The following is a 117,467-nucleotide window of genomic DNA, read 5'->3' on the forward strand; positions in this document are numbered from 1 at the left end:
TGATAAGTACAAATTATTAAATTTAAAAAGTTTAATAAAATTTAAGCGTAATTGTTTGCAATTAACTAAATAAATTGTACTGTTGTGGTGCCCATAGTGTGAATTAATTTTCCGGATGCGTACCACTGTCTACAACCAAAACCATGCCGCTAAATGCTGGTAAGGCACAGGTCCACTCTCAACGATAACAAGAACAGCCCTAACAAAATCGTGCGTAGCAATTGAAGAGAATCACGGGTACAATAGTCATTTTATAACGTGAGTGCCCTCATCTTAATCTGTAACGCCGTTAATCATCCCGTTTTCACATATTAGACCTTAATTAATCTCCTGAAAATGTTCTCTCGGCCATTTTTTTTCTTTTTTTTTTTTTTTTTTTCAAAGAATCCCTCCATTTCGTTGTTCATTTCATTTTCTCTCCTTCCCTGCACAGGAAAGAAAACCAACAACAACCAAATTTCAAAAATGTAAAGTGAAACCTTGTTTTTGTCCTACTTTAATATTCTTCAACTTCACCTTCCACATCCGAATCGAAAAAATCCTACTTTTTTTTTTTTAGATTTCCAGTAATCATTTTTCTTTTCAATTTCTGCCAGCTCTCAATCTCTCTGCACCACTGCTCTGAGTGGAAGGAGCTCGGCGTTTCTTTATCTAAGCATATTCTATTTGAGGTAAAATAAAAGTATCAAAGAAAATATCCTCTTTCCATGTAATCAATAACCACCCTGCTTGGATATTTGTGCCTGTACATGCTTTTTGGATTGGATCTTGTCTTGTTTTGATTTCAATGCTGCTGTAATTTGCACAGTAATAGTTTATGGTTTTATTAGTTTTTCTCTCTAGTTGTTGCTCTAATTGATGCCTATCTAGCTTTGATGTTCGTTGATTTAGTTACCATTTTCAAACCTAAGTCTCATGCACATTCAGCTTGGAGAAAATTAAAGTCGATTAGACGATTCGCTTCTTGGGTATTTCTCGACTTTTTAGGTTTCATGTCAATAATCGATGTTTAGTGATTAATTTTTCCATAATCTGAGGCAATAATAATTGGTTTTGAGTGGAGCCTATGCATTTCGTTTTCAACCAGATCGTACAAGTCCCTCTTGAAGTATCAGTTTCCGTGTGGTTTGAGTTGAAAGTGGAAGTATTCTTGAAGGGTTTTTAGCTAGGGTTTGTTAGCAAACAAACAGCCTGCTTGTAAATTAGCGTTAGTGATAATCAGATGGTTCCTCTAGCTGCTGTTGGTACTTGAGCTTTTTCCAAGTACAGCTTTGCTCTTTCTTTGTTGTGAGATTCTTGATTTATTGCTAGTTTAACAACTTTAGTTCCTTGGAAATGATCCAATATTGCAACCACTCTTCATATGGAGTCAAGGTATGACGTTTGAAGTGTAATTTACTTAAATGCCTCGACTTTTGTGCATAATTATGGAGTACCTATGGTTATACTTAGTGGATCAACTTTGGCATGCTCTAAGAGGTATTCTGCATTGTTTATATTTGTACTTTTATTTTTTAGCTCTTTGAGTTGTAGGGTATAAGCTATACAGTGTAGAAAGTCTATTGCACTAGGACAACATATAAAAAGGTGTGTTTGAGGGGGCTGGTTGCCATTTCTGGCACCTTGTGCTTGTATTGTGACAGTTTTGTGTTCACGTATCTTGACATTTATGTGTGTCCTATGGCAATTTTTTTTTTCTAGCTCTTCCTGCTAATGCCAACTAAAATTTATCAGTCCTTTGGATTGATATTGGTGCCAGAATTAAGGTAATTTTTTGGTTGTAAAAATGTGTTTTTTGTAGAATGCTTTAGCAGTAATTTTGTTTTACAATATCTGCGATGAAAAGTCAGTGAACAACTGCTTTCTTCTTTTCTCAGATTGTACCAAAAAATGGACTTCTGGAAGTGTGCATCTTCTATTAGTAAGGCACCTTTAAGTACTTCTAATAATGCGGTGGAGAAGTCCCAGATTGAACAACAACAGAGGACTGATGTAGATGTAGACCTTAGAGAAGTTTACTTCCTGATTTTGCTTTTTCTTTCTTCTGGGCCTTGCCAAAAGAGTTTTGGACACTTTTGGAATGAGCTTTTAGAGCATGAGCTTCTACCTAGAAGATATCATGCATGGTTTTCAAGAAGTGGTGCATGTAGCGGAAATGATGATGATGATGGTGTCTCTCTTCCATTGAGTTATAATAAATTGGTGGACAGGTACACATGCTCTTTTTTTTTTTAAAAAAAAAAAAATTAGGTTCTTTAGTTTTCATATCAGGGAGAAACTTTTATTTCTATGTGGTTTCCTTTTGTCATCAAATTTGATATGTTGTAATTATAGTCTCTTATTATTCACATAAAACTATACCCCAGAGCATTCCTATGTTTCAATAATTGTTACTTGAAAGTTAAATGATGATAGTGGTTTTTGAAGTTTAGCTGGCCTTCAAAGAATCTTTTTCCCTTAATTTTTTTTTTTAAATTTTAAAAATAATGCTGCTCAACCCTGTATGTATTGAATAATAGATGTTTGGACTAATTTCCTGAATAGTTCTGAAGAATGATTAACTGGAGATACATATCCTAAACTAAATCTAAGCATTGAAATTTTTCCGTTGGAGTTCATCACTAGTTAAGGATGGTCGTCTCCTCCTCAATCAAGGGAATGCTTAATAATCTTTGGTGAACAAATCATTGCTAGCAAGGCTTGAGAAAGTATTAAGTTAAAAGAGGGAAGGCTGCGTCTGTTAAGGGCAAGTTTGCATTAAGATCCTTTTATTTATAAGCAGGGAGGATCTGTTTGTAGAAGACAAAATTTTGCTTTGCTTTATGCTTTAAAGTTTATTTACTTTGTTGTGGTTGCTGTCCTTTTTTATTTACTTGTAATGCTAGACATCTATGGATTTGCCATTTGCATAATTATCAGGTATCCTCATATTGAGAAGGATCATTTGGTGAAGCTTCTGAAGCAACTGCTACAGCATATAGCCCCTCCTGTGCCTGACAAGCCTGGAGTACATCCTCCAAATGCAGCTGATGTTCCTACTTTACTGGGATCTGGCTCCTTTTCGCTTCTGGATTGTATGTGATTCCTTAGTACTATACTGTTCTATAAATTGACTTGTTTCAGATGAATTATGGCAACATAATCTACTCTGATGTAACGTTTGTTTCCTCAAACAAATTCAATGTTATATATATGAAATTGCATACCTTGGAGAATGTTACTTCTTACCTAAAAGTCTTGATCTTAACAGCAAGTGGTTGTAGGCTCAAGGCCTGGATGCTTTTATTTCATGCAAAAATGATAAGGTGTAGGATCAATCACCTTGCTTTGCTAAAGCATAACAGAGTAATGGCCTTCAGCTTCAGGTCACAGGAATTTGCTAGGTGGTCATTTGGAGGCTAATGACTCTTCTTGGCAACTCCTTGACCATGGCATGGATTTCATAATGCAATGACATTACTTGGCAATTCCTGAGAATGGCATCAATTTCATTTGCTAACGCACATAATAATATTTTTCAGAATTCATTGAATTTGAAGAAGATATTTTGCTGACAACTGACTTTGGGGGAGAAAATTGTATATGAATAGATATAAGTGCTCTTTATTGTCATACCTTGGTCCATTACTGGTGTTTGTACATACCTTTCGGCCAATGACCTGGCTGGATTTGTCAGCAAAAGCAAACTTTCTAATTATTTATGTACCTTTTCTTTACCTCTTGCTTATTTGAAATTGCTTTCCTTTCTGCACGTCTCCTCTGCCTGTGTCCATTTTCGTTATTAGGTTCTTTCTGAGTTTTGTTCGAATTTTTCCCCTTGCTACCTTTTCCCAACCTTTCTCATCCTGTTTTTGCAGGTTTTAGGAGTATGAATAAGCAAGCTAAGTCTCCGCCTGTGCACCTGCGTTGGCCTCATATGCAGGCTGATCAGGTGCATGGTTTAGGTTTAAGGGAGATTGGTGGAGGTTTTACAAAGCACCATCGTGCTTCATCCATTCGCTCTGCATGCTATGCTATTGCTAAGCCATTGACCATGGTGCAAAAGATGCAAAACATAAAGAAGTTGAGGGGACATCGTGATGCAGTCTATTGTGGTATGGTTTTCTATTGCTTCAAACTTTTATAATAGCGTCTTGAACTTTTGGCAGTTCTTCTTTTGATGAAATTGATTTTTTATATTTTAACAAATATATTTTAGGTTATGGCTTTGTAATTACCTTTTTGGTGTTGTAATCTTTTTTTACTCTTATATTTATTTGGTCTATGGTTGTGCATGTAAGAATCATTATTTTGTCTAGAGTTAAGAATCAATTTCTTGCCGCTTTATGCTTAATTCTGTGTTGGCTCTTTAATTTTAACCATCACTGAGTTTGGAAATGTTATTGCCTGTCTCTGTAGCTATATTTGATCGCTTAGGTAGGTATGTGATTACTGGCTCGGATGATCGTCTCGTCAAGATTTGGTCCATGGAAACTGCATTTTGCTTAGCAAGCTGCCGAGGGCATGAAGTGAGTTTAGATTGCATTTGCATGTGCAAATATGGTATTTTAAATCTTTGGAGTAGTTTTTGAATTTTTTTTATCTCCTCTATTTTAATTCAGTCTTCTTATTGCATGTTCTCAAGGGTGACATTACTGACTTGGCTGTAAGTTCAAACAATGCTTTAGTGGCTTCTGCTTCTAATGATTTCGTCATCCGAGTAGTAAGAGTTTCCTAATTCACCTTTAAGTTTGCTTTGTTTTGTACCATTTGATATATCTTTGTGTGTGTGTGTAGATAATCCTATAACTTTTATCAAATTTACCTTGAATTTTTTACATTGATAAAAATTGGTCAGCTCACTGAACAACACAAAACAACTAAGCCTTAATCCAAAATTAGTTGGGGTTGGCTATATGGATTCTAAGTTTTATCCTATTTACCTTGAACTTTTGACATTGATACAAAAAATTGGTCAGCTTACTGAACAACACAAAACAACTAAGGGGTTGGCTATATGGATCATTTTTCTCCATTTAGCTCTATTAGAAACCAAATTCGATGTGTATGTGTGTATATCTATGTGAGTATGTTTGCTAGTCCGTTTAGTTTTATCAAATTTACCTTGAACTTTTGACATTGATAAAAAAATTGGTCAGCTCACTGAACAACACAAAATAATTAAGCCTTAATCCCAAACTAGTTGGGGTTGGCCATATGGATCATTTTTCTCCATTTTCTTCTATTGTGAACCAAATCCGCATCAATATCCAAAACTTCTATTTTAGTCATTGACACATAAAATATTTCATTTTTAATTACTTCATATTGTCTTTCTTTTCTCTAATCCTCTATCTCACTCTCTTTCTCTCTCTCTCTCTCTCTCTCTCTCCAATCACTTCCACGGCCATCAATGCAGTAGTAGGTTTAGAAATGAAGGGCTAAAGTTTTTGAAATATGGTACAATGGCCACTCTGATTGGAGCTATTGGTGTTGCTGGTTACATGTTGGATTTTGATATTTATGGAAGCAGAATTCTCCTCTTCTTCTTCTTCTTCTTCTTCTTCTTCTTCTTCTTCTTCTTCTCTTTTCTTTTTTGAAATGAGATAAATAAGCACACTTTGATTGGCACAGGTTTCATTGTTTTGTGAATTAGATCTTGTGCACTTTTTAATTGTGCTTTTGGTATTCATTGAGCTAACCAGAATTGCTACCAATGCCAAAGGTTACAGGTAAAATTAATAAAAGTAAAAGGATTGGCTAAGATTGAATCTGAACAAAATGGTTATGATTTGTTTGATAGGTTTGTAAAAATAAAAAATAAAAAATAAAAAATAAATAAAATTTAATATTTTATTTTTCGGTAATAAAATAATATATTTTTTGCCAATTCTAGTAAGGTGCCAAAATTGTTACTGATGTTAGAAGGTTAGGCTGTTAGGGTACAATTAACATAATTAAAAAATTGCCTAGAATTGGAAAAAAAAGCATTGAAAAGATTATGATTTTTTTGGTTAATTGGCCTTTTTTTTTTGGTCTACTGCAGTGGCGCTTGCCTGATGGGTTGCCAATATCAGTATTGCGAGGGCACACTGGAGCTGTTACTGCCATTGCATTTAGTCCCAGGCCTAGCTCTGTCTACCAACTTTTATCGTGAGCTCTGTTTCTTTGGTTATTACTTCTATTTATTCAGTTGATTTGCTGTGTCCATTTTACAGCTGGAAAGTTAAGTTTTATTTATGCATCATTTCGGATTTGATTTTCATGATAATATGTCATATGATGTTTGTTACTTTTCACAATGTCATGGTTGTGGATTTTCAATCAACACGTGGCTAGGTGGCACAAGTATGGTTTATTTTTGGTGCAACATTGTATATACTAATGAATCTTACCAATGGATTTGATCTCTCTGTGGCTGTAGCATATCAATTATATAATGGCAGATAAATATAAGATAAAAAAATAACAAATCTTTTTATTAATAGTGCCGAATGCAAATTTCATGAGTCAATTGCTTGGAATTGTCTCAATGTGTGTGCGTCATGAGATGATGTGGCTTTATTTGAAATATATCATATACTTACACGATGACATGTCAGATGCAATCTTTGTTCATGTCAAAATTTTATAAGCACTTTCTTATCTAAAGCATTTCCCTTGTCAGAAATCTGTGTTGTTAGTTAATCTGCAAAATTTGTAGGTCATCGGATGATGGAACTTGTCGAATCTGGGATGCTAGATATTCCCAGTGCAGTCCACGAATTTATGTGCCAAAACCTTCCGATGCTATTTCTGGTTAGATGTTTGCCCATACAACTGGTTGGTTAGACATAATTATACTGCAGATATGAACAAGCTTGGTAAATCAGAAATTTTCTGCAGGTAAGAACAATGGTCCATTTAGTAATGGATCCTCCTCAAGCAATGGTTCACAGAGCAATCAGATATTATGTTGTGCTTACAATGCCAATGGAACTGTCTTTGTGACTGGTAGCTCTGATACTTATGCAAGGGTGTGTGAACTCTTGAAAAAACTTACTTTGGTTCATCCATTATTGCACTATATGTAGTTTATATCTGTTAATTTTGCTATAATTCTAGTTTGATATTTTTATTAAGAACCAAACACTTGCAGGTTTGGAGTGCCTTTAAATCTACTACAGATGAGTCAGAACAACCAATTCATGAGATGGATGTATTATCTGGGCATGAAAATGATGTCAATTATGTTCAGTTCAGGTTAGTCATTTTTTGCTAATAAATGGTTTTCCCTTTTGAGTTCTAATATTAAACCTGCTGCTTCCTTCTGCAGTGGCTGTGCTGTGGCTTCAAGATCTTCATTGTCTGACACTTTGAAGGAGGAGAATGTTCCCAAATTCAAAAATTCCTGGTTTGTTGATATCTTCTCGTTCAATATAGTCACTGACCTTCATTGATTCCTATGATTAGTCTCTTTTTTGGTTGCGTAGATATACACAATTGAACTGTGACTTCTTGGTGAATGTAAATGTACTGGCAGCTCATTACTTAAATCTCATTATTCTCAGGTTCTGTCATGATAACATAGTCACTTGTTCTCGTGATGGTAGCGCAATTATATGGAGTCCTAGATCGCGCAGATCCCATGTGAGATTCACTGAACAAGTTTCCCATCATTATTTCAGTGTGTGGTTTTTGATGGAGGCATATTTTGTCTCTATGAATCTTCTTTCATAATTATTTACACCATCAGCTCTTTGAAGTTTGAAATAATGTAATCAAGTTCGATAAATGTATTGATAGGGGTTTGGATGCAGTCTCTCTAACAATCTTTTACTGACTTAGGGAAAATGTGGACGTTGGACTAAGTCATATCATCTGAAAGTTCCACCGCCCCCATTGCCTCCTCAACCTTCCCGAGGAGGTCCGCGTCAAAGGATTCTTCCTACTCCTCGTGGTGTTAATATGATTGTGTGGAGCTTGGATAATCGCTTTGTGCTTGCAGCTATAATGGGTAAAATAGTTACTATAATAATTACCTTAAATAACTGGTTTTTCCTGTTTGAATAATTTTATTTTCTATGTTGAATTGGGTTTTAGTTCCATGTGAAATCTTTTCCTTCGTTCACTTTGAACATGGTTCTTAGAGTCATTTTGGACTTGCATCTTAAAGTGAGACCATCAAAGTGGCTTGAGATTCAAAAAACAAAGTGAGGGATGGGTTAATGCCTTTTGTGATAACAACAGAGGCAGTGAGGCTTACACATTTTATATTGTTGGAAATATGTGTTTGGAATGCTGCTGATAATAGGGAAGGCCTGTTGCAAATCTGGGAAACCAGTTATTCTAATTTCTATTTTGTTGCAAATTTGGATCCTAGTCCTAGATACGGAGATATCAAATCTCTTATGAAATTGGATCTGAATCTTTCAAGATGATTTGCTTAAATTCTTTACCCCTTGTGTTGAACTGTGTCTAATTTATGTAGATTGCAGAATATGTGTTTGGAATGCTGCTGATAGTAGCTTGGTACATTCTTTGACTGGTCACACTGCATCTGTAAGTGATTTCTTCATACTTTGATTCCCATCATTGATTGAGGATAATTATTACGCATCATTATGTCTATCCTGCTTATTTCAGCCTGTTGTGGATCATTTTTAGAATCTTATTCATCATCTTTTTACTGCTAAAACACTGGGTTAGCTTGAGCTTTTTGATGAATTGGGCAGAATGACATATCTTTATCTGCTTCATCCTGTTGTCTGTCATCACAATTTTATCTTATTATTATCTTTTAATTTTATTTTGCCTCAAACATTGACTGTTCATCAACATTGACTGTTCATCAACATTGACTGTTCATCAACATTGACTGTTCATCAACATTGACTGTTCATCATTGACTTTTTGGCAGTCTTATGTTTTAGATGTTCATCCTTTCAACCCTCGGATAGCTATGAGTGCTGGATATGACGGAAGAACAATAGTCTGGGATGTATGTTTCCATTCCATAAGTTTTTACAAGCTACTGAGCTGCCAGTGCCTATTGCTTATGCAACTCTATTGCATGTTACTTATAGATATGGGAGGGCATTCCTATTCGCACATATGAAATTGGACTAGGACGTTTCAAGTTGGTTGATGGGAAGTTTTCGCCGTAAGTGAATGATAAAATATTTTATGATTGAATCCTTTTTTATTTGTTCTTTTATCAAGCAGACAATTTTTGCCTTCTTGATTATTTGTGTGGATACCTTGATGTGGCTTGTATATGAATTAAAAATCTGTCTAAATGAACATTCACTAGTTTGATTTATTTATTGCATACTCTTCTTTTGTCTATGAATTAATAACTGCATGCTCTATGTAATAAACAATGGGTTTTATTTGTTGCAAACTCACTCCTTTGTTATTTGAATTTGTTTTCCTTTGATCAAGTTATCTGTTGTGGAATCCCTCATCGAAAGAATATAAAGTAAAAGGGCAATATATAAGTGGTTGGGTTGCAACATTGACTTGGCTAGTCATTTTAATGTGTAAAGCAATCTAATCACTTATATAAGCCCAAATTAAAATGAATTAAATTGTAATTTGACCGACATTCTCTCCGAATTTAACATGGTATCAGAGCCCAGACTGGGTTGTAGGTTTTAGCCGCTCATAAGGCTGTATAATTGGGCCCGTATTGGGATAAAAATAAAAATAAAAACTAATTATATAAAAATAAAAATACAAACTAATTGTCAAGTAACAACTATGTGGTTGCACTTGAGGGGAGAGTGTTGTGGAATCCCTCATTGAAAGAATATAAAGTAAAAGGGTAATATATAAGTGGTTAGGTTGCAACATTGATTTGGCTAGGTTGCAACATTGATTTGGCTAGTTATTTTGATGTGTAAAGCAATCTAATCACTTATATAAGCCCAAATTAAAATGAATTAAATTGTAATTTGACCGACACTCTCTTCGAATTTAACATTATCCATGGACTGTTTGCTGCCTCTTGAGGTTTTAATTGGTAGGCTTGTTTCTTCAGTACCAAGACACAGCAAAAGGAGAGTTCATGTTGAGATATATGTAAAATGCAATTCCTTTGTTTGCTTGAGCTTCATGTGAGGCAATCATAAAGTTTAGGCTTAGACTTAGAAGGTGTTTGTTTTAGTTTATAAGCTTGTCTCACCAACTTATAAGCTTTAAAATTAGGCTGACCTGTTTGCTTATAATAATTTTTGAGCTTATAAGTTAAAAAAAATAAGTTAGAGGGACCAAACTTTTCATTTTGGTGTTTATAAGCCCTGTGCTTATAAGTTAGTTTGACTAAGTATTTTACTATATTATCCTCATTTAATTTTTAAATTTAATATCTTTTTTAGTCATTTTAATAAAAATGTGCTTATAAGTTATTTTTTTACCAAATACATTAACTGCTTATCAATCAATTATAAGCACTTTAACTAAATATGTAACTGTTTAAAATTTAAAATGAAATTAGCTTACAAGCACTTAGTGCTTAGTGCTTATAGGCTGAGTTTCATAAGCTAAGTTTCGTAAGTTAATCCAAACACCCTCTTAGTCCCTTGTTTATGCCTTGTCTTTCTGTAGCGGCATTTGAAGATGTGCCAAGTAACAATTCTTTCACAACTAACAGTGATCCAGCCTACCTTCCCTCTCTCCTGTTGATGTTCTTACTTCTTAGACATAAGAAAGACAATTCTGTTTGCTTTACTAGTTAACTGAGCAATTATTCTATGATTAATTTTGAGTTTAGTCACTAAATAAACTTTTGAGAGATAGAAATGTTACTAGGTTACAGAAAAGGGATGAAGTTTAACTTACAATCCAGGAGATGTTTGACTTGCATCTGATCCTAACAATGATGTGTTCTTTGAACAAATGTTCTGGATTCCTTTAACTAATACAAATTAACATATTCAAGTTTTATTAATGTTAAAGGCCTTAACTTGGTTTTCACATGTCATGCTAGGCCTTAACTTGCTAAATATAATCATCACTAATATAAACTTGTATTAGTTGATATGTGTTAACTTGTAAAAAAGAAACTAATGTAAGTTGATATAACCATCACTGAATTTCAGTTCCCTGGAAATTCTGTCTCTTGTCCTCCTCCTTAACTTACTAAATATAATCATCGCTAATATAAGTTTACTTGTATTAGTTGATATGTGTTAACTTGTAAAAAAGAAACTAATGTAAGTTGATATAACCATCACTGAATTTCAGTTCCCTGGAAATTCTGTCTCTTGTCCTCCTCCTTTTTTAGTTATAATTATCATTGATATAGAGGTATCAAATTTATGAGAATTGGTTTAATGGCATACCTCTGAATTTCTGCTTCATTTTCTCTGCTTCTTATACTCCATGCCAAATGTCACCAAGCTGCTGTGTTGGGTAGTTTGATATTTTTCAGCACTTTCACTCTTCACATTATTAATCTTTCCTAGGAAATTAAAATTATTAGTGATGTGTCAATTCATATTCTTTTTCTTCTCCCCTCCTTTCCTCTCTTTCTTCTTGGATTGTTAGAAGCCAATCGTTTGGTTAGCTGCTGCTGGTTCTTATTCTTTCTTTCTCTTGCCTTCTTCGTTCTTTTGATAACACATCTTCTCCATCCTTTAGGGATGGAACATCAATAGTTCTTTCAGATGATGTTGGCCAGATACATTTACTGAACACAGGCCAAGGGGAGTCCCAGAAGGATGCCAAATATGATCAGGTATAGGAAAATGTCTTAAGTATTTAAGTAGGCCTTGAGTAGTTTTTTGATTATTGTTGGTTTTACATTTCTCTGCAGTTCTTCCTTGGGGACTATCGGCCCCTTATCCGGGATTCTGCTGGAAATGTTCTTGATCAGGTTGGTTCCCAGTGATTATTGCTTTCTTGTGGTCACTTTCTTGCCTATGTCATGGTCAATGTTGAGTAACTGTACAAAATGGGGAAAGAGGATAAAGTAAAAAAACTGTTGCAGTTCACTTCTCCCTTCCCCACTGCCCTCTCTCTCTCTCTCTCTCTCTCTTTTGCAGATGAATTTCATTTCAATATTATTCCTGTGACTTTGTCAATTTAAAGGACAATGACATGGTTTTGTTGATCAGTAGATTTGATCAGAAATAGAATGATTGTTAGGATTTTGAACTGTTGGAGGAGATCAGTCATGGAACATTTCCCACTCCAATAGGGAGTATTTTTTTTTTCTATGATTTACTTATTTCTATTCCTTCAATGTAAAGCTAAATGTTATCTAATCTATTATGTAGAATCCCCCAATTACTTCAAATCCCCAATTATGTTGGGCTAATATAAATAAAATATATGGCTGATTCTGATAAAATGATACAAATACAAAGAACGAAGAACAAATATTGTTAAAAGAGAAGTTTCCTTTTGAAGGCAACTGATTAGGGGTCACAGATCTTTTGATGGCTTATATTTTTTTTTCCTATTTGTTAACTTGAGATCATTTACGATGCAGGAGACACAGCTCCCTCCACATCGAAGGAACATTCAAGATCCTATTTGTGATTCCAGTATGTTTATTACATTTGCCAGAATATTTGACATGTTGTGTATATAGACCTCTGACATTACAGTTCAATGGGAAATCGTAGGTATGATTCCATACCCGGAACCTTATCAGACCATGTTCCAGAAACGTCGACTCGGTGCACTTGGTATTGAATGGCATCCTCCATCCATAAAATTTGCTGTTGGTATAGATTTCAATTTGGGCCTGGATTATCAAATGCCTCCTTTGGAAGATTTGGATAGAATGATTGAGCCACTACCAGAGTTCATAGATGCCATTTACTGGGAGCCTGAAAATGAAGTCATAAGTGATGATGCTGACTCGGAGTATAATGTTGCAGAGGAATGCACCAGTGAAGGAGAACAAGGTAGCATGTGTTACAGCTCTGCCATTGATCCAGATTGTAGTATGGAGGACAGTGACATTGAACATAGTCAGAAAGATGGCCCTCGCAGGTCAAGAAGAACAAAACAAAGAATTGAAGTGGTGCTTCATCTATATCAATCCGTTCTTGTATTCCTTTTTTTTTTTTTTTTGAAGGAATATGTAATTGAAACTGATGTGGATGCTTTTCAGGTCGAGTCCTTTGGGAGGCATGTCAAGAAGAGGAATTTGAATGAGCGTGATGGCCTGATATCTGGAAGTAATGGAGCTAAGAAATTAAAAAATGGCCGGAAAGTCTCTAAGGGAAAGTCTTCCAAGGCAAAGTCATCCAGACCTCAGCGTATTGCAGCACGCAATGCTCTAAATATGTTCTCCAGAATTACTGGAACATCTACAGATGAAGATGTTGAAGACGAGTCGGAAGATGATACATCCAGCAGTGAATCAGGGCTGCAAGAATCAAACATTCAAAGAAAAATATCTGATAAATACTTGCAGAATATGCAAGATAAATATACAAAAGAAGAAAATATAGTCAAACCTCAGGAACTCCCTGATTCTCAACCAAATGCTGGAAATAGGAAGAAATTAGTCTTGAAGCTTTCACTTCGGGGTTCTAAGAAACCTGTGTCTCCAGAAGACAGAATGCTCAATGTCAAGAGACAGGTTAATCATATGAATCTGGGTCCCAGGCCTCTTCCAGAAACTGAAATCAATTTAAGCTCCAAAGATCCAGGGTCATCTTCCTCACATTGGTTTGATGTGGATCTGTCCCAAAATCAGAATAATCATGTCACTGGTATAGGTAATCCTGAAAAGGTTGAGGATGACATGGAGGGATCTTCACATGACAATGGAAGCAAAATCAGATGGGGAGAGATCAAAATCTGTACTTCCAAGAATTCAAGATCAGGAGATGCAATGCCAGGTAATGCATCCACTGGAGTCAATACTAGTTATGATGCACACAAGGAGAGAAGGATTGATGTTAATGGGTAAGTTAAACCTCAAAAAATTTCTATCTATGCAAATATGTGTGCGCATTTATTCATTACAAAGAACCTGTAATTAAGGAGGAATGTTGCCTTGCAGGGATGAGGAACTGTTTGAAGTGGATCAAGATGGTGCAAGAATTGAAGAGCCTGTTCCTTCAGGTGTAATACAAAGTTCTTTGGCATTTGTGTCATCTTCACTAGGCGAACATCAATCAAAATGTGGTGCTTCTGCCAGCAATTGTGATGAAGCTTCTGATGAGGGAGACAAAGACTGCAGTAATCTTGATTCAGTGGAAGCAAGAGAATGTGCTGGTGTAAACCTTTGTGAGGGACTGAAAGAGAACCCTCTTCCTAAGTTAACAAAAATAAAAATGAGAACTAAAGGGACTTTGGGGGATTTACGGACTCCTTCCAAAATTAAGTTTATGAGAGCTGTGGATGATTTGCATCAAGATGCAGTTGATATAATGTCTGAAGGTCCCTCAGAGCAAAATCAACTCTTAGGAGTACCAGGAAAAGGTGAAGGTTCTGTTAGATCAGTTTCTTTATACAATGTTCATGAAAGGGAAAAGTCACATAAGAGCATTGCTGATTTAGAACATTTAGATTATCTTGTGGAAGAAGATGTGTCAGATGCAATGCATAGAACAAGATCAATGAAGATGAAGGCAACTTCTTGGCAGCAAAATGATGTGAACCATAATTTAAGGTTCAGATTGGGTCATGAATTGGTGGGAGCATCAAATAATGATGGTATTGAGCTCCAATCTGAAGAAAGGTTGATGAATTCAAGAATTGCAGTAAGATCAAGGTCTGCTAGAAACAGGCGAGGTGATAATTGCTCAAGTTCTTTGATTTCTAGGAAACCAAGTCAACCTGCAAGGAAATTGTCATGGCTGATCTTGTCAAAACATGAGGAAGATTATCGTTATATCCCTCAGCTAGGCGATGAAGTTGTGTATTTGAGACAGGTACTTTGTAGCCTGTCTTGATTCATTGTTTTTGTTTCTTTGAATCCTGAGCCAAAAGATGAGCATCAGGTAATTACTATTTTGACTATTTATCATTAAAGTTTGGTTATTTCAGGGCCATCAAGAATATATTGAATCAACAAACTCATCAGAAATAGGTCCTTGGAATTTTATTAAGGGATACCTTGGTGCCGTGGAAATTTGTAAGGTTGAAAGCCTGAATTATGCCCCAGCTGCTGGTTCTGGGGATAGCTGTTGTAAAGTTATACTCAGATTTATAGATCCTTCATCTGGTGTATTTGGTAAAGCATTCAAATTGACCCTGCCTGAACTGATCAATTTTCCCGATTTTGTTGTTGAGAAAACAAGGTATGATGCTGCTGTCAGTAGAAATTGGACCCATAGGGATAAATGCCAGGTGTGGTGGAAGAATGAGAATGGGGAAGGTGGGAGTTGGTGGGAGGGTAGAATTCTTTCTTTAGAGGCGAAATCTGATGAATTTCCTGATAGCCCTTGGGAGAGATACTTAATTCGATACAAGGCTGACCCGCTTGAAAACCATCGACACAGTGCTTGGGAACTGCATGATCCTGGGACGAAATGGGAGCACCCTCATATTGATGTCAAAATTAGTAATAAGCTACTATTTTCTTTTGATAAATTAGAGGAGTCAGCGAGCACAAATCAGGTATCTTTTCATGTTGCCCTTTCTATTAAATTTGATAAGAAATTTGCATCTAAAGGTTCATCTATTTCGACATTATGAATGATGTAGTATGAAAGGTTTGTCCTCGTGGTTTTGATGGATTCTTCTCAAAATATCTCAGGATATTTATGGAATTGAAAAATTGAATGAAGCTTCTCAGAAGTTGGATTTCTTTAACAGGTATCTACATTTTGCAACTCCCTTTAATCCTAATTCTCTCCTGTTTCTCTGGTTATGTGTGTCAATACAGCTGGGGACACTTTTTTTTTTTTTTTTTTTTTAAATCTTTGGTAATTATGAAGAAGCCGGCTTCTTTCAGTAGCTGCAGATAATTGTGAGTCTAATAGTTGCATATCTGCCTAAAACCTATTTCATTGATAATTAATGGAAATGCAATACCGTATTCCTTCAGCATTTGCAATAGGATAAGCAATTCATATGGAAACACAGGATCAGTGAGCACCATTTATATCTTCTCCATATGATTTAAAATAGCCTTGAGGTCATCGGTGAGGAGAAGGTAGAAATTTAGGAGTGGACCGGATTTTATTTTTATTTTTATTTTTATTTTTCTTTTAAACTGAAGGAGTGGACTGATATTTAGTTGTTGGGATTCTTGCAGGTTTCCAGTTCCTCTGTGTCCCGAAATTATCCGATCAAGGTTAGAAAACAACTATTACCGTAGCATAGAAGCAGTGAAGCATGATGTACATGTGATGATGGAAAATGCACAATCTTATTTTGCCAAAAATGCTGTGCTATCACACAAGATGAAGCGTCTATCAGAATGGTTTTCAAAGAAACTGTCAAAACTGTGAGATATTTCTCCTTATTTATTTCAAACTGCACCTTCTTGCTCATTGTTCCAATTTTTGTAAATCGAATCCTTCATAGCTGATGATAAAACATCGGTACACCTGACGAAAGGGAAGTGTTGCACTCCATTTTGTCAAAATGGGAGGGTTAATGGATTGATGAGTTACTCTCATTGTATAGCCTCACAAATAGAAAAGAAAATTGCTGTTCAATTTTGGTTTTTAGCAAAAATGTCGCTGGTGAACTGATTTCAGGTTAATTTAGTTTGCAAAATAAGTTGATATTATGTTAAACTCAAACTCAATTCAAATGCAACTAAGTCTTTATGTCAAAAATTTATTTGAAGTTGGTTATATGAATTTTCTTTCTTCACTCTAAACGATTTTGAATTAAATTCTCAGAAATGTATAATGCTTCTAGGTTGTATTGTACTATTCTCCTCCAAGTCAATTTAAGTCTATCCCTTCTTTTCTACGCAATGTACTCTAATTGTTTAACTGGAATCTCTGTATGTCTACGCTTCACATGATCAAATTACCTTAATTTTCTTTCTCTCAACTTATTCTCAATTGGTACAACTCTTATATTTTCTTTAATATTCTCGTTATGGACTTTATCTAGTTTAGTATGGTCATTCATCTATCTTAACATTCTCATCTCCATAACTCTCATTCTAGATACTTAATATTTATTTCTCCTGTAATGCACACACTCAAAATGCCTTCTGGCCCTGGCTTCTGCATTTGACATGGAGCGGAAGAAAATGCTCAGCAATTCCTCACCTCAACTTTCAATTTGCTGTAAAGATTTATTATTATTATTATTATTAGGACTGAGGCGCGTGCTAGCTTTTTTTTTTTAAATTGAAAATTTTTTTTCTATTAATAATATATTAAACTTTGTATAAAGTATTTATTTGATTTAAAATGAATAAAATGAGAGTAATTTATCTATGATCTTGTTTTATTTTTTCTAAAAAAATGAGAGGTAACCATGCTGAACTCTCTAAATGAAATAGAATCATCACAATCTAATTTAATACACACCAACTTACACAAAAAATATATATATATATATATATATATATATATATATATATATATATATATATATTTAAATATGGATAGCTATTTTTTAAAAAAATTAAAATTTTATAATAATTACTATATATAAGATTCAATTTTCAAATTTATTTAATATAATAATTATTTATTTAAATACATAATAGCAGAATTTTGGTGGAGAAACATATGAAATAGAGAAGAAAATTTAGTTAAATTCATATCATTGAAAATATTAAATGGTTAATGTATACAATATGAAATAAAACAATTATTGTTAATGAGAAATAAGCATATAAATATGAAAATATTATATGAAATTTTTTTGAAAGATAATTTATTTTTCTAACTAAAAAATTGTTACTTTAAAAAATAAAACAATAGAAAAATGAGAACTATAACTTTAAGACTTTTTTTATTGCTAAATTTGCATTAGATTTGTTATGGGTATTCGTGACTTAATTTTTTACATAATTTTTTTTTAAATTTATATTTATTAACTAGTAAATTTTAAAATTAATAGAAATTTTCTATCAAAACATATTCAAGTAAAAGTAACAAAGAAAAATTATAAAACATCTTGATTTTACTAATAAAAATAAATTAAAGGCACTCTAAGATATTACCTAAAAAAAATTGAAAATTAAAAGCCTTTCTTTCTATATTAGAATTTTTATTCAAACATAAACAATTAACTTGATACTTACGTAGTTGATTATTTTTAAATTTAATTTTATAAAAAATGTAAATATTTATTTTGTTCATTAAATAGTGCATTTACAAATTGTAATACATGAATACATAAAAATTTAATAGGATTTCTATTTTTCTTAACACATATTGATTAATAAAAAAATTATTGATAAAATTATAATTTTTTAATAAAATAGAATTTAAATTTAAGTAAAAAAATAATCTAACCAATCAAATTAAAGATTTATTTAAATAATAATTAATTCTTATGTTATTTTTTAGTCAATCAAAATAAAGTGAATTTATAATTTAAGACATCAATTTATAATTTTAAGAGTGCAAAATAAATAATATCAAAATTCTTAATTTTTATACAATCATATTGGATTAATTATTGAGTTAATAATATTCAATATGATACTTTTGTATTAATTTTAATACATAAAAATTATAAATGATTAAATTAATTCTAATCAAGTTTAAATTTTTATACCATTATAATTAAAATAATATACTTTATATAATATAATATAATATGTTAAATTCAATAATCATTTTTTGTCTTACCCTTTATAATAAGATTTTTTTATAGAAGATATGTCAATTAATTTAACTTTTACTGAATTTTTATTTTTGTTTAATTTTTCATTAATAATTTAATTATATTTTATAAAATATAAATAATAATTTCATAATATTAGTATATAGGCTTCTTATTAGATTAGTATTCCCAATAATGTAATTATATTTTATAAATACAAATAACATATTTATAATTTTAATATATAAACTTAGTATTTCTAAATTTTATTCAATTAAGATGCCATATTAATAACAAATTAATATTTTATAATAATTAAATTAAATAATTATATTAAAAATAAAAAATATTTTTATCCATTTAAAAATTTACCTTATTCATATATTTATATAAATATTATGGATAGAGAGTTTATTATTTGTATGCAATTGTTTTACAAGTTAAGGGCAAATATAAAATCCAAAAATTACCCATTTAATTATCTAAATATTAAAAGCAAAGCTTTAGAAGGACACGGTCTGGGATATAGCACAGGCACAACCCTAGCCTCCTTCTAAAGAATCTCAAAGCCCGAACCGTAAACTAACACGATGGCCGGCGGCAAGATCAAGAAAGAGAAGCAAAAGCCAATACGGGCACCGTCGAATCACTACCAAGGAGGCATATCCTTCCACAAATCCAAGGGGCAGCACATCCTCAAGAACCCGTTACTGGTGGACACCATAGTCCAGAAATCAGGTATCAAAAGTACCGATGTTATTCTCGAGATCGGTCCCGGTACCGGAAATCTTACCAAAAAGCTCCTTGAAGCTGGTAAAATGGTTATTGCTGTTGAACTTGACCCCCGCATGGTTCTCGAGCTCCAGCGCCGCTTTCAGGGCACCCCTTTGTCCAATCGATTAAAGGTATGATATAGTTTACATTGGTTAGTTTTCCTCAAAAATTCTTCAAGTTGAATAAAGATTATGGTTTTACATTTCACTATGATATGAAAACTTGAGTTGGGGCAAGCGATTTAGTCAGTATTATGTGAAATTTTAGTCTTTGGTATAGGATTTTTTTTCTTCAGCCACGAAATTGTGTTCAATTTGGCTTCTGATTGTGAATAGTGGAATTTTTTTTTTCGTGGTTCACTATAAGACGAGTGTCTGTTCAGCATTTCTATACTTGTTAATGATTGTTCAGTTCTATGGAAACAGACATTCGAATTGAAATGCTTAGAACACTGCATGCTTGCTACTTTTGCTGTCAGCTTTGATTGCTGGATTATGTGATCATTTCGCTTTTCCTTGTTTTTAAAGCAGATAATCATATTAATATTGCTTCAATTTATGTACCTGTCTCTGGTTTGTATGCCATACATTTTAGAGAAAGTGGCCTTGATGCATCCCACAATTTAACAATGCATTAAAACCAGTAACTTATTTGCAATTCTGGTTTTGACAGGTCATTCAGGGTGATGTGCTCAAGACTGATCTTCCCTATTTTGATATATGTGTGGCAAACATCCCTTATCAAATCTCCTCTCCCCTCACATTCAAATTACTGAATCACCAGCCTTCTTTTCGGTGTGCCATTATAATGTTCCAGAGGGAATTTGCAATGAGACTTGTTGCCCAACCCGGCGACACTCTGTATTGCCGGCTATCAGTGAATACCCAGCTCTATGCTAGAGTGTTTCACCTCCTCAAAGTTGGAAAGAACAATTTCAGGCCTCCACCTAAGGTGGATTCCTCTGTAGTTCGAGTTGAACCCAGGAAACCACGTCCCCAAGTGAATCCTAAGGAATGGGATGGATTCATACGAATTTGTTTCATTAGAAAGAACAAGACTCTCGGTTCAATATTCAGGATGAAAAATGTCTTATCTTTGCTGGAAAAGAACTACAAGACACTGCGGGCATTACAGCCTTCTCAAATTGGTTCCTCAGCAGGTACTGACACTGAAATGGATATTTCTGGACTGGCAGATTATAAGGAGGATCAGAGCAGCATGGACTTGGATGATGGAACAGATGATGAAATGGAGGTGGAGGATGGTGATGATACTGAGGTGTCTGAATTCAAAGAAAAAGTTTTAGCTGTGTTGAAAGAGAAAAACTTTTATGAGAAAAGGTCCTCGAAACTCTCACAAGAGGAGTTCTTATACCTGCTCTCTCGGTTCAATATGGCTGGCATACACTTCTCGTGATCATTCGAGGCCTCAATGTTTCGCCCCTTTTTTTTTTTTAATTTTTTTTGAAAATTTTATGAAGTTTTGCCCAGTTTTCTTTTGTTTGGTTGTTTAAGCCAAAGTCTTATCTATAAAATTTATATGACATAGTTCTGACAAAACCCTAGTCACGGTGTAAGAGGTCCCATTTACCTGGCTGAAGGTATTAGTCCATTGAAGATCCGACATGGAATGTATCTCGAGATCTTGAGACATGGTCTACATCCACTTTAATAATTTCCAACCCAGAAAGCCATGGGCTTTTTACCGTACAAGGGCATTTGTGGAGAAGAAAATACCAAAGTAGGGTGTGTTGAATGAAAACAATGCCGGCAGTAACACTCTGGCTAAATTAGCGTTTTGGTGTGCAAGACTTCAGCACAAATGGTGTTCCAAGCGGGATACTGGAGTCCCGCAAGTCAGGAAGCCAACTCGTGTCCTATACCGGACGCGTGTCTCACCCAAACTAGTTCAACATTTTGTATACGTAAAAAGAAAAAAAATATTATTGTGAAATAATATTTTCAGAAAATATAGATAATATAAAAAATTAAGAAATTAAATAAAATATGTTACTTTAATATTTACATTATATAAATAATGTATAAAAATTAAAAAATAAATAAAATTTATTACTTAAAATTATTAAAATTTAAGTCATATAAGATAGAAAAAAATGGTAAAAAAAAATTATTACCATAATTAAATTATTACCATCAATTACGCTAGCTAAATTTTTTTTTTACCATTTTTTCCATTTCATATGATGTAAATTTTAATAATTTTAAGCAATAAATTTTATTTATTTTTTAGTTTTTATATATTATCTATATTGTCCCAAAGTAATCATGTCACGACCCAACCTATGGGCCGGACCTGCACTAGGACTTGAGCCAGCCTAAAGCCCCCGAGGCCCGTAGTAAGCCTAACTATTCACTTAACCCAACTCTAAGACCCATTTGGGCCCAATTTTAAGAAATCAACCGGACAGAGTCCGGCCATAAAACGGACCTACCAACGGGGAGTTTTTGACTCACCTGACCTGTAAACACAATAAATACTCAATTGGGGAGCTCAGCTCGCCCTCCACATACTCATCAGCATAAAAATAAATGGGAGCTCAGCTCCCTCATCCAATCCATCAAACATGCATAGAATATTAAGTTTACAGGTCCAAAATAATAATTTAGTTTACAGACCCATATCAAATAAACATTTCTAACACATGCGGAAATTCTAAGATTTAACAAGTTTATACAAACATTAATACTCGTCCTGCGAGGAAGAAAGCAGGTTAATCTCAAAAATATTCTCCTGTGGCCTGAAAAAATATTGAACAGGAGTGAGCGTTCGATTCAGAGAGTAAAATATCAATTTTAACCATAATCTCTATAACTATCTAAAACTAGTGCACCCTGTAGAGTGAAATGCAACATCAGCAATAAATTCACATCATAACATCAAAAAGGTAATTTGGAGCACTCACACACCCTATAATATCAATCATAATATATGGGGTGATCCCTATCTGACTCTCTTAAATCCAACCAGTGCAGTGAAGAACTCAAGCGGACTTTCGCTTAATAAACCAAATCGGGGTCCCTGAAGAACTCAAGCGTGACTACCCAGAAGGATCGGGTCCCAGCGAAGATCTCAAGCCGTGACTACCCGTCCTATCCATAGTCCATACCAGATCACACGCACGCCAACGCACGCACACTGCTCCAAATTACCACAGCAACATACATGGCACTTTCACAGTTATGAATGCAACATAAATCGTGCCTAAAGTTTATCTACATAGATATATGCATATAAGTGATGTATGGGCATGCTTGAACATATAATAATAGTGAAATTACAATTAAAATTAATATTTTACTCACAGACTTGACAACGGTTACTGTGGCGGCTGGGTGGAGGAAGAAGGCTGTCCTGGCTCACCTGATAATTATATTACAATTATTTAATACAAATGACTCAATACAATCAAGAAAAGACCAAATACGTCCTAAGTCGTGCCGAAAATCCGGCAGAGTCTCCCTTATACCTAGGACCTACCCAACCTGCAAAATGGCTCAAAACACACTTCTATATTCACAATCCATATATCCACAACTCAATCACATCACACAGCCCCTCCTAGGCCCATCAAATCAGTCATCCATCACAATATATAAAATTTCAATTTAGTCCTTATAATTGATCATTTTTGCAAAAACTACCCAAACAAGCTCTAAAAATTCTAAAACTTTGCCCCGCGATCCTTAGTAATATTATTAGGCTATTGCAAAAAGAATCATAATTTTCTGAGCTACCACGAATATTTTATGGATTTTTAATCCTATTTAAGTACTAGAAAATTACGAAAAAGCAAGGTTCGGGTTTACCTTTACCGATTCCGACTTCGGGAACGCGCTCGGGATGTCTGACAATGGGGGGGTAGCCAAAACCTCGGTCCAATTCGGAGACTTTTCCGGTAACGGGTCTGTCTGGCCCGAAATTTGCAGACCTGGTCAACTGTCGAATTTCCGCGAATTGAGGATACCTACACGAAGCCCACAACACGGAGGTTAGTACATAAATTTTTCAAAATTTTCTAAGCTCATTTAATACTCGGAAAAATACTGCGAAGTTCCTTGGGACCCACCAAAAACGGTGTCGGAAAAATTCGAAATTTATGTCTCCGCGAAGCTCTCGACGAGTGGAGCGCTCTGGTACTCTCGGTTTTCTCGTGGGATTCACGGTTTGCGAGAAATCTAGCCTGAAAATCAAAATGGGCTAAAACTTCCCGGGCAAAAATTGGACAAACCGCTTGATGGATTTTGGTGTTCTTGGTGTCTATGGAAAGCTCTTGACGAGTAGATGATTTTAGACACAAGACTCGGTCCGATTGGTGGCCGGATCGGCCGTATTTTGGCCGGGAAGTCGAGGAGTCGCGCGCGCACTGCTCGTCGTTTCTGGAGCCGTTTTCTGGTGTTCCAGGCGGCGGCCGGCCGTGGGGGAGGGCTGAGGCGGCGCGCCGGCGAGGTGGGGAGGCAGGGGAGGTGGCGGCGCGACAAGGGGAGGAGGGAGGAGAGAGAAAAGAGAGAGAGAAGGGGAGGAGGTCGGACGAGTGAGGGAAGGGAAGAAGAAAAAGAAAAGGCCGGTCCGATTCGACCGGTCCGATCCGGTCCGATTCGATTCGGCCGGTTCGATTTAGGATTCAAAATTTTGAATTTTTACTCTACCTCGGGACCGAAAACGAGGTCCAAAAATTTCGAAAAAATTTCAGAAAACTCAGAAAAATTCGTAGACTCCAAATATATTTTTAGTTTTGCCACGTGGTCTTTAAATTAATTTTTAAAAATCATCAAAGTTTATATTTTCGGAAAATCGAACCCGATTTTTAAAATCCAAAAAATCTCAAAAAAATTCCTAAAATTTAAATAAAATTAAAATATCAAAAATGCTCATAAAATAATAAAATTTAAAATTTTGGGGTGTTACATTCTTCCCCCCTTACAGAAAATTCGTCCTCGAATTTTTACACAAGGCAGAATAAAGCACATGATTATACATTGAACAGATAAGGGTACTTGCTACGCATGTCCCGTTCTAACTCCCAGGTGCACTCTTCCACTGACTGGCTCCTCCACAAGACCTTAACCATAGGGATCTGTTTTGATCTTAGCTGTCTCACTTGGTGGTCCACTATGGCTACAGGTTGCTCCTCAAATGTCAAATTCTCCTTTAGCTCTATTACATTTGGCTGTAGTACATGAGAAGGATCTGGAATGTATTTCCTGAGCATGGAGATGTGAAATACGAGATGAACGTGAGAAAGGTTGGGTGGTAGCTCCAACCGGTAGGCAACTGCTCCAACTCTATCCGTAACCTCAAAAGATCCGATATACCAAGGTGCCAACTTGCCCTTCTTTCCAAATCTCATGACTCCCTTCATTGGAGAAACCTTCAGGAATACATAGTCGCCTACTGCAAACTCCACATTCCTCCGTCTGGGGTCTGCATAACTCTTCTGCCTACTGAAAGCTGTTTTCAATCGTTCCCTGATTAAAGGAACTACCTCTGAAGTTTACTGTACTAGGTCTACATCATGCACCTTCGCTTCTCCCATTTCCGTCCAACACAGAGGAGACCTACACTTTCTTCCATATAGTGCCTCATAGGGTGCCATCCCTATGCTGGAATGGTAACTGTTGTTGTAGGCAAACTCCACCAAAGCTAGCTGATCATCCCATTGACCTCCAAAATCAAAAACACTCATGCGAAGCATGTCTTCTAGTGTTTGGATTGTCCTTTTGGACTGTCAGTCTGTCTGAGGGTGGAAGGCCGTACTGAAGTTCAACTGTGTGCCAAGTGCCTCCTGCAACTTTCTCCAAAACCGAGAAGTGAACTGGGGCCCTCTGTCAGATATTATGGAAGCTGAAACTCCATGCAATCTGACTATTTCTCGAATGTAGAGTCGGGCGAACTGTGCCATCGAATACGTAGTCTTCACAGGCAAAAAGTGAGCTGATTTGGTTAGACGGTCCACAATTACCCATATCGAATCATATCCTCGCGTGGTATGAGGCAACCCAGTCACAAAATCCATAGTGGTCATTTCTCACTTCCATTCTAGGATAGGGAGCTCTTGCAGCTTCCCTGACGGTCTCTGGTGTTCAAACTTCACCTTCTGACAAGTCAAGCACTTGGACACAAAGTCTGCTACGTCTCTCTTCATGCCATTCCACTAGTAGCTATCTTTCACATCATGGTACATCTTGGTGGAACCTGGGTGGACACTGTACAGTGTATAGTGTGCCTCTTGCATGATTTCATTTCTGAGATTGTCCACATCGGGCACACATATCCTTGAACCTTGCACTAGGGCGCCATCATTGGCAAATCCAAAGTCACCACCTTCACCTTGCTGTACTCTTTCTATGATCTTCATCAATTGTTGGTCTCTGTGCTGGGAAACTCTAACTCTGTCTCTCAAGTCTGGCCTCACTGAAAAATGAGCCAGCAATACCCCCTCATTTGAAAGATCTAGGATTAAACCTTGATCCATCAACTCATGTACCTCCTGAATTAACAGTCTCTTCTCTGCTGAAATGTGCGCCAAACTGCCAGAAGATTTTCTGCTTAAAGCATCTGCTACTACATTGGCTTTCCCAGGTTGGTACTAGATGGTGCAATCATAGTCTTTCAGAAGCTCCATCCATCTCCTCTGTCTCAAGTTTAAATCCCTCTATTGGAAGATGTACTTTAAACTCTTGTGGTCGGTGTATATCTCGCACACTTCATCATACAGGTAGTGTCTCCAGATTTTTAGTGCAAAGACTACAGCCGCCATTTCCAAATCATGGGTGGGGTAGTTCTGCTCATGCCTCTTCAGCTGTCTTGAAGCATAAGCCATTACTTTTCCATTCTGCATCAAAACACACCCTAGGCCAACTCTGGAGGCGTCACAGTACACGGTATCCTTCACCACTCATAGGTAGTGTCAACACAGGGGTGGTGGTTAGACACTCCTTAAGCTTCTGGAAGCTCTTCTCACAGTCATCTATCCAAATGAATGGAACATTCTTCCGAGTTAACTTAGTTAGGAGAGCTGCTATCCTGGAAAAATCTTGCACAAAACGCCTATAGTAGCCAGCTAGACCCAGAAAACTTTGCACCTCAATGACTGTTGTAGGCCTAAGCCAATCAGTTACAGCTTCAATTTTCTTGGGATCCACTTGAATACCTTCACTAGAAACCACGTGTCCCAAGAATGAGATGCTTTCTAGCCAAAATTCACATTTTGAAAATTTGGCATATAGCTGGTGCTCCCTCAATGTCTGCAACACCATCCTCAAGTGCCACACGTGTTCTTCCTCGGTCTGAGAGTATACCAAAATGTCATCTATGAATACAATGACAAAACGGTCCAAAAACGGCTTGAACACCCTATTCATCAAGTCCATGAAGGCTGCTGGTGCATTAGTGAGTCCAAAAGACATCACCAAGAACTCATAATGACCGTATCTTGTCCTGAATGCCGTTTTGGACACGTCCTGATTCCTGATTCTCAACTGATGGTAGCCTGATCGCAGGTCTATCTTGGAAAAGAATCTAGCCCCTTGGGTGATCATCGATCCGAGGAAGTGGATACTTGTTCTTCACGGTCACCTTGTTCAGCTGTCTATAGTCAATGCACAACCTCAATGACCCATCCTTCTTTCTCACAAATAGAACAGGAGCACCCCAGGGTAAAGTGCTCGGACGTATGAAACCTTTGCCCAACAGCTCCTGTAGTTGCTCCTTTAACTCTTTTAATTCTGCTGGGGCCATCCTGTAAGGTGGCATGGATATGGGGTTTGTACCCGGAACAACATAAATGCAGAACTCTATTCCCCTTTCTGGTGGCAACCCTGGAAGCTCTTCAAGGAAGACATCCATGAATTCTCTGACAACATGAACATTTTCCATGTTGACACCTTCTACAGATGTATTTCTCACCAATGCCAAATACCCTTGGCATCCACGCCTCAAAATTTTTCTAGCACTAATTGCTGACACCAAGTTATATGGAGCCACGCTCCTATCACCATCAAAGCTAAACTCTTCCACACCAGGTATGTGGAATTGCACCTTTTTGTTCCTGCAGTCTAAAGTGGCATAATGAGTTTCCAACCAGTCCATTCCCAAAATTACATCAAAATCAATCACTGGTAGAGGAACCAAGTCTGCTGGGAGGATCTTTCCATCCACCACTATTGGGCTACCCGGAAAAACCATATCTACATCTATGTTGTCACTAAGTGGGGTAGCTACCGACAAAGTACATTTTATGGTTGTAGGGTTTCTACCCAACCTCATGGCAAACACAGGGGAGACAAATGAGTGCGTAGCACCCGGATCTATTAAAACACGAGCCTCAGGAGCAGGAATGCACTGTAAGAATACCGCCACAACTGCATTTGAAGCTTGTGCATCCTGGTGGTTCAGGGTGAAAACCTGTGCTTGACCCTACCGAGTAGTAGAACCACGATCGACTTCTACCTCCTGATCTGCCTCCAAATCCACGTCCCCCTTGTCCTCGGCCCTGTTGGCCACTAAACTGACTACCTGCCATGCTGGAAGCACCCGGTTACAACTAGCGAGGAACATTTGCAACAGAACCCTGTGACCCCATCTGTGGCTCACTGAACACGGGGCATTCCCTAGCAAAGTGACCTGGTTGGCCACACCTGAAGCATACTCCTGAACCCATCAAACAAGATCCTGAATGTCCTCTTCCACACTGTGCACAAGGTGCCAAGGAGGATATTGAACTGCACCAGGCTGCTGTACACTGAGCGTGACCACTTCTTTGGATCCGTATCACGGTGCAACCCTCGAGGTTTGTGTCTAAAACCACTCTTCTTGTTCCTACTTTTTCCTCTGTAATTACAGCCACCACATGCAGAGTACCCATTTGGGGAACACCGGTAGAACCCTCTGCTCTGTTTTTCTTTGCTCTTCCGCTGTCATCCACAGCATAGCTAACTCAATCTGTCTGGCTCGATCAACCACCACATCAAAAGACTGATCAGACATCATGGCCAGGTTCGCATACCTTCTGTCAAGGCCCTTTAGGAATCTTTTCACCTTCATAGTTTCTGTAGCTACTGTTGTAGGGGCATATCTGCGCAATTCCAGAAATTCTGTAGTATATTCATCTACAGACCTGCCATTCTATCTTAAGGCCTTAAAGGCCCACTGCTTCTGATCTCTGAAGCTTTCTGGCACAAACCGATTGATGAACAGTTCCATAAACTGAGTCCACGACAAACCCTCCATCCGAGGTAATATGTAGTCATTCATCCATTATCTAGGCATAGGCCCCATGACATGCTGCATACACTCTATAAGTCTTCTATCACCAATCGCAATTACATTTCTGCACATGCTGTAAGAATCCAAAAACCGATATGCATCATCTGACACATCATAAGTACCAGGCACCAACTTCTTAAAATTGATTATCTGTTTGTAAGTTTCCCCTCTTGGTGCGGTGGACTGCTGCTGCTGTAGAAGGTGGACCATATACTGCGCCATCATATCGATGGTCCTCTGCAAACCAGCTAGAGTAGCTGCCATAGGGTCCATGGGCCCGCCTCCTCGGGGCAGGCACCTCATCCTGTGCCGACACCTCGTCAGGCACATCTGGTTCTGGTGCAGTGGCAGCTCTCCTGCTTCTATGCATTTTCCTGAAATTCAGCAGCATTAGCCCACAAAATTCAAAACTGCACATTACATAGCTCTATAGACTCATGTTTACACACAATATATAAAGCAGAAACTAGAAGCAAGATGACAATGCAAGACGAATGGGAACCCTATTTTCCGCATGTGACTCCTAGTAGACTCTTCCCAACACTTAGACAATTTTTCCCTATGAATCTGGAGCCTAAGCTCTGATACCACATTTGTCACGACCCAACCTATGGGCCGGACTGGCACTAGGACCTGGGCCAGCCTAAAGCCCCCAAGGCCTATAGTAAGTCTAACTATTCACTTAACCCAACTCTAAGGCCCATTTGGGCCCAATTTCAAGAAATCAATCGGACAGAGTCCGGCCATAAAATGGACTTACCAACGGGGAGTTTTTGACTCACCCGACCTGTAAACACAGTAAATACTCAATCGGGGAGCTCAGCTCACCCTCCACATACTCATCAGCATAAAAATAAATGGGAGCTCAGCTCCCTCATCAAATCCATCAAACATGCATAGAATATTAAGTTTACAGGTCCAAAATAATAATTTAGTTTACAGACCCATATCAAATAAACATTTCTAACACATGCGGAAATTCTAAGATTTAACAAGTTTATACAAACGTTAATACTCGACCTGCGAGGAAGAAAGCAAGTTAATCTCAAAAATATCCTCCTGTGGCCTGAAAAAATATTGAACAGGAGTGAGCATTCGACTCAGAGAGTAAAATATCAATTTTAACCATAATCTCTATAACTATCTAGAACTAGTGCACCCTGTAGAGTGAAATGCAGCATCAGCAATAAATTCACATCATAACATCAAAAAGGTAATTTGGATCACTCACACATCCTGTAATATCAATCATAATATATGGGAGCTGATCCCCTATACAGTTCTCTTAAATCCAACCTGGTGCCAGCGAAGAACTCAAGCCGGACTTTCGCTTAATAAACCAAATCGGGGGTCCCAGCGAAGAACTCAAGCCGTTACTACCCCCCGAAGGATCGGGTCCCAGCGAAGATCTCAAGTCGTGACTACCCGTCCTATCCATAGTCCACACCACATCACATGCACACTGCTCTAAATTACCACAGCAATATACATGGCACTTTCACAGTTATGAATGCAACATAAATCGTGCCTAAAGTTTATCTACATAGATATATGCATATAAGTGATGCATGGGCATGCTTGAACATATAATAATAGTGAAATTACAATTAAAATTAATATTTTACTCACAGACTTGACAACGGTTACTATGGCGGCTGGGCGGAGGAAGAAGGCTGTCCTGGCTCACCTGACAATTACATTACAATTATTTAATACAAATGACTCAATACAATCAAGAAAAAACCAAATACGTCCTAAGTCGTGCCGAAAATCCGGCAGAGTCTCCCTTATACCTAGGACCTACCCAACCTGCAAAATGGCTCAAAACACACTTCTATATTCACAATCCATATATCCACAATTCAATCACATCACACAACCCCTCCTGGGCCCATCAAATCAGTCATCCATCACAATATGTAAAATTTCAATTTAGTCCTTATAATTGATCATTTTTGCAAAAACTACCCAAACAAGCTCTAAAAATTCTAAAACTTTGCCCTGCGGTCCTTAGCAATATTATTAGGTTATTGCAAAAAGAATCATAATTTTCTGAGCTACCACGAATATTTTATGGATTTTTAATCCTATTTAAGCACTAGAAAATTATGAAAAAGCAAGGTTCGGGTTTACCTTTACCGATTCCGACTTCTGGAACGCGCTCGGGATCAATTTGGGGGTAGCCAAAACCTCGGTCCAATTCGAAGACTTTTCCAGTAACGGGTCTGTCTGGCCCGAAATTTGCAGACCCGGTCAACTATCGAATTTCTCGAATTGAGGATACCTACACGAAGCCCACAACACGGGGGTTAGTACATAAATTTTTCAGAATTTTCTAAGCTCATTTAATGTTCGGAAAAACACTGCGAAGTTTCGTGGGACCCACCGAAAAATGGTGTCGGAAAAATTCAAAATTTATGTTGCCGCTAAGCTCTCGACGAGTGGAGCGCTCTGGTACTCTCGGTTTTCTCGTGGGATTCACGGTTTGCGAGAAATCTAGCCCGAAAGTCAAAATGGGCTAAAACTTCCCGGGCAAAAATTGGACAAACCGCTCGATAGATTTCAGTGTTCTTAGTGTCTATGGAAAGCTCTCGACGAGTAGATGATTTTAGACACAAGACCCGGTCCGATTGGTGGCCGGATCGGCCAGATTTTGGCCGGGAAGTCGAGGAGTCGCGCGCGCGCTGCGCGTCGTTTCTGGAGCCGTTTTCCGACGTTCCAGGCGGCGGCCGGCCGTGGGGGAGGGCTGAGGCGGCGCGCCGGCGAGGTGGGGAGGCAGGGGAGGTGGCGGCGCGGCAAGGGGAGGAGGGAGGAGAGAGAAAAGAGAGAGAGAAGGGGAGGAGGTCGGACGCGCGCAGGGAAGGGAAGAAGAAAAAGAAAAGGCCGGTCCGATCCGGTCCGATTCGATTCGGCCGGTTCGATTCAGGATACAAAATTTTGAATTTTTACTCTATCTCGGGACCGAAAACAGGTCCAAAAAATTCGAAAAAATTTCAGAAAACTCAGAAAAATTCGTAGACTCCAAATATATTTTTAGTTTTGCCACGTGGTCTTTAAATTAATTTTTAAAAATCATCAAAGTTTATATTTTCGAAAAATCGAACCCGATTTTTAAAATCCGAAAAATCTCAAAAAAATTCTTAAAATTTAAATAAAATTAAAATACCAAAAATGCTCATAAAATAATAAAATTTAAAATTTTTGGGTGTTACAAATCACTTTAAATATCTAAGCTCAGTCCTTCAAGTAGATAGGGGATGTGAGGAAGATGTTAGTCATAGGATTAAAGCCGGATGGTTGAAGTGGAGACGTGCCATGAGAGTTTTATGTGATCGTAAGATTCCCAATAAGTTGAAAAGAAAATTTTACCGTACAGCCATATGACTGGCTATGTTATATGGTAGTGAGTGTTGGGCACTGAAAGAGTTGTGTGCGTCTAAAATAAGAGTTGCAGAGATGAGAATGCTAAAGTGGATGAGTGGCCATACTAGACTAGATAAAGTCCGTAATGAGAATATTAGAGAAAAGGTAGGAGTGGTGCCAATTGAAGATAAGTTGGGAGAAGGAAGATTGAGGTGGTTTGGTCATGTGAAGCGTAGAAATACGGAGGCTCCAGTTAGACAAGTAGAGCACATTAGGTTAGAGGATAGAAAGATAAAAATGAGTAGACGTAAATTAACTTGGAGGAGAGTAGCACAACATGACTTAGAAGCATTACACATTTCTGAGGATTTAACCCAAAATCGTTTAGAGTGGAGAAAGCGAATTCACATAGCCAACCCTAAATTTTTAGGATAAAGGCTTAGTTGAGTTGAGTTGAGTTGAGTTGAGTATATTATCTATATGATGTAACAAATTTTATTTAATTTCTTAATTTTTTATATTATCTATATTTTCTGAAAATATTATTTCACAATTATATTTTTTAATTTTTTGTTACGTATACAAAATGTTGAACTGGTTTATTGTTAAAAGATAGAATCTTGCTATGTTGCTTCCGGTTGCGCTATGAATTGGGAACTCGACTCACCCAATGAATCGAGTTAGGGCTAGAACTAGTCCTGATTACGATTCTATTTTTTGCCAAATTTGAATTGCTTGCATTTCTCTCCTATTAAGTCCAATAATTTAGGGTTTTTTTTGGTACCTATTTATTATTTTTAATTTTTTTTTAGTATTGAGAGGTAAATTTTACTTGACGAGATTTGAGTCTTTGTATCTATTCTAAATATTGGATAGTCGAATACAATTTATTCTTTATTAAGTTCAAATTTAAGGATTTAATTTTTATATGAGTATCAATGAGCATTAAAAGGTTTTAGTATCTTAGTTAAATTTTAATAGTTGATGAATTATTTTATTTGAATTTTTATTTTTAATTATAAATTCTAAATAAATTATATTATATTATATTTTTTAAAAATATTTTTAATAGTAATTATATTTTTTATTTGTGTTACTGTTATGATAAATTTTACTGTGCAATATTTTTTTATAAATTATTTGATATATTTAAATTAAGGGTATTGTGGTAATTTTATTTTTTGGGGGGTCATGGACCAACTTAAAAATGGAGGAAAAATGAAAATAAAAAATAAAACCCCGCTACGTTTCGTCGTCCTGCTTCTGAGAGGCCAAGAGTTCAGAACTCGGCTTTCTTGAGTTTTGAGTCTCCCCTATCCCACGTCAGTTCCTCTTCCTATTTCTCTTAATCTTGAAATTTCTTTAATTAATGAAATGCTGGGCACACTTGGCAACTGTTGAAAATTCACAGATTTCCAAGGCGACAATGGAGGTTCAAGCTCATGATGCAATTACCGATGGGCCTGGTGTTAAAGCCACACTTAAACTTGGGTCAGAAATAGACTCTGTTGATGCAAACAAGGGTAGTACCATCTCTGAGGAATTGATTTCTATGAAAGAGAAAAGCACGAGTGCATTGAAGGAATTCATCCCCAAACATAATGTTCCTAATGATGTCCCTGATGACATAGTTGAAAGCTCTTCTGAAGATGAAGAAGAAATCCCTGAGAAGTCTCAGCTTAAATCGAATAAAACAAAACACACTTGAGTTTCCTTGTTCCGGGCTCAAATTTGGCAACATCCATGGATAACTTCTTTTCTAACTGCCTTGAGCAAAATATCAGAGGTTACTATGAGTTAGGTTGTGTTGCTAGATGAATTGCTACTCGTCTCTTCTAGCTTTGCTTTTGTTGTTTATGTGATTACAATCAGGCCACTGCCTCCACCAAGTTGTCAACCCTATGGCACAAGAGAGAAATACTAAGACTCATACTATCTCTTGATTGAAAATCTCGATCAATCATGTTATTTCTAATGTTTTAATCGTTAACAACCAGAGAAGGACTATAAATCACAAATAGGTACTAACATATAAGTTTATTATGAACAGTACACCGGTAATTTATATCCATTCAGTGGGCTTGTTTTTGGCTGTTACAGACTAACCTGGTAACTTGCATAAAAAAGCATATACTATTGTACCTGCGTATGATGTACAACTATTGCATGCATAAAGAGAAACGTTAAGGAGAAATGAGATTTGAGATGCACCATCTGATACCTTCATCTGTAATAAATGTGTCTAATGGCTTCCAGCAAGAGTTCTCTTTCTAGTGGTTTGCGCATATGGTGATCCATTCCTGCTTTCCTCATCTTCTCCTCTTCATCACCTGAAGCGTGTGCTGTTAATGCTATAATGGGTATGTGAATGTCAAAAGATCTCTCCTCCTCCCTTATCTGTCTTGTTGCTTCATACCCATTCATTATTGGCATCTGTTAGGATAACACAAGAAGTTAAAAACTGGTGAATTCTTAACTTAAAGATTCTAGCTATGTGATTTGATGAAGTGTGCATTCAAAGAGAAGTTATAGTCTTTACCTCACAGTCCATTAATATATAATCATATGGGGAAATTGGGGAAGCTTCTTGTTTCCTTGGGTCTTGTAGACCAAGCCGGACTAATTGTAGAGCTTCCTCTCCATTGTGACAAAGCTCAACAGATGCACCGAGTCGCAAAAGATTAATCATGGCTATCTTGCATAAAAACGGATTATCTTCAGCAACCAAAAATCTCATCCCACGCAAAGGTTTGTCACTGCTTTGGTTACCATGTGATATTAGTTCCTCTTCCTCTTCTTCTATCTCGGAGGGCCCAACTGAATGTCTTCTAGCTGGATAATGTTTTGATTTCCCGTGTTTTCCACTCCTTGAGCTGCTTTTTGTTACTAGGTCCCCATCGCGAAGCGAGTGTGCATAAGATTGAGGAGTTGCTGATCTTTGTCGGCTATGTGAATGCATTACAGATGCTGTTCCAGGATCTTTGACAGCTTTTCCTTTTCGAAATGCACATTCTTTCTTGGGTTTTGCTGATGGAACTCCATGGTGCAAGGTACCCCCAAATTCTGGTAGAAGTTTAATTACTAGATACAAGCGAGAGCCATGAAACGGTTTCCGCAAAATATCATCGTCTGGATGGATCATGTGCTCTTCAAGGCTTCTAGGATTGATGCTACGAGAAGGCGGTTTATCTAACCAAACAACCTTGCAACAAGCTTGGCGAAGGCCTCTTCTAAATTCAGTTACAGCGCCATGAAGTTCTTGAAATGGTCCAGCACTAGCATCAATCACAAGCAGCAAAAACCTTCTATGAGAAGGTAGTCTTTGTTCAATCCCATCCAAGGCATATAAAGGAACATCTTTGGATCTGCTGCTAGAAATTTCACTCCTTGAGCCAAATTCTGATCTTCCAGAAGAGCTGTAAGGTGAAACATTGTGCTTGGATTTTATCTTTGCTAGTGTAGAATAAAGGCGTTCCCATTTGCTCACAACCGAGACCTTTATCCCCAAGCTCTTCATAAATCTATGTACGATTCTACACCGTTCAACATTTTGAATCAAGAGAACAACATGGGATCCTTCAAACTTGGGACTAGAACCAAGTTTGGACAGCGGAGGACTGGGGTCACGGATGTTAAGCCTCGGAGTAGAAACTGTGTTTTGATGTGTGTTATAGGATCCCATTTCATTGTCGCCCGCCATTGTATTACTAGTTGAAGGAGTCTCAGCTAATGCAACAAGGAAACTATTGAACCTGAAGCAAGTTCCCTTCTCTCTGTTCTCTTTTTCCACAATTTTTATCTCTCCACCCATCAAATGTACCTGAGGCATTAGATATTAGATATTGATGTATCCAAACTGAATGAAAAGGACCGAGAAGGAAATTGATTCAAAATTTTGTTTAGGCCAAGCCAAATTTCAATTGACTTACCAAAGACTGAACAATTCCAGGTCCTAAGCCAGTCCCTCCTTCCCCGAGAGCAGTTTCTTTGACTTGAACAAAATTTTCAAAGACAGATTTTTCTTTCTCTTTGAGAATTCCTTTACCTGTGTCATCCACTTCAGACACAAATTCCACACAGTTGGGATTTTGCTTCACTGAATTCATGGCTTCCACATCGTCATCTTCTTTTTTATCAGTAAACCAGCAAGAAAGACGGTTCCACAAATTGTTCCGATTGGAATAAATTATTTTGTTTTCTAAACCAGGCTTTCGTGCCTTTGCTCGAACTACTATGTGCCCTTCAGAAGTAAACTTGACAGCATTGCTCAGTAAATTACAGAGGACTTGTTTCAGCTTTCCCCCGTCGCCTTTTACTTGAGAAAATTTAAGAACAGATCCATCACAGGGATCTAACACAACAACTACACCTTTCTTCATACCCACTGGATGAAATAAATCAACTACATCTTCAAGAAGGTGGGCCAAATCAAATTCTTCCGATTCAACCTGCATCTTTCCAGATTCCATCTTGCTTGTATCAAGAACAGAATTCAACAAACCTGAACAAGTAATTTTATATTGTTAAAAACAAGATTTCTTTCATCATTCTATCAAGCTAAGTTACTGCTGAAAAAGTACATAAATAATGGTGTTTTCAGTGGGCTTACCTACTGGGTCCTTTGCACAATCATCCATTTGCAATAAATTTGTTTGTAATTCAGAACCTGGAGACACTTCTTCATAGCTTATCTCTATCAACCCAGTAATTCCTGCTAGGGCAGCACGAATATCATGGCTAGCTCTAGCAAAAGCAAGACTCTTATTTATACTCTTTCTCTCTGCTTGTTGAGTTGTTTCAATTTGTTTTATCAATGCTGAACACAAGCGTATATCTCTAGTTGCAGGCCTAACCATTAACAATACGAAACTGAGAATAGAGATGAAGACTGCAGCGATCATTACCATCAATAGAATGAGAGCAACTTTGGTGTTCCTGCTAACGTTACTCACAAATCCATAGTATGGGAAAGCCAATGCATATACCTGAAATTAAAATAAACTATAATGTTAGACATGCTTATAATAGTAGTAAAAACTACTATTTCCATGCATGCTATACATTTAGATTTTCTAAAAATTCTGTTACTAATTATTATATGGTTGCATGAGAAAGAAATTAAATCATATTTTAGACTTCTAAATGCATTTCTAATACATGAAAACTGCCATTTTGTTTTTTTAAAGAGAGCATTGCCCCCATCAAAATAATTATTTCACGTGTCAACCACGAGTGAGTACGAGTAGAAGCTCTGCATATCTTTTCCTTTGATTTTCTGGCCAGCACTAGAAGGTAATTCCTGAATATATCTATTAGCAGGTATGGATAGGAAGATACACTTTTGAACTAGATTAGGAATGTGGACTAGTCAAAATATACACAAAAATAGACAAATTTTAGAATATAATCAATGTGTAATCAATTATATTATAAACATTTATTATGATAAGTTCTATGTGAATTTTAACATAATCAATGGCAACAGTTGCATCTAATAATTTTTTAATAATACCGGTATTCATGTGTTAATAAGTACATTTTAAAGAAATGGAGCATACCGATTGCACTCCCACAATTTCAAGTGGAGAACAGAAAACCCTATACTTCGTTTCCCCAAAGTTCAAAATCGAAGGTCTTGGCATGCTATTGTTGGGCACGCATGTAACATCTCCAATATATATTTGATCACCATTCGGTTTCATTAAGTTGAAGGAAACTGATTTTCCAAATACCACCATTTGAGTGCCTGGTAACCCATCTGCAAGCATTTCCCCATGTTGTGTAGCCAAATACAAGCTTCCGCCATGAAGATCAACACCCTTGAAGAAACCGATCAATGCCTTAACTGGAAACCCCAAGGAGATAATCCCTTGTCCATTTATGCTTACAGAATTAAGAAATAGAAGATCTTGTGCACTGTTCCATCCCTTTGCTAACGAAGCATACCCATTAGCACTATTCAAGGCTTCTTGAATCCAGCTTCCATTAGCCAAGACGTTAAACCGGGATTCAATGGCGTCTCCATATAGTTTCCCTGTATCTGGGTCTACAGGTTGCTTATACCAAGCGTATTTCATTGGCTCATTTAGGGAACTTGAAGAGTTAAAGTACATTGCAAAAGTCTGGTTGCCGTCACGATAGTAAGCGAAAAAAGAACCTTCCAATCCAATATATGAAATCTGCGATACACGAGGAATTACTGAAAATGTTTGAAATAACATCGGAGCAACCTGCAGGGGAAAAAATAAATAATTTAATCCACTTTTCATGATGCAAATAACGAAGTTCATGTGTTCCAGTCATCGAAATGCTCTCAGTTCTTGCGTAGTGGGAAGGCTAGTTCGTCGTAGATAGGAGAAAGGAGATGCTTCAACTAAATTTATAAAGATTGAAAAAAATATGGATAGAAGATGATGAACCTTATTTTGGAGGTTAGACTGAGAAGGAGCACTTCCATTGAGAGATGAACTCAAAATTCTTGCTGAATTCGTTGCAGAAGAATTAATTGGATGCAACAATTTAGCAGTGCTGTCAATTTGAGATAGCAATCCAGAGCGAAAAATGTCAGCATTGAACTCAACGTTTTCCTTCATATGTTGAACGATCTTATACCAACTTGGGATCACTACACATGGAAGTAGCAACACTCCAATTGCCTACATGGAAGAAATTGGAAAAAAAGAAAAAGGTTAATATATGTACATATACAATGAGGAAACATTAGCCCAGAGTAGTAGTCACCAGAAGGATGAAGATGAAAAGAGGCCGCGATGCAATGAGGGAGCTGAGCTTCATTGGATCTTCAGAGGCCAAATTCTCTTCTTCTTTTTTTCTTCTTCTTCTTCTTCTTCTTCTTCATTTGTGAACAACATAATAAGAGTTTCAGTACACCTTCACATGCATGATATTAGGAGAAAATCTCTCTTACTCCTCCATCAAAGAAGGTGATTTCTTTAATGGGTGTGAAATTCATCACCTGCTACATAGGGAAGTCAAATCTAATTGCTTTTTTTTTTTTTTTTAATTTTCCAATTCTGTTTAGGAAAAACAAATAAAAAAAATTCCTTAACATTTGTGGCAACTTCTATACTTACTTTGTTTTTATTAATTTTATCATTAAATAAATAAATTATTATTATTATTAATTTATTAAATAATAATAACTTATAAAATAAAATTTATTTTATTAAAAAAAAATATAATTATAGAATTTTTCATTTACATATTCCAACATTCAGTTTGCTTTATTTTACTATTAATTTTCTTTTTATAGCTTATGATCAAACACTGGTCTCTCAAAGTCAAGAAATTACTAATTCGAAACTTTGCTTTAATAGGGGGAAAAAAAAGGCATAAATAATTAATACAGTAATATTAATTATTCTGTTATTAATAAACTGGCAAATAATAAGCACAATTATCCGTGGCAAAACGCGGACTGACACAATGCCTTTTTATAATACTAAATATAAATTTGTGTTAATTTTATAAGTATTAAATTATCAGAATATAAAAATTTAAATTTTTTAACACGATTATTTTAAATTTCATAATATTTTTCTAAAAATTTTTTTATGTCTAAATATTATTAGTAAATAAATTCATTTTTAATATATTATTTTAATAAAGTAAACATTGTATACTTAACAAAAATTAATTATATATTTCAATAAAATATGCTTTTTGTTATTCAAAAGATGGTCAATAAATTAAATAATAATTATAAATAGTTATTAAATATAAACAATTAATTATTTTATGTCAATTTCTTTTTTATCATAGGTAATCAATCTTACATCTATATCCATTTTATTTTTTATTGATTAATTTTTAAGAGGTTAAAAATTAGTTTAAGTGTTCAACTTAATAGTAAATATTATATAGAGATTTTAAAAACTTTAAAATTTGATTAAATTTGACAAATTATATAGCAAATCATGTTAATTAAAAAAAAAGTATAATTTCATTAGATAATTTATGAAATTTGTTAATAAAAAAAATATATAATTATAATATCATGAAGCTCAAATATTTATTGTGCACAAGAAACACACATATATATTATATCTATGGTTATAACATCAATAATTATATTTTATTTATAATTATTTAAAATTAAATTTTATATTTTAATTTAAATAAAATTCTTTCTTTGAATTTTTAAATTAAAATTATTATTTTAATTTGATCTTAACTTTTTGAACATAATTCAAATAAATAATGCTATCATTTTTTTCATACTACGTTTAATTTTAAACTGTTTATTAATATTTTTATTTTTCTATATTTATCATAATCTTATTTTGTAATATTATTGTGTATCATTGTTTTTATAGTTTTTTTTTTATATAATTACATAGTATTTACATTAAAATACTTAAGAATGAGCAAGAAGAAATTTAATATCACTCATAATAATATTTTATTATTTAATATTTATTAAAAGTAATATATATTTTAAAATTATATTAGACTCATTTCTATATTTAAAGAAAAATTAATTTTTTATGAGTATCATATATATTGCTGATGCATTGACAATATTCTTTAATTTATCTCGTTTGAAGTATATATTTTTTAATTTCAATATATATTTTTTAATTTCAAAATCAAAATGAAAGTAAAATATTAATTTTCTCAATGTTTTCTTAATTAATTAAATTAAGATTAATATAAGTAACTTTTTCTTTAATCAAATAGCATGAAAATAAGCTTTATCCATTGATAATCGACCAATATATATTCAATTTTATACACATAAATTATTTGAAAATGGCACCTAATTATAATAAAAATATCAAAATAGGAAAAAAATTCAACCTTTTATATATATATATATATATATAATTTTCAAATTCCTTATAATTTAAGAGGAAAACTTTGAAGAATTTTTATATTGATTAAACACATTAAACACAATAGGTTAAGTAGATAAAAATAATTTATATTCACATCATTAAAATATTTTTAAATTATTAAAATAAATTAAATATTTTATAAATCACATAAAAATTTAAGAGCAAAGTAATTTAAATTATTTGTTACTTATAAATCAAAATTACACATACACAAACAATTTAAAATAGATTTTATGAAAATGTCTATAAATATTATTTTTTTAATACTTTTTAGATAATAATAATTATAAAATTATAACAAAATAATAACTGTGCGACTCAAAATCTTACTATTTTATAGTGCTTATAGTAAAAATAAAAGAAAAGCATTAGAAATACTACTAAAAAAGATCAACAATTTTTGGTTATTATACTTTTTTTATAATGACAAAAAAAAATGTGATATTTCATTAACATAATATAATATAATATAATATTTAAGTATAAAGTAAAATTTAATTTAACATAAAATGAAGTTATCTTTAAAATTGATTTAATAAATATAATAATAATAATAATTAACCAAAATTTAATAATAAAATAATTAAATTGTTAAAAAATTTAAAACGATAATACCAAAAAAATAGTAAAAAAAATAACTTGAATTTGTATATAAACATTTAAGTGATTTAAAAATTAAAATAAATAAATAAATTTTGAAAATTCAATTATAAATTAATACTTAAATAAAAAATTAAAAGATTGGGATAATATATCAGAAGATTTAAAGATATATCATGTAAAAAATTTATTTATTTCTAGTGATAAAATAAAAAAAATTATAAAAATTAAAAACACAAAAAATAAAGAACCATAGTAGGATAAATTGATTATAATATTGTGGTTAACATAGTGAATTATACTTTATTAGAATTAACTTATTTTAAAATTATTTTTAATGAAAATAATAATAAATAATAATTTAAAAGTAATATATATATATATATATATATATATATATATATACTCTCTCTCTGGTAAGGGTGTGCAAACGATCGGTTCAGTTTCGAATCGAACCGAACCGATAAAACTGAAAAATTGAAAATAAAAAATTTTAAAAATCGAATCAAATCAATTAATAAGAGAAAATCGAACCAAATCAAACAGATATATATCGGTTCGTTCGGTTTTAAACCGATTAAACCGAAATTTATAAATTGAGCATTTGATTTTCAACTGGGTTTGATTTGATTTTAAATCGATCAAACCTAAATCTTAGTATTTGATTCGGTTTTCTTTAATTTCCTTAATATATATATTAATAATTTTTGTTCGGTTTAATTTTTCTTATTTTTTATGAAAATAATCGAACTGAACCAATTAATTAAAATTATCAAAAATTATAAATTAAATCAAATCGATTAAATTTTAAAATTAAACCGATTAAATCAAATTGACTCAATTCAATTCAATTTTTTGATTTAGATCGAAAATTACTCTCCCTATACACTCTGGTGCCACTCTGGCGCTTAACCTTTTTAGGAGAGAGTTTGCTTGCTGTCCCATCGGCACACGTCATCGTAAAAATTAGTTTAATACATATAATGATAAAAAAATTAAATTTAATAATTAAATGGTTAAAATAATTAAAAAAATTAAATAACAATAATAAGAAAATAAAATAATAGAAAATAATTTAAATTAATATTTTAAATAGTTTAAAAATTAAATCAAATAAATAGAAATTTAGAAATTCAATTAATATAATAAAACATATAAATAAAAAATTAGAAGGAAGTCAAGCATTCATTTCATTTTTTTTTTAACGTTTAATTACAAAATTTTTAAAAAAAATAAAGAAACTAAATGTATGGAATAATACTATTTTTAGATTATTAGAAAACAAATGACAGAAGCAAAACAATAGAAATATTAATTAAACACAGCTTCAAACAGGAAATTGAAAAAGCATAAAAGAGGGCAAAGTGGTACTTTTAAACCCATGCGATGCCGTGTTGTACAATTATATTTTTATAATAATATGAAACAATATACTTACATCTTAAAAATAAAATTATAATCTATTAATATTATTAAAATCATTTAGTCATTTCAATTAAACATTTAATCATTCACAATATTGCATATTAGTTAAGTGTATATAGTTAGTTTAAGATCAACTTATATTAATAATATAATATTTATTATAATATATTAAATAAGATATAATTTGATAATAAAAATATTTAATAAAGGCTAATTACAAAGGAATATAATAGTAATATATTGGCTAAAATTACACTTTTGACTTACAATTTGACTTAAAATTACCTTTTAAGAATTATTGTAATGGCATATAATATGTTCTTATTTTCTCACTTTATTTTATCTTAGCCTTTTATCATTGATATTGTATATGATATAAGATTATAATACACTTAATATTATATTTGTTCTCAATTATTCATTAATTTTATTCATTATATTCCTAATTACAAAAGGATATAATAGTAATATTGATTAAAAAGAGTAAATTAATCAACCCATCTAAAAAAAGCCTAACACTATTCTTATGATAATAGGTTGAATATATAAAATTAATGTATGTGTATATTATTTTAATTTTTTTAATTATCATAGAATAAATTAATTATATTATAATAACATCAAAATTTCACAGCAAAATAAATTTAATATTTAGTTACTTACAAAATAAATATACTAATAATTCTCAATAGATATTGTGAAAAAAAATTATAAACATTATTTTTTTCAATATTTTTGTAACACCCCAAATTTTATTATTTATGAGTATTTTTGATATTTTAATTTTATTTAAATTTTAGGAATTTTTTTGAGATTTTTCGGATTTTAAAAATCGGGTTCGATTTTCCGAAAATATAAACTTTGATGATTTTTAAAAATTAATTTAAAGACCACGTGGCAAAACTAAAAATATATTTGGAGTCTACGTATTTTTCTGAGTTTTACGGAATTTTTTTCGGAATTTTTGGACCTCGTTTTCGGTCCCGAGGCAGAGTAAAAATTCAAAATTTTGTATTTCGAATCGAACCGGCCGAATCGAACCGGACCGGATCGGACCGGTCGAATCGAACCGGCTCCCTTTCCTTTTTCTTCTCCCGCGCGCGTCGTCCCTCTCTTTTCTCTTTCTTTTCTCTCTCCTCCCCTCCCCTGCGCGCGCGCGTCGCTCCAGTTTCTCCGGCCAAATCCGGCCGATCCGGCCACCGATTGGACCGGGTCTTGTGTCTAAAATCATCTACTCGGCGAGAGCTTTCCATAGACACCAAGAACGCCAAAATCCATCGAGCGGTTTGTCCGATTTTTGCTCGGGAAGATTTTAGCCCATTTCGACTTTTGGGCTAGATTTCTCGAAAACCGTGAATCCCACGAGAAAACCGAGGCTACCAGCACGCTTCACTCGTCGAGAGCTTCGCAACGACATAAATTTCGAATTTTTCCGACACCGTTTTTCGGTGGGTCCCACGGAACTTCGCATTGTTTTTCCGAGCATTTAATGAGCTTAGAAAATTCTAAAAAATTTATGTACTAACCCCCGTGTTATGGGCTTCGTGTAGGTATCCTCGATTCGCGGAAATTCGGCGATTGGCCAAGATTGCAAATTTCGGGCCAGACAGACCCGTGACCGGAAAAGTCTCCGAATTGGGCCGAGGTTTTGGCTAGCCCCCCATTGTCAGACGTCCCGAGCGCGTTCCCAAAGTCGGAATCGGCAAAGGTAAACCCGAGCCTTGTTTTTACGTAATTTTCTAGTGCTTAAATAGGATTAAAAATCCGTAAGATATTCGTGGTAGCTTAGAAAATTACGATTCTTTTTGCAATAGCTTAGTAATATTGCTAAGGACCGCGGGGCAAAGTTTTAGAATTTTTAGAGCTGATTTGGGCAGTTTTTGCAAAAATGGTCAATTATAGGGACTAAATTGAAATTTTACATATTGTGATGGATGATTGATTTGATGGGTCCAGGAGGGGCTGTGTGATGTGATTGAGTTGTGGATATATGGATTGTGAGTATAGAAGTGTGTTTTGAACCCTTTTGCAGGTTGGGTAGGTCCTAGGTATAGGGGAGACTTTGCCGGATTTTCGGCACGACTTAAGACGTAATTGGTCTTTTTCTTTGTTTGTATTGAGTCAGATTGTATTAAATAATTGTAATATAATTGTCAGGTGAGCCGATGACCTTCTTCCTCCGCCCAGCCGCCACAGTGATTGTCGTCAAGTCTGTGAGTAAAATATTAATTTTAATTGTAATTTCGATATTATTATATGTTCAACATGCCCATGCATCACTTATATGCATATATTTATGTAGTTAAACTCTAGGCACGATTTATGATGCATTGATAAATGTTAAAGTGCCATGATGTTGTTGTGGTAATTTGGAGCAATGTGCGTGCGTTGGCGTGCGTGTGATGTGGTGTGGACTATGGATAGGACGGGTAGTCACGGCTTGAGTTCTTCGCTGGGACCCGATCCTTCGAGGGGTAGTCACGGCTTGAGTTATTCGCTGGGACCCTCGATTTGGCTTATTAAGCGAAAGTCCGGCTTGAGTTCTTCGCTGGCACCAGGTTGGATTTAAGAGAGCTGTATAGGGGATCAGCTCCCATATGTTATGATTGATGCTACAGGGTGCGTGAGTGCTCTAAATTACCTTTTTGATGCTATGATGTGAATATGATGTTGATGTTGCATTTCACTCTACAGGTTGCATTAGTTTCAGATAGTTATAGAGATTATGGTTAAAATTGATATTTTACTCTCTGAGTCGAACGCTCACTCCTGTTCAAAAATTTTTACAGGCCACAGGAGGATATTTTGTTCTGGGTTAACCTGCTTTTCTACCTCGCAGGTTGTTTATCAATAATTGTGTAATTTTAATTACTCCTAGAATTTCCGCATGTGTTAGCAGTATTTATTTGAATTTGGTCTGTAATATTTTTATCATGTTGGACCTGTAAACTTAAATATGTTATGCATGTTGATGGATTGGATGAGGGAGCTGAGCTCCCATTTATTTTATGTTGATGAGTATGTGGAGGGTGAGCTGAGCTCCCCAATTGAGTATTTATTATGTTTACAGGTCGGGTGAGTCAAAAACTCCCCGTTGAAAAGTCCATTTTATGGCCGGACTCTGTCCGTTTGTTTTCTTGAAATTGGGCCCAAATGGGCCTTAGAGTTGGGTTAATGAATAGTTAAGGCTTACTACGGGCCTCGGGGCTTTAGGTGGCCAGTCCTAGTCTAGTCCGCCCATAGGTTGGGTCGTGACAAATGTGGTATCAGAGCTTAGGCTCCAGATTCTTAGGGAATGTTGTCTAAAGTGTTGGGAAAAGTCTAATAGGAGTCACATGCGGAAAAATAGGGTCCCTATTCGTCTTGCATTGTCGTCTTTGCTTCTAGTTTCTGCGTCATATATTGTATGTAAATATGAGTCTATAGAGCTGTGCAATGTGCAGTTTTGAATTTTGTGGGCTAATGCTGCTGAATTTCAGGAAAATGCGTAGAAGCAGGAGAGCTGCCCGCACGAGCAGATGTGCTGACGAGGTGTCGGACAGATGAGGCGCTTTGCCAGGAGGCGGGTAGGAGGCCTAGAGTCGCTCAAGTAGAAGAGCAACTACCCACGGTCGAGCAGTCTTTCATGGCACAGGGTCCTATGGACCCCATGGCAGCTACTCTAGCTGGTCTGCAGAGAACCATCGACATGATGGCATAGTACATGGTCCACCCTCCACAGCAGCAGCAGTCCACCGCACCAAGAGAGGAATCTTACAAACAGATCATAAATTTCAAGAAGTTGGTGCCTGGTACCTATGATGTGTCAGACGATGCATATCGGTTTTTGGATTCTGCATGACGAGCAAACGAATTACAGATTGGTGATAGAAGATTGATAGAGTGTATGCAGCACGTCATGGGGCCCATGCCTAGGCAATGGATGAATGACTACGTGTTACCCCGGATGGAGGGTTTGACATGGGCTCAGTTTGTGGAACTTTTTATCAATCGGTTTGTGCCAGAAAGTTTCAGAGATCAGAAGCAGTGGGCTTTTGAGGCCTTAAGACAGAATGGCAGGTCTGTAGATGAATATGCTCTGAGAATTTACGAATTGAGCAGATATGCCCCTACTGATATCTCAGAGACTATGAAGGTGAAAAGATTCCTAAAGGGGCTTGACAGAGATATGCGAACTGGCCATGATGTCGATCAGTCTTTTGATGTGGTGGTTGACCGAGCTAGGCAGATTGAGATCGATTATCTTTGTAGATGACAATGGAAGAGCAAAGAAAAGCAGAGCGAGAGGTTCCTCGTGTCCCTTCCATGGGTACTCGGATAGTGGTGGCCAAAGTAATTACAGAGGAAAGAGTAGGAACAAGAAAAGTGGTTTTAGACACAAACCACGAGGATTCGAACAGTGCAGATCCAGCGGTGGTCACGATTCGAGAATGCAGATTGGTCCGCTCAGATCCTCCTTGGCACCTTGTGCACAGTGTGGAAGAGGACATTCAGACCTTGTTTGATGGGATCGAGTATGCTTGAGTGTGGCCAACCGGGTCACTTTGCTAGAGAATGCCCCATGTTCGTGAGCCACAGATGGGGTCACGAGTTCTATTGCGAATGTTCCTCGGCATTGTATCCGGCGCTTCCAACATGGCGGCGATCGATTCGATGTGAGGCCGAGGACAAGGGGGCGTGGATTTGGAGGCGGTCGAGGTAGAAGTCGATGTCGAGTTACGCCACTCGGGGTAGGGTCAAGCTCGGGTTTTCACCACGACCCACCGGGATGCTCAAGCTTCAAATGCGGTTGTGGCGGTATTCTTACAGTGCATTCTTATGAGGCTCGTGTTTTGATAGATCCGGGTGCTACGCACTCATTTGTCTCCCCTGTGTTTGCCATGAGGTTGGGTAGAAACCCTACAACTTTAGAGTGCCCTTTGTCAGTAGCTACCCCACTTAGTGACAACATAGATGTAGACATGGTATTTTCGGGTAGCCCAGTGGTAGTGGATGGAAAGATCCTCCCAGCAGACTTGGTTCCTCTACCAGTAATGGATTTCGATGTAATCCTGGGGATGGACTGGTTGGCAACTCATTATGCCACCTTAGACTGCAGGAACAAAAAGGTGTATTTCCACATACCTGGTGTGGAAGAGTTTAGTTTTGATGGTGACAGGAGCATGGCTCCATATAATTTGGTGTCAGCAATTAGTGCTAGAAAAATGTTGAGGCGTGGATGCCAAGGGTATTTGGCATTGGTGAGAGATACATCTGTAGAAGGTGTCAGCATGGAAAATGTTCCTGTTGTCAGAGAATTCATGGATGTCTTCCCTGAGGAGCTTCGGGGTTGCCACCGGGAAGGAAATAGAGTTTTGCATTGATGTTGTGCCGGGTACAAACCCCATATCGATGCCACCTTACAGGATGGCACCAGCAGAATTGAAAGAGCTGAAGGAGCAACTACAGGAGCTTTTGGACAAGGGTTTTATACGTCCGAGCACTTCACCCTGGGGTGCTCCTGTTCTATTTGTGAGAAAGAAGGATGGGTCATTGAGGTTATGTATCGACTACAGACAGCTGAACAAGGTTACTGTGAAGAACAAGTATCCACTTCCTCGGATCGATGATTTGTTTGATCAGCTCCAAGGAGCTAGATTCTTTTCCAAGATAGACCTGCGATCAGGCTACCATCAATTGAGAATCAGGAATGAGGACGTGTCCAAAACGGCTTTCAGAACAAGATATGGTCATTATGAGTTCTTGGTGATGTCTTTTGGACTCACTAATGCACCAGCAGCCTTCATGGACTTGATGAACAGGGTGTTCAAGCCATTTTTGGACCGTTTTGTCATCGTATTCATAGATGACATTCTAGTATACTCTCGGACCGAGGAAGAACACGTGTGGCACTTGAGGATGGTATTGCTGACTTTGAGGGAGCACCAGCTATACGCCAAATTTTCGAAATGTGAATTTTGGCTAGAAAGCATCTCATTCTTGGGACACGTGGTTTCAAGTGACGGTATTCAAGTGGATCCCAAGAAAATTGAAGTCAGAATCGATTGGCTTAGGCCTACGATCCACCGAGGTGCGAAGTTTTACGGGTTTAGTGGCTACTCTGAGCGTTTCGTGCAAGATTTCTCCAGGATAGCGGCTCCCCTAACTAAGTTGACCAGGAAGAATGTTCCATTCATTTGGACAGATGACTGTGAGGTGAGTTTCCAGAAGCTTAAGGAGTGTCTAACCACTGCCCCTGTGTTGACACTACCTGTGAGTGGTGAAGGATACACCGTGTATTGTGACGCCTCCAGAGTTGGCCTAGGGTGTGTCTTGATGCAGAATGGAAAGGTAGTGGCTTATGCTTCAAGGCAGCTGAAGAGGCATGAGCAGAACTACCCCACCCATGATTTGGAAATGGCGGCTGTAATCTTTGCACTAAAGATCTGGAGACACTATCTGTATGGTGAAGTGTGCGAGATATACACCGACCACAAGAGCTTGAAGTACATCTTCCAACAGAGGGATTTAAACTTGAGACAGAGGAGATGGATGGAGCTTCTGAAAGACTATGATTGCACCATCCAGTACCACCCTGGAAAGGCCAATGTTGTGGCAGATGCCTTGAGCAGAAAATCTTCTGGCAGTTTGGCGCACATTTCAGTAGAGAAGAGACCATTGATTCAGGAGGTACATGAGTTGATGGATCAAGGTCTAATCCTAGATCTTTCAGATGAGGGGGTATTGTTGGCTCACTTTTCAGTGAGGCCAGACTTGAGGGACAGAGTTAGAGTTTCCCAGCACAGAGACCAACAATTGATGAAGATCATAGAAAGAGTACAGCAAGGTGAAGGTGGTGAGTTTGGATTTGCCAATGATGGCGCCCTAGTGCAAGGTTCTAGGATATGTGTGCCCGATGTGGACAACCTCAGGAATGAAATCATGCAAGAGGCACACTATACACTGTACAGTATCCACCCAGGTTCCACCAAGATGTACCATGATGTGAAAGATAGCTACTGGTGGAATGGCATGAAGAGAGACATAGCAGACTTTGTGTCCAAGTGCTTGACTTGTCAGAAGGTGAAGTTTGAACACCAGAGACCGTCAGGGAAGCTGCAAGAGCTCCCTATCCCAGAATGGAAGTGGGAAATGATTACTATGGATTTTGTGACTGGGTTGCCTCGTACCACGCGAGGATATGACTCGATATGGGTAATTGTAGACCGCTTGACCAAATCAGCTCACTTCTTACCTGTAAAGACTACATACTCTGTGGCACAGTATGCCCGGCTCTACATTCGAGAAATAGTCAGATTGCATGGAGTTCCGGCTTCCATAATATCTGACAGAGTGCCCCATTCACTTCTCGGTTTTGGAGAAAGTTGCAGAGGCACTTGGCACACGCTTGAACTTCAAGACGGCTTTCCACCCTCGCAGACGGACAAATTGAAGGACAATCCAAACATCGGAAGACATGCTTCGCATGAGTGTCTTGGATTTTGGAAGTCAATGGGATGACGACTAGCTTTGGTGGAGTTTGCCTACAACAACGATTACCACTCCAAAGATAGGGATGGCACCCTATGAGGCATTATATGGAAGAAAGTGTAGGTCTCTCTGTGTTGGACAGAATGGGGAAGCGAAGGTGCATGATGTAGACCTAGTGCAAGACACTTGCAGGTAGTTCCTTTAATCGTGGAACGATCGAGGACTTTTTCGATGAGATGTAAGAGTTATGCAGACCCCAGACGGAGGGATGTGGAGTTTGCAGTGGGCGACTATGTATTCCTGAAGGTTTCTCCAATGAAGGGAGTCATGAGATTTGGAAAGAAGGGCAAGTTGGCACCATGATATCTGACCTTTTGAGGTTACCGATAGAGTTGGAGCAGCTTGCTCACCGGTTGGAGCTACCACCCAACCTCTCTCACGTTCATCCGTGTTTCACATCTCCATGCTCAGAAATACATTCTGATCCTTCTCATGTCTGCAAATGATGTGATAGAGCTAAAAGAGAACTTGACATTTGAGGAGCAGCCTGTAGCCATACTGGACTACCAAGTGACACAGCTGAGATCCAAACAGATCCCTATGGTTAAGGTTTTGTGGATGAGTCAGTCAGTGGAAGAGTGCACTGGAGTCGAGCGGGACATGCGTAGCAAGTACCCTTACTTGTTCAATGCATAATCATGTGTTTTATTCTGCCTTGTGTAAAAATTCGAGGACGAATTTTCTGTAAGGGGGGAAGAATGTAACACCCCAAATTTTATTATTTATGAGTATTTTTGATATTTTAATTTTATTTAAATTTTAGTAATTTTTTTGAGATTTTTCTGATTTTAAAAATCGGGTTCGATTTTCCGAAAATATAAACTTTGATGATTTTTAAAAATTAATTTAAAGACCACGTGGCAAAACTAAAAATATATTTGGAGTCTACGTATTTTTCTGAGTTTTACGGAATTTTTTCGGAATTTTTGGACCTCGTTTTCGGTCCCGAGGCAGAGTAAAAATTCAAAATTTTGTATTTCGAATCTAACCGCCGAATCGAATCGACTGGACGGATCGGACCGTACGAATCTAACCGGCACCCATGCCTTTTTCATCTCCCGCGCGCGTCGTCACTCACTGTTCTCTTTCTTTTCTCTCTCCTCCTCCCTGCGCGCTGCCGCTTCAGCTCCGCCAATCCGGCCGATCCGGCCACCGATTGGACCGGGTCTTGTGTCTAAAATCATCTACTCGGCGAGAGCTTTCCATAGACACCAAGAACGCCAAAATCCATCGAGCGGTTTGTCCGATTTTTGCTCGGGAAGATTTTAGTCCATTTCGACTTTTGGGCTAGATTTCTCGAAAACCGTGAATCCCACGAGAAAACCGAGGCTACCAGCACGCTTCACTCGTCGAGAGCTTCGCAACGACATAAATTTCGAATTTTTCCGACACCGTTTTTCGGTGGGTCCCACGGAACTTCGTATTGTTTTTCCGAGCATTTAATGAGCTTAGAAAATTCTAAAAAATTTATGTACTAACCCCCGTGTTATGGGCTTCGTGTAGGTATCCTCGATTCGCGGAAATTCGACAGTTGACCGGGTCTGCAAATTTCGCCGCATGCACTGCGTGACCGGAAAAGTCTCCGAATTGGGCCGAGGTTTTGGCTAGCCCCCCATTGTCAGACGTCTCGAGCGCGTTCCCAAAGTCGGAATTGGCAAAGGTAAACCCGAACCTTGTTTTTACATAATTTTCTAGTGCTTAAATAGGATTAAAAATCCGTAAGATATTCGTGGTAGCTTAGAAAATTACGATTCTTTTTGCAATAGCTTAGTAATATTGCTAAGGACCGCGGGGCAAAGTTTTAGAATTTTTAGAGCTGATTTGGGCAGTTTTTGCAAAAATGGTCAATTATAGGGACTAAATTGAAATTTTACATATTGTGATGGATGATTGATTTGATGGGTCCAGGAGGGGCTGTGTGATGTGATTGAGTTGTGGATATATGGATTGTGAGTATAGAAGTGTGTTTTGAACCCTTTTGCAGGTTGGGTAGGTCCTAGGTATAGGGGAGACTTTGCCGGATTTTCGGCACGACTTAAGACGTAATTGGTCTTTTTCTTTGTTTGTATTGAGTCAGATTGTATTAAATAATTGTAATATAATTGTCAGGTGAGCCGGGACAGCCTTCTTCCTTCGCCCAACCGCCACAGTGATTGTCGTCAAGTCTGTGAGTAAAATATTAATTTTAATTGTAATTTCGATATTATTATATGTTCAACATGCCCATGCATCACTTATATGCATATATTTATGTAGTTAAACTCTAGGCACGATTTATGATGCATTGATAAATGTTAAAGTGCCATGATGTTGTTGTGGTAATTTGGAGCAATGTGCGTGCGTTGGCGTGCGTGTGATGTGGTGTGGACTATGGATAGGACGGGTAGTCACGGCTTGAGTTCTTCGCTGGGACCCGATCCTTCGAGGGGTAGTCACGGCTTGAGTTCTTCGCTGGGACCCTCGATTTGGCTTATTAAGCGAAAGTCCGGCTTGAGTTCTTCGCTGGCACCAGGTTGGATTTAAGAGAGTCAGATAGGGATCACCCCATATGTTATGATTGATGCTACAGGGTGCGTGAGTGCTCTAAATTATCTTTTTGATGCTATGATGTGAATATGATGTTGATGTTGCATTTCACTCTACAGGTTGCATTAGTTTCAGATAGTTATATAGATTATGGTTAAAATTGATATTTTACTCTCTGAGTCGAACGCTCACTCCTGTTCAAAAATTTTTACAGGCCACAGGAGGATATTTTGTTCTGGGTTAACCTGCTTTTCTACCTCGCAGGTTGTTTATCAATAATTGTATAATTTTAATTACTCCTAGAATTTCCGCATGTGTTAGCAGTATTTATTTGAATTTGGTCTGTAATATTTTTATCATGTTGGACCTGTAAACTTAAATATGTTATGCATGTTGATGGATTGGATGAGGGAGCTGAGCTCCCATTTATTTTATGTTGATGAGTATGTGGAGGGTGAGCTGAGCTCCCCAATTGAGTATTTATTGTGTTTACAGTGTCGTGAGTCAAAAACTCCCCGTTGGAAAGTCCATTTTATGGCCGGACTCTGTCCGTTTGTTTTCTTGAAATTGGGCCCAAATGGGCCTTAGAGTTGGGTTAATGAATAGTTAAGGCTTACTACGGGCCTCGGAGGCTTTAGGCTGGCCCAGGTCCTAGTGCCGGTCCGGCCCATAGGTTGGGTCGTGACAATTTTTTAGATAGCGATAATAATAATTACAATTTTATCATAAAATAAAAAAATTTTAAAATTTATTAATAATAATTAATGTAAATTTAATAATTAAATAGTAAAATGTAAAACAGTTAAAATAACAAAGATGAAAAAAAAAAAAAAAGCTGAAATCATGCATGAACACTTTTTAAGATTTAAAATAAATAGATTGAAATTTAAAATTTAATTAAAAGAATAAAATACTTTAATAAAAGTTTAAAGGGCACTTAAGCATTTCTTTTGGTTTAGAATATTCAACTGATTAAAAGAAAAATTTTGGGGTAAAATATTAAAAGATTCCATGATATGTAAAAATAAAAAATAAAGTATTTATTTTTAATAATAATTTTTTTTTAAAAAAATAAAGAGATCAAAAATAAGAACCAAAATGATAAAATGATTGTAACACTATTATAATTGAGAATTACGCTTTATTAGAAATAAAATCGTTTCAAAATTATTTTAATGAAAATAATAATAAAATAATTTAAATTAATTTAAAATAAAAAATAAACTTATTATTATTATTATTGGGGAATGAGTAATAAAAGTGTTTGAAATGGCGGGAGGTTGAGTAAGTCTTTTTACTATTGTTCGTAACAGTAAAAGATACCTTCATTTTTATATATAGTAATAAAAAATAATAAAATTATAATTTTACTGTTCCTTAAAAAGGATAGAAGTGTTGTGTGTTTTAGTAATATATAATAATATAATAATAATTTTTTATATTTTTTATATAATAATCTTGTGATTATATTTTTTATATCGGAGAAAAAATACATAAAAGTGGTCCTTTGAATGTTTTATATATATATATATATATATATATATATATATGCTTCAACGGAAAAAAAAAATAACTATTAGCGTTCATTTGTGAAACAGTCGATGCCTGACCATCTCTGCTTTACTTAGGGCTGTGTGAGAGACTCTCTCTTCTGCTCAGCAATGACCTGTAAAATATGTAAAAATGGAGAGCAGAAGGCACTCCAATACTTTTGCAAGTGGGTTCCTGAGTACCATCACCAATTCTCACCATGAGATCAATTCATCAAGCTGGAAAAAGGACCAAATTATAAGGCTGTGTCAATCAATATCTGGTATTTCTAGTTTTATATGAAGCATAAAGCATCCATTAACTGAATAAGAGTATCCAAAGGGCAGTAAATATTTAATCAAATGAATTGCAGAAACTCAAAATGATCCAAAGAGGATAAGCCATCTTGTTTATTCGTAGCTCAAATTACCAAATAAACAAGGTCAATGCTGACAGGATCACCTATTGGTTGTCAACAGTGAAAAGGAACCTTAAAAATAAGATCTCAAAGAACAGACAACCTGAGTTTGAATAAGCCAAATCTCAAAACAAATGCTAACAACTTCAGCAACCAGAAGGACACATGCAAACATTAACTGCCTGCCACAGAATTATTGATTCTACTATTCCCAGGTGATCTCCATGGTCCCAATATACAACATCAACTTATGTACTAAACTGCCATATATATGACTATGATAGGGAATTCAATTGAACATCCTTACATATAAATCTCAGCCAATACACACATTAACTCTCATTTACTTTCAGAAAGGAAACAGGAAATATGATTATCTACTCGATTGAAGCCGCATCTACTTCTCCAAGCTCTCCAGCCTCCGCGCAAGAATATTCAGAGACAGGGCTAATTTACATTCTCGAAAGATGACAACCAATGACTAGGGAAAGAACGAAGAAGGAACAAACTGAAATATAAATCAAAGAGGAAAATATACAACACAAAAGCGAAAAATAAGTAAAATTAGAACAGAATGGTGGGATAAGTACAGGATGCAATAACTAAGAGAATATACAACACGCATCATACATCCACTTCAAAACGACCACCTAAATGCAATCTTTTGACCTTTGTACTGTTGGTCCTCAACAAGTTGGCTTGCTGTGTCTATTAACCCAAATCCCTTCTCTTAACCCTCCTCTTCATCATCTCAGCCCAACTAGCAAGAACATTGGAAGTTTCAAACTTGGCAGAGAACTTCATCTTTTGGGCCAACTCCTCAAGCATATCGGGCTTCCCAGATCTGGACAAATCACATGCGAACTTGTTGTAGTCAAGCTGGGGAGCTTTCATTCCTTTCTCTAACATCTCCTCCAAGTATTTACAAGCTTCGCCTGATCTTCCCTGGCTTATTAGCCCTCCAATGAGAACAATGTAGGAGTTATCGTCAGGGCAACACCCCTTCCTGATCATCTCATCCCAAACCACTTGACCCATTTCACAGTTCCTTGTCTGAAAAAAGGATTTCATGATCATGTTGTAAGTGTGAATTGAAGGTTCAATTCCACTCTGAATCATCTTCTTGTATATTCCCACAGCATTATCTGGCATTTTTCGACTGGTCATCAACTTGATAAGGGCATTATAGGTCTGGCCGTCAGGGGGGCAACCCTTTTCTTTCATCTCCTTCAACAAGTCATGAACCATATCCATCCTCTTCTGATTCCCAAACCCCGTGATCAAGCATGTGTAAACTGCAGCATCTGGCTTGCAGCCAGAATCAACCATCTCATCAAAATATTCAATTGCCTCTTTCATCTTTGAATGCTTGCATAGATCCCGAATCAAAATTGTATAGCTCCGAACATCAGGTGATGGGCCCTTGGCCTTCATGACCATAAGCAATTTAATCGCATCAGACCTCTTCTTACTCCTTAATAAACCTTCAAGCATAGTATTATATGCAACAATGTCAGGCTTAAGCCCCTTATCAATCATCTCATTCCAAACTCTTCCAGCCTCCATCAAATTCTTCACCCTGCACCAACCGTTAAGCAACACTGTATAAGTCCTCAAATTTGGTGTAAACCTGCCTTCTAACTTTCCAAAAAGGATCTGCGCTTCTTTTCCAAGCTTGGCCCTCCCAAGACTATCAAGCAGAGAATTGATAGTCTCAACACCCACTTTATATTTGTGCTTCTTCATTAACTCAAATATCCCAACAGCCTTTTTCCGCTCCTTGGCAACAGCGAAAGCTCTCATTGCAATTGAAAATGTGTCCATTGTCAAAAGCCCTTTCTCCCCCATTTCTTCGAGCATCGAAACCATAGTCTCAAACTGTCTAGTCTTTGCAAGTATACTCATCATCGAGTTGTATGTCCTCGAATCATGGGCAAAACCTTGCTTTTTCCCAGCCCAACAGAAGAACCGGAATGCAGGTTTTCTAGCATGACGGAATCTTCTCAGTAAGTCTATCACTAGATCATGCGATAAATTGATTCCACATTCATCAAGAACTGCCTCCATGTTGCGATCCAAGGCAAACAATTCATCGATCACCTTGCATACCCTATCGACCTCCACAGGATCTGCACTCGCCTTGACACCTGCAGCTTCATTATCGTTACCACAGTTATCACTGTCACTATTTTCATCAACTTCAGCATCGGAATCTGCTCCAGCGCCGGTGAAGCAAGAAAAACCCCTAGCAGCTAACCCAGTAACTTTTCCATGTGCATAAACACTCGGCAATACTGAGGTTTCAGAATTATTAATGCTTCTGGAGTTTGTAACTAGTGACAAATTTTCTTGAAGACAAGAGAGCGAAGAGGAGTGTGGCAAAATAAATGGAACTTGACAATAAGAATTATAAAGACTACTATGAGGAGAAGAATGAAACAAACGAGACAAGGGCAGAGAACCATCACCAGGCAGGCACACTTGCCCTCCTCCACATCGTTTTCCCCCTCCTCTTTGTATCTCGTCGAGAGAGAGAAGCTTTTCGGTGGAGTAGATTTGGCCATGGAAACTTGAATGCGGTTGGGATTGTACGCAGCAACGGAGCAAGATGGAAAATTTGGCGGGCTCTTTTAAAGTGAGAAACATTGGGCAGCCATTAAAGAGCAGTGAAGAGAAACAAAGCAGTTGAATTATAAGAGGTTTGAGATCGGTGCGGCGGGTGCACCAGCGGAATGTGAGTGTGACTAGGGAAGGTGCAACTAACGGTAAGGTTGTTGCTGGGTTCAGCTCAGAAATGGACAGATCCTTGCTGGCCCTAAGTGGATGACAAGTCTCCACCCAAGCCCATGTGATCAGGGTTTGGGCCTAAAGGCTTAACCGTGCAGAGTGGAACTGTAGAAGACGACGGCCCCAAATTCCCGCCAAATTACGGCGATGAAACACTTGCCGGGAATTTGCACTAAATTCCCGCCATATTACATGCTGCGGTTGATGCGTAAAGCTCTTAGGCTAACTTTCCCTTTCTCTTGAGAGACCATTTGTGTGGACCTTCTCAGTCTCATATCTGTTGTTCTTTAGGCCTTTTCGCTTAACCACACTCCCCTACTGGCTGCTGCCATTCTCTCGGAGCCACGGAAGCAAAACCACGGAAATGGCACCGGCGCGTAAACCAAGCAATGGCAGATCACCGCTGGTCAATCCACAGCGCCAAATCACTTCTTTTTTCTCTAAAGCAACCTCTCCTTCTCCACTTCCCGCCTCTACTCTCTCCAAAGAACAAACCCCCAAATATAACCCTAACCCTAAACCTCCGAGCCCTAGCCCTTCTACTCCTTCTCCTCTACAAACCAAAATAAAAAAACCACGCCTAGTCATTGGTCAAACGCCCTCCCCATCTCCATCGCCGTCTCTGTCAACACCTGCAACCACCACTAAGTCGTACGACAAAGAGGTGGTGGATAAGAGAATTAGGGTTTACTGGCCGTTGGATAAGAGATGGTACGAGGGTTGCGTTAAAGTTTATGATAAGGATTCTGGTAAGCATTTGGTTCAGTATGATGATTTCGAAGAGGAGATGTTGGATTTGGGAATGGAAAAAATTGAGTGGGTTGAGGAAACTGTGAAGAAATTTAAGCGCTTACGAAGGGGTTCTTTGGCTTTCAAGAAGACAGTGATTGACGATGAAAATGAAGAGATGAAAGATGTCTGTAATGTTGAAGAAGAAAATGATGGTGATGATTCTAGTGATGAAGATTGGGGAAAGAATCCAGAGATGGACCTCAGTGATGAGGATGATATGGAGTTGGAGGATGAGGAAGAAGAGGATAATATCAAGGTTGACAAGAAAGAAAAGCAGAGTGGGAAGAGTGAATCAAGGAAAAGGAAGGCCTGCGGAGCTGGAAAGCTGGGTTGCGGGAAGAAGAGCGAGGTTGTTGGGGATGCGAGTAAAGAAGAATTGAAAGTTTCAATTATGGAGCAAGTGAAGACTGAAGGAAGTGAGTTTTACCCCTTTTCTCTCTCTCCCCCTTGCTTCCCACCCACCCCCACAACACTCCCAACCCCCAACCCCCCCCCCTCCCTTCTCTTGAGGGGGGGGGGGGGGGGGGGGGTTGTGTGTGTGTTGGGTTTGTGTGTGTGGTTGGTTGTTGCCGTTATACATTAGTATGAACACTTTTTGTTTTTTTTTTGGGCTTGGATTGGTGAAATCAATGACAAGACGTGTTTTGTTGAATTGACTGCAAATGCTGACATTCATTCTGTGACACATTTTTCAGTTAGTACCAAATTGAAATCATGATTGCTTCATACTTGTATGTGTTATGTTGAAGAAACTCTGCAATAACAACTAACAATAAATTTATCTTTCATATTGAGTTTCATCTTGATTTGCTGCAGCTGGGTTGTCTAATGGCCTTGGTGATGCTTTGACAAGTGATGCTTCTGAAAGGTTCAGCGCACGTGAAACTGAGAAATTGTGGTTTCTTGGAGCGTAAGTTCTATTCACAAGTCCAACTCAATAGCCTATCCTTTGAGGTCTTCAAACATATGTTTGTTTTATATGGCATTAGACAGCTTGAACATGCTCTATATTTCGCACCACCACCAAACCCAAAACGGAAAACCAAAAAACAAAAAAAGAGGAAGAATGGAAAACTAAAATAAAAATAACAATAATGGCAACAGGTGAATGGGCATGCATGTATGCCTAGTCATTGCTTTGGATATGAGGGCAATTTGTTGTTTATTCTTTTGAATGGTGTACTGCAAACAGAGAGCGGACGGATGCAAAAAGGAGGCGCCCTGGAGATGCAAATTATGATCCAAGGACTTTGTACCTGCCTCCAAATTTTGTAAAGAGTTTATCAGGTGGTCAGGTAAGAGCTTTCAAACAAGAAGAACTTTTGAAGTCTTATGGTACTTTAATTTCAATTTTCATCTCTTCTTGTCATGTGCAGAGGCAATGGTGGGAGTTCAAATCAAAGCATATGGATAAAGTTTTGTTTTTCAAGGTATGCACCTAAGATAAAGCTCTATACAGTTTTAAAATATCACTTTTCTTAATGCATTTAGATGGTGAATATCTCAATTTTATGGTGCAGATGGGCAAGTTTTATGAGCTTTTTGAAATGGATGCCCACATAGGAGCTAAGGAATTAGATTTGCAATATATGAAGGTATTGATTGGTTTGATTTTTAAGTGCTATGCTCATGGATTTTTAAATCTTTTAGAGCTAGCTTTTATTCTTTCGTGAGTTCATCTCAATGTAGTCAAAATAAAGAAGGGAAAATATTGGCCTGAGGCTTTTTCTTTTGTTCCCAGCTACATATTTTGGATATCTTGTTAGTTATAAGTTTTCTTAGATTCTTACCTGAGGCCAATACTTGATTTCTATTTCAATCCTTAGGGAGAACAACCACATTGTGGTTTTCCAGAGAGGAACTTCTCAATGAACGTGGAGAAAATGGCAAGAAAGGTTGGCCCATAACTGATTTCCATCACAAATTTTCTTTAATAGCCATTGCACCTCATAGTTCTTTGATTAGCACATATGTTCCTCGGAGGGAAATTTCACCTGCGCTTCCTTGACATTGCAGGGTTATCGAGTTCTTGTTATAGAGCAGACGGAAACACCTGAACAACTGGAACTTCGTCGCAAAGAGAAAGGTTCTAAAGACAAGGTCTGCAGATTTTTCTTGAGATCTTCGAATGGTTTCTGTTGCTAGAACTTCCCCCACAATTGGCTGCTGAAGTCATTTTTCATGTCTGTGCTGAGCCAGTCATTTTTACTATATGTCAATGAGCAAACATGTAGTCCCTAATTGGTCCATATTCAAGCCAATACTGAAATTTTTTGCAAAGTAGACAAAATGCTGATCTAAATTTTACACTAGAGTTTTGTTTAGCCAATTCTCTTATGGTTCTGTTATCTGAAGTTTTGACTTTTTTTAACCCTTTTTGTTTAGGTTGTGAAACGTGAAATATGTGCAGTGGTTACAAAAGGAACACTAACTGAGGGAGAATTACTTACAGCAAATCCTGATGCTTCTTATCTAATGGGAGTGACTGAAAGCCGTCAGAATTTGGAAAACAAAAATTTTGAGCGGGTTTTTGGTATCTGTGTGGTTGATGTTGCTACCAGCAGAATCCTTCTTGGGCAGGTGGATTTAATTTTTCTTTTAAGATTGTGTTGTGTAGTTAATGAGTTTTTCTATATTGTGGATCTGAAAATTTTAGTTAATCACTATTAAAATCTCATGTTTCCTGGTAATACCTTTTTATTTGATTCCCATCATCCTTTGCCAGTTTGAGGATGATGCAGAATGCAGCTTATTGTGTTGTCTGTTATCTGAGCTGAGGCCAGTAGAAATTATAAAACCTGCAAAAATGCTCAGCTCTGAAACTGAGAGAGTAATGTTAAGGCATACGAGAAATCCTTTAGTAAATGAGTTGGTTCCCATCTCAGAATTCTGGGATTCTGAGAAAACTGTTTGTGAAGTCAAGGCCATCTACAAGCGTATCACTGGTCAATCAGCTCCTGGATTTTTGAATAAAGCGGATACAGATACAGCAGAACTTCATGTTGCAGAAGATGGGTCAAGCTGCCTGCCAGATATTTTGTCCGAGCTAGTAAATAAAGGAGAAAATGGCAGCCTAGCACTTTCAGCTCTTGGAGGAACTCTCTATTATCTAAAACAGGCTTTTCTGGATGAGACTTTGCTTAGATTTGCAAAGTTTGAATCACTTCCATGCTCTGATTTCTGCAATGTTGCTCAAAAACCATATATGATTCTTGATGCTGCTGCAATGGAGAATCTTGAGATCTTTGAGAATAACAGAAATGGAGGCTCTTCAGGGTAAGGCATTTATATGCTAATATATCTGTCAAAAGTATTGTTTTCCTGACCCTAAACCTAGTCTGAGGTATGTTGATTTTCTTGTTTATGAAGGACACTTTATGCACAAATGAATCATTGTGTGACAGCATTTGGGAAGAGGTTGCTGAAAACATGGCTAGCAAGACCTCTATATCATTTGAAATCTATTAAGGATCGCCAGGATGCTGTAGCAGGTCTACGGGTAAGTTATTGTTAGGTCCTTATTTGTCTAGCTCATGAAATGCTTTAAAGGGCAATTATGCTTTTGGTTACATTTGGCTTTATGAATTTTTAAACAGGATTTAAAATTGGTTACATTTGGTTAAATTATTTAAACAGGATTTAAAATTGTTGCTTTTTTTTTCTTAAATGGTGATCAGATTATGGGCTTTTATATTAGAAGTGAACCCCTGAAAATTGAACTAGTTTCACTAATCCTTAAGTAATTATATGACCACTTGTACTGATGCAGCCTTTTCTCTGTTCCTTTTTTTATTTTTTTTGAAAATCTCTTATTTATTTGTGTTTTCTAGGTCTCTGGGAGTTTCAATAATCTGTATGCTTTACCCAGTATAATTATGTGTGCCTGTCCATGTTAGACCTTATCTGCCTTATGGTTTTCTGCCTGAAATTACCTCTTTTGTATGTTCTCTCTCTAATCCTGCTCATTGTTGCTCATGCATTCTTATATTCTCTCTGCTCTCTAGGGGGCAAATCAACCTATGGCACTGGAATTTCGAAAAGCATTGTCCAGGCTTCCTGACATGGAGCGATTACTTGCACGCATATGTGCTAGCAGGTATACCTGAGAAAGAGAGAATGCTTCAATGTGAATTGCAAAAGAACCTTATGATGATCATGAGATAATTTTATTTTTATTTTTAATGAGTGCAGTGAAGCTAATGGAAGAAATTCAAATAAGGTAATTTTATATGAGGATGCAGCAAAGAAGCAGCTCCAGGAGTTCATAACTGCTCTACGTGGCTGTGAATTAATGGCCCAAGCATGTTCCTCACTTTGTGTCATTTTGGAAAGTGTTGAGTCTAGGCAACTACATCATTTGTTAACACCTGGTATTGTCAGTTTTCTTGGTCTTTATTTATTTCACAAAGTGATGTTTGGCATCTCAATTTTATAATCTATCTGCACAGGTGAAGGTCTTCCTGATATCCATTCAATTCTTAAACATTTTAAGGATGCCTTTGATTGGGTGGAGGCCAACAATTCTGGACGTATAATACCTCATGATGGAGTAGATCTGGAGTATGACTCTGCTTGTAAAAAAGTTAGGGAAATTGAGTCGAGTTTGACAAAACACCTTAAGGAACAGCGGAAGTTACTTGGAGACACATCAGTATGAAGTTTCCTGAACTATTTTAGTCCTTATGTTTTCCTACTCAACTTCTTTTAGTAGATAACAAAGTTCTGTCCTCTTGTGACCTGTTACAGATCAGTTACGTCACAGTTGGAAAAGAGGCATATCTATTAGAAGTTCCAGAACATTTGCGAGGGAGTATTCCTCGAGATTATGAGTTGCGTTCATCCAAAAAGGTAACTGGAAAATATTTGATGCATGGCAACATGTTGAACTCATTTTCTTCTGCCTGTAGAAAGGCAAATATGCCACTTTTCTGCTTGTGGCATACTAATATTATGTGCATTATTTTAAGAAACAACATACACTAATGTTTAATAGAAAAGAATGCTTTTTAGTTTTTTTGGTTGAGACCTCAACTTATTCTATGATGAATAATTTACTGAAGATTGCTTTCAGGTTGCCTTTTTCTCTCCAAATTTAGTTTTAATTTCCTTTCCTACCTCTTCCTGGCTCACACAGGGATTTTACAGGTATTGGACTCCAAGCATTAAGAAGCTCTTAGGAGAGCTCTCACAGTCTGAATCTGAAAAGGAGTCAACATTGAAGAGCATTTTGCAGAGATTGATAGGGCGTTTCTGTGAACATCATGATAAGTGGAGACAACTGGTTTCAACAACAGCAGGTTTGTGTCCTTGGAGCTTCATTATAAATGCGTTTCCCTATAGAGCTCTCTCTTTCTCCCATGAGTGTGCTCTGTGCACAGTCATTTGCATGCTCACACTTCTGCATGTGATGATAGATCTTATAATTGTATTAAATGATTTAAGACTATTTTATTTCTCTTTTGCTTGATTGACAATGTATTAAATGATTTAAGCCTATTATATTTCTCTTTTGCTTGATTGTCAATTTGGCCAAATGTGTTCTGGACTAGGCATAAAGTCTATTCTGAATTATTATCATGATTGAAGAATTATTCAGTCAATTATTAGAAATCAAACAACTTGCATTAGACATGATATGTTTGAATTTGTTTGGCCTGGCTTTCATGTTGCAGAACTGGATGTTTTGATTAGTTTGGCAATTGCAAGTGACTTTTATGAAGGGCCAGCATGCCGTCCAGTCATCATGGGTTCATCGTCAAGTGAAGTGCCACAGATATCTGCAAAAAGTTTGGGTCACCCTGTTCTTAGAAGTGATTCTTTAGGCAAGGGTGCATTTGTGCCAAATGACATCAGTATTGGTGGTAGTGATGGTGCCAGCTTTGTCCTTCTGACTGGTCCTAACATGGGTGGAAAGTCTACTCTTCTCCGGCAAGTTTGTTTAGCTGTGATTTTGGCCCAGGTAAAAATTTGGTTCGGGTAACATAAATTGCCTTCTCTTTCCATGCTTTTCAGCATTGGTTTGTCTACAGGTAGGGGCTGATGTCCCTGCTGGGAGCTTTGAATTGTCACCTGTCGACCGAATATTTGTCCGAATGGGTGCAAAAGATCATATTATGGCAGGTCAAAGTACATTCTTGACAGAGCTTTCAGAAACTGCATTGATGCTGGTGAGATTTCAATTTAGTTTAAAAGTAATTTCTTTCTTTCTTCCTCCCCGCCCTTTTTTCGTGGTGGGGTGGGTGGTAAGGGCTTGTAGCAGTGCTGGTGTAGACTATAGACTTGGTAAGCTATAATAAAACACACACACACACACACACACAGACACACACATATATATACATTATAGAATGAGTGGAATTTGGAAATATTTTTCTGATTTAATATCCATTAGAAAGTAAACCAATTGAAATTATCTACTTGATGTTTCATGGAGATCGCTGGGCGTAGCTTTTACACTTGTTGACATTAAATATCCATTGGTAGTCCAATAAGTACAGTTCCATTTGACTAGTAGTTTTATGTGTCCTGTTAACAGTCATCGGCCACTCGTAATTCATTGGTGGCACTGGATGAACTTGGACGTGGCACATCAACATCAGATGGACAAGCAATAGCGTAGGTGCCAGTAACCAAGCATATTTGAAATTTACCTTGTCTTTTGACCAATTCATTGTTTTGGATTGCTTCTCAAGACTTACTTATATAATTTTTTATTCTGCTGGGTTTAGGCAAACTTATTTCTTCTTTCTGGTTTTGTCCTTGTTAGGGAAGCAGTACTTGATCATTTTGTCCACAAGGTGCAGTGTCGAGGAATGTTTTCAACTCACTATCATCGATTAGCTGTAGACTATCAGAAAGATCCCAAGGTATGCTTCTATTTATTCATGTATTTGTTTATTGTTTGTTTCGACCAAAACAGAAGCTTTCTGAACTTGGACTACTTATAGATGCAACAAATATAGCTCTCAGGTTTTTAGGCACCAATTATATGATAAAATGAGTGCTATGTTCATAGATATGCTGATATTACAAGTTAAACTGGATTCTTCACAGTCTAGACTCAATGAACGATTGAGCCTTTCTCTAATCAAATTAGTCAGAACTTTCGTAAAAATGTTGACTGATTTATCTTTCCTTTATGTTTGTTACAGGTCTCACTCTGCCACATGGCATGTCAAGTTGGAACTGGGGTTGGAGAAGTGGAGGAAGTTACATTTCTATATAGGTTGATGCCTGGTGCATGCCCTAAAAGCTATGGTGTCAATGTAGCAAGACTGGCTGGTAATTTTTTTGTCTATTTCTTTGCATCTTCATCTGGAATTTCCACAAGATTCAATACTCGAGGTAATCAAGATGTTTTAAGTGATTGCCCATGTTTTTTATACTGGCACCAACAGTTTTAACATTTTCAATATGGAGCCAAAGGCTTCAATTCCTTATTTAATATAATTATTTTTTCAACACGATAAAACTGCATGTTTCATGGTAAAGCATACTGCATTTTTGGGATACTGAATAAATAGTTGACGTTACTGACAATGCAAGACTTTATTTTGTATTTGTCAATATAAGTTGCGAAATTTGTTGGCAAAAGTTTTGAGATGGCACTTGGGGAATAAATTCCAGTTCTTAGTAGTAATCTTTTCAGGACTCCCTGATTCTATACTAGAAAAAGCTGCTGCAAAATCCAGAGAATTTGAGGCTGTATATGGCAAACACAGAAATACTAGTGATGAGATGGTAGTCTTCATCCAAAATTTGATTGATGTTGCTGCAAACTTGAGTTGCCATAGTTTTGATAGCAACTTGTTCAATAAACTTCAGCATAGAGCCAGGGTACTTCTGCAGCAAAATTGAAGTGATTTCATCCTGTGTTACGAAACCGAGATAGCATTGCTCTCATTTAAAAAAAAAAAAAAATGCACAGCATTGCTTTCAAATTTTGGGATCATCTGATGATATGGGGTAATCGTTGTAGCTATTGTGTATGCAATTATTAAAATTGGATTTGACAATTACATCTCGGCGCATTTAGGATTTGACATAGAAAGTTGCTTTGAGTTGGGTTAACCAATCTTCTTTGTATAGTAATCATCTGCGAGGAAATATTGGAGTGTAGTTTTGTCTCAATCAAGGAGTGATGATCCTCCCATTACATTAGACATTGTTGAAATGTCAATGGGGTGGGTTCACCCAACAAAATGAAAGGTTGTTGGCCCCCATTTTATGTAAAAATGTCCTGATCATGCAATTTGACTTGTTTTGAAAGTGATTACAAATTAGTTTAGTATGGTGGTTCATCTCACTCACAATTGTTGCTGTTGCATTTTGCATCTTTTTAGTTATGGGGTGGCTGATGGGGCTCCTTTATTAGTGATATTGGATGTGACATGTTTCTTTATGCTAAACTTTCGTACATAAAAATAATTTTCTTTTCATTTATACCCACAAAACGGGGAAGAATTGTATTGACAGGATGAGTAGCGTCGATGGAATGCTCTGTACAAATGGAAATAACGGAAAACCATATTAGAATTCAGTAGTACGCATTTATACTAAATGTTGCTCATTTCCATCTTCGATTTCATCTCCCTCAAAATTTGTTGATGTGTGCTATTCATTTTCGTCCTCATTCAAATCCTGAAATAGAAAGCGAAATAAAGTAATTGGCCCATAGAATTTTTTTTTCTTTTTAAAATACATAATAACCGAAACGAGCATCTTCTTAATTCTGGATATATTTATAGGCTATAGTGAAGTTTTGTAGCAGAGGCCACCCTTTTTAATATAATGTAAAACAATGCTAACCTGATATTGTCTCCGAATGCTTTTCTGAATGGCTGCAATCGTTCGAAACACTATGTACATTGGAAGAAGAATTCCACTAATCCTTAAAACAAGTATCTGAAGCACAAGTGATGGCAAGTCTTTAATCGCGTAGTAGATGGTCTCAACAAAAAGCTAGAATAAGAAATTAAATTACTTACCGTGACAAGCGTAAAGGGGTAATCTTCTGTTCCTCCGATGAGCGTAGAGAAGAAATGCTTTAAAAGCAAAAGTGCCGTCACCTGCCCGTTCAATTTAAACATTTAACCATATTAGGGGGAAAAAAAGTTTATTTACTTCCAAATTACTAGAAATTTCCGCTGTTTTTAATGTTTCTCGAAAATTGACTATAGGCTGCCAATAAAAACTTGGCCAAGTGCTGACAGCTGAATCCTTGTGCTCAAATCCATCCATCCTAACACTAGGGCATTGCCAATGAATTACCCCCCGCCCGGTAAGACAAAATTCGATCCCATTTTAAATGTTATTAAAAGATCCATTTTAGTAGGTCAACCTAAGTACACTGTGCTATTAAATAAATAATCAAATAATGACAGTGCTATGCATATGATTTTTCTGCAAATCATAATGGAAAATCCTACAACTTACTGTTAAGGCCAACGACCGGCAGTAAGAGGCGGTTCTATCCGCAGCAGATGTGCACTCATATTCAGAGAAGTTCGCATCATCAACTGGGCTTTCTGGCTCATTTTCTCTTCTTGGAATTTCCAAACTATCTCTGTTTAAATAAATAAATAAATCCATGGCACATAAGTTTAAAATATACCCATCTGAGCAGACAGATAATATGAGCAACTAGTCCCTACACCCCATGTTTATGGAGCAAAATTAGTTGTAAAGCACCTTCTGATATATTTAATTGCAAATAGAAAGATGAAATGTAAAATATAAAGTGACAAATATTCTAACTTTTATGATTTATCATCTATCTGCATTGCCAAAATTTATTAGTGAAAAATAATTTATGTATGTACCTAGTTGTCATTTCCTCCATTTGCTGACACTTTTTTGAAGCCGCCGTGTATCCTGGTTCATACTTCTGCAAAAAATTCATGTTCAGCTCAAGCTCACCAATTATTATCTCATCATTCAATTTCAATTACGTTAACCCATAGAAACCTCTGAATTGATTCCCTTCCCCCCCTCCCTGAACTACAGGAGACCATGAAAAATATCACCAATAATATTCTATGAAGGAAAAGAAAGAAAGAAAGAAAGAGTTGAAACTCTAACATAAGAAAAGATGAATAAAGACAATAGAGTAGACCCAAAATTCAAAGCTGAAGACAAAGTTGATGTTTACGTTTACCGAGTTTGAATGAAAGAACAAATAATGAACCCAATTCGAACCAGAACAAGAAAAAGCATACAGAGAATGCAGAGGACAAAGCAATATATTTTTGTTTAATAATATCAGAAGTATCTGAAACGAGATAGAAATTAAAGAACACAAAAAACAAATCAATTTCATTTTCTTCCCATAGCCTGCGAATTCATACCTGCAGGCATATTTCACAAGTCGTGTTTCCCTTCTCGTTACACCATCTCTGTATGCAATCTCTGTGAGCAAACTGAATCAAGAAACCCAGTTTGGGAAATGAAAGAAAGAGATTATTAATGAAAGTGAAAACAAAGAGAAATCATCCACAGGAACAGAGCATCGATAGTTGTAATACCTTAACAGTTCCTGAACAAGCACAGGGAGCTTCTAAGCTCTTGCAGCTTTCAAATTCTGCTTCATGACAAATTCTACAGTGAGATATCGATTGCAAATCATCCATGAACAAAACAACGTCTCCCATTTTCTTTAATGCTTATTTTTCGTACTAATTTTCCCAAGGAAACTGTGTTTTTCTCAAAACTCTCGTGTATAAATGAAAGGAATTGGACATGAAATTCCAAAAGTACCCTTGCAAATTAAAAAAATATGGTAAATAAATAATTATGTAAATGGATATGTGAGCAACTGGTCCACTTCAGCAGCCTAATCCGATTATCAGTGAATTTTATTATATATTTTTAATTAAAAATATCTCATAAATAAATAATTTAATTTTTTATAAAATTAATAATTTAAATTATAAAATTTAATAAAATTTAATAAAATTAACTAAATTAGTAAAAGACATAAATTTCTTTTTATTATTATTAATAATTATTAAAAAATATTTTGATAAGGATAGCCTGGATCTTATTGTGATTGCGCTGAGATATTTCTCCTTTTTGGACGAACATGGAATCGATCAAGTGACAGGTTTGATCGGAAGCTTGGATTTTTATTTATTTTTAATTATTATTATTGTATTAGGTGGGCTGGAAGTGCAATGAAGCTGTAATTGGAAATGCGTTGACTGACCTGCAAAAGACTAGTGATTGGCGGTGAAGCAATGTGTAATATAGAATTTCAGTTCCAGCTTTCCTGAATTGGAACCAGATGATTTTCTTCCATTTCAGGATTCTTTTCTTCTGAATAATCTCTCCTTTCTTTCCCCTCTCTATTTCTTAAATTATGGATTTATCACATGTAATGGAAATGAATTCCATTCTCACTCTCAACCTCAGCCGCCTCAGGCCACTTTCTTCATTATCTATTCCAGTTCTCCAAAAAAAAAAAAAAAAAAAAATTATCTATTCCAACTAAAATAATAAAAATAATAGAGGGAGCGCAAAAGGGCATTGATGTAATATTATGATAAATAAGGCAATTACATTTCTATTCTCTGATCAACGGCTCAAAACCATCTGGCTACCTGAAATTTAAAAAAGTGGGTCCCCCCACACCCGGTGGCCCTATTGTGATATATTGTCCCCTTGTTTTAATTTAAAAAAGAAGATGATGTTAATTGTTTTATGGTAATAAGGAAGGAACGGGATGTTGACGTATGTGATTATCCCGTAGCCAGTGGGCTGTAGTCGATCTTAATAGTGCCATTGGCATTTTTTCAAGGCTTAGCAAAGCAGTGGCGGTGGGGTTTGATTTTGGATGATACAGTGATGACCCTTTCCCATCCTTCATTACTGTAGTATATCCACCAGTTTAACACTCCTAATTTTCTTTCATTCCCTCAAAAGCAAAATTATTTCCATATTTTCTTTTTATATATTATTAAAAAAATCTCATGCTGTTGATCATTTCTAAATTTTTAAATCATTAACTCACTTCGGAATAGCCTTATAAAAATCTTGTTTAATTCTATTATTACCATTCATGCCCATGTAAGCGATTGTATTATCCTCCTATAAGTTCTGCACTCTTACTCATATAATTATGAAATTTATTTTTTATGATTTATAAAAAAAATTCATATTCATGTGAGTCTAATAAGCATTAATATTTAATACTTTAAATATACAAGTCTCGAGACTTTACAAATAAACTAGAGTAATGATAATTCAAAATTTTGTATAACTTTGTGTGAATATATAATTAATTGAATGAAAATAAAAGAATGGAAATGCATCAATAAAAAGCAAAACATTTACTTAAACACTAACTTAAATCTGATATAAACTTTAAATAAGAGACGAAATTTAACTAATTAACATGTCAACAACTTAAAAAATGGGCAATGTTGCTTAGAAAAGTGGGGTGGGGGGATGTAATTATAATCAGATTATCACTTTGAGTAAAGAGATGATTTGGGTGAATTTTACCCAAACTCAAATATTTTAAAAAATAAAATAAAAGAGTTGATTAGGACGAGGGGGATGGAAGTCGGAGCCTTGCAGGAGTCTTTGCTTCAAATTCAAGCGTTGTAAAAAGGTTTCAAGAGCAGGTTTGTTGGGTTTGATGTTGTGTTATTCTGGCCCATACTCATCCTTGTACCAAAATGGGTTCCTGAATTCAAAATCAGGGCCTGGAGTTCAGTTGTCCATAACATTTCTCAGAATTTAAGATTTTATTCCAATTTATCGGCAAAATCTACGTGCATAATTCAGGAAACTTGACATTGGAAAAGCACCTAGGTTTGTTATTTTAGCTAGGAAATGTGAGCATATTATCAATTGTGAATTAAAAAAAAAAAAATTTGAGAATATGAAATTTTAACGTATAAATTACAAATTCATAAATGTGAACAGGACAAAAAAAAGCTGTCATTAAAATAGGCCCCATCGCACACTAAATTTTAACATATATATCAAAAAAATCATCATCCAAAAGAAAGAACACTTGTCTACTTTCCTCTACAAAAACCTTTCTGTGGCCAAGAAATTTGGAATCGAAGCTTCAAGATGGGAATTCCTATTTTTCTAAAACCAAAAGTTAATGGATGAGAAGACGTGATGTTTATAGGTAGAAAAGCACTCGAAAACAACTACAATCAAGTGGCCTCAACTTCACACAAAATAGATAACAAAATAGAAATTTCGTTTATCCATAGTTTTTTTTTTTTTTTTTTTTTGAGAAATAGTGTACAATTATTAAAAAATGGCTTACGGATCTTTCTTATTAAAATATTCCTTTACTCTTATACATAATCTACCGAGCCGTCACTTTCATTTCGCTTACCCAAAATTCAAGAATCTAGCCATTAAAGGAGAGAACCCACGACCTCCAAAACCGGAAACTAAAAAACCACAGTCAATACCACCTGTAAATACAGTGTCTTTGGTTGTTTTGTTATCGACATTTTAAGGCCCAGAAATTTTCTTTGAATCTGCACAAAGCAGTAGCAGCCTTTAGAAGAAATCAAGAAAAGTCACAAAAATGGACGGAGGGAACAACAAAAACAGGCCGAAAGATAATGATGGCAGTGGATGAGAGCAAGGAGAGCATGCACGCTCTCTCTTGGTGTCTTGCCAACCTTGTCTCTGCCACTTCTAATAGCACGTTAGTCCTCCTCTACGTTAAGCCTCCACCTTCTATCTACTCTGCCTTTGACATTGCAGGTTTCCAGTTCTATAGCTCACTTATCAGATTGTTGGTACATTTAACTAAAATTCAAAAATAATCAGTGAAAAGGTGATATTTGATTGCAGGGTACATATTTTCTGGTGATGTGATTTCTGCCTTGGAAAAATGTAGCAAGGATTTGGTGAACTCTGTAATGGAACGAGCAAAACTGTTTACAGGAACTTCAATGTAAATCACTCTTTCCTTTTTGCGTTTCTGCATGCGTTTCTCCGTTACTTCATTTTGTTTAGTCATGGATTTGGGGTCCTGAGCAGCTAAAAGTAGAAAGAGGAGTTGGGAGCGGAGAGGCAAAGGATGTGTGATATGCAATACAGTAGAGAAACTTGGAGCCGACACCCTTGTTATGGGAAGCCATGGTTATGGTTTCTTGGAGAGGTAATGACTAATGACTAATTTTTTTCCACTCGACGATTGAATAAGTTTATATACATTGTCATCAGGGTCTCATTTCCTCGTTGATTGTTGCAGAGCCATCCTTGGAAGTGTGAGCGACCATTGTGCCAAACATGCAAAATGTCCAGTGGTGATCGTGAAGCAGCCAGAGGAAAATTGACTTAATTTCCTCCCACAAACTTTCCAAGGGATGATTCCAGCTTTCCCCCAGCATCATGCATCTATAGATTCTACTCATCTACTTGTAAAACTACTTGAATCAACTAAAAAGTTTGTGGATAATTGGGCATACAGCTACACGCAATCTTTTTGATTCTGCGCATCCCATTGATATAAAAATTGTGTATTGATTTCTCAAATTTCAAATGATTTGAGTACCCCGACTATGGTGTTTGCTTTATCATCTAATTGATGTGTGTTACCAGAAAAAGCATTTGTAGCCATATCAGGGTTCCCCATCATCATAACTTGCTAAGATGTTAATTCCGCCAGCTAATTCCTAACAGAAATGATCCCGTGCACACGAGTACATGTGCGCACACGTCGGCACTCCCCCTTCATCTTACAAAGAAAACCTATGATATATCTATGAAGTCAAATCAAACTAACAAAATTGGTTTACTTCAGTCTACGAAACGTTATTACATAAAATACAAATTATAATTTTTTATAATCGTCACACAAAACTATGCTGATTTGATTTTCTTATATTTTTAGTTTAGGATGCTTAACACACACAGTTGCAATGGTCTTGTGGAAAGGGCACAACCGCACTAGTACCTGCAACTCGACTGAAGAACCATAGACAATATTTCTTCCTCGGCTAATAAACTAATTGGGTGAAAAGCCTATTTAACAACCACGCACGCAATAACAATTAGAGTAATTTTTACTTATACTCGGATGTATATATCCAATCACTCATTAATTGTTGTGTTAATTAAATTTATGATGAATCCTATACAACAATACATGTATGTAATTTTTTATTAATTAGGTGCTTGTATACCTTAGCATAGGTATATGAATTCTTTTTCATCGTTTAACTTTGTTTAAAATCAATTTCATATTAATATTTAAAGATTATAAATAATAAAACAGAATTTGCCTTTGCATTAATATTCAAAAATTATAAATAAAAACTATTTCTACAACCCCAAGCATAATTTGCTTTGCATAACAATAAATAATAAAAAAAATAAAATTGAAACGAAGAGATAAACTTATTTATTTTTTTCATACTCATTGATGCCTATTGAGTACAAAAATAAAACAGAAGAGGTGGTAAACAGTTAAATTCCATTGAACTGCTTCTTGCCAGACACTAAGACTGAAACTAACAAAGGCAAATAAGAAACAAGCTAATCAGAAGATGAGCAAACCTAAAACGGTACGCATCCTTTAGGTTCAAACTGCCAAGCAAACAACCAAAAAGTTGAGTATGATTAAAATGGACCTTTATCAATTCAAAGAAACAGGGCCACCAACTTTTCAACGCCAATGGCTCAAGATTTTTCTCCTAGCTACACTACAAAAAGGAATAGTGGGACTCAAAAGTTTTCCATCTCAATCACAGTTGCTTCCCTAAAGCTTTCACAACAAATAAGACCACATCAAAACTTTTGGACAGAACATAATTTATTCCAGAGGAACAACTTGCTACAGTTACCAGATGAAACCCTTTCCAAATCAAGCACGTAAATAATTCGTATTGCTAGATAAATTTCAGTTATCAAATCCCAGAAAGAAAAGGAATCGACAACAACCACATTTTATCCACATTAAAAGTGCATATACTAGTTGACTACCCAGCAAGACAGCCTGAAAAATTTAGACAACTAAAGGTATCGCTGGACCAAGAATTACAATTGTAATAACTGATATCAACTTCTATAGGAACAAGACATTCCACTGAGAGATTTGCTAAGGGTGTAGTGTGCTATACATTTCAGTGACAAAACTACGCCTTGAGCTAAAACTATTTTCATGAATCACGATCAAGGTGTATGCTTTCTACTCCACATTCTCTCCTAGGTGAAAGAGGAACCTGAAACAATTTGCTACAAGAAATTAACCTCACAAACTAGAAATCAAAGACATATATTTGGCCAAGTAAGCATCCAATTGTCACTATTAATATAATAACTAACTTCCGAGCAATAACCATTATTACTTTAAGAATCACCGATAAGAATCAATTTCCAATTGAGATTTAAAATCAGACTAAACCAAGACTATTAAAAAATCAATTACCAAACACGGTTCCAAGATTTACTCTTCCTCCGTTGCAGATTCACCACTCTTCTTGTTATGCTTCCTTGCATATCTCTTAGATTCCTCACGAACTTGGGATTCATCTACATGTAAAAAAAATGCAGAAATAAGATATAATAAAGTAAAAGAACAACAGCATCGCATCAAAACTATGAAAGGCATAAAAATGTAAAAAAAACAAAAAAAAGGGAAATATAGAAAGTGACAAAAATCAGGGAAAGTACAAACCCCTTTGGTCGAGGTGTACCTGTGCCTTCTTGGTTTCTTGATCCCGTTCTTGTGAGCCTTGTAAGACTGGTTATGAGATGTGTGGTTCTTTGACTTGCCATTTCAATCAAACTTTAAAAAAACAAGAAAACCCTAAATCCACCGCAAAAATTTTGAAATCAATGTGTCAATTCGGTTTTATTAGCGAATTTGTTGAATTTTTTATAAAAACAAAAATTATAAAACGGGGCTTACCGAGATGATTGGATAGATAGCAACTAGAGGCAAATGCTTCAGGTGAAGTAAGGGAGAAGGAGAAGGTCTTACAGTTAGGGCTAGGGTTTTTGCACATAGACGCTGGACCCAACAAGAATTTGGCAAAGTATAAGGACCTAAACGTAATTTACGTTTTATCGCCTTTTTACAATGCGTTTCGCTAATTAATAGAATTATTTATTTATTATAAAAAAATTATTATTAAATGTGAATAATTTATAATAAAAACTTTAATAAAGGAAAGAAAGACACGACGTTGACTCGAGCAACGGGCTGGGTGTGGAACCGGCGGCGTTTTGGTGTCTGTCATGAAGAAATGACGTCATCCTTGACACTTCAGCGGGGCCCTACTGCCAAACAAAATTATTCCTCTTGGGTGTTTTACTTGTGTCTCATTCTCAACCAGAAGCCCTGAAATCGGACTATCTGGTTCGTTCCCAGGCTTAGAAGGATCGTCACAAAATCCGGTTCTTGATTAGGGATCTAGAGAGCTGAAGCTATGTTTCTCCTTGATTGGTTCTATGGCGTCCTGGCCTCTCTCGGTCTCTGGCAGAAAGAGGCTAAGATCTTGTTTCTAGGGCTCGATAATGCCGGCAAAACCACCTTGCTTCACATGTTGAAAGATGAGGTTCGTTCTCCTTTTGCTTTTGTTGATTTTGTAATTTATTTGATCACTGTCTTCGATTTTATATTTTAAAATTGGGAAACGGAGGGGAAGTTTGAGATCTCTGATTTGTCTTTTGTCTTATAACATCTCTGTTATTACTTATTGCTCAAGAGCACGCGAATATTTAGCCAAATACTCGTTCGATTTTCTCTTCCTCTCTGTAGTAGATGGTGTAAAATTTCTTTTTAATGTGCCGGTTTCTAATTTTGGAAATTAATTAATCGAACAATTCAGTTGAAATTTATGTGTGTATTTGTGCATGCTGCCTCTCATTGATTAGCTACCTAACAAAGTGGCTTTACTCAACAGAGAAGTACATTTTTTTTTATTCTGATTACAGAGGTTGGTTCAGCATCAGCCTACTCAATATCCTACATCTGAAGAGCTCAGTATTGGTAAAATTAAGTTCAAGGCATTTGACTTGGGTGGTCATCAGATTGCTCGCAGAGTCTGGAAAGATTACTATGCCAAGGTAAGATAATCATAATGGTCTAGCTAGTTTTGCTGCTATATAATAATAGAGGTTCTATCGGCTATTCCAATTTTTTTTGGTATGTATTCCACTGGGTGCCAACTGGCGTAACCAGGGAGATAACTTGTCATGGTTCAAGGAGTCCAAAGGTCAAATTATACTTATGCCTGAGATTTAATCATAATGATTTTCAGCATATGTTTTGTAGCCCCATATTTCAGTATCTTTTGACTTTGTTTGTCAGCACAACCAATTAAATAAACTTGATATCTTCAGCACTATCTTTGCATTGCTTTTTTTTAATAATGTAATTCCAATATTGGTTATTGGTTCTGGGCTTTTATCATATGCCAATTGCTTTTTTTTTTTTCCATATTTGGCACTTAGTCATGTATGTTCCTGTGTGTATTTCTGTTTATTGACTTTTTTAATTCTATATTTGGTTTTCTTTTCTGGTATTCTTTTTGAGGTGTTGCATCCTTATGAGCACCTTTGTCAGAACTACATCATACTGTATTGTGCATTTCTTGCTTTTCAGTCTGTTTTGGTTGTCAGAGTCGATTTATACATTTTCTTTAAGTGTGCTTGAGCATTGCGTTCAAACACTTTCAAGTGTTAGTAACTATTTGCAAGGTTGTACTAAGGTATTGCTTCTTGTGACATGCTTCAGTTAAAGGCCAGTATGTTTTGAAGTGACTCAGGATTGGGATTAGGTTTATGTGGCACTATCTGCCGCCTATTATTTGATTTTGATTGCATTGTTTTCCCTTAATTCATGTATCACTATTATGAATGGCCAAATTTTGGCTGTTTCATTGGATTGAACTTCTTATACTATGCTTATACTTTCTAAGTTTTGCAAGTGTTTCCCTTCCTCTTCAATTTTTGCTTTCGTGATGACTTTCATAGCCTGGCTGTTCCAATTTTCCATTGGGGGACAGAGTGTCACTCTATGCATACGCTTGTAAGAGCAATTCTCTGCCCAATATAAGCTATCACTCAAAGCAGAATGCTTTAGGCTTTTTATAGGAAAAAATAAATTCTTCTTGCTACATTCGGCAATCGCCATATGTTGATTCTGTGGTTCTTCTATATCTCTCGAGTTTGGAAAACTGACATATATGTGACTCACTTATTGTTATAGTGCTGTGGAAGTCAAAGGTTGGACCCCAAAATTGTGATTGTGGCGTTCTTTTTTCTTTTTAGCCTAGTAATCTTATATTAGATTATTTTGGAATAGGATTTTCTTTTTGTGGAAATGATTAATATGAAGTTGTTTGCTAAATTTTCTATTTCTGATTTTTTTTTCTCATCTGAAATGGATTTGCAAACTTTTGCATATTCCGTGCTTCTGTCCGGTGTGTGCATGCTTTGAAGCTTGGTATTTCTGTTGTTTACTGTAGTTGGACCTTTTGTGTTCAGACTTGTATTTTTGCAAGTTAAATAGTTCCAAATGTGAACTTGCAATATAACGTCGTTTTATGTGATAAAGGTGGATGCTGTGGTGTACTTGGTTGATGCCTATGACAAAGAGAGGTTTGCAGAATCCAAAAAGGAACTGGATGCTCTCCTTTCTGATGAGGCTTTGGCTAATGTTCCATTTCTCATCTTGGGGAACAAGATTGACATACCTTATGCTGCATCAGAGGATGAGTTGCGGTACCACCTTGGCATGAGTAACTTCACCACTGGCAAGGGTAAGGTAAACCTAGCAGACTCAAATTTGCGTCCTTTGGAGGTCTTCATGTGCAGCATTGTGCGCAAAATGGGGTATGGTGATGGCTTCAAGTGGCTCTCTCAATATATTAAGTAAGGTAATTGTCAGGAAGACATTTGGCAGAACGACCAAAGCCCCCAACCCAGCACGCCCTGTCCTACCAGAAAAGTCGTGCTCATCCCCCCATGTTTAAATTGGAAGTATTGTGATCTGGATCTGTGTGGAAGGAGGTATTAATATCACTGCTCTGTAAAATTTTACTTGTGGCAGCGAGTTATTCTTTGCTCTTGTAGTTTGTCAATTGAGTTTCGCCATCTCTTGCTGTAGAGTTATTACGGTAAAGCCAGAAAATTGAAATTTTTATTGTAGTTATGTTTGTCTGCAATGACGCATTATGGAATGTATTTATTTGCTTGTATCTTATGTGGCTACGATGACATTGTTGAATGTATTTAATTTGATTATATCTTTAGACCAGAAGATGCTGGAAGATATCTTGTGCCGCATGAAGTTTGTTTACGGTCACGGCCGCCAAACTGTCCTCATTAAAAATGAGTTTTAATCTAGATTTTCAGATTTGGTCGGTATCAAAACTGTTGAAATTAAGGAGTTAATGGTTTAAAATTTAGTTAGTGTTAAATTAGCTTGTTACTGAATTTCAATATTATTTAATAAATATTAAATTTATTTTATGTAATTAATAATTTTTTAGATTGATATTAATTTAATAAAAATATTTTTACAGAGTTGGAATATTAAAAACAATAATTGTTTAATTTACTTTTAAATTTTAAATTAATATTATTGATTTTTTTAAGATATATTTTTCAAAATTGATCATCTCAAAAGTCCAAGTTTTTATAAAATTCAAATCATTTGAGATAGGATTGGATTTGGATACATTATTTATAGTAATCGAACAAAGTGTTTGGATATAGAACAAAGTGTTCAGATAAAGGATGAGTTGTTTAGAGTATAAGATGTTCAGATAAAATATGAAGTGTTTGGATAAGACATAAAAAGTTTCAATAAAAAAGAACTAACTTATAAATTGAATGTAGGTTATCGAAAAGCCTTATATCCCTGATAAGAATATCGCTTAATAAAATGTTGTATTTATGCAATAGGCAGAGTAAAATAGCTAAAGATGAGATGGCAAAATTCTTGATAATCATGACAATAATTAAGGTATGCAATTTATTTTTTATGTATTTTCAGTATTTACTTCTCTCTCTATAAGTACACTGACTTGAGCATCAAAACGGCTTTACTTAGACGATTGACTTCATATCTTTTCTTGCTGCAAGTTGTGCAAAGATCGTTTGATAATCCAAGAAACACAGACAACATCATCTCAGGAAACCAATTACCATCACTAAATCACTGAATTTTATTTGAATTTCGAAATGTTCAATTTTCAAGAATAACTTCAATTCTTCGAAGAAAAAAAAAACTCAAATCGTTTTTTATTTTTTTTTTTAACATGGCTGGACAGTTTGGGGTTGAAAACAATGGTTTTTAAACCCCAAACTGGAATTTTTTTGTCACTGCCTGTGCCCGTTGTAAATTCCCTATCATACGTTTTGCTGCCCAGCCCTACTTGAACAATACATCTGGTTTATTCGATCTTCCATTCATACTCAAGTGGCATGCGCTGTCTATATATGACTGGATGTTCTGAAATCATATGTATGTGTAAAAACGGCAACAACGATTAAAAAAAGGAGAAATGAATTGCCTTCGCATGGCCATTTTTGGAGTTTTTTTTTTTTTTTGTCTGAAAGGAGTTTATGGAGTTTACACGGTTAAATTTGAAAAGTAGATGTAAAGGTCACTTTCTCTATGTAATTTTATCCCTGGGCTGAGTCTCATCCTCATCATTATCAACAAATGGTCTTGAATTGAAAATGTGCAGATCCAAGTCGTCAAATGCCCACCATTAACTGATAATACACGTGCTTTAAAAAACAATACCGGTTCACTACATACCTACTCAGATTATCATTGCCAATAGGCTCTCGCCTTGAAAATAATTTATATCTTTATAAAATAATAATATAGTATTAATAAATTTAAATATTAAAATTATACTTATAAAATTTTTAAATTTTATTGTAAATAAATAAATAATTTATTTTAAAAACCGTGAGCCCTTGAGAGCTTTTCCGGCCAAAATCTGGCCGATCCGGCCACCGATCGGATCAGGTCTTGTGTCAAAACTCTCCTACACCTTGAGAGCTTTCCACATACACCAAGAACACTAAAATTTATTGAGCGGTTTACCCAATTTTTGTCCTGAAAGTTTTAGCCCATTTCGACTTTTGGGCTAGATTTCTCACAAACCGTGAGCCCCACTAGAAAACCGAGAGTACCAAAGCGCTCCACTCGTCGAGAGCTTCGCGGCAATATAAATTTCAAAATTTTCCGACATCGTTTTTCGGTGGTCCCACGAAACTTTGTTGTGTTTTTTCGAGTACTAAATGAGCTTAGAAAATTTTGTAAAAATTATATACTAACCCCCGTGTTGTGGACTTCATGTAGGTACCTTTAATTCTTAGAAATTTAACAATTGCTTGGGTTTGTAAATTTCCGGTCAAACAGACAAGCTACCAAAAAAGTCTTAGAATTTGGTCGACATTTTGGCTACTCCACCATTGTCAGACGTCCCAAGTGCGTCCCCGGGGTCGGAATTGGCATAGGTAAACCCGAACCTTACTTTTTCTTAATTATCTAGTGCTTGAATTGAATTAAAAATCTATAGAATATTCGTGGTAGCTTAAAAAATTATAATTCCTTTTGCATTAGCTTAGTAATATTGCTAAGGACCGCGGGGCGAAGTTTTGAAATTTTTAAAGCTTATTTGGGTAGTTTTTATAAAAGAGTTAATTATAAGGACTAAACTGTAATTTTTTATATTATGATTGTTGACTGTTTGGATGGGCCCAGGAGGGGCTGTGTGATGTGATTGAGTTGTGGGTGTGTGGTTTGTAGATATAGAAGTGCGTTTTAAGCCCTTTTGCAGGTTGGGTAGATCCTAGATATAGGGAAGACTCTGCCGGATTTTCGGCACGACTTAGGACATCTTTGGTCTTTTCTTAGTTTGTATTGAGTCAAATGTATTAAATAATTATAATAAAATTGTCAGGTGAGCCGAGACAACCTTTCTCCTCTGCCCAGCTGCCACAGTGACTTCGGTTGAGTCTATGAGTAAAATATTAATTTTAATTATAATTTCAATATTATTACTTGCTCAAGCATATTCATGCATCACTTATATGTATATATCTATGTAGTTAAACACTAGACACATTTTATATTGCATTTTTAATTGATGAATTGCCATGGGTGTTGTTTGTGGTAATTTGGAGCAGTGTGCATGCGTTGGAGTGCATGTGGTATGGTGTTGGATATGGACAGGACGGGTAGACACGACTTGAGGGATACTCACTGGGACCTGGTCCTTCAGGGTAGACATGGCTTGAGAGATTCACTGGGACCCTGTATTTGGTTTATTAAGCGAAAGCCCGACTTGAGATCTTCACTGGCAGAGGTTGGATCAAGAGGGCTATATAGGGGATCAGCTCCCGTATAAGTATTGTTTGACGTTATCAGGTGTGTAAGTGCTCTAAATTGCCTTTTTGCTGTTATGATGTGAAAATATTGACGATATTGCATTTCACTCCACATGGTGCATTAGCTTTAGATAGCTATAGAGATTATGATTAAAATTGATATTTTACTCTCTAAGTCGAACGCTCACTCCTGTTCACCTTATTTTTCCAAAATACAGGAGATTTATTGTTGAGTTCTAACCTGCCTCTCTCTCTCTCCCCCTCGCAGGTCGTTTATTAATGTATGCATGTTTGTATAATTCTGTTAACTCCTAGAATTCCGCATGTGTTAGAAATATTTATTTGATTTGGGTCTGTAATATAATTGCCATGTTGGACCTGCAAACTTATTAAATGCATGTATGTTGGACTGGATGAGGGAGTCGAGCTCCCATTTATTTTTATGGCATCATGATTATATGGAGGGTAAGCTGAGCTCTCCAGATTATTATATATTGTGTTTACAAGTCGGGTGAGTCAAAAACTCCCCGTTGTATGGTCCATTTTATGGTCGGACTTTGTCCGGTTGAATTTTTGAAATTGGGTCCAAATGGGCCTTAGAGTTGAGTTGAGGAATATTTAGGCTTACTACGGGCCTCGGGGGCTTTAGGCTGGCCCAGGTCCTAGTGCCGGTCCGGCCCATAGAATGGGTCGTGACATTAGAAATCGGATGTAGGTTATTGGGAAACCTCATATCCCCGCTGAGAATATCACCTAATAAAATGTTGTGTTTCTACAATAGGCTGAGTAAATTAGCTAAATATGAGTTGGCAAGATTCTTGGTAATCATGACAATAGTTAAGGTATGCAATCTATTCCTTATGTATTTTCAATATTTACTTTTCTCTCTAAGTATTTATTGATTTGAGCATCAAAATAGCATTACTTAGACGATTGACTTCACATCTTTTCTTGCTGCAAGTTGTGCAAAGATAGTTTGATAATCCAAGAACCACATGCAACATCATCTTTGGAAACCAACTACCATCACTAAATCACTGAATTTTATTTGAATTTCGCAGTGTTCAATTTTCAAGAATAACTTCAATTCTTCGAGAAAAAAAAAAAACTCAAATCGTTTTTTTTTTAACATGGCTGGACAGTTTGGGGTTTGAAAGCAATGGTTTTTAAACCCCAAACTGGAATTTTTTTGTCACTGCCTGTGCCCGTTGTAAATTCCCTATCATACGTTTTGCTGCCCAGCCCTACTTGAACAATACATCTGGTTTATTCGATCTTCCATTCATACTCAAGTGGCATGCGCTGTCTATATATGACTGGATGTTCTGAAATCATATGTAGGTGTAAAAACGGCAACAACGATTAAAAAAAGGAGAAATGAATTGCCTTCGCATGGCCATTTTTGGAGTATTTTTATTTTTTTATTGGTCTGAAAGGAGGAGGAGGGTATGGAGTTTACACGGTTAAATTTGAAAAGTAGATGTAAAGGTCACTTTCTCTATATAATTTAATTCCTGGGCTGAGTCTCATCCTGATCATTATCAACAATTGGTCTTGAATTGAAAATGTGCAGATCCAAGTCGGCAAATGCCCACCATTAACTGATAATACACGTGCTTTAAAAAACAATACCAGTTCACTACATACCTACTCAGATTATCATTGCCAATAGGCTCTCGCCTTGAAAATAATTTATATCTTTATAAAATAATAATATAGTATTAATAAATTTAAATATTAAAATTATTTTTATGAAATTTTTAAATTTTATTGTAAATAAATAAATAATTTATTTTAAAAAATAAATAATAATAATAATAATAATAATAATAATAATAACAGAGAGAAGTAGAGAACGCGACAAAGACCACGAAAAAGGACGGCCCCGCAAAGCACCAAAGTCGGAAGTGGAACTTCAAACACAAACACAGTGAGATTAGAAAGTATAAGGCAGTAAACTCCGCGTTTATGTTCCCACGTACTCAGCACGCACTCCACGTCTCTCTCTCTCTCTCTCTCTCTCTCTCTCTATTGAGCTTTGACTCTCTGACTCTTTCTTACGCTTCTTCTATATATACATCACACCTCCGCAACTTCTCATCCATCCATCCATCCTAAATCTTTGACAACAGCAACTTCTCATTCCTTTTCTCTTCAATCGCTTGCTTACCTAACATGGGAAACTATGCTTCCTGCTTTAATTCCCCTTCAACTGCAAGACTTATGGATTTTCACGGCAACATCAGGCAACTCATGCTCCCTCTTAAAGCCGCTGAGCTCATGCTCGAAGAACCTGGCCACGTCGTCTCTTCTCTGCACGACCTCCGTCGGACTCGCCGTATATCTGCCTTGCGTGCTGAGGACGAGCTTTTCGCTGGAAAGCTTTACCTTTTAGTTCCTTTAAGTAAGGTCAATCGTAAGATTTCGGACTCGGAAATGGCAATTGTAGAGTCTGCTAAGAAAAGGTCACCAAAGAAGCGGAGGGGCGCTAAGATTCTACCCGCTGTTTCTATGACTGTGGAGGCAGAGACTGAGGTTGAGTCTTTGGAAGGGCTTGATTCGGACTTTGGCAGTTGCCAGTTGCGGAATTACTGCCACTGGACTCCTGCTCTGGAGCCCATCTTGGAGGAGCCTTGATATTTCTTTACATTTCTCTTCCTCTAATTATGATTTTAAAAGGGAAATTCAGGGATAAGCTTGTAGGAATTTGAAGAATGTAGTTGTTCTTATCATTTTTAGACCACATTTTTTTATTCATTTGTTGATTCTTTCCTCTAAATGTATATATCCTGTTTGAAATCAAAACTATAAATTCCTAGGAATTCTTTTATCTATTTTCATGTTTAAAAAATAATTTTTTTTTTTATTACAAACAATTTTTTTCTAAATAAAGTTAATAAGCGAAATAATTTAATTTTTTTAATTTAAAAGAATAATTTATTTAAAAATAAATAAATTATATGAGAATTCAAGTTAATTATTTTTTTATATATATAATTTATTTCAAATGAAATTATTAAGATGTGGGAATTTTATTAAGCTGAATAATTGTAGTTCTTGTGTTGTTCACCTCCATGTATTTTATGAGATTATTAATTTTATGATATAATGTTGATTATTATTATTTTATTGGGAAAACATATATGGTATTTAGCGAAACTTGAGATCCTATGCGTCCAATCACTTTTTATACTGTTTCAATTATTAATTTAATTAATATTATATGAATGTTTTTATTGCTACAATATAATGTTAAATATATCAAATCAATATAGAATAATGAATCCTTAAAATTACCAGCAAAGATAATTAGTCTTAATTGTATCCTTAAAAATATTCAAAAAAAAGAAAAATTTATTAATTTTGTAAACTAATCTAAGTACGTATAATCAAAAGATTAATATGTGTCTATCGAGCTACTACAATTATGCTTGTAATCTTTCATTATTTATCATCTAACTGTGGTAAATGTTGTTTTATTTTTTAGATTAATTAATGTTACAACAAAAGAAAAATAATGAACATCAATCGTCATTATTTTAGTTGATATAAATAATTTGTATATGCAAAATATTATTTATTATTTCTGTTGTTTACTGTAGTTGCACATTTTGTGTTCAGACTTGTATTTTTGCAAGTTAAATAGTTCCAAATGTGAACTTGCAATATAACGTCTTTTTATGTGATAAAGGTGGATGCTGTGGTGTACTTGGTTGATGCCTATGACAAAGAGAGATTTGCAGAATTCAAAAAGGAACTGGATGCTCTCCTTTCTGATGAGGCTTAATTGGCTAATGTTCCATTTCTCATCTTGGGGAACAAGATTGACATACCTTATGCTGCATCAGAGGATGAGTTGCGATACCACCTTGGCATGACTAACTTCACCACTGGCAAAGGTAAGGTAAACCTAGCAGACTCAAATTTGCGTCCTTTGGAGGTCTTCATGTGCAGCATTGTGCGCAAAATGGGTTATGGTGATGGCTTCAAGTGGCTCTCTCAATATATTAAGGTAATTGTCAGGAAGACATTTGGCAGAACCACCAAAGCCCCCAGCCCAGCACGCCCTGTCCTAACAGAAAAGATGTGCTCATCCCCCCATGTTTAAATTGGAAGTATTGTGATCTGGATCTGTGTGGAAGGAGGTATTAATATCACTGCTCTGTAAAATTTACTTGTGGCAGCAAGTTATTCTTTGCTCTTGTAGTTTGTCAATTGAGTTTCGCCATCTCTTGCTGCAGTGTTATTACGGTAAAGCCAGAAAATTTAAATTTTTATTGTAGTTATGTTTGTCTGCAATGACGCATTATGGAATGTATTTATTTGGTTGTATCTTATGTGGCTACGATGACATTGTTGAATGTATTTAATTTGATTATATCTTTAGACCAGAAGATGCTGGAAGATATCTTGTGCCGCATGAAGTTTGTTTACGGTCACGGCCGCCAAACTGTCCTCATTAAAAATGAGTTTTAATCTAGATTTTCAGATTTGGTCGGTATCAAAACTGTTGAAATTAAGGAGTTAATGGTTTAAAATTTAGTTAGTGTTAAATTAGCTTGTTACTGAATTTCAATATTATTTAATAAATATTAAATTTATTTTATGTAATTAATAATTTTTTAGATTAATATTAATTTAATAAAAATAGAGTTGGCATATTAAAAACAATAATTGTTTAATTTACTTTTAAATTTTAAATTAATATTATTTATTTTTTTAAGAGATTTTTCAAAATTGATAATCTCAAAAGTCTAAATTTTTATAAAATTCAAATCATTTGAGATGGGGTTGGATTCATTATTTAGAGTAATGGAACAAAGTGTTTGGATATAGAACAAAGTGTTCAGATAAAAGATGAGTTTTTCAGATAAAGCATAAGATGTTCAAATAAAATATGAAGTATTTAGACAAAATATAAAGAGTTTCAATAAAAAATAACTATTTTAGAAATCAAATGTAGGTTATTGGGAAACCTTATATCTCCGCTGAGAATATCGCATAATAAAATGTTGTGTTTTTGCAATAGCCGGAGTAAAATAGCTAAAGATATAGCTAAAGATGAGTTGACAAGATTCTGGGTAATCATGATAATAGTTAAGGTATGCAATCTATTCTTTATGTATTTTCAGTATTTATTTTCCTCTCTAAATATTTATTGACTTTAGCATCAAAATGACATTACTTAGGAGATTGACTTCACATCTTTTCTTACTGCAAGTTGTTCAAAGATCGTTTGATAATCCAAGATCCACAGGCAACATCATCTTCGGAAACCAACTACCATCACTAAATCACTGAATTTTATTTGAATTTCGCAATGTTCAATTTTCAGGAATAACTTCAATTCTTCGAGGAAAAAAAAAAACCTCAATTTTTTTTTTTTTTTAACATGGCTAGACAGTTTGGGGTTTGAAAACAATGGTTTTTAATGGTTGAAGGAATTTTTTATCACTGCCTGTGCCCGTTGTAAATTCCCTATTATGCGTTTTGCTGCCCAGCGCTACTTAACAATACATCTGCTTTATTCATTCTTCAATTCATACACATGCAGCATGCGCTGTTTATATATGACTGGATGTTTTGAAATCATATGTATACGTAAAAAGGGCAACAACGATTTAAAAAAAACGAAATGAATTGCCTTTGCACGGCCATTTATGGAGTTTTTTTTTTTTTTTTTTGGTTTGAAAGGAGGGCAAGGTGTTTACATGGTTAAATTTGAAAAGTAGATGTAAAGGTCACTTTCTCTATATAATTTAATCCCTGGGCTGAGTCTCATCCTCACCATTATCAACAAATGGTCTTGAATTGAAAATGTGCAGATCCAAGTCCGCAAATGCCCACAATCAACTGATAATACACGACGTGCTTTAAAAAACAATATCAGTTCACTACGGACCTACATGAAAATAATTTATACATTAAAAAAATAATAATATAGTATTAATAAATTTAAATATTAAAATTATTTTATGAAATTTTTAAATTTTATTATAAATAAATAAATAAAGAATTTATTTTAAAAAATAAATAGTAATAATAATAATAATAATAAAAAAGAGAACGCGATAAAGACCATGAAAAAGGACGGCCCCGCAAAGCGCCAAAGTCAGAAGTGGAACTCCCAAACACAAGCATAGTGCAGTAGAAAGTATAAGGCAGTAAGCTCCGCGTTTATGTTCCCACGTACTCAGCACGCACTCCACATCTCTCTCTCTCTCTCTCTCTATTGAGCTTTGACTCTCTGACTCTTTCTTACTCATCTTCTATATATACATCACACCTCTGCAACTTCTCTTCCATCCATCCATCCTAAATCTCCGTCAAAGGCAACTTCTCATTCCTTTTCTCTTCAATCGCTTGCTTACCTAATATGGGAAACTATGCTTCCTGCTTTAATTCCCCTTCAACTGCAAGACTTATGGATTATCATGGCAACATCAGGCAACTCATACTCCCTCTAAAAGCCGCTGAGCTCATGCTCGAAGAACCTGGCCACGTCATCTCTTCTCTGCACGACCTTCGTCGGACTCGCCGTATATCTGCCTTGCGTGCTGAGGACGAGCTTTTCGCTGGAAAGCTTTACCTTTTAGTTCCCTTAAGTAAGGTCAATCGTAAGATTTCGGACTCGGAAATGGCAATTATAGAGTCTGCTAAGAAAAGGTCACAAAAGAAGCGGAGAGGCTCTAAGATTCAACCGGCTGTTCCTATGACTGTGGAGGCAGAGACTGAGGTTGAGTCTTTGGAAGGGCTTGATTCGGACTTTGGCAGTTGCCAGTTGCGGAATTTCTGCCACTGGACTCCTGCTCTGGAGCCCATCTTGGAGGAGCCTTGATGTTTCTTTACATTTCTCTTCCTCTAATTATGATTTTAAATGGGAAATTCAGGGATAAGCTTGTAGGAATTTGAAGAATGTAGTTGTTCTTATCATTTTTGGACCACATTTTTTTATTCATTTGTTGATTCTTTCCTGTAAATGTATATATCCTGTTTGAAATCAAAACTATATATTCCTAAGAATTCTTTTATCTATTTTCATGTTTAAAAACATAATTTTTTTTTTATTATAAACAATTTTTTTCTAAATAAAGTTAATAAGCGAAATAATTTAATTTTTTTAATTTAAAAGAATAATTTATTTAAAAATAAATAAATTATATGAGAATTCAAGTTAATTATTTTTTTTTATATATAATTTATTTCAAATGAAATTATTAAGATGTAGGAATTTTATTAAGCTGAATAATTGTAGTTCTTGTGTTGTCACCTCCATGTATTTTATGAGATTATTAATTTTATGATATAATGTTGATTATTATTATTTTATTGGGAAAACATATATGGTATTTAGCGAAACTTGAGATCCTATGCGTCCAATCACTTTTTATACTATTTCAATTATTAATTTAATTAATATTGTATGAATGTTTTTATTGCTACAATATAATGTTAAATATATCAAATCAATATAGAATAACGAATCCTTAAAATTACCAGCAAAGATAATTAGTCTTAATTGTATCCTTAAAAATATTTGTAAACTAATCTTAGTACGTATAATCAAAAGATTAATATGTGTCTGTCGGGCTACTACAATTACACTTGTAATTTTTCATTATTTATAATCTAATTGTGGTAAATGTTGTTTGATTTTTTAGATTAATTTTATTACAATAAAATAAAAATAATGAACATCAATCGTATTATTTTAATTGATATAAATAATCTGTATATGTAAAATATTTTTTATAAAAATTATTTTTTAAATAGAAAATTTTTTTTATTATTTAATTATAATATATAAATTAATTACATGTATTTATATATGTATATATAAATATTTTTATATTTTAATAAGATTATTAAAATAAAAAAATAATTTTTTCTTTAAAAAAAAATAAGTTATTTCTCTTTAAAATATTTTAATTTTTTCTATAATTAAAAAAATATTATTTATTTATTTATTTATTTAAATACTTAAAACGCTAAAAAAATGTTTAAAACATTTTGTAGAAGAATATGTTTTATAAAATAAACGGGCTTTTTTCACACTATTGAAGAAACGGAATCTTAATTTCTTTAATTGATTAAACATATAAGATAATAATTAGAAAATTATTTCCCAAGTATTATATTATATTAAATAATTAAGTGAATATCATTTCTTTAATACGGAGAATGTTCTCTCAACTTCAACAACTTAACAATTTCTTGGGGATTAGGAAGTGAATGTCAATTATTAAATATGAATAAATATTTTATCTCATAATATATGATAATCACTAATTAACCAAGTGCAAATCACACTCCATTGATTTAGTACAATTCTCTTATTGTTGGCAATCCTTCCCTCAATAATTAAAACTAAACGACGTGGTAATTTAATTATTGCAATGGGTAAAAACAAAAACGACATAGACAGGAAAACAAATGCGAAAACGATATATTCGTCAAAAGGGAAATCGTCATCCAATCCTATCATCCAAGACCAAAACGACAACGTCTCGTCTTTTATTGGCTGTTCTGGACTTCCATTGCCGAATCAACCAAGGAATGAGTCAAATATGACCCAACAGTTTTTTGGCCTTCCAGAAGGAATAATAAAGTGGCTTCCTCAATCGACCTTTTGTGAATTACCTTTTTGCCCCCTTATTTTATTTAAATTAAAATTAAAATTTAAAATATTACCCTGATTTTATAATTAAATTAATATCTTAAAATATTATCTATGTATCAGCAGATAAAAGTCCACGCACTTGTATCTCCGGTGACCTAGTTTATAAACCCGTGAAACTTATAGTGATGGATGTGTTAAAGGGGTTCAATATCCCACATTTGTGTACAAGAAGTTCAACAAATTTAGTGTTTGTTTGGCACTGCATTTAATTTTCTGAATAAATACATCATTTTAAATGTTGTTAAAAAAAATAGTTTAGAAGAAATTATTTTATTATTTTAATATTTTTATGACTAAAATTTATTAAACTTAACTTTAAATTAGTTTTTAATACTTTATAACTAGTATATTTTAAAAAGTAATTTTCTCAACAGCAATTTTAACAATAATGTCAAATAAGCCCTTACAAAAGTTAAGATTAACTAAACTAATCAGTTAAGTCTAATCTTTTAGCAATGGGTGATTCATTTATATTTGTAATTTTATGATGTTGTCAGTAATTAAATTTAATATTTTTTACAATAGTTGGTCCAAGTAAGTACATTGCCCGGTCAATCTCAATTCAGTAATAAAATGCATGGACGGTCCAATTTTAGCTCTCTTATTACGTTAGCCCATAGTTTAAATTAAGATATTAGTTAATGGTTAACACAATTACAGTTGAACGGTTCCTTGACTTTCCCTTGGCATGCATGATTAGGTTGTGAAACACAAGTATAAGGGCATGGGACCGCACAAATTCTAGTAATCTTCCACTACCGTCGATTTGGATTGGACCAAGCCCAACGTTAGTGCAATTAGACATGACTCTCTCTCAGAAGTCAGAAAAGACCATTACAAAGACCTAATCTTTTTTTAAGAGTTTTGGTAAGCACCGAGACCGCCATTCTTGATAGAGCTTTTTAACAAACATTTCCTACAATTCTCTCCATAAAATGCTTCTGTAACCCCAAGATTGCGTGTATTCTCTCTTGTGTTGGAGTAATGGGAAATTATTTTACAATCCCGTCGTCGAAGACCGCCGGAAAAGTAATTCTATCTGATGGTAGAGTTCATAAGTTTGAGAAACCCTTAACCGTGGCCGAGCTGATGCTAGAGTACCCACAACAAGTGGTGGTGGAATTCCGCTCTGATTTATCTGAAAAGAGGCCAACTCCATTGCCAGCTGATCAGAAGCTAGACATGAAGAAGGTGTACCTAATGCTGCCAATGAAGAGAGGAAAGCCTGCATCATTGTCTTCAGAGGAAGCTAGGCAAGTCCATTCGGTTTTAAGATCGAGGTCTCTTTTAGCTTCATCGAGGTTTCTGCCTTTGTTTGCTAGAATTTGGGCTGCACGTGGGATTGAAGAGGGACAGATGACGACAATGAAGTTTGTTTCGGAGAGGACGGAAAATGATTCGGAGTTAATGTTGCCGGAGATTTTGGAGAATAGACCTGAGTATTTGAGCAGCCAACTTTCAGGCAAAAGGTGGAAACCTAGCTTGGATACCATTAAAGAAAAGAAGGTGAAGAAAATGATACTTTACTGGTTGTTTAATTTCAATTCCAAGCTTAATTAATTAGTAAGGGTTTGTTCGTTTGCATGTGGAGTTTGTTATGTTGTCGATTGTTGCAAATTAAGCCAGCAGGATTAAATTATACCGATATTAGCTGCTTTAATAATCAATTAAGAAGTTACAAACGTGCTTATCTAATAGCTAGTATGATATCTTTTCCTTTTCTTCTATCTTTCTTAATTAAATGCCTGCATGTATATTAAGAGATTTAAAAATTATTTACCAGATTATGCTATTAAAAAAATATGCTATTCAGTTAATTATTAACATCCCACTTTTTTCGTTGGAATTTGTATTCATTCTATATAGAAATTTTATAAAACACTAAGTTGTTTTTTAAAATTCGTTGTGTAAAAGAAGATGTGGGTTGTTGAAGCAGTGATAATTTAATTAGCTAGATTCATAATTTGTAAACAACCAATCATCATTGTTTTAGACCCGCTTGTTTCTTAATTATTAACAACGATAATGGTGTTTTTATTAAATTATCAACCTTCCTTTCCTTTAGTCTTTTGTTTGAAAAGCTTTGATAATTTATCCAGTACAGTTTAGCATTCATGATTAAGCTCTCCCTAATGCTTTTCTACCTCATTATCATTCCAATTTAACTACCTCTCTTCTACTTCATTACCCACCGATTGGCAGATGCGCATACTCAATATATCAATTAATTACCACTTAGATCTATGATTGAAAATGCTGTGGAGGATTAAAAGGCTATAAAATAAAATAAAAAAAAGAGGAAATGGATAAATTTTCATTTTTAAAAATCTTAATAATTCTTATAAAAATAAATTTATGTTATGTGTATTTTTTTTAATAGTTTGAAGAAAATTAAAAACTGAAATGGCTATTAAATAAAATTTAATTATATATTAAGAAGTGTTGTTTTGTGACTAACGGGATTGGTATGAGTGATAAAGGATTATGTATCATTAAGTAAAGTTGAGTGTTCGATTATTGTGAATGAAAAAAATCTCCGATTGAAGCGTTTTACCTCCAATAACGAGCCTCCTCGATATAGATTCGAGTAGAATTGACCTAATCTAATGGGTTATGAGATATTTGTGGTTTACTTAAAAAAAAATATTGTTTCGTGAGTTTAAAAATTAAAAGTGTTGACTTCATTTAAAAATTTTTCTGAGAAAAATTAAGAAATAAGTAATGCTATATAATATTCCATCTGGTAATGCAATGATTTAAATTTCACAGTCCCTGCATGCATTAGTACTCAGCAGAGAGATCTTCTGAGTCGACAGCAGAGCTGACCTCTCTTTTAAGCGAAGCTACTTTCAAGTATCACCGTCAGAATAAGGATCCCCAATCTCATGTGGGTCTCTCTAAAATCTGTGACATTTTCATTCGTCTTAATGTTGAATGGATCACATTGCCATATTCCCTTGCTTTACGCGATCAAAACCAATGATTTCTGTACAGTCTACTCCACCTGATCTCATCTCCTAAAAGCGCAAAAGAATTGTTGATATATCTTCCTATAGCTTTTGCGCATTGTAGCAAAACTAGGAGATGAAAGAAAATGATAAAGAAAAATAATGGGTAATGTCACGACCCAACCTATGGGCCGGACCGGCACTAGGACCTGGGCCAGCCTAAAGCCCCCGAGGCCCGTAGTAAGCCTAACTGTTCATTAACCCAACTCTAAGGCCCATTTGGGCCCAGTATCAAGAAAACAAACGGACAGAGTCCGGCCATAAAATGGACTTTCCAACGGGGAGTTTTCGACTCACCCGACCTGTAAACACAATAAATACTCAATTGGGGAGCTCAGCTCACCCTCCACATACTCATATCCTCATAATAATAAATGGGAGCTCAGCTCCCTCATCCAATCCATCAAACATGCATATCATTATACGTTTACAGGTCCAACATGATAATAATATTACAGACCATAATCAATAAATACTTCTAACACATGCGGAAATTCTAGGAGTAAATAAAATTACACAAATATTGATAAACAACCTGCGAAGTAGAAAAGCAGGTTAACCCAGAATAAAATATCCTCCTGTGACCTGTAAAAATTTTTGAACAGGAGTGAGCGTTCGACTCAGAGAGTAAAATATCAATTTTAACTATAATCTCTATAACTATCTAAAACTAATGCACCCTGTAGAGTGAAATGCAACATCAACAACATTTTCACATCATAACATCAAAAAGGTAATTTGGAGCACTCACACACCCAGTAGTATCAATCATAACATATGGGAGCTGATCCCCTATACAGCTCTCTTTAATCCAACTCGTGCGTGAATTACTCAAGCTCGGACTTCCACTTAATAACCAAATCGAGGGTCCCAGCGAATTACTCAAGCCGTGACTACCCCTCGAAGGATCGGGTCCCAGCGAATTACTCAAGCCGTGACTACCCCGTCCTATCCATAGTCCACACCACATCACAAGCACGCCAACGCACGCACACTGCTCCAAATTACCACAACAACATCATGGCACTTTAACATTTATCAATGCATCATAAATCGTGCCTAGAGTTTAACTAAATAAATATATGCATATAAGTGATGCATGGGCATGCTGAACATATAATAATATCGAAATTACAATTAAAATTAATATTTTACTCACAGACTTGACGGCAATCACTGTGGGGGCTGGGCGGAGGAAGAAGGCTGTCCCGGCTCACCTGACAATTATATTACAATTATTTAATACAAATGACTCAATACAAATCAAGAAAAGACCCAATACGTCCTAAGTCGTGCCGAAAATTCGGCAGAACCTCCCCTATACCTAGGACCTACCCAACCTGCAAAAGGGCTCAAAACACACTTCTATATCCACAATCCATATATCCACAACTCAATCACATCACACAGCCCCTCCTGGGCCCATCAAATCAATCATTCATCACAATATGTAAAATTTCAATTTAGTCCTTATAATTGATCATTTTTGCAAAAACTGCTCAAATAAGCTCTAAAAATTATAAAACTCTGCCCCGCTGTCCTTAGAAATATTACTAAGCTATTGCAAAAAGAATCGTAATTTTCTAAGCTACCACGAATATTTTATGGATTTTCAATCCTATTTAAGCACTAGAAAATTACGAAAAAGCAAGGTTCGGGTTTACCTTTGCCGATTCCGACTTCGGGAATGCGCTCGGGATGCCTGACAATGGTGGGGTAGCCAAAACCTCGATCCAATTCGGAGACTTTTCCGGTAGCTGGTCTGTCTGGCCGGAAATTCACAGATCCGGACAACTGTCGAATTTCCGCGAATTGAGGATACCTACACGAAGCCCAATAATAATATATAAAAAAATCAGGGGTGTTACATTCTTCCCCCCTTACAGAAAATTCGTCCTCGAATTTTACACAAGGCAGAATAAATCACATGATTATACATTGAACAGATAAGGGTACTTGCTACGCATGTCCCGTTCTAACTCCCAGGTGCACTCTTCCACTGACTGACTCCTCCACAAAACCTTCACCATAGGGATCTGTTTTGATCTTAGTTGTCTCACTTGGTAGTCCACTATGGCTACAGGTTGCTCCTCAAATGTCAAGTTCTCTTTTAGCTCTATTACATCTGGTTATAGTACATGAGAAGGATCTGGAATGTATTTTCTTAGCATGGAGATGTGAAACACGGGATGAACGTGAGAAAGGTTGGGTGGTAGCTCCAACCGGTAGGCAACTGCTCCAACTCTATCCGTAACCTCAAAAGGTCCAATATACTGAGGTGCCAACTTGCCCTTTTTCCAAATCTCATGACTCCCTTCATTGGATAAACCTTCAGGAATACATAGTCGCCCACTGCAAACTCCACATCCCTCCGTCTGGGGTCTGCATAACTCTTACGCCATCTTGAAAGCTGTTTCTGCGTTCTCGATTAAAGGAACTACCTCTGAAGTGTACTGCACTAGGTCTACATCATGCACCTTCGCTTCCCCCATTTCCGTCCAACACAGAGGAGACCTACACTTTCTTCCATATAGTGCCTCATAGGGTGGCATCCCTATGCTGGAGTGATAACTGTTGTAGGCAAACTCCACCAAAGCTAGCTGCTCATCCCATTGACCTCCAAAATCCAAAACACTCATGCGAAGCATGTCTTCCAGTGTTTGGATTGTCCTTTCGGACTGTCCGTCTGTCTGAGGGTGGAAAGCCGTACTGAAGTTCAACTGTGTGCCAAGTGCCTCCTGCAACTTTCTCCAAAACCGAGAAATGAACTGGGGCCCTCTGTCAAATATTATGGAAGCCGGAACTCCATGCAATCTGACTATTTCTCGAATGTAGAGCCGGGCATACTGTGCCACAGAATATGTAGTCTTCACAGGCAAGAAGTGAGCTGATTGGTTAGGCGGTCTACAATTACCCATATCGAATCATATCCTCGCGTGGTACGAGGCAGCCCAGTCACAAAATCCATAGAAATCATTTCCCACTTCCATTCTTGCAACTTTCCTGACGGTCTCTGGTGTTCAAACTTCACCTTCTGACAAGTCAAGCACTTGGACACAAAGTCTGCTATGTCTCTCTTCATGCCATTCCACCAATAGCTATCTTTCACATCATGGTACATCTTGGTGGAACCTGGGTGGACATTGTACAGTGTATAGTGTGCCTCTCGCATGATTTCATCTCTGAGATTGTCTACATCTGGCACACATATCCTAGAACCTTGCACTAGGGTACCATCATTGGCAAATCCAAACTCACCACCTTCACCTTGCTGTACTCTTTCTATGATCTTCATTAATTGTTGGTCTCTGTATTGGGAAACTCTAATTCTATCTCGCAAGTCTGGCCTCACTGAAAAATGAGCCAACAAGACCCCCTCATCTGAAAGATCTAGGATTAAACCTTGATCCATCAACTCATGTACTTCCTGAATCAACGGTCTCTTCTCTGCTGAAATGTGCGCCAAACTGCCAGAAGATTTTCTGCTTAAAGCATCTGCTACTACATTGGCCTTCCCAGGGTGGTACTGGATGGGGCAATCATAGTCTTCCAGAAGCTCCATCCATCTCCTCTGTCTCAAGTTTAAATCCCTCTGTTGGAAGATGTACTTCAAACTCTTATGGTCGGTGTATATCTCGCACACTTCACCATACAGGTAGTGTCTCCAGATTTTTAGTGCGAAGACTACAGCCGCCATTTCCAAATCATGGGTGGGATAGTTCTGCTCATGCCTCTTCAGCTGCCTTGAAGCATAAGCCACTACTTTTCCATTCCGCATCAAAACACACCCTAGGCCAACTCTGGAGGCGTCACAGTACACTGCGTATCCTTCACCGCTCATAGGTAGTTTTAAAACATAGTCTGTGGTTAGACACTCCTTATCCTCATCATTATAACTGACTCTATCGAGCTCTCTTCCTGTTCTTTGCATCTTATCCACTTCCCTTTTCCTATTTTTGGTATTGTTGGTATCATTTCAACCTGCTGTACTTATTCCTTAATTTTAGTCCTATCTCATCCTTACACCTTTTCCTTCAAAGATGTCTATCCCATCATCAAATTTAACTTTCATTTTTTTTCTTAGTCTTATCTTGAATACTAGTTTCATTACTTCAAGAATTCTAACCCTATGATTTACTCCTAACAGCACATTCTTCACCTTATGTAACACTTATAATTACCCATAGAAAAAATTTTTTTTTTCTTGTATCCCCTTTTTTCCAACTTAACTATCAGAACATTATCATTCCCTATCAGCCTTAGTAGGAAATTGCTTATCCTGGATGAATATGAGCCCCATAAACTATAAGTTCCATCCGAACTAACACTTGTAGGAAATATGTGTCATGCCTTAATTCCAAACAAGATACTTCACGTGTTCATTCTCCTTACTATAATCATATATATCGCCCATAGCTTTCTAAACTTCAACCTCAAATTACCCATCAGAACAATTTCATCTATTGAATCTCAACCATAAACAAGACTTCCTCCACTCATAGTTTAAAACAGTTGCAAGCCTTAGTAGCTAACTCAATTTAACTCCTATCATTACTCTGCTCGTCCTTTCATACTTAATACTAGGTATGCACTTCTTGTCATTCTCATATCAGAAATTATGTATGAATTTGTGCCTACTAAACTCTCAATAACTAGGTCTCCTTGACTCGGTTTACATTCCTTATATAACCTTCTAGAACCAAAAGCACAAGCTAAACTTGAAAAGAAAGAAAATATCCTCTTATATTCAACTACACCCGATTGTCATATTATAACGTTTCACCTAAGTTTCTTGGTCTTTCTCTCCAAATTTCATCATCTCCTAGCACAATTATGCTCTACCTATAAGGTATCATCTGCATGAACCCTTTATCGTACCATTTTCCTTCTTGACATAATATTTTATAATTTATTAACTTTACTTATACTCGACCTATGATTCATATCTATCATCGTTTTTATTGTGTCCTTAACTTTTGTTGATTCCTGAAAGATTTCTCTCACTAATAAATTCTTCCAACACTAATTCCACCCTTATCTATGGTCATTAATTTGATCCTTGAACTTTCTAGTGATTTATAACCACCCAAACTTGTCATTTTTTTTTTGTTCTACCCCTACTGTTGTCCTGTCGTTATTGCTTCACTACAAAGTGATTTTGTTGATCACACTAACAATGTTTGCCTGACATTCATAACGAACCTCTAACTACCTTTTCACTATCTCAAAAGTCTAAACTAAGCATATGTATCATTATCTATCATTCTTTTCCTCTCATCATACCTATTTGATCCCTTAGACTGACTTTTATTCAACTTACTGCTTACTAACTTCTCTTTCTCTACCTATTTAGGTAGTCCGCAATACCATCACACACCTTCTAACATTTACTCATTATTATTGTATTCCATACCTCCATCACTTCTCTCACTAATGTGGTCCCATTTTGGGTTTTCCATCCTTGTCATTCTCCTTGCCAAGAATAACACTTAGCCTATCCTATATCTTAACTTTGTTTCTTTTATTATGCACTCTTTAGGTTGTCCTTTCATTTATTTCCTTTGTCTTACCCAAAATAGAACTTGACTATTCTATCCCTGGTTCCATTCTTCTTCCTAACATAATAGCTGTACTTGCTAACTATATCTTTCAGAGTCTCTATCGCGTTATCATATGTCTGTGCTACTCAGATTTAGTCCTTTGACCACTCTAGCTAGTACTTCCACTAGCATTTAGATTATATTGCATCTGCAATCAATTGTCCAAACTTTCATTCTGCACTTTCTCTATCCATTGGTCTTCTATAATTTATCTTTGCTAATTTATTACTCTTGACACTATTATAATTAGATTATACTATTGTTTTGAACGATATGAAGTTAGAAAGGAACTCAGGAAATTGCAGTCATACCTTTATCGTATGATTTCTATTCTTATCCTTTAGTTTACATAATACCCTTACTACCTCGAGAACTGACTCTGCAGTAATTTTATTTATTTGTTATTATTATTATTATTATTATTATTTTCCATGTTTACTCAATTAGCCAAAACTTAAGATTCCGGGCATCCAAACCCGTCATCCAATTCAAAGGATTTACATCCATCGTGATCTGATTATATATTATTCCTATAATGAAACTTGTATCCTCTGCAGGATACCCGAGCCAACTACTCTCTACCACACTCTACAGTCCTATCTGGGGCACTATTTTATTGGTCACCATTATTAATAATAACTTTCGATCCCTTCTGAAAAGATAGGACTATACCCTAACTTGCTGCAACAAAGGTACTACATTTACCACCTTGCCCAAAACCCTGTCAAATTAATGTCTCCTTTATCATATCATAGCTCTGTAAATCATCAATTCATAGTTTCGACCTTCTCTAAGTAGAAGGGTTGTACTTTATTCCATACTGATACACACAAGGTATTCTATTCTCACTAAGTTCTAAGCAAAACGTCTATCGTTCTGCAAAAACCATCCAAAATTCCATACCGAAGACTAGATGGTCTCACTCTATAGGTATCAACTTTACTTTGCAACTAGTCCGAAACCTCAGTCCGATGGCAACTCTTACAGTAACTCTAGCTCATTCTAGGTAATCGAGTCACCGACTCTAGTTACCACCCAATCGTGACCTTTTGATATTCTAGCTCTAGACTCTTAACCAGGAGTTCCCAACTCCTTTGCAGATATAGAACTCTGTTCTGGTATTACTGTACCAAAATAGAGACTGCCTGCAACATCCTCATTATGGAGCACCACGGGGATGCACGCACTCTACACAATAATCTCATGTCAGATCAGTGTCTGCGACTACAGAGCAGACATCGAGAACATTGTATAGTTACTACGATACGTCCTGACAGACTAGGTCTCCTAATTTCTTATCTCTCCTGAATCTTCTATTATCACAAACTTATTCTGACTGGGTCATCTACTGATGACTGCCAGTAGTGGTATCCTCATCCTTATCTAGGGCAACTGTACTTTTAAGACTCACTTTTATGTACTCGTGTCTTACACGAAATGGGCACACCATTTAAACCCATACTGACAAAAATATAACATTTCTTGGAGTACGTATCCTCATGATAGATCTCACATGTCTACTAACTCTATTTCACATTTCTGTGTACTCCACGAAAATCAAGACACTAACTGAGGTATAACGTAGAATCTAGAAACAAAGAATTACAGGAAAAGACGAAACAGAATCCTATACTCCGCATGTGACTCCTAGTAGACTCTTCCCAACACTTAGATAATTTTTCCTATGAATGGAGCCTAAGCTCTGATACCACATTTGTCAAGACCCAACCTATGGGCCGGACCAAGCACTAGGACTGGCCACCCTAAAGCCCCGAGGCCCGTAGTAAGCCTAACTGCTCATTAACCCAACTCTAAGGCCCATTTGGGCCCAGATCAAGAAAACAAGCGGACAGAGTCCGGCCATAAAATGGACTTTCCAACGGGGAGTTTTCGACTCACCCGACCTGTAAACACAATAAATACTCAATTGGGGAGCTCAGCTCACCCTCCACATACTCATATCCTCATAATAATAAATGGGAGCTCAGCTCCCTCATCCAATCCATCAAACATGCATATCATTATACGCCAGTGTCCAACATGATAATAATATTACTGCACATAATCAATAAATACTGCTAACACATGCGGAAATTCTAGGAGTAAATAAAATTACACAAATATTGATAAACAACCTGCGAAGTAGAAAAGCAGGTTAACCCAGAATAAAATATCCTCCTGTGACCTGTAAAAATTTTTGAACAGGAGTGAGCGTTCGACTCAGAGAGTAAAATATCAATTTTAACTATAATCTCTATAACTATCTAAAACTAATGCACCCTGTAGAGTGAAATGAAACATCAACAATATTATCACAACAAAACATCAAAAAGGTAATATGGAGCACTCACACACCCTCTAGTATCAATCATAACATATGGGAGCCGATCCTATCGACTCTCTTTAATCCAACCTGGTGCCAGCGAATTACTCAAGCTCGGACTTCCACTTAATAACCAAATCGAGGGTCCCAGCGAATTACTCAAGCCGTGACTACCCCTCGAAGGATCGGGTCCCAGCGAATTACTCAAGCCGTGACTACCCCGTCCTATCCATAGTCCACACCACATCACAAGCACGCCAACGCACGCACACTGCTCCAAATTACCACAACAACATCATGGCACTTTAACATTTATCAATGCATCATAAATCGTGCCTAGAGTTTAACTAAATAAATATATGCATATAAGTGATGCATGTGCATCTCGAACATATAATAATATCGAAATTACAATTAAAATTAATATTTTACTCACGGACTTGACGCAATCACCGTGGGATTTGGGCGGAGGAAGAAGGTCATTCCGCTCACCTGACAATTATATTACAATTATTTAATACAAATGACTCAATACAAATCAAGAAAAGACCCAATACGTCCTAAGTCGTGCCGAAAATTCGGCAGAACCTCCCCTATACCTAGGACCTACCCAACCTGCAAAAGGGCTCAAAACACACTTCTATATCCACAATCCATATATCCACAACTCAATCACATCACACAGCCCCTCCTGGGCCCATCAAATCAATCATTCATCACAATATGTAAAATTTCAATTTAGTCCTTATAATTGATCATTTTTGCAAAAACTGCTCAAATAAGCTCTAAAAATTATAAAACTCTGCCCCGCTGTCCTTAAAAATATTACTAAGCTATTGCAAAAAGAATCGTAATTTTCTAAGCTACCACGAATATTTTATGGATTTTCAATCCTATTTAAGCACTAGAAAATTACGAAAAAGCAAGGTTCGGGTTTACCTTTGCCGATTCCGACTTCGGGAATGCGCTCGGGATGCCTGACAATGGTGGGGTAGCCAAAACCTCGATCCAATTCGGAGACTTTTCCGGTAGCTGGTCTGTCTGGCCGGAAATTCACAGATCCGGACAACTGTCGAATTTCCGCGAATTGAGGATACCTACACGAAGCCCAATAATAATATATAAAAAAAAATCAGGGGTGTTACAGGTAAATTGGGATTTTTCTTTTTTTGGATAAGGGGGGAAATCGTAAAAGGAAAGAAAATATATATATATTTTTTATATTATAATTGCTTTCTCTTTATTATCTTCCTTTATTTTCCTTCTAATCAAATAAAAGAAAGGAAAATAACAAAGAGATTTTTTTAATTATTTTTATTATTAATACATTTAGAATTATTAATTTATATTATTATATAATTAATGCTTCCTTAAACTCTATTTCTTACCGAACCATTGGCTGAAATGTAAAAGTTCTATGCTTGCCAGCCAGTAGAAGAAAATTTTCAGATTGAGCAAAGAAAATTTGAGGAAATTAATATTATCATTTATTAGTGGCACTTTTCGTCAATTGGATGATCTAACCTCCAACTGAACTGATCAATTGGATGCCATGTCCACAATAGAAACATGCCCGCTTGCACATATTATAGACCCATAGACCCCCAGGGTCTCACTCTTCAAAACGGGCAGGTAAGGTCTCTCTAAGTTCAGTTGTGAAATACGTTCACCAATATATCTCTCCCGAAGCTGTAGGTCACCACCCAGAAAGAAAAATAAAAAAGCTAGCTTATTCTGTCTTCAAAACAGCTGTAGGTCACCAAATCAAAGTTGTGCTCCTAAATCATCACTTGCCTATATATACTACTTATTCACCTCCCTTGTCCTCCATCCTCATTTGAAAATATTTTCACCGTTCTTTTCCCAACGTGGTTTCCAGTTCCACACCCCTCCTTGTTTTCTCGCTTCTCTTCTTGGGTGTTTCTTGGCACGCCAGTCAGGCCCTGGAGCCATTTGCCTGCAACGTAAAAGATGAAGCCACGAGGAACATGCCCTTCTGTCAATTGAAGCTGCCCATACAGGATAGAGTTGGGGACCTTATTGGCAGATTGACATTGTCAGAGAAGTTTGGGTTGCTAGTTAATAATACTGCTGCAGTTTCCCGGCTTGGGATTAACAGGTATGAGTGGTGGTCTGAGGCTCTTCATGGGGTTTCCAATGTGGGTCCAGGGACTAAGTTCGGTGAAGGCTTCCCTGAGGCCACTAGCTTCCCTCAAGTGATCACTACAGCTGCTTCTTTCAATGCTACACTGTGGGAGGCAATTGGACGGGTGAGATTTTCAACTCATACATATAAATATTTATTTATTTATTTGTATAATCTAGAGGTAATATATTATGAGCTATAGATTTCTGTTGTTTTCTTTTAGTTATGGTTTAAGTTTCTTTTTGATATGTGAGCTAGATGGAACAGTTTTCAGTTTTTTTCCTTTGGAAGGAAAGCTAATTAAACTTTTATTTTTTAACTGCAACTTTTTTTCTTGTCATGTAAACCACAACCTGCAGCCTGCATAGTGCCTAGCGTACGTGTGTGTTTTTGTGCAGCTTTCTGTTGCAATTTCATGCTGGGTAATGGTAGATTCAATTATAATTTCTATGTACTTTTAAAGCCATAAATTTCATACATATTATTTTTTATGCAAAATTTCTTACATAATTAGATTATTTACTACTACAAGAATACCTGAAAAAGCAATGTGCCAAACTGTATAAATCAATGGCCTGCAGCAACTTATTATTAATTAATTCCTTAACCTAATTACCATATGTATTGGATAGCCATACAAAGCCAAATTATATATTTTCCTCTTTACAAAGCTTACTTTATCTTTTGGTGATTTAACAAAATTGAAAATTGCTCATTCTCTTATATTAGATTAGATGGTGAAGTAAGGCATGTGTATATACGTAGGTGATGTCAGATGAAGCTAGAGCGATGTATAACGGAGGGATGGCTAGAGTTACATATTGGAGCCCAAACGTCAATATTTTTAGAGACCCAAGATGGCGCCGGGGACAGGAGACTCCCGGTGAAGATCCTTTAGTAGTAGGTACATATGCATCTAGATACGTTAGGGGTCTACAGGAAAACAAAGGTGACCGTTCGAAGGTTGCTGCTTGCTGTAAGCACTTCACTGCTTATGACCTCGATAATTGGAATGGAGTGGATCGCTTTCACTTCAATGCCAAGTTACATTTTCACTGTGGCTCTTCAACTTGTTTGTTTTTTCTTAATGAAATTTTTGAAAAGAAAAGATGGCTTGAGAAACAGGTAAGCAAGCAGGACATGGAGGACACATTTGATGTACCGTTCAAGATGTGTGTGAAGGAGGGAAAGGTAGCGAGTGTGATGTGCTCCTATAACCAGGTAAATGGCATCCCCACTTGTGCTGACCCCAATCTGCTGCGGAAGACTCTTCGCACTCAATGGGTAACAATCTTGCGATTATCATGAATATCATTATAAATTCTGATTTTCATCAAATCAACTCTTGCAATGTTATTCACAGGTATATTGTTTCAGATTGTGATTCAGTTGGTGTTTATTCAATCAGCAACACTATACATCAACTCCTGAAGAAGCTGCTGCTGATGCCATCAAAGCAGGCTAGCCATCTTTCTTGATTAAATTGGATGCCTAATTATTGACTGGGCCACTCACAACTCGGTTAATTTTATACTTGCAGGTTTGGATTTAGACTGTGGTCCATTCCTTGAAATGCATACAGAGGTTGCGGTTAAAAGAGGCCTCCTAAGCGAAGCTGACATAAATGTTGCCTTGCTTAATACGCTAACCATCCAGATGAGGCTAGGGATGTTTGATGGTGAGCCATCAGCACAACCATACGGGAGCCTAGGTCCAAAAGACGTGTGCACCCCGGCTCACCAAGTGCTAGCCATCCAAGCGGCTAGACAAGGCATTGTTCTTTTGAATAATCATGGTCCTCCATTGGCATTATCCACTCGTCGTCATCGCACCATTGCCATAATTGGGCCTAATTCCAATGTTAGTGTTACCATGATTGGGAATTATGCTGGTAAGTTTTAACCACCCTGGATCCCTGGTTCTTAATTTATAGAGAATAAAAAATGGCGGTTCAACATTTTTCATGTCTTTGAGCCCATTAGGTGTTGCTTGTGGTTGTGGACATGCCACGCCACTTCAAGGAATAGAGAGTTACGCCAAGACAATTTACCAACAGGGTTGTGCAGATGTGGCCTGCTTCAGCGACCAACTATTTGGTGGAGCTATTAGTGCTGCCAGCCAGGCCGATGCAACAGTTCTAGTGATGGGGCTTGACCAATCGAGGCAGAGTTTAGAGATCGGCTGGGCTTCTTCTTCCAGGACGCCAACAAGAGCTTGTATCCAAGGTTGCCATAGGCTCTAGTGGTCCAACCATTTTGGTCTTGACGTCTGGTGTGTAAGGGGGACAGTCCGTTACCCCACGAGGATTGGCCAAACCCAGCCAAGCCGTAGGCCAATAAGATGGTGTAAGGGCACGATTGATGAGAATGAGAAGTTTGGCGGACACTTTTATAAATATGGGAAAGTGCAGGGGGGTGTGATGGGTGAGACATACTGATGTCTCCTCCTGCCAGAGGTCACTATGCTCCTAATGCTCTTTAGGGGGGTGAGACTAGTTGGCCACGGGTGAGCACGGTCGGGCACGATCGGGCCCAGCTAGTCTCCGAATTTGGTGTCAAGCTCTCCACCATCCCCGGGGTCACTGGCGCAAGGGCGTGACTCTAAGTGAGCTCCCTACGTACTCATTGTACTAGGCGGCGGGCATCGAGCTCTCGAGAGATAGGGACTCGGTGTCTCCATGAAGAAGGAGCTTCATGGACACTACAAGGCCGAGGGGCTTGTAGTGCGCGTCTCTCCTAGGCCCGAGGTTTCGGTATAAGGCCGACGATGTTGCTCGGTATACGGGCCAATGATGCTACTCGGTATAGGGGAACAAATATTCTATATTGGCTTTGGGTTCAGCCATACGGTCGGATGTTGCTTATTACCTTGCTTTCGGATGATGCATGTTGCTAGGTTTTCGGTAGATGCTGGAGGATGTACACGATGAAGGGCGACATCGTGCTACATGGAATATCAATGCTCGAGGATCGGGCTAGATACTTGAAAGACCCTCGATAAGAACACTTGAGATCCTTTGAAAGGGGGAAACACCCTTGAATACGAGTAGGCTGGCCTAGATTGGGTGGAAGTCTAGGCGCCGCACGGGACTACTGTCCGAGCTAAGAAGTGGACCCGTGACATGGTGGGCCCATTGATGTGTCTTTCCCTATGAATGATCCAAAAATCTCTGCCATCTTATGGGCCGGTTATCTGGCCAAGCAGGTGAAGCTGCCATCGCGGATGTCTTGTTTGGAACAACGAACCCAGGTTTGCTTTTAGTGCGCTTTTTTGGAAATTCCATTGAGCTAATGGTGAGTCACGATTACTTATATGTTTTTTTTTTTTTTTTTCCTTTTTTTTTAGGAGGGAAGCTGCCTATGGCATGGTACCCACAAGATTATATCACAAACCTACCAATGACAGAGATGGCGATGAGGTCAAGCCGATCAAAGGGGTATCCTGGCAGAACATATAGATTTTATAAAGGTAAAGTGGTGTATCCATTTGGGCACGGATTGAGCTACGCAGTCTTTGTTCACACCATAGCTAGCGCACCCGGCATGGTTTCAGTACCCCTCGATGGACACCGGCGCAACTACAGAAACACAACCATTTTAGGGAAGGCAATTAGTGTCACACATAGAAGATGTAACAGGCTCTCATTAGGAATTGAAGTAGATGTGAAAAATGTTGGCTCCAAAGATGGAACTGACACATTGCTAGTCTACTCTAAACCACCGGCAGTACATGTGTGCATGTTACCGCAGGGACACAACAAAGAGTGAAAATCAACGTACATGTGCGCAAGTACCTGAGTGTTGTGGATAGGCTTGGAATCAACACACTCGTCGAGATTAATCATTTTTTTTTTTATCAATAGTGAGAAAGATATTTCATTAATTTAAAAAGTTCTGACTCCCAAGTACAAAAAGAGTCCAAATATAAAATATAACACCTAAATCCACCAAAGTTAGGCCCAATATGTTGCAAGGAACCCAAATTTACATCCGGTTCTTCGACCTAGACAACCTGAACCGACCAGCAGCTGCCAAGACATGCCGCCCTATCGTTTTACTGGCAAAGACGACCCCGAACACCAAGCTAGGCAAAGAAACACAATGAATCTCCCAACAATAAACGCCATAAAAGACTTAAACAACTCATTAAAACCCAAGGAGTACCACTACCACATACGTCTTATATAGCTCAAGAATCTGAAGGTCAAAGAAGAACCCCAAGCCAAAGGAAAGAAGCGCCATCAAAGCATCGCATCATCAGTGGAGGAAGGTGCCATCCTTACTCACAATCCCATCCTCACACTATCACAAGCCAAGGGAAGCACGCCGATGTTTGATTGCATGACCTACTAACAAACGGAAAACGCGGCCATAGAAGGATAGATCCATCACCACAAAACCACAAACCAAACTAACGCAGGTTGTTGAAGGCCCTCTCAAGATAATCCAGACCTGCATATAAGAAAAACCAACCCGTAAACCTATATTCAACTCCATCGGAGATGGGAAGGCAGAACCATGTCCGACGAGGAGAAGGAAAGCCATCCCCCACCGGGAACGGGCAGGGGGCGATCGACAAAAATCTTGGTAAAAAAACGAGACTATTGTTTCAGATGAACTCACCCATACAGAGAGTGTCTCTCTAAACTATTAGAGAGAGAGGGTTTACAATATCTCTCTAAACTACTAAGCATTGCTTCTTTACTCAATCTAAAGGTGATATATATCATAGATGTGATTCTCCATAATGACAGTAGTGGTTCCAGAACCAGAGAATATTTCATATTAACTACTAGTTCATGCTTGGAAAATTGATAATAGCATTTTCTTAGAAATATTTCCTAATAAGATATATTTTTTAATAAAAAGAATATATATTATATGTGATTAGTAATATGTAAATTTATTGTACATATAATTCTTTTATAATAAGAATTTGAAAGTTTTTTAATGAAAAAAAAACTTTAGATAGATTAACTAATAAATAATTAGTAAAATAAATTAAAATAATACTAATCCATTAAGGAAAAATTTAAATTCATAATGATATATTTGAAATTAATATGTAGAAGTAATGGAGTGCATTAATTTAAAATTGTATTTTCTACATTATATGCGCACATTATAATTAAAATATATATATTTTTCTAATTTGAAGTAAAAATTAAATAAAATTTTAAACATTATTAAGTTATAATAATATTTTTTTTTGTTATTTATTAAAAACATATTAAAAATAAAAACATAAAAACATAATATTTTAATACATTATTGTGAAAATTTTGAGGGGTCACCTTGAGATACTCTGCCTCTGCTTTCATCCCATTAGCTAGGTTATTCTTAAATTATTTATTCATACAAGTATTAAACTATCAATTGATTCTATGCAATTATAAATATTTATACTTACGTAAAATTTTGATTTTTTTTAACATCATAATTTCTTTATGAAGTATAACAATGCAAAAGTGCCTCCAACTCTGGAGGAGGGCAAAAACCCACATGCTGCAGAGCTTCCCTCGAAGAACAGCTCTAATAACAAAATCTGCTATATAATTATAGACACCATATTTTGTCCGAACCAATAAGAAATATGCATAATTGTGTTGTTATTTTCACTTTCCTTATAATTTTATTTTCATTTTTTTTTTACATGTTGATTTTATTTTCAATTTTACATGTTAATTCCATTGCCCCGGTTTAATTAAAGTTATTGAATTTCACTTTCATGTATAATCTGATTTTAATATTTAATTTTGAAAAAATAAAAAAATAAATAAAATTATTTCTTAGGATATTTCTTGGTTTAAAAAAAATCAACTTTATTATTTGAAGGGGAAAATATACACTCGTCTACACCTACTTGAGCATCGTCGCATCCTTCTAAAGAGTTCTAAGGCTGATATCTATGTGAGAGCTAGGAGTAGGCTGATCTCTATGGCAAATCTCTATAGGCGAGCTAAGAATTAGGCTGGTCTCTAAGTGAAAGCCAGGAGTAGGCTGATCTCTATGGCTGAACTCTATAGTCGATCTCTATAGGCGAGCTAGGAAGTAGGCCGATCTCTACGTGAGAGCTAGGATCAGGCTGGCCGAACTTTATGGCTGATCTCTATAGGCGAGTTAGGAAGCAGGCCGATCTCTACCGGAGAGCTAGGAGTAGGTTGATCTCTATGGCCGAACTCTATGGTTGATCTCTATAGGCAAGCTAGGAAGCAGGCCGATCTCTACGGGAGAGCTAGGAGCAGGCTGATCTCTTTAGGCGAGCTAGGAAGTAGGCTGAGCTCTACAGGAGAGCTAGGAGCTGGTCGAACTCTATGGCCGATCTCTATGAGCAAGCTAGGAAGATGGCCAAACTCTATGGCCGATCTCCATGGGTGAGCTAGGAAGCAAGGAGAGCTCTAAAGGGATCCAAGCATTAGGGTACTAAAATATCCAGCTCTACTAATATTAGATTTTTAGGAAGAGAATCAATCCCGACCCCTAATTTTTATAGATTAAATCTTCACCATCAGATTAGAGTTGGTTAAAGCATTTGGGGTATAATTTGATATTCGCCATTAATCATATTTGTAAGGACAAATCCCGGGCTATTAGATTAAAGTAATAAAGACAAATTTGACACCTTTTGTAACATCCCTAATTTTCAAATTATATATATATATATATTATTCTAACTCTGGTATTGTGGACTTCGTGTATGTACTTTTATTTCGTGGAAATTCAATCGTCGTCCAGATCTGCAATTTCGGGCCGAGCAAATAAGCTGCTGGAACTATTTCAGAACCGGGTCAAGATTATAGGCTACCCCACCATTTTCAGACGTTCTGGACGCGTGCCAGTTGTCAGATTTGGCATAGGTAAACTCGAACTCTACATTACTCAATTTTTGCCTTATACTGGGTTAGAATAAAATTTATAAAATATTCGTGGATGATAAGAAAATTACGATTCCTATTGCAATAGCCTTATAATATTGTTAAGGACCTCAGGGTAGGTTTATAGAATTTTTAAAGTTAATTTGGATAGTTTTTGAAAAATATTAGTTTTGAAGTCTTATAATTGAGTTGTTTGATGTTGTGATTATTACTTGGTTTGGAGGCCCCAGGAGGAGCCATATAATGATGATGAGATATGGGTTGAGTTTAGAAGTGTTATTTGAACCATTTTGCAGGTTGGGCAGGTCATAGGTATAGGGGAGACTCTGTCGGATTTTCAGCACAACTTAGGATGTCTTTGGTCTTTTCTAAATTTATATTGAGTCAAATATATTAAATAATTACAATGAAATTGTCAGGTGAGCCGGAACAGTCTTCCTCCTCCATCCAACCGCCGTAGTGACCTCGGTTCAAGTTTGTAAGTAAAATATTAATTTTAATTATAATTTCGATATTATTATATGTTCAAGCATGCCCATGCATCATTTATAAATATGTATCTATGTAGTTAAACATTAGGCACATTTTATATTGCATTCATAATTGTTGAAGTGCCATGGATGTTATTTGTGATAATTTGGAGCAGTGTGTGTGCGTATCGTGCATGTGGTATGGTATTGGATATGGACAGGATGGGTAGACACAGGCTGAGAGACATTCGCTGGGACCTGGTCCTTCAGGATAGACACGGCTTGAGAGACACTCACTAAGACCCCGCATTTGGTTTATTAAGCGAAAATCCGGCTTGAGAGACACTCACTGACATAGGTTAGATTAAAAGGGCTGTATAGGGGATCAGTTCCCATATATGTATCGCTTGACAGTGTTGGGTGTGTGAGTGCTCCAAATTGCCTTTTTTGCTATTATGATATGAAAATTATGACGATGTTGCATTTCATTCCACAGGGTGCATTAGCTTTAGATAGTTATAGAGATTATGATTAAAATTGATATTTTACTCTCTGAGTTGAACGCTCACTCTTGTTTATTTATTTTTTCAGGCTACAGGAGGATTATTTGTTGTGGCTAATCTGCTCTTCTTCTTCGCAGGTCCATTAATAGTATTTAATGTATTTTGTACAATTGAGTTAAATATTAGACTCTGCATATGTTAGAAGCACTTTTTTTTATTTTGGGCCTGTATTATAAAAGTTATGTTGGACCTGTAAAATTATTAACTGTATGCATGATGGGATTGGATGAGGGAGCTGAACTTCTATTTGAGTTATGACATTTTGATTATGTGGAGGGTGAGCTGAGCTCTCCAATTTATTATATATTGTATTTACAGGTCGGACGAGTCAAAAACTCCCCGTTGAATGGTCCATTTTATGGTCGGACTCTTTCGGTTTGAATTCTTGAAATTGGGGCCAAATAGGCCTTAGAGTTGGGTTGAGGAATAGTTAGGCTTATTGCTGGCCTCAAGGGCTTTAGGTTGGCCCAGGTCCTAGTGCCGGTCCGGCCCATAGGTTGGTCGTGACACTTTTTATCTGTAACCCTTTGATTTGTTTTGTAAGGCATAATTCCCAACCGTAGAATTAAAGATAAAATGACAAAGAAGTCCTAAGTAAAATACTTACCCTTAATTTTTGATCTCTTTAATTCTTAACCCTCAGATTTTATCCTTCTAAATCCAGACCCTTTATTTTCTCCATCTAGAATCCTGAACTTCCATCTTAGGGCTCCCATTCCCTATAAATACTCAAAGTCTCCATTTTATAAGGAGTCCCTTTTCCAAAAGTAAAGCTTAGAATTTAAGAAAGAGGCTCACTCTTCATAACCCATCACTTCAAAAGTGCCTTAGCTCCACCTCCAATCTTCACAAGTCAGAGTATACTTACCCCATCATTGCTTAGAGCCCTTTTGCAGATCGGCCAATCCTTTTTTTTTTTTATGTCTTAAACCTTACAATAATTTCATTTTAAAATATGAGGTTCTGGAGAGAGCCTTTTCCTTGAATTACCCCCATTTTTCTAAAATTTTATAAAATCTTCTTTTATAATAATTTCTTAAAAAAAAAAGGGTTCAGAGAGAGCCAAAAGCAGGCTAAACTCTGTAGCCTAGTTCTATGGCCGATCTCTATGAGCAAGCTAGGAAGATGGCCGATCTCTATAAGTAAGCTAGGAAGTAGATCGATTTCTATGGGAGAGCTAGAAGCAGGCTAAACTCTATGGTCGATCTCTAGGGGTGAGCATTTGGTTCAAACCGAATCGAATCGAACTAAATTAAATTATGAAAATCGAATTACATATTTTAGAAATCGAACAGAACTGAAATGGATGAAAATCGAATCGAATTTCTGTTTGATTCAGTTCAAACCGATCGGTTTTATTTTTTTTTAATTTTTTAATTTAGACTTGATTTTCAAGTTATTTGGTCTAATTTTGACTTTGGTTTGAACCTAATAACCATTAATCAATGAAATTAAATAATATATATATATATATATAATTCATAAATGCCCCATAAAAATAAATTAATTCAAAAATTAATTCGGCTCGATTTAAATATGTCAAATTACTATTTAGTTCGATTCGATTTAATGGATTTTTTTTGTTTCTCTTTAAAATCGAACTGAACCGATTGAATTTTAAAACATAACCGATTGAATCGAATTGATTCAGTTCAGTTCGATTTTTTAGTTTGAACCGAAATTTGCTCACACCTACCAATCTCTATGAGCAAGCTAGGAAGTAAGCCGATCTTTATGGGTGAACTAGAAAGTAGGCCGATCTTTATGGGCAAGCTAAGAAGTAGGCCGATCTCTATGGGAGAGCGAGGAACAGGCTAAATTCTATGGCCAATCTCTATGAGTGAATTAGGAAGTAGGGCGATTTCAATGGGAGAGCCAAGAGCAGATTAAACTCTATGGGTGAGCCGCTCCTCCTTAAAATTTTGCAAAATCTTCTTTTTATAATAAATTCTAAAAAATATGGGTTCAGGAGAGAGTCCTTTCCTTGAACCCCACCATTATAAAATTTTACAAAATCTTTTTCAACAATAAATTCTCAAAATATGGGTTAGGGAGAAAGTTCTTTCCTTGAACCCCTCCTCCCTAAAATTTTGCAAAATCTTTTTTTATAATAAATTCTAAAAAATATGGGTTCGGGAGAGAGTCATTTCCTTTATCCCCACTGTTCTAAAATTTTACAAAATCTTTTTTAATAATTTCTTTAAAAAATATGGGTTCGGGAAGAGTCCTTTCCTTGAACCCCTCCTTCCTAAAATTTTATATATTTTTTTTATAATAATTTCTTTAAGAAATATGGGTTCGGAGAGAGTCCTTTCCTTGAACCCCTACTTTCCAAAATTTTACAAAATCTTTTTTTTATAATAATTTCTTTAAAAAATATGGGTTCGGAGAGAGTCATTTCCTTGAACCCCTCCTTTCTAAAATTTTACAAATTTTTTTTTTAAAAAATATGGATTTAGGAAAGAGTCATTTCCTTGAACCACCACAATTTTTCTTCCCCTTTTTATAAACATCACTCTTTTTAAATGTGAAAGATCAGAAGAGAGTCATTTCCTAGAAATCCCCACCATTTTACATTTTTTTATAAAGCTCATTTTTTACAAATACGAAAGATCGGGAGAGAGTCCTTTCCTTAAAATCTCTGATGTTAATTTGTTTTCACAGAAATCCTACAAACTCTTATTTTTAACAAAATTTATCAAACACATTTCAATGTTCGGTTCACGGGAGAGTCCTTCCAAGAACTCCCATGAAATTTTATATTGGGATCCGATGGAGAGTCTTTCTCGAAGTCCTCATACTTATATTATTAAAGGAGAGTTTTTCCTTTAGTTCGGCTTAATCAAACAAATGCCATAGTTTTAAAACATTAAATTGTTTAAGATGAAACGATATGGATAAAGGTTTTACCGGTAATTATGCCGATAATGAGACCTTCCTTCATTAACTGAGAGTCCTCATCATTAAGAGAATTCTCTAGGTTTTAATTAACACATCTCGTTTGAATTAGAGTCCTAATTTGTCACGACCCAATCTATGGGCCGGACCGGCACTAGGACTTGGGCCAGCCTAAAGCCCCTGAGGCCCGTGGTAAGCCTAACTATTCCTTAACCCAACTCTAAGGCCCATTTGGGCCCAATTTCAAGAATTCAACTGGACAAAGTCCAGCCATAAAATAGACCTTTCAACGGGGAGTTTATGACTCATCCGACCTATAAACACATTATATAATCAATTGGGGAGCTCAGCTCACCCTCCACATACTCAAATGTCATGAAAATAAATGGGAGCTCAGCTCCCTCATCCAGTCTATCAACATGCATAAAATAATAAGTTTACAAGTCTAAAATAATAATTTATATTACAGACCCAAATCAAATAATTATTTCTAACACATGCGAAAATTCTAAGAGTTAACAAGTTTATACAAAAATAAATAAACGACCTGCGAGGGAGAAAAGCAGGTTAACCTCAAAAATATCCTCCTGTGGCTTGGAAAAATATTGAACAGGAGTGAGCGTTCGACTTATTGTAGGGAGGGGGCGTGAGGCGAAATATCATCCATTAAAATTATATAAAATGCACCAAGTAATGCCCAGGAAAGATGGTGGAGTCACGATGGTCTCACTTAAGTACCACCTCCTTAGACAGCATTTCCTAGACATACACTTTATACAATCCTGATAGAATCAAACAACTGGTAAGTATCGTCTTCCCATAACACTACCACGGTACTAAGGATTTATGCCACGAAGGCATAGATAGACAGGAGTCACCACCCGGGTAATAACCGGGACATATTCAGTGTTTCTTCCAAGGGTCATGGATGGCAACTTACTCCTTGCAGAGTTTCCACAACTGTCATTATCATAGCCCAATGTCTAGGTTCGGGATAGTGGGTACGTAAGGGGAAGGTGTTAGGCACCCCTTACGCCTGGTCTAACCTCGTTAATTCGAGTGCCAGTCCTCTACTAATGTTTCTAGAAGTCTTGTTTATTATTCCTTTATTAAACTTTATCCTAAAAATGCAATTCTAATCCTACACACGCAAGTAATTCACAAAAGGATTGTTGTTTACACACAATTTTCATGCACAAGTAATTCCTATCTATGGGGTTGCTAATTATTTAAATGATATTTACCAGATGACTAAAATTAATTTATTATTGAGAATTTAATTTACAAACAAATTCAATTTTAAATAACTCTATGTTTCTATTTAACATAATTAATTAATTTTCATCAAGTTACCCTAAGGATAATTAAACTAAGTTAATTATGTACATGTATAATTTATTCTAATATCACATAAGGCCCAAACAATCACAACCTAGTAAAGATTTCTAACATGCAAATTTATTTTATAATTACCAAGTATTAAATTAAATTTATTTACATGCCAATGTTAGTTTAATTTATAAACAAGATTAATTTTAATTTACAAAGTATTTATTTAAATTAATTACATGCAAAAGTCAGTTAAATTAAAAATAAAGTTAATTTTAATTTACCAAATAAAAGTTCTATTATTACTATAATTTCATGCCAATGGTTATTCAAGAAGTTTAGAGCTACTTACCTGTTGGTAAATGCAGATGCCATTGGAGCAAGCTACCCTTAAAAAAGGATCTTCTCTTCTAGTATAGCAATGATATCCATGGCTTACTCCTGTTTAGCTCCATATAAGCTCCATGCAAATGCCCTCTTTGGTACTTACCTTAGGGCTACTTACCAATTTTGTTTATAATAAAAAATAAAGAAACTAAAGAAAATAAAAGAAATAAAGAAAATATTAAAAACAATTTACATTGCATTCTAACTCTAGTCTCCTAAAGAGTTAAGATTCCTAATTAGTTACAACTACCTAATGGTTTAAGTCTTCTAACATGATCCAAACACTTCATAACACTTCTTGAATTAAAAGAACACAGAAAAATAGATCAAATATCAATTAAAACCCAAGAAAATACAAGAACATGCATAAATATACAATTTCTAAATTCTGGCAGATTAACAGTAGCACGAAATTTGATTTTTTAAAAATAGTTATACATACCTAAAAATTATAAAAAAAAATTACAGAAGACAGCCTACATATCATAAAAGATCATAAAATTTATAAATCAAACAAAACCCTAGCCGAATGGTCTACATAAATTGTAACTTTTCTAAGTGACAGAATCGTACTACTTTTTTGTAAAATTCATAACTCATTAACCACAATAGATATGAATGCAAAGCCAATTGGAAAAGATTCATAAGATTCTGAAGTTAATTTTAGACACTAGATTTGCACAAAAATATTAAGGAACAAGGGAGATATGGGCTCCACAAATCGGATATCCTGCAGATCAGATTTTACAGGAACCCTAACTTCAAATAGCCATAACTTACAAAATATTAAAGCTTTTTTAGTGATTCTTGAGCCTAAAATTAATGGAATTTCGTGTAGAATATGAATATAATTTTTAAAAATTTTTTACAGATTCAAAAAATAAAGAAAAATAATAAAAATACGAGAGACAGAAACTAAACATGTGCAAAGTTGTGTATCCCCTCAAATTAAACATGATTACATGATCAATATGAACATATAAAATAAATTGAAGACAAAGAGCATAGAATTAAAATATTGTATGGCATAGATCTTGAAAAGAAAATAATAAAAACTGACCTTCTAGAAATCTTGTATGAAAATCTTCTTGAAGAAAAGAAAAAATAAGGAAGAACTCAAAGAGTCTTGAATATCTCTAAATTTCTTTAAGCTCTGAATTTTCTCTTCCTCTTTCCTCCCATCATCCCCTCTTCCATTCTCTAGTAGGGTATTTATAGGGTTTTGGAAGAGAGGTGTGATAGGGTTTGGAGTCTTAGGGTGATAAAATTAAGATGACTTAAACAAC

General features: G+C 36.2%; 8 protein-coding genes, 2 long non-coding RNA genes and 2 pseudogenes across 12 annotated transcripts; 8 read left to right on the top strand and 4 right to left on the bottom strand.

The window, feature by feature from the left end:
* Window positions 1–241: 241 nt before the first annotated feature.
* Window positions 242–16,679, top strand: LOC110639806 (uncharacterized). Of its 2 annotated transcripts, XM_021790892.2 has the most exons (26): window positions 372–467; window positions 597–671; window positions 1,878–2,210; window positions 2,920–3,074; window positions 3,858–4,094; window positions 4,399–4,508; window positions 4,625–4,702; window positions 6,026–6,132; window positions 6,683–6,777; window positions 6,865–6,995; window positions 7,118–7,221; window positions 7,295–7,372; window positions 7,530–7,608; window positions 7,807–7,975; window positions 8,450–8,520; window positions 8,879–8,959; window positions 9,045–9,121; window positions 11,602–11,698; window positions 11,777–11,836; window positions 12,455–12,509; window positions 12,591–12,994; window positions 13,085–13,887; window positions 13,985–14,858; window positions 14,974–15,546; window positions 15,686–15,744; window positions 16,187–16,679. In XM_021790892.2, the coding sequence occupies exons 3-26, from the start codon at window positions 1,891–1,893 to the stop codon at window positions 16,380–16,382; spliced, it is 5,013 nt and encodes a 1,670-aa protein (XP_021646584.2). In that variant the 5' UTR covers window positions 372–467; window positions 597–671; window positions 1,878–1,890; the 3' UTR covers window positions 16,383–16,679. The 2 variants fall into 2 exon arrangements, with proteins under 2 accessions (XP_058008590.1, XP_021646584.2); XM_058152607.1 differs by lacking the exons at window positions 372–467; window positions 597–671 and adding an exon at window positions 242–258.
* A 2,475-nt stretch (window positions 16,680–19,154) lies between these two features.
* On the top strand, window positions 19,155–21,008 carry LOC110639849 (ribosomal RNA small subunit methyltransferase). The gene is made up of 2 exons (XM_021790942.2): window positions 19,155–19,580; window positions 20,122–21,008. The coding sequence occupies exons 1-2, from the start codon at window positions 19,266–19,268 to the stop codon at window positions 20,863–20,865; spliced, it is 1,059 nt and encodes a 352-aa protein (XP_021646634.2). The 5' UTR covers window positions 19,155–19,265; the 3' UTR covers window positions 20,866–21,008.
* A 13,215-nt stretch (window positions 21,009–34,223) lies between these two features.
* Window positions 34,224–38,892, bottom strand: LOC110639843 (histidine kinase CKI1-like). Its single transcript, XM_058154138.1, has 7 exons — window positions 38,839–38,892; window positions 38,517–38,753; window positions 37,656–38,327; window positions 36,707–37,082; window positions 36,027–36,598; window positions 34,637–35,917; window positions 34,224–34,530 (listed from the first exon to the last, which is right to left on the bottom strand). Exons 1-7 carry the CDS (start codon window positions 38,890–38,892, stop codon window positions 34,321–34,323), a joined length of 3,402 nt encoding a protein of 1,133 aa, XP_058010121.1. The 3' UTR covers window positions 34,224–34,320.
* A 6,257-nt stretch (window positions 38,893–45,149) lies between these two features.
* On the top strand, window positions 45,150–46,116 carry LOC131182998 (uncharacterized). Its single transcript, XR_009151127.1, has 2 exons — window positions 45,150–45,193; window positions 45,770–46,116. It is a non-coding gene; the product is annotated as an uncharacterized LOC131182998 (long non-coding RNA).
* A 9,362-nt stretch (window positions 46,117–55,478) lies between these two features.
* Window positions 55,479–57,766, bottom strand: LOC110653632 (pentatricopeptide repeat-containing protein At3g62470, mitochondrial). The gene has a single exon (XM_021809356.2). The coding sequence runs from the start codon at window positions 57,628–57,630 to the stop codon at window positions 55,696–55,698; it is 1,935 nt and encodes a 644-aa protein (XP_021665048.2). The 5' UTR covers window positions 57,631–57,766; the 3' UTR covers window positions 55,479–55,695.
* Window positions 57,767–57,878: 112 nt separating this feature from the next.
* LOC110653631 (DNA mismatch repair protein MSH6) lies at window positions 57,879–66,868 on the top strand. Of its 2 annotated transcripts, none has more exons than XM_058152608.1 (21): window positions 57,879–58,979; window positions 59,380–59,473; window positions 59,756–59,858; window positions 59,940–59,993; window positions 60,084–60,158; window positions 60,390–60,458; window positions 60,580–60,663; window positions 60,949–61,143; window positions 61,289–61,839; window positions 61,933–62,062; window positions 62,568–62,659; window positions 62,755–62,933; window positions 63,012–63,214; window positions 63,310–63,411; window positions 63,698–63,860; window positions 64,236–64,522; window positions 64,593–64,730; window positions 65,099–65,178; window positions 65,330–65,429; window positions 65,715–65,844; window positions 66,200–66,868. In XM_058152608.1, exons 1-21 carry the CDS (start codon window positions 58,136–58,138, stop codon window positions 66,418–66,420), a joined length of 3,894 nt encoding a protein of 1,297 aa, XP_058008591.1. In that variant the 5' UTR covers window positions 57,879–58,135; the 3' UTR covers window positions 66,421–66,868. The 2 variants fall into 2 exon arrangements, with proteins under 2 accessions (XP_058008591.1, XP_021665047.2); XM_021809355.2 differs by having other exon boundaries at window positions 66,212–66,868.
* A 104-nt stretch (window positions 66,869–66,972) lies between these two features.
* Window positions 66,973–69,279, bottom strand: LOC110653633 (uncharacterized). Its single transcript, XM_021809357.2, has 7 exons — window positions 69,087–69,279; window positions 68,910–68,981; window positions 68,385–68,449; window positions 67,999–68,128; window positions 67,551–67,631; window positions 67,372–67,467; window positions 66,973–67,203 (listed from the first exon to the last, which is right to left on the bottom strand). Exons 1-7 carry the CDS (start codon window positions 69,210–69,212, stop codon window positions 67,177–67,179), a joined length of 597 nt encoding a protein of 198 aa, XP_021665049.2. The 5' UTR covers window positions 69,213–69,279; the 3' UTR covers window positions 66,973–67,176.
* Window positions 69,280–71,898: 2,619 nt separating this feature from the next.
* Window positions 71,899–73,084, top strand: LOC110653604 (uncharacterized). Its single transcript, XR_009151126.1, has 4 exons — window positions 71,899–72,300; window positions 72,391–72,493; window positions 72,580–72,700; window positions 72,794–73,084. It is a non-coding gene; the product is annotated as an uncharacterized LOC110653604 (long non-coding RNA).
* Window positions 73,085–74,802: 1,718 nt separating this feature from the next.
* On the bottom strand, window positions 74,803–75,801 carry LOC110653603 (uncharacterized; annotated as a pseudogene).
* Window positions 75,802–75,854: 53 nt separating this feature from the next.
* Window positions 75,855–78,795, top strand: LOC110653630 (GTP-binding protein SAR1A). Its single transcript, XM_021809354.2, has 3 exons — window positions 75,855–76,103; window positions 76,483–76,614; window positions 78,107–78,795. Exons 1-3 carry the CDS (start codon window positions 75,975–75,977, stop codon window positions 78,425–78,427), a joined length of 582 nt encoding a protein of 193 aa, XP_021665046.2. The 5' UTR covers window positions 75,855–75,974; the 3' UTR covers window positions 78,428–78,795.
* A 12,682-nt stretch (window positions 78,796–91,477) lies between these two features.
* LOC110653617 (uncharacterized) lies at window positions 91,478–92,280 on the top strand. Its single transcript, XM_021809327.2, has one exon. The coding sequence runs from the start codon at window positions 91,568–91,570 to the stop codon at window positions 92,141–92,143; it is 576 nt and encodes a 191-aa protein (XP_021665019.2). The 5' UTR covers window positions 91,478–91,567; the 3' UTR covers window positions 92,144–92,280.
* Window positions 92,281–103,355: 11,075 nt separating this feature from the next.
* LOC110653629 (probable beta-D-xylosidase 2) lies at window positions 103,356–108,456 on the top strand (annotated as a pseudogene).
* The last annotated feature ends 9,011 nt before the right edge of the window (window positions 108,457–117,467 follow it).

The sequence above is a fragment of the Hevea brasiliensis genome, chromosome 9 (assembly GCF_030052815.1).
Source record: "Hevea brasiliensis isolate MT/VB/25A 57/8 chromosome 9, ASM3005281v1, whole genome shotgun sequence".
Lineage (NCBI taxonomy): Eukaryota > Viridiplantae > Streptophyta > Magnoliopsida > Malpighiales > Euphorbiaceae > Hevea > Hevea brasiliensis.

What these genes read in the sequence shown, in the direction of transcription:
- LOC110653631 (XM_058152608.1), top strand. Translation starts at nt 58,136, where the DNA reads ATGGCACCGGCGCGTAAACCAAGCAATGGCAGATCACCGCTGGTCAAT. An exon ending in ATGCTGTAGCAGGTCTACGG is followed by an intron (nt 62,063 to 62,567) that starts GTAAGTTATTGT and finishes TCTGCTCTCTAG; the next exon opens with GGGGCAAATCAACCTATGGC. An exon ending in CAGAAACTGCATTGATGCTG is followed by an intron (nt 64,731 to 65,098) that starts GTGAGATTTCAA and finishes TCCTGTTAACAG; the next exon opens with TCATCGGCCACTCGTAATTC.
- LOC110653633 (XM_021809357.2), bottom strand. Translation starts at nt 69,212, where the DNA reads ATGGGAGACGTTGTTTTGTTCATGGATGATTTGCAATCGATATCTCAC. An exon ending in CTTGTTCAGGAACTGTTAAG is followed by an intron (nt 68,982 to 69,086) that starts GTATTACAACTA and finishes TTCTTGATTCAG; the next exon opens with TTTGCTCACAGAGATTGCAT. An exon ending in CTTGTGAAATATGCCTGCAG is followed by an intron (nt 68,450 to 68,909) that starts GTATGAATTCGC and finishes AATTTTTTGCAG; the next exon opens with AAGTATGAACCAGGATACAC.
- LOC110653630 (XM_021809354.2), top strand. Translation starts at nt 75,975, where the DNA reads ATGTTTCTCCTTGATTGGTTCTATGGCGTCCTGGCCTCTCTCGGTCTC. An exon ending in TTCACATGTTGAAAGATGAG is followed by an intron (nt 76,104 to 76,482) that starts GTTCGTTCTCCT and finishes TTCTGATTACAG; the next exon opens with AGGTTGGTTCAGCATCAGCC. An exon ending in GGAAAGATTACTATGCCAAG is followed by an intron (nt 76,615 to 78,106) that starts GTAAGATAATCA and finishes TATGTGATAAAG; the next exon opens with GTGGATGCTGTGGTGTACTT.
- LOC110639843 (XM_058154138.1), bottom strand. Translation starts at nt 38,892, where the DNA reads ATGAAGCTCAGCTCCCTCATTGCATCGCGGCCTCTTTTCATCTTCATC. An exon ending in CTGGAATTGTTCAGTCTTTG is followed by an intron (nt 35,918 to 36,026) that starts GTAAGTCAATTG and finishes CTAATGCCTCAG; the next exon opens with GTACATTTGATGGGTGGAGA. An exon ending in ATATATTAATGGACTGTGAG is followed by an intron (nt 34,531 to 34,636) that starts GTAAAGACTATA and finishes TTATCCTAACAG; the next exon opens with ATGCCAATAATGAATGGGTA.
- LOC110639806 (XM_058152607.1), top strand. Translation starts at nt 1,891, where the DNA reads ATGGACTTCTGGAAGTGTGCATCTTCTATTAGTAAGGCACCTTTAAGT. An exon ending in AGGATGCCAAATATGATCAG is followed by an intron (nt 11,699 to 11,776) that starts GTATAGGAAAAT and finishes ATTTCTCTGCAG; the next exon opens with TTCTTCCTTGGGGACTATCG. An exon ending in AGTCAGCGAGCACAAATCAG is followed by an intron (nt 15,547 to 15,685) that starts GTATCTTTTCAT and finishes AAAATATCTCAG; the next exon opens with GATATTTATGGAATTGAAAA.
- LOC110653617 (XM_021809327.2), top strand. Translation starts at nt 91,568, where the DNA reads ATGGGAAATTATTTTACAATCCCGTCGTCGAAGACCGCCGGAAAAGTA.
- LOC110639849 (XM_021790942.2), top strand. Translation starts at nt 19,266, where the DNA reads ATGGCCGGCGGCAAGATCAAGAAAGAGAAGCAAAAGCCAATACGGGCA. An exon ending in CTTTGTCCAATCGATTAAAG is followed by an intron (nt 19,581 to 20,121) that starts GTATGATATAGT and finishes TGGTTTTGACAG; the next exon opens with GTCATTCAGGGTGATGTGCT.
- LOC110653632 (XM_021809356.2), bottom strand. Translation starts at nt 57,630, where the DNA reads ATGTTTCTCACTTTAAAAGAGCCCGCCAAATTTTCCATCTTGCTCCGT.